Raw genomic sequence first — 144,179 nt, 5'->3', positions numbered from 1 at the left:
AGCTATGAAATGTCATGCAGGAGTGTTGCAAAGGATGCTGATGCTGAAAGATGGGAAAAGGTATGTCACAATAAGCCATGTTCTGTAGAAACAAACCAACATTCGCCAGGATCTTGACCAGTCAATATGGCACCATGGCACACTTTGCACACTACACTTTCTTTTGCCCATAAAAAGCTATAGTTGGTTGGGATCGGTTCCCATTACTCTCCTGGAGCAAAGTAAACTGTGTAATAAGTGTACTGCTGATCCTATATTGTCCAGTCAGAAGACTAAGGGTGTGTTTTTGATCATGCTTTGAATTCTGAAGGGTATCTGGATAACAAAACTGTCTGCACAGAATTTCAAAACCTATGAGATGTAATAAAAAAATATTAATGTAAATGTATTTCAATGGACTACTTAGCTGCTTGCCTAAAGTTTAGCCTTAAAAGAGAAATATGGCCTTTAGATAAAAAACATTTATACTCACCTAAGTGGATACAGCATAATTTTGATGCTGCATCTGTTCCCCGCTGGCTCTGCACTGAGACTTGACAGATCAAAGACCGTTGATCGCTTAGTTCTTGGTATTCTGTGAGTAGGGAGCCAGGACTGTCAGTCTCCGGCTCTCTGCTCTGCCCCTCCAGCGCTTACTGGAGCGCTGGGCTGTGGAGGGGGCAGGAGTGGCTGGCTCAGGCTCTCAGCGGATCTCTGTGAAGCTGAGCCAGTTGTTGGCCCATGCTTCTGGGCAGATCCCAACCATATGGTCGGATTGTTTCAGAGCCTGTACCTGTAGAAAAAGTACAGTTAAAATAGTGTTGGCTATACTTCTTTAATGCAATCTTTGTATGTGCAAAACATATCCTTAGTAGTAGTACAGACTATGGCTGCAGAGTTAAGACATGGAATAGCCTTTTTTTAACCAGGATGACTTCTGGGTTTTTCAGGTGTTTCTTGGCAAAATGCCTAAAAATTGCCCCAAGTTTCCCAAAAAATGTGTACATGCCAGTGGGTGGATCAAGCCAGCCTTTTTGTCACACAAAGCCACAGGTTTTGATTGTGCAGCAATAAAGCTTTGGGCATGCTGGTGTCCTAACAACCTATGACTTTATTAGTTGATAAGGAAGATGTCAGGCACCTGCTCAGCATCCTTGTTTGCCCCTTCCATGTCTCTCTTCGCCAGCACTGGGGTTCACGTTAGCTGAGTAAAGGGGAGAAAATGAGGGCAAAGGGAAACACTGGAATACTAGTCAGTATCAGTGTCCAAAGGTATATGTGCTTTGTAAGGATAAATTACCTCTAATGTTGGGTGTCCTATGTGTAGGGATGAGCCGAACACCCCCCGGTTCGGTTCGCACCAGAACTTGCGAACGATCCCCGCGTTCGGTACGAACGTTAGAACCCCATTGAAGTCTATGGGACTCGAACGTTCGAATTGGAAAGTGCTCATTTTAACGGCTAATATGCAAGATAGTGTCCTAAAAAGGGTTTGGCGACCTGCTTCCTGCCTCAGGGGACATGGGTCACTGCAAAAAAAAGTTTTAAAAACTACCGTTTTGGCGGGAGCACTGATTTTAATGACGATTAAAGTGAAAAAAAAAAAGTGAAATATTCCTTTAAATATGGTGCCTGCGGGGTGTCTGTAGTATGCCTGTGAAGTGCCACGTGTTTCCCGTGTTTAGAACAGTCCCTGCACAAAATGACATTAAACGGAAATAACACCATTTAAAACTGCTTGCGGTTTTAATGTTATATCTGGTTCCTGCAATATGGTTGAAAATCATTGAGAAACATGGCATGGGTAGCCCTCCCTGCCCATTACCAGCCTATTTGGGTCTTGTACGCATATTAAGGGGAACCCCGTACCCATATTAAAAAAAGGAAATGCGTGTGGCCCCCAGGCCCTATATACTCAGAACAGCAGTATACAGGCGGTGCAAACAAGACAGGGACTGTGTAGGTTTGTTGTGTTAAGTTGAATCTGTTTGTCATTTTCAACCGGTACATTTTTAAAGTGTAGCTCCAGTCAAAAAAACTATCTTTAAGCTTTTTGGAAAACATAGGGAAGGGTTATCACCCCTGTATAATTTGTTTTGTCGTCCATCTTTTTTCATCTCACTTGCTGCTGTCTCCTTGCGTTTGCAAGTAGGAGATGTTTGTAAGTTGGATGTTTGAAAGTAGGGGCCTGCCCTATATTATAGCGGTATGTACTGGGTACAGAGCACGCAGACAGCACGCACTCCTAACACTACTGACTGCAAGCTCTATTATTAACCACTTGTTAGCCCAATGTTTGCATAAAGTGAAAGATGAAGTTATGCTGAGTAAATAGATATCAAACATGTCACTCTTCAAAATTGCACATGCCCGTGGAATGGCGCCAAACGTCGCTACTTAAAAAATCCCCATAGGCGACGCTTTAAATATTTTTTTACTGGTTACATGTTTTGAGTTGCAGAGGAGGTCTAGGACTAGAATTATTGCTCTCGCTCTAACATTCTCGGCGATACCTCACATGTGTGGCACATGCGAGCACATGGGGACATGGGCGCTTTAATTTTTATTTTATTTTTTTATTGTTCATTTTACTTTATTTATTTTAGTTTGACATTTTTTTTCCCAAAAATATATTTTTGATCACTTTTATTCCTATTACAAGAAATGTAAACATCCCTTGTAATATGAATATGGGGTGACAGGTCCTCTTTACAGTGAAATCTGGGGGGTCAATATGACCCCACATCTCACCTCTAGGCTGGGAAGCCTGAAATAAAAAATAAAAAAAAGATTCTGGCTTTGATCGTACTGGCGAGTTGGTAGAAGCACCGGAGGGCGGTGAGGGGTGGGGGGCGTCTATGGCTGGGTATTTCAGGGTATCACCGAGTATGGCTGGGTATCTCTGAGTATGGCTGGGTATGGCAATTTATGGCAGGGTATTACAGAGTATTGGCGGGGTATTGGCGGGGTACTACAGAGTAATAGCAGGGTACTGCACTGCAGAGTAATGACAGGGTACTGCACTGCAGAGTAATGGCGGGGTACTGCACTGCAGAGTAATGGCGGGGTACTGCACTGCAGAGTAATGGCGGGGTACTGCACTGCAGAGTAATGGCGGGGTACTGCAGAGTAATGGCGGGGTACTGCACTGCAGAGTAATGGCAGGGTACTGCAGAGTATGCACTGGTATTGCAGAGTATTGGCAGGGAATTGAGGGGTTAAATTCGGTGAGCAGCGATGTGGGCACTGCAGATGCAGCCCACATCGCTGCTGACACCGATCTCTTTCCCCTCCGCTGTACCGATCGGTACAGAAAGGGGAGGTAGGAACAGGCGTCATAACATGACGCCGGTTTGTTTCCAAGTGATCACTCCGTCATTTGACGGAGCAATCACGTGGTAAACGGCCGCTATGAGCGGCCGTTTACCGTGATGCGCCGGGTCCTATGGACCCGGCGGTCACGGATGCTCTCGAGTGCGCACACCTCGGGGCACGCGAGAGCAGAATTCTGGGAGGCCGTTAATTAACGGCCTCTCTGAGTTAAACAACCGCCCTGAAGCCGTTAATCGGCAATGGGCAGTTGTTAAGTGGTTAAAGCTAGATCACTAGCTATATAGGTGAGGTGAATATAGTGGTGTATACTGCAGTCAGGGCACAGACAACAACCACTACACAGCAGCAAGATAGGAAATCAGCCAAAAACGATTGGTGTGTACTGTGTTGAAGGTACACAGAACACCCACTGCTTCAGATGCAAAGTAACACACTACAGGAGGCCGCCTTAAAGGCGGCCTTATATAGTGTGGGGCGTGCACTACACAGCCTGAGCTATGATTGGCCACAGGCAGGATGCCTGTGGCCAATCATGGCTCTCCTCGCTGCCGGCGCTGCGATTGGCCAAGCATGCGGGGTCACAGTGCATGCTTGGCCAATCATCGGGCAGCAATGCACTGCGCCAACGCAGTGCATTGTGGTCCGCGTGCGCGTCACTCGAATTTTGACGCGAACGGCCAAAACGTTCGGAATTCGCCGAACGGCCAATGTTCGAGTCGAACGTGCGTTCGACTCGAACACGAAGCTCATCCCTACCTATGTGTGTGCACCCTGCTGCTATAAGTAAAACTATTTGTTTTGTTTTTTACATTTTAGAATGGGGTGCCTTATATGAATAATTTTAAAGGGTGCCTTATGTGAAAAAGTTGAGAAACGCTGGCATAGACAATGTACAAGCATTGAAATGTGTGGGTTTGTAATGCTATGCAAAGCCCACAGCTCTTAACAGGTTTTAAATGCTTTATGTGATCTGCAAATCATTATTGCTGTAGAGGGGTCTTCTCCGCTGAGCTCTCTGTTCAAGGGATCTGCAGAGAGAGAAGGGCAAGGAAAGAGAGAATGAGAAGAGAGAGGCTGTTAAGAAGAGAAAATGTGAAAGAATGAGAAGGAGAGAAGAAGGCAATGCGAGAGAGGAGCAGAGAGAATGAATGAAGAGATGAAAAAAGAGGGAGTAAGGAGAATAAAACAGGAACATGGCTAATAAAAAGGTGGGTGGGGGGCAGGAGAAAAAAATAAGAGAGATAGGTAGAAATGAGAAAAGAGGTAGAGTAGAAGAAAGATAGAATGAGGTAAAGATGGAGAAAGGAGATATAGGAAAAGACACAGCAGGTAGACAGAAAATAAAAAGGAACATGAGGGGACACGAGAGCGGGTGAGAGAAAGCTGGGTGGAAGACAGAGGTAGAGGGGAAATAGATAAAGAAATAAAATTAAGAGGCAGGGAGAAAAAGACTGAGGCTTGAGATGAAGAAAAGTGGGAGATGGGGAGTAAGGAAGGGAAAAAGTAGGTATTGAGAGTGAAAGAGGACAGAAGGAGCAGGAGATCGTGGCAAAGAATTAGAGATAGTTAGGAGGCAGTAAGACAGAAGACGAGAAAATAGGTAAAGAAAGAGGGGGAGATATGAGGCAGAGAAAGAGAGCTAGATAAGTTGTAGAAAAAGAGGAAGAGATGGGAGGCAGTGAAAGGAGGTGAGAAAGGAAGCAGAAAAATAGGGAGAAATAAGAGAAAGAGAAAGACATAAATTACGAAGAAGTAGCATGAGATAGGTGGTTGAGAAAAAGGAGGAAACAGAGGATGAGGAAAGAGGAGGATATAGAAGATAGAGAAAGAGGGGCAGATAGGAGGCACAGAAATGGGGAGGTGGTTATAGAAGACCATGAAAAAGGGGGGAAATGGGAGACATAAAAATAGGAAAATAGAACAGAGAGAAAAGGGGGATGTAGATGACAGAGAAAGAGATGGAGACAGGAGACAGATATTGAGAGAGGAATAGGAAACAGGCAGAGGCAAAGATAGAGATGAAAGAAAGAGGGGGGACAGGTGGAAGAGAAAGAGAATGAGATACGAGTCAGAGAAAGGGGAGGCTAGGGGACAAAGAAAGAGGGGGAGATATGAGGTGGAGAAAAGGGGGATAGGAGACTGAAAAAAAGGGAGGGGGGAAAAAGGCAGAGAAAGAAGTGGCGTTAGGAGGGAGTGAAAGAGGATGAGAATGGAGGCAGAAAAAAAAGAGGCATAAAGGTGGTAGAGAAAGAGGGAGAGATCAGAAACAGCAAAATAGAAGAGATAGGAAGCAGAAAAGAGTGGGATTGGAAACAGAGAATGAAGGGGAGATAGAGGACAGCAAAAGGGGAGATAGGAGTAAGAGAAAGTGAGGTATATTGAACACAGAGAAAAAGGGGCAATAGGAGGCAGAGAAAGAAGGGGAGACAGGAGGCAGAAGAAATGGAGAGATACAGTATCTCACAAAAGTGAGTACACTCCTCACATTTTTTATAAATATGTTATTATATCTTTTCATGTGACAACACTGAAGAAATTGCACTTTGCTACAATGTAAAGTAGTGAGTGTACAGCTTGTATAACAGTGTAAATTTGCTGTCCCCTCAAATTAACTCAACACACAGCCATTAATGTCTAAACCGCTGGCAAAAAAAGTGAGTACACCCCCTAAGTGAAAATGTCCAACTTGGGCCCAAGGTGTCAATATTTTGCGAGGCCACCATTATTTTCCAGCACTGCCTTAACCCCCTTGGGCATGGAGTTCACCAGAGCTTCACAGGTTGACACTGAAGTCCTCTTCCAGTCCTCGATGACAACATCAGGGAGCTGGTGGATGTTAGAGACCTTGCGCTCCTACACCTTCTATTTGAGGATGCCCCACAGATGGTCATTAGGGTTTAGGTTTGGAGACATGCTTGGCCAGTCCATCACCTTCACCCTCAGCTTCTTAACAAGGCAGTGGTCGTCTTGGAGTTGTGATTGGGGTCATTATCATGTTGGAAAACTGCCCTACGGCCCAGTCTCCAAAGGGAGGGGATCATGCTCTGCTTCAGTATGTCACAGTACATGTTGGCATTCATGGTTCCCTTAATGAACTGTAGCTCCCCAGTGCCAGCAGCACTCATGCAGTCCCGGACCATGACACTCCCACTACCAGGTACTCCTCACCTAGGTGCCCCCACACGCTTGACACCATATGAACCAAATAAGTTTATCTTGGTCTCATCAGACCACAGGGCATGGTTCCAGTAGTCCATGTCCTTAATCTGCTTGTCTTCAGCAAAGTGTTTGTGGGCTTTCTTCATCTTTAGAAGAGACTTCCTTCTGGAATGACTGCCATGCAGACCAATTTGATGCAGTGTGTGGCATATAGTCTGAGCACTGACAGACTGACCCCCACCCCTTCAACCTCTGCAGCTGCAGCTGCTGGCAACACTCATACGTCTATTTCCCAAAGACAACCTCTGGATATGACGGTGAGCATGTGCACTCAGTTTCTTTGGTCTACCATGGCTAGGCCTGTTCTGAGTGGAACCTGTCCTGTTAAACCGTTGTATGGTCTTGGCCACCCTGCTGCAGCTCAGTTTCAGAGTCTTGGCAATCTACTTATAGCCTAGGCCATCTTTATGTAGAGCAAAAATTATTTTTGTCCGATCCTCAGATAGTTCTTTGCCATGAGGTGCCATGTTGAACTTCCAGTGACCAGTATGTGAGAGTGATAGCAATAACACCAAATTTAACACACCTGCTTCCCATTCACACCAGAGACCTTGTAACACTAATGAGTCACATGACATTGGGGAAAGAAAATGGCTAATTGGACCCAATTTGGACATTTTCACTTAAGGGTGTACTCACTTTTGTTTTCAGTGGTTTAGAAATGAATGGCTGTGTGTTGAGTTATTTTGAGGGTACAGCAAATTTACAAGCTGTACACTCACTACTTTGTAGCAAAGTGTAATTTCTCCAGTGCTGTCACTGGAAAATATATAATAAAATATTTACAAAAATGTGAAGGGTGTACTCACTTTTGTGAGACACTGTAAATAGACAGAGAAAAAGGCCGGTGACAGAGTAGGAGGGAAGGATTGGATGCAAAGAAATTGGAGGGAACATATGAAAAAGGGAAGAAATAGGAGGCAAAGAAAAAGGAGGAGGAGATAGGCAGAAGAAGAGAGGGAGATAGAAGACCGAGAAAGAATGGAATATGAGAGGCAGAGAAAGAGGGGGATATGGGAGGCAGATAAAAAGAGGGCAAGAGATCAAAGAGAAAGAGTGGTAGGTAGGGGACAGAGATCAAGGAAGAAATTGGAGACTGATAAAGAGGGGAAGATAGGACACGAAACATAGAAGGATATAAAAGACAGAGAAAGAGGGGGAGATATATGGTAAAGAAAGAGGGGGCAAAAAGTAACAGAGAAGGGGGAGGGATAAATGACTAAAAAATAGGGTTAAACAGGAGCAGAGTAAAAGAGGGAAACAGAAGATGAAGAAAGAGGGGGGGATAGGAGACAGAGAAAGAGGGGGCAAAATGACAGAGAAACAGGAGGAAACAAATTACAGAAAGGGTAAGGCAGGAGGCAAGGAAAAGGAGAAACAGGAGACAGCAAAAGAAGGGGTGATAGGAGGAAGAGGGGGAGAAAGGAGGGAGAAGAAGAGGGGGAGGATAGATGATGGAGAGGGGAAAGTGGGGGTATAGAAGAAAGAGAAAGAGGGGGAAATGGGATCAGAGAAAAAGGGGGAGATAGGAGGCAGAAGAAGAGGGGGTGATAGATGACATACTGTAGAAAAAGGAGGAAAAAAAAAGACAGAAAAGGAGGATACAGATAACTAGGATATAGAAGACAGAGATAAGAGACAGAGAAAAGGGGAAGACAGAGAAAGAGGAGGGATATAACAGGAAAAGAAATATGGGGTGCAGAGACAGAGGGAAAGATAGGAGGCAGAGAAAATGGAGATATAGTTCACAGATAAAAAGGGGGTGGCAGGAGGTAGGTAAAGAGGGGGAGATAGTAAATAGAGAAAGAAGAAAACAATTAGAGATGGAAGGAGATATTGGGGGTTAGGAAAGAGAAAAACTGGTATAAAGGGTAAAGCGTGGTTAGAGAAAAAGAGGCACATACTGTAGAAGTCAGGAAAGAAAGAGGGTCAGGTTTTAGAATGGAAAAGCTAGAAAGAAAGTGAGAAAGAAAAATAGATGAGGAACAGAGAGAGATGGGAGAGAAGAAGAGGAACAGTAATACTGAAAGACCATGAAGGGATAAAAAGAGAAGAAAGTAGAACAATACATAAGGCTGCCTCATAAACAGCTGCTGCAGAAAATAAAATTTGAGAGGGAAACAAAAGCAATGTTCAGCGTGAATATCACAGCTTTACTTTTTCACCAAAGCCATCGTTCTTAAATCTGCAATCAGCAGTATAAGCATCTCCCTGATAAGCTGCTTGTACTGCGTTTCTATAGCCACAGAAAATAAGTCTGCGGTGTCTGAACGAATATAATAAACTGAAAGAGGCAGCCAGGAGAAGTGCAAGCAGGGAAGAAACTGTGCAAGCGAAAAGACAGCAAGAGAAGCAAATCTCCTTGAGCTAACACGGTTGCTATGACGACGCGCCAAAGAGGAACAGGAAGCCGCAGAAAATAGAATCCTTTTTGCTGAGGCCTGCAATAGCTCTGCGGAGCCCAGCTCCCTGCAGGAGGTTACCAGGGATACACTGATGAAAGGGAGGCTGCCGCATTTTTTTTCTTCCCCCTTCCGTTCATTAAAATCTGCTGGCTGCTGCACCTTTGCAGGTAGCAGGACAAGGCGATCTGTGGAGGGAGGAGAGATATGTAGGACAAACAAAAGGAAATCATAAGAGAGCCTGGTGCTGAACAGAGCGTTAAGCAGAAGCAGTTATCTCTGGCTTGAATTAATCATTTGCTCTAGAGATATCTTAAGAGTTTTGAGCTCCTGGGGATTGTATAATCTTGTTATTCAGAGGCCGAAAATAACATAGAGTTCTGGTTTCACTTGTAAATTGTTCCTTGGTTCTTTACGGAGCCCAAAGCTATCCATGGACATTAGATGGTGATTGGGCATGTGAACATAATCAAAGATAGTTTATTTAGAACAATTATTTTAACATCATGCTTCATTTAGCATGGCTGATTAAGAGGACTTAAACTCAAAATGTATGCCCACTTAAAAAAGTTATAGAGAACTTGGGCAGATAAGTAGGAGTTTTTATTCAGCAAAAAAAACCCCAAAAAAACAAGATCTGGTGAATCTCTGGTTCAAGGTACAATCTGGTTAAGTCTAATAGTTGGTTCAATCTAATATCACAGCAGCCTTTCGTTGAGGCTGTTACGTCATCCAAGACTTCAGCTAAAGACTCTTCTGACATTAAAGTGATGGTAAAGTCTTTTTTTTTTTCATTTAGAAATAACAAACATGTCATACTTGCACTGCTCTGTACAAAACCACTGATCCTCCTCTTCTCGGGTCCTTCTTCTGTGCTCCTGTCCCCTTCCTCCTGTTTAGTGCCCCAAACAGCAAACAGCTTGCTATGGGGGCCCCGGAGCCGAACCACAGCTCCCTCATTGGTTGAATGACTTTGATTGACAGCAGGGGGAGCCAGTGGCACCCTGCTGCTGTCTTAGCCAATGAGGAAAGGAATCCCGGGTGGCTGAGACACTTTTGCAACATTGTGGATCTAGAGGGGCTGAGAAGGGCTGCTGCACACAGAAGGTTTTTTATCTTATTGCATAGAATGCATTAAGAAAACAAAACATTCTGGCTTTACAATCACTTTAAGTGCAACAATGCAGAGCTGCTGCAATCCACATGACCTAATGCGAGAAGGAAGCTATTGACTACTGTCTATTGAACTTCCTTTTTCTAGTCCCGTCGTACGTGCTGTACATCATCGCGTTAGAAATCGCCGGACTATCGGAGTGTCCGTGTGTGGCCAAGTCCGTTCATTATAAAGTCCAATTCCGCCGGACAATTTGATCGTGTGTACGCGGCATTAGAGAACTAACAGATCTTTTGTGGATGTAGGCTGCATCAGAACCTTCTGTCTCTTCATGCAATCCCAGACATACTCAATGTTGTTGAGATCAGGGCTCTTTGAGGGCCAAACCATCACTTCCAGGACCCCTTGTTGCTGAAGATGCTTCTGAATGACATTGGCTGTATGTTTGGGGTTGTTATCCTGCTGTAGAATAAATTTGGGGCCAATCACACACCTCCCTCATGGTATGGCATAATGGATAAATATCTGCCTGTATTTTTCATTTTGCATTGAGGACACCATTGACCCTGACCAAATCTTCAACTCCATTTGCAGAAATGCAACCCTAAACTTGCAAGGAACATCCACCATGCTTCACTGTTGCCTACAGACATGCATTGTTGTACTGCTCTCAAGCCCTTCGGCGAAAAGACTGCCTCTTGCTACTGCCACTTATTTAAAAGTTTTGCACTCCAGTTGTATTTTGTGCATAGTTGCGTCACTTTGCCTTGTTTCCTTGTCAGAGGTATGGCTTTTTAGCCACAATTATTCTATGAAGACAACTTCTGGCCAGACTTCTCTAAACAGTAGATGGGTGTACCTGGGTCCCACAGGTTTCTGACAGCTCTGTGCTGATGACACTGCTGGACATCTTTCGATATCAAAGGGAAGAATGCATCATCTGTCATTCCCCTGCTGCATTACGTTTCCATGGCTGATCACTGCATCTACAGTCCTTAACATTGCCCGTTTCTTTGTGCTTCTTCAAAAGAGCTTGCACAGCACATCGTGAAACCTCAGTCTACTTTAAAATCTTTGCCTGGGAGAGATCTTGCTGATGCAGCATAAATAACAGTAGCAGAGTTTGGCTGTTCTTCACCCAGTTTTAAGCCTCTAAACAGTTTATTTTTTAGTTAATAACTGTGTTTCAACATATTACATATTAAATTGATGATCATTAGCACCTGCTTTGTATAATTGGTTAATCATATACCTGACTATAATCCTACAAAATCCTGAGTTTATGCAGGTGGGCAAAGTGTGTGAGTGTTAGAATTGTTTGCTGGTTTAAAGCCAAAAGGATAGTCACATGAAATATTTATTTGATTTAAATTTTTCTTCTGTTCGTTCACTTTGCAAAATCATAAAAATAAATTCAAATATATATATTTTCTAGAAACGGCCATTCGCCAATATTTTATTGAAAATCGAGCCACAGATACCTCCCCCAGTATTAACTGGGCAGCTCACAAAGCCACAATTTGTGGCAAGTGGATTCAACTTGCATTCAGAACCAAATGTATACCCACGCAAACAATTCAACAAGAAAATTAACTACCGGCAATTTCACGCGAACAAAAGAACAATCCCAAGTTAGATCTGAGGCACAAAGTTGATGCAGCACGCACGGTGCTGAATCTTTACCATTACCTTTTACCTTACCACTAAAGCAGAGAAATACCTTCACTGGTCCAGGCATAGATTTTATACGATGGGAGATAAACTGACCACCCTACTAGCTAGGAAACTTCCCCCTCGTCCTTACAATCCTGCCCTTACAAAGTTGTGTTTGAGGGATGGCAAAGTGACTCAGAATCCGCACTCGGTGGTTCAAGAATTTTGTGAACTCTACTCAAAATTGTATGCTTCACTGACTGTCTTTCCCACAGCTTTAGCTGCTAAGTATTTTAGAGACATCTCTCTCCCCAAGGTGACAAAACAGCATGTAGAGCTTATGGAGGGAAATTTCACAGAGGGGGGAATCAAAGCAGTCATCAAGAGCCTGCATCCGTTGAAGGCACCTGGTCCCGATTATTTCTCAGGTCACTATTACAGAAAGTATTCTGAATTGCTGACAACTCATCTCTGCGCATTCTTTAATGATTTGAAAAAAGGCTCTTCTTTGGCCATTCATGAAAATTCAGCCTTTATCCATGTCATCCCTAAACCCTAGAAAGATCATGGGGAATATGCTATCACCCAATCTCACTTATTAACATGGATCTCAAGCTGATGACTAACGTTTTAGCAAATCGAATGAATACTTTCCTGACTAGGTACATCCATCTGGACCAGGTGGGGTTTGTGCCCAATTGTCAAGCTCCAGATCAGACCTGAAGATTAATAGATCTTATATCTGTGGTGCAGTCCAACTGGGACAATTTTGGACCCAGGAAGGGCATGATGCTGTCCCTAGACCTCTGCTAGCCCTTGTACACACGGTCGGAGATTCCCACAACCCAATCCGTCTGATATTGTCCGTCGTATTTTGTCTGACGGATTTTGTCCGAAACTGTTGCATACACACGGTCGGACAAAGTTGTCGGAAAATCCGACGTGATGACGTTATTTCGTTACGACGGGACTACGTTCACGCTAGTAGCCAATAGCTTTGGTGTAGGAATTTGATCTGAGCATGCGTGGCACTTTGTCCGATCGTAATTCTCTACACATGATCGGAGTATGTCCGATCGGAGCATTTTGTCGGAAAATGTTACCAACAAGTTGGAAAACTTGGTCCGTCGGATACTCCGACGGAAACAGTCCGATGTGGACCACACACAGTCGGAATATCCGCCAAGGGCTAAGGCTTTTGACTCCTTATCATGAGACTATTTGTTCTATGCACTTAAGGGCTATGGATTTGGCCAACAGTTTTTGACAGTTTTACAAACCTTTTATAGCGCGCCCACTGCTAGAATCCTGGTGAAGGGCTACAGCTCTCATCAAATAGATATTCACAGGTGAACCCGACAAGGGTGCCGCCTATCTCCCATCTTATTTATACTGGCCTTGAAACCCCTAGCTATCAAACTTAGGTGCCACCCTGACATCAAAGGGATACATTGTGGAGAACTTGAGCACAAGTGTACTGTTTTTGCTGATGATATTCTCTTGCTACTTTCCTCCCCGGTCACGTGTCTCCCAAATCTATACCATTTAATGTGTTGCTATTCCACTGTCTCGGGTCTCTCTATCAACCACGCAAAATCTGTTGCCCTTAATCTCTCCCTGGATGCTGACACGGTTACCCAATTAGAAAACTAATTTCATTTTAAATGGCAGATGAAGGCCCTTCCATTTTTTTGACTCCCACTATAGATCACTGTATCAGGCAAACTATCCCCCATTATATAAAAACATGATAGCAGATATTCAACGATAGGAAAACAATCCCCCATTGTGGTCCAGCAGAGTGTACACAATCAAGATTAATATTTGGCCTAGGTTGTTATACTTATTCAGAACATTGCCTATCTCGATTTGCATGCCAGATCTACACGAGTTCCAAAATAAGATTCTGAAATTTATATGGGGGAATAAGAGACCTTGAGTGAACAAACACACACTATATACGCCCAAGCTAAGGGGTGTCCTGGTAGTTCTAGACTTAGCTAAATACTACCGTGCAGCACAACTAATCCAGTTCCATTCTTCATCACCTCCACCCACCTGGATGAAATTAGAATCCTCCTTACATCCAACAAAACCAATTAGCCATTCAATGTGGTTGCAATCAAAAGATAGGCCGGTTATGATGTATCCAACATTCTCATTACATCTGTGAGATAGATTAGCAAAGCCTCACGGTTTTAAGTCACTGCACACTCCCATGGCCCCCTTGGTCCACAACCCAGCCAGGTCTCCATCCCCACACCTTTGCCCGGTGGACCAATAAGGGTTTGCTGCGCATTGCCATTCGTTTTTGATCACAGAGGTATTGTGTCTAAAGACACCCTACGGGACAAATATCAACTCCCAAACTCAGAATTTTTTCATTATGTTCAAATTGTAAATTTCTTGAAATCCTTACAGCGTACATCCGATATTACCACTTCTACTTCAATGGAGTATTTGTGTGGGTCATTTGATATGTCACTGGCCACATCTCTAAAATCGATACCACACTGACTTCCAAGTCAGAAAAACTTCTACATGATGGAGTGGGAACAGGACATAGCCGAAACGTTTGAAATTGATGAATGGTCCAAAATGACACAGTATGCGTCAAGATCATACATAAATACCACATTGATCGAAGCAAACTATAAGATATTGATGAGATGGTACATGGTTCCAACGTGACTAGCCACATATGTTCCAGGGGCCTCTTCCTCTTGCTTTCCTCTTGCTTTCGAGGATGCGGGATGAAAGGCACAGTATTACATATATGGTGGTCATGTCACAAAGTGAAATGCTTTTGGATCCATATCTACAACTTGATTTACTCACTTACACAGGTGAATGTACTCAAATCAACACAACAAGCTCTTTTGACCGGTTGACAGAACACCAAGACAGGCAGGGAAACGCATAGCCTTTATTTTTATGGCAGCTAGAATAGCGATAGCTAGGTCATGGAAGACACCCATGATCCAATTCAACTTAGTGAAATCCAAGCTGTCATGGAACATGATAAACGAACATTGTTCAGCGATTCTATTAGACAAACGAGCTAGGTTTGAAAAGATCTGGGAACCCTGGATTAAATGTTTGTCTGACCCCTTGTGAGCTGTAATAATATGGAGTGCACTTTCTTCTTTGGTATTCTATCTTCCTTTTCTATTCTTATCCCCCTCTTTTCTTTGACTTATCTCTTTCCTTATACTCTCCCTATCCCCGAAAGGGAGGTGGACGTTATAAAATATTTTGCAATGAGTGTATCATAAAAGGGGAGGTCATAATACTTGGTCTAAATGTTTTATTTAACGTCAGTTTTTCCAGACCACACTGATCCCATGATTAATAATAGGATAGTGGATACTGGCCTCACGGTTACTTCACCATGGTCTTTCCCCTCCTTCCTCCCATTGAGTGAGTGTGAGTGTGTGTGTGGGTGGGGGGATGGGGTGATGGGAAAACCTTGGTATACTCATAGTCGCCTCCAGGGGGCAGAAACGTTTATTTTTGTTGTTTAGTTTTTGTTTTTGACTTGTTTTTTCTCCCTCTGTCACTGATTTGGGGTAACCAGTGATTATGGATGTGTAGGTCATAAGATGTTAAAACTTTTCCTGAAATGTTCCCTGTACTGAGATATAGATTTATGTAATGTTGTTGTTCAATCCTTTAACCATCTAACTGTCCTGTAAACCTCAATAAAAATCATTGAAACAGACAAAATATATATATTTTTAAAAGCATTCTTACTTTACAGCATTTCTTCACACCTGCCTTACACTTTTGATAGTACTGTAATTAAATAATTATTCCCACAATTCAACAATACATAAAACCACATACTCACATATACAGTAGAATGTATCTAGAAATGATGCTGCACATTAAGTGGAAAAGGCTGAAACACTCTAAAGAACTATTGGAAAAATTGAATGTTTGGAACAAAAGGGATTATTGCGGTGCCTATCATTCAAACCAATAGACAACTGTTTTTGCTTAAAAAATGTATAAGAGTTTTTTATTACAACGTGATTGAATAACAAATATTACATTCAAATGTAAAGAAAAAAATAATTAAAATACAACATGGGAAGCACACAAAAAGTATGTTGAGTAGGGCCCAAGGTGGTGGCGGCCTTGAGGTGCTATAGGGTCAAATCGTCCCTACATGTTTCACCATCACAATGGCTTCTTCAGGGGAAATAAAACTTGACCAGCAAAAAAACAAAAAAGGCCCAAACTTCTCCATCAACGTGAGATGAATAGGGTAACTCCCCCAGGTGGGCAGCACCCCAACCTAAGGACCACCTTGATGTGACTGCAGGAGGCAAAAAAGGCAACCAGTAGCCCTAAAACCAATTAATTAAGTATTGGTATATAAGATGGGGACGCCAGATAAAAGTAAAAGGTTGGATGATTCCCAAATACCAAAAAGGGATATGCAAAAACTCATCAGATCAAAGATTATGGGCCAGTGCTGGATTAGAATAATCCAGCAATATCCACAATGACAGCAGTGTTGGAGTAGTGAGAGCATTAATCGCACAGTACGCCTTGTTTGAAAATCCCTTATTTTAACCAAGGAATCACATCGGCGTCCCCACAGAACCAGCCAAAGGACTACAGTTCAAAGAGCAGAAGAAACAAAGTGGATAGCAAGGAGCTCACCCCAGGGGCCACCCAAACTTGAGAAGAAGGGGGTTATCTACTGAAACTGGAGAATGCAAAATCTGGTGCAACTCTGCATAGAAATCAATCAGCTTCTAGGTTTTAATGCCAAAGCTTAATTGAACAAGCCGAAATTAGAAGCTTATTGGTTATTATGCACAGCTCCAATAGATTCTAAGTGCACTAGTTTTAGTAAATCTATTATGAAATTTATGAATACTCCAATGGTATAGAGATATATGGATACCTGTGGATATTCAATCTGATAGAAACAGCCCTTAATCGGCCTAATAGTTCTGGGTATCTTGTGTATTTAGGTGTATTCATATATTTCTTGTCAGGTTTCGGTGGCCCTGGGATCAGCTCCTTGCTATCCACCTTGTTTCTTCTGCTCTTCGAAGGGTGAAGGTTCACTTCAAAGTGTATCTAAACCCAAGAATGAAAATTGAATATATTGCAGGTTACCACTCATTGTATGTGATGGCCACATTGGTTTTCTCTTTTTCCATGCCTTTTTGTATTGATTTTTTTCTTGGTAATCCTGTGAATAACACACTTCCTGTCCTGGGGTGGTTATACTCATCACAAGCAAAAAAAATTAAAAATGACCCTGCCTAACAATTTACGTTTATAACAGAGGATTTAGTTGCACACACACATATATATATGTGTGTGTAAGCCACAGTGCCCCCGCCAAGTCTCCTCTGTATACTGTGGTCCTAACTCTATATTTAAATCTCCAATCTGGAGCACATATAGCAGTCGATAAATTAAGAGCAGGTTTGACTGGAGGAAGCCCACTCCTCCTTAAAGGCACAGGGACACACCGACACACCAGACACCCAGCAAGAGCACAATGGCAGCTGATGGCACCCAATGTGTCCCCACAACAAATCCAGCAAACAAGCTATACAAAAAGATGGCAACCACCCCAATTTATAACTAGCGTTTGCAGCAAGGTGTACATGGATGGGTAATGCACATCACAAACAAACACAAAAATTTCCATCACACTTACCAGCTAGTCTGCAAAAAAAAAATAACCCTGTTCATAGGAAGTGGTACTGGCAAGGAAACTGCATTTCTGGCACGCACAACAGATATTTTCTATACTTGCTGTAAATGTTCTTATACTGAAAAATGAAAACGAATGCAACCACTAAATTTTCTGGCTGGTAAGCTACAATAGAATACAGAAATCCTATAGGAATGTTCATAGACAGCAAATTTTTCATAGAAAACAACTAGCAGGGGTCTCCCTTTCTACAGGCAACCTGTTGTTTGGGTGGATACATGCCCAATCATGTGAGCATAGCTCCCAACTGTCCCTGATTTTGAGGGACTGTCCCTGATTTAGAGCAATGTCCCTCTGTCCCTCATTCCTCCGCATTTGTCACTCATTTTGGTCGGATCTATATAGTTGTAAATAAAATGCACTTTTTATCTATCAAAACGTGTTTTCCAGTGCTAAACCTTTCATCTGATTTCTAAATTGCTGCATTTGTAAATTCCAAAAGCCAACATAAAGGAATAGTAGTGGTAAAAAAAAGCATTGTGGGTTTAACCAATCTTGTTTTTTTGAACAGTTCTCATTTAAGGGGGCATGGCAAGAGGTGTGTCCTATCCCTGCATACTTTTGCTGATAGGTGTCCTTCATTCCCATCTCAAAAAGTTGGGAGGTATGTGTGAGAATAAGGCCATATCATATCATACAGTATCCAAGGTGGTGATCACAAGCACTACTGGCTGTTTGAATTGCTTTTTATCATCCACATACATTTTCAGACTTATTGCAAAATCTCTATGAGAACTGGCATCCATTTGTTTATTTTCCATGGATAAAAAAAAAGGGACATTCTCACTGAAGCATGTTCCAGTGGTACAATAATAGGAAGGAGGGTGGGCAGGTGTCTTACCGTCTGTTGTCTGTCAATCTATGGTTAGCTTTAACTCTTCACTGTAGCACTCTTCCTGTCTGAGGGGTTGAGGATGACCCCATAGATAATGTGACAGGCTAGCGTTCACTTCTCAGGACAGAATCCTTGACCTATTGTGGGTTAGAAAAGAAAGGTGGATGTCAGTAACTTAAGTCTTTTCGATGTTAATTTTTCTCAGCAGACTCTGGAGAGAGGGTTATAGCAGAGGATACCCAACATAGGGCAGTAACAAAGGGAGGGAAATATCCTTAAACTGGTATCATTTCCAGGCCAAGCCTGTGAGTCAAAGAGGGGACCTGCCTGGGAGGAAGTGACCCTTCCAGAAGGTCACCCTGAATATGTATCTGCTTCCCCAGCATGCATCACTAGAAAAAACCCTCAGTGATTGGCCAAGGCAGAATAAATAAAACCCATTACATTGAATATACTCACTCTAACTACTGGAGAATACTGAACAGAAACAGGCAGAAGTAATCAATGTCCAGGGCCTACGTGAAACCCAATAAACACGGAAAAGGTAAACAATTAGAGCCCAGGCTGGCTACAACCCAGCTGCAACACTAGATTTAGACTAGGAACATTCCAACTTAATCACTTCAGCTCCGGAAGGTTTTACCCCCTTTTTGACCAGGCCATTTTTGCTTTAACTGACAATCGTGCGGTCATGTGTCACTGTACCCAAATAAAATTGAGGTCCTTTTTTCACAAAAATAGAGATTTCTTTTGTTAGTATTTGATCACCTCTGCAGTTTATATTTTTTTACGCTATAAACAAATAAAGACAGACATTTTTGAGAAAAAATATTTATTACGTTCTGCTATAAAACAAATCCAATAAAAATTTTTTTAAAACATCTTCATCAATTTAGGCCCATATGTATTCTGCTTCATGTTGGTAAAAAAAATCTCACTAAGGGTTATAGATTGGTTTGCATAAAAGTTATAGCGTCTACAAACTATGGGATAAATTTAGGGACTTTTTTTTGTTTATATTTTTTACTAGTAATGGCAGTGATTGTCAGTTTTTACTGGGACTGCGACATTGCGGCAGACAAATCTGACACTAAGTAACAGTGACACCAATACAGTAATCAGTGCTAAAAAAAAAAGCACAGTCACTGTACAAATGGCACTAGCAGGAAAGGGGTTAACATCAGGGGTGATCAAAGGGTTCAATGTGTTTCCTGGGAGTGATTTCTAACTGTGTGGGGGATGGTTTAACTGAAGAAAGACAGAGATCCATGTTCCTGCTTCCTAGCAGAATTGTCGATCTGCCTTGTTTATTTAGGCAGACCTCCTCCCCTGTCCCCCTGTCCCCCTCTATTATTTGGAGGAAACAAGACAGCAGATATAAATTATATTTGGTGCTTTGAATTGAGGCAAGTACACACTATAGAAGGATTTTCTTTGTTTATTTTTTATGTCAGAGATTTACAACCACTTTATCTGTTTCCTGCCCAGCCACTGCACATGTGCAATTGGGCGGAACAAGTGTCCTGTGCATGGCCTCGGGGCCATGCGCCGGTCCAATCCCTGACCAGTGTGTAAGCAGGTTGAGTTTAATACTGCTCCAGCCGGGAGGGTTAGTGTTAATATGTTTCCTGGTTCTTTCTTGGCAGGTTTTCTTGGGTCCAACCTACTGGTCCTGTATTATAAAAAAATCGGACAGGGGTCTGACTCAGAGGGCACGATGAGTGAGTAGGTGTACATATTACCTGACATGTAGAAATTACTGGGTTTGTTCACACAAGCCTTCTGCTGAATCCGGAGCACCCATGGATAAAAGAACCTCTACAGAGTATGTGACCACTGAGAGCTAAAAAAAATGCCCAGAGACACTAATGCGGGAATTCTACCATAATGGACTCTATTCTGTGCAGGTATGCTGGGACAGCGACAAACCTGAATTAGGGATTAGTTTAGAGAAGGACTGTTTTTTTTGTTCTACTGTTGAGTCACATTATTTATGTAAAGCTTTTGAAACTTTGCCTTTGCCTGGTCTGAATTTACTAAAGGGGTGTAATACAAGTAACTGGCACACAGTCTACAGCTTGGGTCAGGTAAACACATTGTGGTATGAAGACAGCAGTACAAGTATTAATATAAAAGGGGTACCAAAGGTTTATCTAGCTTCTCTAGTTTCTCTATGTGATAGGTGGGATAGCCTCTTGCAGGAGGAGTTGTCGGTGGCACACTCTCTGTGAGAAGTACAATTAAATCACACTTGTTTATTAATAAAAATAAAAAGGTAAATAGAAAAAGCGTAGTCAAAGCATAGCCAGTCCAGTAACCGGATAGGGAAGTCAGCCAGGCCAGAGTTCAATAACCAGATCAGGTAGTCAGCCACGCCAGAAGTCAGGGATCCAAGTAGAGCAACAGCAAACAGGATAAGGAGCCAGAAAGGATGTCATCTAGCCAGTCTTAAAACAGAACTGCAGGAGATGGTTTCTTGTGATGTGACCAAGGTGAAGGCAGAGGTGAAGTGAGCTGGATGGCTTTAATTAGGCAGGTCAGACAAGCATGATCAGGAACAGCTGGTAACTGTGGAGAGAGATGCGAGCTGGCAAATAGCCGACAGCTGAGCAGCCAGCCCAGAGAAGGAAGGGCTAAGCCAGCCCTGTCAGTACCCCCTCCTCAGTGACCCCTCTCCCTCGGAGGGCCACAGGGCTTGAGGGGAAACCATCTATGGAACTCGTGGAGGAGGACAGTTGCATGTACATCTAAGGAAGAAACCCAGGAGCGTTCCTCCGGACCGTACCCCTTCCAATGCACCAGGTACTGTATGCGCCCACGGAACCTACGGGAGTCAACAATGGATTGTACCTCATACTCCTCATGGTTCTCAACCTGAATAGGGGGAGGATGTGGCACCGAGGTGGTTAATCGGTTACAGACCAACGGTTTCAATAAGGAGACATGAAAAACATCTGAGATGCGCATACTAGGAGGAAGGTCCAATGCGTAAGCCACTGGGTTAATCCTGCGAAGGATACGGAAAGGCCCAATAAACCAAGGTGCAAACTTCAGTGAGGGAACACGAAGCTGGAGGTTGCGAGATGACAGCCAGACCCTGTCCCCAACCTGGTAGGAAGGCGCAGGCAAGCATCTGCGGTCAGCATGGAGTCTGTACCTATCATTAGCATGACGCAAAGCCTCCTGGACTTGTACCCAAGTGGAACGAAGACCATGGAGTTGCTCCTCTAATGCAGGAATACTCTGCGGAACAAACGAGTCAGGCAACAGAATTGTTGGGAAATGGCCCAAATGAGATGATTCCTCCCAGGATGGCCAGCTGCCTTGGGAGAATGGTAAGTCTGGAGCACAGCAGTACGGAAACTCTCTGGGACAAAGCAGCAGTCGCAAGGTTTCTCGGGAGGAACATGGACTTGAGCAGCAAGAATTTTGTCAACCAAAGGAGAAGTAAGACTGGTGCAAAACGTAGCCAAGATACGATCAGGAGGAATCATAGGAACCGGAACCAACTCTGACTTGGAAGTGGAGGAAAATTGTCGTGACAAGGCATCAGCCCTTACATTCTTAGTACCGGGTAAGAATGAAACAATGTAATTAAAGCTCGACAAGAAAAGAGCCCATCGCGCCCTTCTGGGAGAGAGTCGCTTAGCCTCAGACAAGAATGTAAGATTCTTGTGGTCAGTAAGAATAAGAACAGGCACAGTGGTACCTTCAAGGAGATGTCTCCATTCTTTTAGGGCTAAAATGATCGCCAACAGCTCTCTGTCACCAATCTCATAATTGCACTCAGCAGGTGACAATTTCTTGGAAAAGTAGCCACACGGATGCATAGCGCTCTCAGAGTTAGAATGTTGAGACAGAAGGGCACCAACTCCAGTCTCAGAAGCATCAACTGCTAGGATAAAAGGCAACGTAGGATCAGGATGTGCCAACACAGGAGCAGAAACAAAGGCAGCCTTGAGAGTCTCAAAGGCCTTAATGGACTCCTTTCTGGTCATAACAGTCAGAGGCTTGACCAGAAACGAGAAGGTACAAATAAACTTCCGATAGTAGTTTCCACTTGTTGCCCTCCTTAATGCGCACAAGATTGTATGCCCCTCTCAAGTCAAGCTTTGTGAAAACCGTTGCTCCCTTGAGGCAGTCAAATAACTCTGTAATCAATGGAATCGGGTAGGCATTCTTAATCGTGACATGATTGAGACCCCTATAATCTATACAAGGTCTCAGTTCAACACACTTCTTCTTCACAAAGAAGAAACCAGCACCAGCAGGAGACGAGGATTTGCGGATGAAACCTCGAGAAAGTGTGTCAGCAACATACTCCTTCATGGCCTTATCCTCCAAGACAAAGGGTAAACCCGGCCACGAGGAGGTATGGCACCAGGTTGAAGGTCAATTGCGCAATCATAAGTACTCCTCAGGCAGGGAGGGGAGTGAAGAGGTGCACAGGATCTTGGATACCTTCAGGAAGCATGTCTTACTGCATTGTGGTGACCAGGAGAGAACCTCAGCACAGAGCCAATCAAGAGGGATTGTGCCTCTGTAACCAAGGATAACCAATAACCAGCGGAAACCTGGGTGAGGAAATAACTTGGAATTGGATTATCTCATGGTGAAGAGCCCCTATGGCCATGGACAATGGAACTGTCTCATGAGTCACATAGGCAGGCTGTAAAAGTCTCCCGTCAAGAGCCTCAATGGCAAGTGGAGTGTCACGCAGCTGCAACGGAATCGAGTGCTGCGAAACAAAAGCAGCATCAATGAACAGGCCTGCAGCCCCAGAGTCGATTAGAGCCTGTATCTCGATGGACTACTCAGCCCAAGAAAGGGTGACTGAAACCAGGGGCTTATCCTTCTGGATAACTGGGAATGAAACAACTCCACCTAAGTTCTGTCTATGACAGGACCTCAAGGTTCGAGCGTTCCCTGGACAGGTAGGACAAGACTTCAAAAAGTGACCTGCCTGGCCACAATAAAGGCACAATCTCTCCCTCCTCCTAAAGGCTCTCTCATCCGCAGAGAGACGCGTGAAGCCCAGGTGCATGGGTTCATCTTTACTGACCGACTCGGTACCAGGAGGCATGGCAGGTGAGGGAGGCATGGGTGGGACTACAAAGCTCAGAGGCAAACGTACAGGAGGCTTCTGCAAGTGCTCCTTAAGAGAAAATCTTTCTCTGAGTCTGGAGTCAATGAGGATGGCAAACGAGATCAAGCTCTCCAGCTCAGTGGGTATATCTCGGGCTGCTATCTCATCCTTGATGGAATCCGAGAGACCATGAGAAAAAGCAGCCACAAGGGCCTCGTTGTTCCAAGCAACCTCTGCTGCCAGAGTACGGAATTCAATGGTGTAGTCGGCAACAGTTCTTGTACTCTGCTTGATGGACATGAGGCACTTGGCAGCAGAAGCAGAGCATGCAGGAACGTCAAATACCCTTGTAAAGGAGGCCACAAACTGAGGGTAACTCAAGAAAACAGGTTTTTGCATCTCCCATAGAGGGTTAGCCAAGGCCAAAGCTCTCTCAGAAAGCAAAGATATCATGAAACCTACTTTGCTTCTGTCCGTGGGAAACGCCTGGGGCAGCATCTCTAAGTATATCTCAATCTGATTGAGAAACCCTCTGCATTGAACTGGATCACCCCCAAATCGTTGGAGAAGTGGCGCAAAACCAGACATACCTCTTATAGAGATAATACTCAAGGCGGGTGCCTGCCCAGAGACTGGCACAGCAGCAGGGACGGCCTGTGACTCAGGTTGTACCGGAGCAGCCACCGTGGATGATTCCAGGTGAGCCGTGCGACTCAGGAGCGCTTGTAACGCCATGGCAAACTGATCCATGCGGTGATCTTGCTCATCCAATCTGGAACAAATAATACCAACAAATGGATTGACTGTATCTTCTGAATTCATGGCCTTCACCTACTGTCAGAAACCATGAATCAGCCACGCCAGAAGTCAGGGATCCAAGTAGAGCAACAGCAAACAGGATACGGAGCCAGAAAGGATGTCAGCTAGCCAGTCTTAAAACAGAACTGCAGGAGATGGTTTCTTGTGATGTGACCAAGGTGAAGGCAGAGGTGAAGTGAGCTGGATGGTTTTAAGTAGCCAGGTGAGACGAGCATGATCAGGAACAGCTGGTAACTGTGGAGAGAGATGCGAGCTGGTAATTAGCCGACAGCTGAGCAGCCAGCCCAGAGAAGGAAGGGCTAAGCCAGCCCTGACACTTATAGCAACAGAAGCAGATCAGCACCGCATATATCCTTAGCCTGTGCACAAGTATGGATGAGAAAGAGTTAAGTGAGTGCACGCATGCAGTCTACGCTGGGTGCATGGCGGGACTCCATTCCGTTACTGGGAGTAAGGTAGCGGAGATATGCTAGACAGGTGGAGAGGGCATTGGCTCTGCGTGTCCCTTCTAAATGCAACAGTGACTGTGGTGGTGTATATTAACATCAAGAGAGTTAACTAGGGGACAGTTGTCTGTTCAAGTAAAGGTACCCCATGTGTAAGTTAGTCACTCTATGCTAGGTGCCTAGCGTAGCCCAGAAGAACCCACCCCATGGTATGTCACCTATGTGACCCACACTTGGTGCCCACCAAGGAGGGTTTGTGATTGGCAAAAACTATTATATAGTACAGGGCTGCTGTGATTGGCCCTGTACCATGTGATCACTGTGACCAATCACAGAGATCACAATAGTAATCAATCGTGCCATGAATGATGGCCATTGCTCACTACTTTTCATGTGAATTCAACAAACGCATGGTACAAGTCACGGCTGCTCGATACCCCAATTGGTGATTCACCTGTAAGGGTAGGCGGGTGACACTTCCTTCATGTTTCCCTAAACATTCATGACACTATTGCTTACTATTGTGATCTCTGTGACAGTGATCACATGGTACAGGGCCAATCACAGCAGCTCTGTACCATACAATAGTTTTGGCTAATGACAGCAATAACAATAGTAAACAAGGGCACCATGAATGGATGCCAAACATTTAACCACTTCAATAGAGGGCATTTATACAGCTTCCTTACCAGACCAATTTTTAGCTTTCAGCGCTCTTACATTTTGAATGCCAGTTACTCAGTCATGCAACACTGTACCCACACAAAATTTTTATCATGTTTTTCATACAAATAGAGCTTTCTTTTGGTGGTATTTAATCACCACTGGGTTTTTTATTTTTTTTGCGGCATAAGTGAAAAAAGAGTGAAAATTTTGAAAAAAAAACAATTTTTTTTAGTTTCTATGATAACATTTTGTAAATTAGTCATTTTTGTTCATAAATTTGGGCCAGAATTTATACGGCTACATCTCTTTGATAAAAATAAACCAAATTAGTGGATATTATTTAGTCTCTTTGAAAGTTATAGAGTCTACAATCTATGGTGCAAATCATTGAAAATTGATCATATCTGATCACACCTGATGCACTGACGGCCTATCTCATTTCTTGAGGCTCTGAAATGTCAGGAAAGTACAAATACCCCCCAAATGACCCCTTTTTGAAAAGTAGACCGTCCCAAGGTATTTAGTAAGAGGCATGGTGAGTTTTTTAAAGTTGTAATTTTTTCCCACAATTCTTGGGAAAAAGAAGAATGTTTTTTTTGTTTTTTTACAAAATTGTCATAATAACAAGTTATTTCTCATACACAGTATATGCATACTTTCAATTACACCCCAAAATACATTCTGCAACTCTTCCCGATTATATGGCGATACCACATATGTGGGACTTTTACACAGGCTGGCCACACAGAGAAGTCCAAAATGCAGGGAGCACCGTCAGGGGTTCTAGGAGCATAAATGACGCCTTTAATTTCCTAACGACCTATTACATTTGTGAAGGCCCTGGAGCACCAGAACAGTAGAATTACCCACAAAATGACCCTATTTTGGAAAGCAAACACCCCAACGTATATTCTATGAGGCATAATGAGTCTTTTGAACAGTTAATTTTTTTCCACAAGTCTTCGGAAAATGTGGAAAGAAAATGAAAACATTTTTTTTTACACAAAGTGGTCAGTTTATAACATATTTCTAACTCAAAGCATGTACATAGCAAAAATTACACCCCAAAATAAATTATGCTACTCATCCTGAGTATGGCGATACCACATGTGTGTGACTTTTTTACACAGCGTGTCCACATACAAAGGCCCAACATGCAGGGAGCGCCGTCAGGTGTTCTAGGAGCATAAATGACACCTCTAACTTCCTAACGACCTATTACATTTGTGAAGGCCCTAGAGCACCAGGACAATGGAATTACCCACAAAATGACCCCATTTTGGAAATTACCCCAAAGTATATTCTATGAAGCATTATGAGTCTTTTGAGAGGTTAATTTTTTTAAACAAGTCTTCAGAAAACGTGGAAAGAAAATTAAAATCTTTTTTTTTTTTACACAAAGTTGTCCATTTATAAGATATTTCTAACACATAGCATGTATATAGCAAAAATTACACCCCAAAACACATTCTGCTACTCCTCTTGAGTATTGCGATACCACATGTGTGAGAGTTTTACACAGCCTGGCCATATACAGAGGTCCAACATGGAAGTGGTATCTTCAGGCGTTCTAGGAGCATAAATTACACATCTCATTTCGTTCCTACCTATCACACTTTTGAAGGTCCTGGAGCACCAGGACAATAGAATTACCCACAAAATGACCCCATTTTGGAAAGCAAACACCCCAATGTGTATTCTATGATGCATGGGCTGCAAATAGGTACTCGGGTACTCTGACGGGCTGGTGACAGGTACTCTCTTACTCCAACGGACTGGTAACAGGTACTTGGGTACTCCGGGCTGGTGACAGGTACTCTGTTACTCCAACGGGCTGGTGACAGGTACTTGGGTACTCCGGGCTGGTGACAGGTACTCGGGTACTCCGACAGGCTGGTGACAGGTACTCGGGTACTCCGACAGGCTGGTAACAGGTACTCGGGTACTCCGACAGGCTGGTGACAGGTACTCAGGTACTCCTACCGGCTGGTGACAGGTATTTGGGTACCTCGACGGGCTGGTGACAGGTACTCGGGTACTCCGACGGGCTGGTGACAGGTACTCGGGTACTCCGACGGGCTGGTGACAGGTACTTGGGTATTCTGACGGGCTGGTGACAGGCATTCGGGTACTCAGATGAACTGTGACAGGTACTCGGGTACTCAGATGGGCTGTGACAGGTACTCAGGTACTCAGATGGGCTGTGACAGGTACTCGGGTACTCAGATGGGCTGGGATAGGTACTCGGGTACTCAGATGGGCTGGGACAGGTTCTCAGGTACTCAGATGGGCTGGGACAGGTACTCAGGTAGGCTGGGACAGGTACTCAGGTAGGCTGGGACAGGTACTCAGGTACTCGGGTACTCAGATGGGCTGGGACAGGTACTCGGGTACTCAGATGGGCTGGGACAGGTACTCGGGTACTCAGATGGGCTGACAGGTGCTCAGGTACTCGGATACTCAGATGGACTGTGACAGGTACTCAGATGGGCTGTGACAGGTACTCGGATACTCAGATGGGCTGACAGGTACTCAGGTACTCAGATGGGCTGGGACAGGTACTCAGGTACTCGGGTACTCAGATGGGCTGGGACAGGTACTCAGGTACTCGGGTACTCAGATGGGCTGGAACAGGTACTCGGGTACTCAGATGGGCTGGGACAGGTACTCGGGTACTCGGATGGGCTAGGACAGGTACTCGGCGTAGACAGATGGGCTGGGACAGGTACTCGCGTACTCAGGTGGGCTGGGACAGGTACTCGGGTACTCAGATGGGCTGGCAGGTACTCGGGTACTCAGATGGGCTGACAGGTACTCGGGTACTCAGATGGGCTGGGACAGGTACTCGGGTACTCAGATGGGCTGGGACAGGTACTCGGGTACTCAGATGGTCTGAGACAGGTACTCGGGTACTCAGATGGGCTGGGACAGGTACTCGGGTACACAGATGGGCTGGGACAGGTACTCGGGTACATAGATGGGCTGGGACAGGTACTCGGGTACTCAGATGGGCTGGGACAGGTACTCGGGTACTCAGATGGGCTGGGACAGGTACTCAGGTACTCGAGTACTCAGATGGGCTGACAGGTACTCGGGTACTCAGATGGGCTGTGATGGGTGATGATAGGTACTTTGATGGGTGATGACAGGTACTTTGATGGGTGGTGACAGGTCCTCTTTATTTGGGGGGGGTAATCAGTGTGGTTGGTGTGTACACTGATGTTACGATCAGTGTGTGAGGAGGAGAACGAGAACATCTCGTTACCACAGTTTGTTTACATTCTGAGACCGCCTGTGATTGGACACAGCCGGTCACGTGGTAAAGAGCCAATTTGGGCTGTGTCAGGGTGACAAGCCGCATCTCTGATCAGCGCTCTGCACGCGCCCTATATTGGCACAGTACATGTGACCGGATGTGATTGGACACGGCCAGTCACATGTATCGGGGGGGTCAATGGGGAGGAAAATCCAACAGATAGGGGATGGGCTGTGTCCGAGTGGCGAAATAACGAGGCCGTCATATGATGTCCACCCAGGATGGGATATTCCATCTGTGGCCGTCATATGACTATGGCCGGGTATTGAAGTGGTTAAAGATATATTGCTTATACAGTGATCATCACAGTAACAAGCATAATGTAAAAAAGCAATCCCAATCATCCTCCAGAGCAGTACAGTATCACTATGGTGACACTACACTTCTGTGGTGACAGTGTGTAAAAAACATTTAGGGATGAGCTGAACACCCCCCCCGTTTGGTTCGCACCAGAACATGAGAACAGGCAATAAATTTGTTTGAACACGCAAACACTGTTAAATTCTATGGGACACGAACATGAATAATCAAAAGTGCTAATTTTAAAGGCTTATATGCATGGTATTGTCATAAAAAGTGTTTGGGGACTTGGGTCCTGCCCCAGGGGACATGTATCAATGCAAAAGAAAGTTTCAAAAACTGCAATTTTTTCGGGAGCAGTGATTTTAATAATGCTTAAAGTGAAACAATGAAAGTGTAATATTCTTTTAAATTTCGTACCAGGGGGTGTCTATAGTATGCCTGTAGGGGGGCACATGTTTCCCGTGTTTAGAACAGTCTGACAACAAAATGACATTTCTAAAGGAAAAAAAGTAATTTAAAACTACTCACAGCTACAATGAATTGTCGGTCCGCAAAACACATAAAAGTTCATTGATAAAAACGGCATGGGGATTTCCCCACGGGGGAACCCCAAACCCAAATTTAAAAAAAAATGCATGGGGGCCCCCCTAAATTCCATACCAGCCCTTCAGGTCTGGTATGGATTTTAAGGGGAACCTCGTGCCAAAATGAAAAAAAAAATGGCGTGGTGTCCCCCGAAAAATCCATTCCGGACCCTTATCCGAGCATGCAACCTGGTAGGCCACAGGAAAAGAGGGGGGACGAGAGAGCTGCCCCCCTCCTGAACCGTCAACATTGGGAGGGTGCTTTGGGGTAGCCCCAAAGCACCTTGTCCCCATGTTGATGGGGAGAAGGGCCTCATTCCCACAACCCTTGCCTGGTGGTTGTGGGGGTCTGTGGGCGGGGGGCTTATCAGAATCTGAAAGCCCCCTTTAACAAGGGGACCCCCAGATCCGCCCCCCCCGTGTGAATTGGTAATGGGGTACAAATGTACCCCTAACATTTCACAAAAAAAAGTGACAAAGAGGTTAAAAACACAAGAGACGGTTTTTGACAAGTCCTTTATTCATTTCTTCTTCTTTCCGCTTCTTCTTTCATCTTCTTTCTTCTGGTCTTCCTTCGGTGTTCTTCTTCTTCCTCCATCTTCTTCTTGTTCTCGTCCCACATCTTGCTTCAGCTTCTTCTCCACCCTGTCCGCACGATCTGCCTCAGTGGGAGACTTCAGCCGTGTGACGCTTAGATTCTTCTGACATTTCTTAAATAACGGGGGGCGAGGCCACCTGGTGACCCCGCCCTCCTCTAACACACGGGGACTTCCCTATGGCTTTCCCTGTGTTGTCAGAGGGGGGTGGGGTCACCCGTTTATGTAAAGAGGTCTAACATAATAACATTCCTCTGCTCTCCTTCTGCCTGGACTCATAGAGCCCAATTCAGGGGTGGTCAATCCATTACAGTGTCTGCTATTTACAGTCAAGCATGGTGGTGGGAGTGTCATGGTCTTGGGCTGCATGAGTGCTGCAGGCACTGGGGAGCTACAGTTCATTGAGGGAATCATGAATGCCAACATGTACTGTGACATACTGAAGCCAAGCATGATCCCCTCCCTTTGGAGACTGGGCCACAGGGCAGTATTCCAACATGATAATGACCTCAAACACACTTCCAAGGCAACCACTGCCTTGATAAAGAAGCTGAGGGTAAAGGTGATGGACTAACCAAGCATGTCTCCAGACCTAAACCCTATTGGGCATGAGGGATTTTACACACGAGCGGTGCGCTTGCAGGTGGGTCAAAAAAGTCCTGCAAGCCACATCTTTGGAGCGATGTAGGAGCGGTGTATTTACCACTCCTAAAGCGCCCCTTCCCATAGAAAACAATGGGACAGCGCTGCAAACCCGCCTGCAAAGCGCCGCTACTGCGATTTTAACCCTTTTTTAACCCTTCTTCGGCTGCTAGCACAGCTAAAACAACAGTAAAGCGCCGCTAAATATAGCGCCACTTTACCGCCAGCGCCCACGATGCCTCAGTGTGAAAGTAGCCTTAGAGTTTTAAATCAGGTGTGAGGAAGCTACACTGTGATCTTTGATTTTTTGATTTTCTCTTACGTTGTTTAGGTAGATCTCTACCTCTTTAAGGTTGCCTACTCCTGATCTATATTTTTTCTTCCCAGTCTGGCTGTCCTTGACCCACCTCTTTCATGCACTGGATTTTGATTCTTCCATTCATAGAGACTCAGCATCACATGTGGGCATTACTTAGGTAAGTCTGTATGTAAATATAGTCTGCTTAGGAATGTCCACTCCTCCAGACTGATATACAAATGTCAAAATGCCTTTGTGGGTGGATAACTGCTCCCTGCTCCCTAGTGGTAACCCACTTCTTGAATCAGGCTGTAGGCTTTTGAGAACAAAGTGCTGTGATATTTGTTTGTGACGCCGGACCCTACCCCCTAACCATGATCTGCCTCTAGAGAAGCACAGAAACTCACAACACTGGGTCTAAAAAATGTATTTCAAAACAGATTTTATTTAAAAATTTCATTAACATGAGTGGGGAAAGAAAGCACCAGGAAAGGCACAATTTAAGCAATGTAAACAGGTTAAGGTGAAGCAAATTTGCTGGGTCAGTTCTATTTTTAGTACAACAGGAATAAACTAGTTTTTGGATACTTGATTTTGCTGCCAAATTTCTTATTTGTCCGTTATAGCCTATAGTAGCCATCTTTTTCCCTTTCTGCACACCTCTTCCTTTAAGTGGAGCCCAGAGGGGGAGAATAACTTTTCTCTTTAACCACTTAGGGAACGCCGCAAGGCAATGTACGTCAGCGCAATGGCACAGACAGGCACAAGCACGTACATGTATGTGCTTGCATTCCAGCGGGTGGGGGGTCCGATCGGACCCCCTCCCACTGGATGCGGCGGTCCGTTTCACTTCAGGAGCGATCCGGGAGGAGGGGATGGCCGTTGGTTTCTGGCCACCCCCTCTCGATCGCTCCTGGCGAATGAGAAGCTTCCCCCGCCTGTGTATTGTAAACACAGGCAGGGAGGAAGTGATGTCATTCTCCTCGGGGCGGTCTTTTTGACCGGACTGCGAGGAGAACACAATAGTAAGTGCACCAACACTACACAGACATGTAGGTACACATAGGCACACATATTCCCCCCCCTGATCACCCCCCCCCCCCCCGATCGCCCCCCTCCCCCTCCCAGTCACAGTGTCACTGATTGCAGTGATCATTTATTTACTGATCACTGCATTTAGTGTCAGTTGTAACAGTAAAAACTGTCAGGGCAGTTAGTGTTAGGTCCAGGGTAGCCCCCCCAATAAAGGTTTAACCCCCTGATTGCCCCTAGAGTTAACCCTTTCACCCCCTTTTACCAGTGTCACTAAGCGATCGTTTTTTCTGATCGCTGCATTAGTGTCACTGGTGCCGCTAGGTAGCTAGTTATTTTTTTAGGTTCACCGCCAGGCTTTTATAGTGCTAGGTACCCCCATATACTACCCAATAATGGTTTTAACCCCCTGATTGCCCCTAGTTAACCCTTTCACCCCCTTTTGCCAGTATCACTAAGTGATCGTTTTTCTGATCGCTGCATTAGTGTCACTGGTGCCGCTAGGTAGCTAGTTTTTTTTTTAGGTTCACCGCCAGGTTTTTATAGCGCTAGGTACCCCCATATACTACCCAATAATGGTTTTAACCCCCTGATTGCCCCTAGTTAACCCTTTCACCACCGATCACCGTATAAGTGCCACTGGTGACGCTGGTTAGCCAGTTAGTTATTTAGGTTCCCCGTCAGGTTTTTATATAGCGCCAGGGACCCCCATATACTACCTAATAAAGATTTTAACCCCCTGATTGCCCCTAGTTAACCCTTTCATCAATGATCACCGTATAAGTGTTACAGTGCCTTGCGAAAGTATTCGGCCCCCTTGAACTTTTCAACCTTTTGCCACATTTCAGGCTTCAAGCATAAAGGGGCCTAAGACTGTTAAGTGCATATATACAAAAATGTGATATTGATAACACTTAAAGAGTGCAAAGTAAAAGCATAATACTAGCCCATTATGTTGCACTTACTTGGAAACGAAGCCCACAATGTCCCTGCTGGTGGCCACATCCATCTTCATCCCTCTTCCTTCTGGGGCTGTGGACTCCAGCTCTGTAACTGGCCAGTATCACGTGACGTCACATGACGGCACACGTGCGGGAGCCAACGGTCATGGCACATGCCCTATAGAATCGGCACAATCGCGTCCTTTCTTTAGTGCAAATGCGCCAATGACGTTGGCGAAAGCGTATATGGTAAATATCTCCTAAACTGTGCAGGTTTAGGAGATATTTTCACTTGGTAGATGTTAATTTTACCACATAGAATGTTGATTCATATACAGTGGCATTGACCTCATCCTATAGGTATACCTGTTATGGTCATTTACATACAATTTATGATTTACAATAAAGGTTACATTTTAGTTACGTGGCCTTTTGGTGCATAGTGCCCAGTCACCAGTGCCCAGTAATGCAGCCTCACCAGTGTCCAGCAATTCAGCCTCACCTGTGCCCACATCTCAGCCTCACCATTCCTCAGGAATGCATCCCCACCAGTGCCCAGGAATTCAGCCCCACCAGTGCCGAGCAATGCAGCCTCGCCAGTGCCTAGCACTGCACCCCCACACTATAGTGCTCTCTGTCCCCTGAACCTCCCCACTGTAGTGTCCTCTGTCCCCTGCACCCTCCACCGTATTGTCCTCTGCCCCCTGCACCCCCACTGTAGTGTCCTCTGCATCCCCCACTGTAGTGTCTCCTGTCCCCTGCACCCGCCCCCCCCCCACTGTAGTGTCCTCTGTCCCCTGCATCCCCCACCCCCACTGTAGTGTCCTCTGTCCCCTGCACTCCCCATTGTAGTGTCCTCTGTCCCCTGCACCCCAACCCCACTGTGCAAACACCATTAAATAGACTTTAACTGTTATAAGATGCCCATTTTTGTATATGGGAAAGACAATGCGTCAATTTATACCTTGAGTATTAGAGCATGTTAATGACATTGCACACAAAAGAGATAGACTGATTGCTAGACATGTCCATGAAAAACATGGTGGTAATGCTGAGGTATTAAAATGTTGGGCCATAATTTTAATTGGGACCAAGAAAAGGTGACCCGGATAAACATCTGTTGAAGTTGGAAGTGAGACGTATCTTCCATCTCAATTCTCGAGCGCCATCTGGCCTTAATGAAGGCTTTACATTTCTACCTTTCGTACATGACTAAAAATCGTTGGATTTATTAGCTAATAGCCTTGTCTAATATTAACATTTGTATGGATCATATTGGTATTCAGAAAAGGGAAATAATCTACATTCACTTCCTATCCCTTTTTGCTCAAAATGAATTGTATATATGTACAGGACAATAATATATGGGATAAGAGCAATCAATAATAAGTGATTGCCTTGTAGTTCTGATTTTCATCCATAAAATGGTGAAAGGATTCCCCTCAGGAATGAGCATGTGCGGCGGCCATTTTAGATGGTCAGGTTATAAATAGAGGGACTGCAAACAAAATACACCATTTTCTTTTCACCATGTGACAGTCAGCTACTCTTTGCTGTGCATTTTCTTCACTTTTCTTGATTTGTTTTTTTTTTACCCCAGACGAAGCTCTATTTGAAAAGTGAAACATGTTAGGTTTGGGTAATTTGATACTGGGAGCACCTTCTGGCTTTAATTTTATTTAGGTTCAGATGATTTCGTTTTTGTCCTGACACATTCAGCCCCACCCATTTTTCTTTTCTGTGGGGTGAGATATGCTTTGTGTCAATGCAGTCTTGATTAAGAGAGAAGTTTTTTATGGATATGGTGATATATGGGGCTTGTCCATCAGTGGCTATTTGTGTCCACATGGGTCAGTGTACCCATATTACATATCTGAGCGATAGATAATTTCATAGGGCTGAAGACAGATAGACCATATCTTCAGTAAGACAGCATTTACTAGTATACTTTATTTTTTCTGTTGATCTCATTTTTATATGTGGCCCATAGATGGGAGTTGATGGTGGCAAGTAGACCTTGAATGTACATATCCTCTACACCAGGGGTCATCAACCCCCGGGCCGTGGCCCACTGTCGGGCCGTGGCCTGCTTGCAGCCGGGCCGCGAAGGCTGCACTCTGATGAGCGGCGGCGGAGCAGGCAGAGAGATGACATCATCTCTCACCGACCGCCCGCATTACCGCTGTTCCGCGCTCAGAGCGGGGCCGCTATATGGAGGCGAGCGAGCAGTGAGATGAGATCATCTCCGCCCGCCCGCATCGCCGCTCTTCCGCACTCACAGCGGGGATGCTATAACGCTGGAGTTGAGGCGGGGGAACAGAGAGATGAGCTCATCTCTCACTGCCCGCCCGCTTTACTGATACACTATTGAAGCTGAGGCAGGTGAGAACATTGCTCACTACTGGCGCCCCACTGCTGTTCTTCCTTACTATCCATTAGTGCAGGCTTGCCTCTGAACTAATGTGCACACCTGTGCTGCCACCACTGCAGTGACAACAGTCATGTGGTGGCAGGTGACAATCCACATTTGGTGGCAGGTGTCATGGCAAATGACAAGCTGCATCTGATGGCAGGCGATGCCGCAAATGACAAGCTGCATCTGATGGCAGGGGACGTGGCAAGTGACAATCCAAATCTGGTGGCAGGTGACGTGGCAAGGGACAAAATGCATCTGGTGGCAGATGACATGGCAAGTGACAAGCTGCATATAAAGGCAGGCGACATGGCAAGTGACAATCCGCATTTGGTGGTAGGTGACGTGGCAAGGGACAAATTGCATCTGGTGACAAGTGACGTGACAAGGGACAAGCTGCATCTGGTGGCAGGTGACATGGCAAGGGACAAAAAAGCATCTGGTGCCAGGCGACGGGGCAAGGGACAAAATGCTTCTGGTGACAAGCTGCATCTGAAGGCAGGCGACGTGGAAAGTGACAATCTGCATCTGGTGACAGGCGACGTGGCAAGTGACACTCTGGCACATTCTGCGTTATGGTGAGTTGAACTATTTCATTATATATTACAATGTAATAATAGAAATAATGCGCTTCAATCATCCTGACATCATATCAATGATGGTGCCGGGATGATTGAAGTGCCAACGCCAGCCATCGCCCGATAAATTGCCCGCGAAAAGCTGCATACGCCCCCCTGGGCCTTGGCACAATTTTCTTCAACTACGCCGGTCCCCGGTGCCAAAAAGGTTGGGGACCACTGCTCTACACCAGTGGTTCTCAACCTCGGTCCTCAAGTATCCTCAACAGGCAATGTTTTGGGATTTCTCTTAGATAATAGCTGTCCAAAATACCAAGCCATCGACTGATTTAAAGCACCTGTGCAAGATAAAGGAAAACCTGAAAACATGGCCTTTTGGGGGTACTTGAGAACTGAGGATAAGAACCACTGCTCTACACAGCCTGGAGCCTTTATATTGAATGTAGGAATAGATTATGACCCTCATATTGTCTATATGTATATATCAAGAGAAGTTTCACCATTTAAACTTGGTAGATGTTTATATTACCACCACATAGAGCTAGAACGTTCAGTCATATATAATGCCATTGACCTCATCCTATATGTATACCTGTTGTCATTTACATACCTTTCTTGATTTACAATAAAGGTTACGTTTTAGTTACCGTAAGTGGCCTTTTGGTGCATAGAGAAGTACACCATTGTCTAGTTATGTCTAAGTGGCTGTTTGCTTATAAGTTCATTCAGCCTGCTGTTTATTCATTTACCAATTAGCAGACCGGAGGCAGGAGCTAATACGGGAAGCTGTAAACCTAAACCAGAAAATAGTGGTGTCACAGATATGGGAATGGCAAGTCTGATAAACAGAACTACAAATCTATCGGCAGGTGAAATAGTTCACATTCATATTTCAGCTTTGTATGTAGCTGATTGCCTGAGGTCCATTTTTAAGGGACTATAAAATGTAGCTTGAAAGTTGAAATCGTAACAAAGTGTAAATACTGTTTTTTTTTTCTTAATATATACTACATACTGTAGGTGACTTCTTAAATATTTTAATTTCAATTGTTGCTCTGTTGCTATAGAAGAGTTTATTTAATTTCCTGTTTGATAAAATGTTAGCAGGACAGGAAGTGAGGGTAAGTATCAGAGCAGTAAAAACCTGACAAGGGGTCCTAACCCTTTCCAAGGGACATACATTTTAAACCTACATGGGATGGTTTCATTTGATTTCCACATCAGTTTGATGTGGTCGTTTGAAAAAAGGAAATAATACTCTATATGACTGATTGCAGTGGGATTGCTAAATATGATCGTTCATTCAACTGAAAGATTAGAAAAAATCCAGAATTTCCAACCTTAAAGTGTAATTTCACTTTACAATTACCCATCATACAATATGCAGCCACATACCTTAACCACTTCAATACTGGGGCACTTACTTCCCCCTTCCTACCCAGGCCAATTTTCAGCTTTCAGCGCTGTCACTTTTTAAATGACAATTGCGTGGTCATGCTACACTGTACCCAAAGTAAATTTTTATCATTTCATTCCCACAAATAGAGCTTTCTTTTGGTGGTATTTGATCACCTCTGTGTTTTAAATTTTTTACTAAGCAAATAAAAAAAGACCAAAAATGTTGAAAAAAAAAAGTTTTTCTTTGTTTCTGTTATACAATTTTGTAAATAAGTATGTTTCCTCCTTCCCTGATGGGCACTGATATGCAGCACTGATGGGCATTAATAAGTGGCACTGATAAGCACTTATGGGTGGCACTGATAGATGGCACTGATAGACTGCACTGATAGGCATCACTGGTGGCACTGGCAGGCATTTTTAATTGGCACTGATTGGCATATTCCTGGTGGTCTAGGGTGGCATACCACTTTCCACCTGGCTGTCATTCTGCTATAGGCTGGGTAGAAAGTGGTTAAAGTGGTTATAAACCTCAGACATGAAATATGAACAAAGCATATTCCTCTGTAATGTGTACCTGTCTCAATCCATAGCATTAAGTGTCAATTCTGTCTGATGTCCTGTTCCACTATCTGCATGAGTCACTTCTTGGAGCTCCAGCACACATCTTGTGATTGACAGCCTCAGCTCTATTCCTGTGTGCTGTGTGAAGAGCTCACTGAGCTGTGTAGAGTGCAACTTTTGCTCCCTGCCACCTAATTTCTGAAAGCTGTATTCATTCAGGACTTTGGCTGTAGAGAATGGAAGACAGCAGATAAACAGGTACAACTTATGTAGGAGGATTTGTTTCATGTTTGTATATCCCCTGAGGCTAGTCACTACACTGGGTATTGGTAAGGGTTCAAAACCACTTTAATAAATCTATTGCAATCTGTTTCATTTTTGTCCTTGCTCCAGTTTTTCATCTACGGTCCTTAAAGTTGCTGGCTATTTTCTGCAACACAAAGCAACTCGGGGGGCTCTCCATGTGCTGTGAGCGGTAGGATAAGGGCAAAGAGGACATTCAGTCCAGGCAGAGCCTATGCCGTCATGTGCCCGCTTGCTGCTTTGCCATCGGAATAAAAACATGACTGCGGACTCAAATACAGAATGCTGTAAAAGAAGTGCACAAATCTATATATAAAATGTGTGGGTGTTATTTTCACTTGTCTTCATGTATGGACAGTTGTCGTTTGATTTTTTTTTTTTTTTTTTTACTGCGGCAGTGTAGTTCTACCAGTTTGGATGGACTGTCCTTTTAGCCATATTCAGTTCCAATACCCCACTTCCCACTTTGAGCACTTACTGCCCTGTGACTTACTTCACTTATGTGAATCCATTTATAACAGAGTGAGTGGATACAACTTTTCACTGTCTGCTCAGCACTGCAGTATTTAGTTCACACTGATCCCGTATTTTGTATAGACAGTAATACCTTGGTTTGTGAGCATAATTACGGTAGTTCTAGAAGCATACTTGTAATCCAAACCACTCTTATATCAAAGCAAATTTCCTCATAAGAAATAATGGAAACTCAGATGATTCATTCCACAACCATTTATTCATATAAAAATGATTACGGCAATACAAAATACAGTATACAGAAAGAAAGAAGAACCATTAGCTCAGTTGTGATGTGTATAGGGTAGTGCAAAAGCTAATATTAATACTGTACCTCTGTGTTGAAAAAACAAAGAAGCATCACAATTTAAAAAATAAATAAAAAAATGACACTCACAATGTTAAGGAGTCTGATGCTCAGCCATGAAAAGACACTGTGTATATGTACAGTATACAGCTCTGTATGTGGCCAGGGGTTCGGGGGTGCTGGTGGCTCCCAGCGCTTCTGGAAGAACTCGGGAACTGTTGACCTCACTTCCGGGTGATGTATACTGTACACCAACAGTACCTGGATGAGCACCAGACTCCTTAACATTGTGAGTATAATTCTTTTTTTACATTAACACTGTGATCCTTCTACTGCTCGTCTTGCAAGACAGTGCCCGTATATCGAGTTAAAATGTAAAAATAAATGTTGCTCCTCTTTCAAAACACTTGTATACCATGTTACCTGCAAGCCAAGGTATTACAGTAGTTAAATAGTCAGGTTGAAAAAAGACACAAGTGCATCTAGTTCGACCAATAAAACATACAATCCCATCTACATAATCCGTCACCCACAGTTGATCCAGAGGAAGGCGAAAAAACTCAGCAAAGCATGATCCAATTTGCTCCAGCAGGGGAAAAAATTCCTTCCTGATCCCCGAGAGGCAATCGGATTTTGCCTAGATCAACTTTACCTGTAAATGTCAGTACCCAGTTATATTATATTAATTTAGGAAAGAATCCAGGACTTTTTTTAAAGCAATCTACTGAGCTGGACAGAATCACCTCTGGAGGAAGTCTATTACATATTTTCTCAGCTCTTACTGTGAAAAAGCCTTTCCATATTTGGAGATTAAATCTTTCTTCCTCTAGACATAAAGAGTGCCCCCTTGTCCTCTGCGATGAGCTTAAAGTGAATAACTCAACAACAAGTTCACTATATGGACCACTTATGTATTTGTACATGGTGATCATATCACCCCTTAATCTCCTCTTCTCAAGAGAGAATAAATTCAGTCCCTCTAATCTCATAGCAGAGTAGTTCCTCCATTTTTCTTGTTTTGGAAACCGCAGCTTGGCATTGGATGCTATTATTAAGTGTATATGAGTATTAAACCAAAATAGGAATGATGCTAATACACCCTTAATAGCCATGCATTAAAATAATCAACTAAAAAGGCTATAGATAAATGTGATGCATCCCACAACCATAAAGTGGGATCTTCTATAGTTTGGAAAGCAGTGGCAGCTGGTGTTTTTTTTTTTTTGAGGGAGCGGCAAACAACCGGAGACCCCTCCCATCACGCTCTTTGTCGGACGGTTGGCAGTCGGGTCACCCTCACCCCCTCAGTCAGTCAGTCATCCAGCCCAGGACTTACCTCATTTAGGTAGCGGGCAGCGCTCCTACGGGTGGTGGCTCCTGTGTCCTTTGCTCCTAATATGCAACACTGCGGCCAAAAGGATCATCAGTCCCTTCAGCTAATCAGGTGTCCTTTCAGCCGGATTGGCCAGGAGGAATATCAGTGTGACAATACGAAATATTAATTCATTATTGTCACTCCGCTCTGCGCCCCCAGCCCACCCTTCTTTGAAGCCTATTAGATCCTCTGGCTCTAATCATGTGCTTCAAAAAAACAAACACCCCCCAATTTGGAATCCATGGTTCAGCGCCCTGCATGGAGATCAGGGGGCTGGGTGGAGGGGTGGTGCCCCTTATGGACGGGCCACCATTGCTGGAGAGTGATCTTCCAAAGGAACACCAAATCCCACCACCACTGTCAGAAGTCCCCACTCACTGTCACTACAGTGACCTCTAAATAAAGGTCAATAAGTGCATTGGGGTATTTGATGACCCATGCAATCCAGCCACAACCTCTCCATCAGATCTTCCAATGTCCTATATCTGTCACCCTCTCTCCAAAGAATATCACCGCAAAACCAAAGAAAGTACTATAGTGTAGTAATTTTATTGCACCAGATTTAAAGATGACAAAAAAAATATTGTACTCACTTGTATCTGTGCCCTGACTTGGCACAAATGTATACAGACTTACAGGTCTAAGCACTGCAGTTTCTCTCTTTTCAGGGATCGACAGGAAGTTCAGGCCAGATGTGAGGACAACCTTGGGGCCTCTGACTAGTTTTGCAAATCACATCCCCAGGTTGGCTTTTATGGTATTATGTTATCATGATGTGCTGTGAGCGTCCGAGTAATGGACACAATGCGCATGTGCTGAGCAACGTTGTGGTACATCACTTGGTTATGCCGCCCACTAGCAGTAAATGTACTTTTAGCGATTGGCAAATGGGTAATATACTGTATATTTGTAAAGCACAACACTGTGCTTTATAACTGTAATGCTGTGTACAGATGATCGGACATTCCGACACCCAAACCGTGGATTTTTTTCTGACGGATTTTGGCTCAAACTCGTCTTGCATACACACGGTCCCACAAATGTTGTCGAAAATTCTGATCGGAAAGAATGCGGTGACGTACAACATGTACGACGAGCTGAGAAAAATTAAGTTTAATAGCCAGTGCACCTCTTCTGCTTGATTCCGAGCATGCATGGACTTTTGTGCGTCAGAATTGTGTACACACGCTCAGAATTTCCGACAATATGTTTTTTAGTCGGAAAATTTGAGAACCAGCACTCAAACAGTTGTTGTTTGAAATTTCCGACAGCAAATGTCCGATGGAGCATACACACGGTCGGAATTTTTGACAACAAGCTCACATCAAACACTTGTTATCGGAAAATGTGATCGTCTGTACGCGGCATAACAATGTTTATGTAAGTATGGGTTGGTGAGACCATGTTGCTGCTTTATAGAAGTACATACAGTTAGAACCATGTTTTGACAATTAGCTTTAATGAGATTCAAACTTACATATTCTCAGATTTTTGGAGAATGGTGTTAAATGAAAAGTTCACTTTTAGTAAAAACTACATTCGTCTACCTTGCCTAACCTCAACTAATGTGAATGCCTGTTATGTGCACCCCTATAGACATGAATAGGCTGAATCTCCAGTCATGGGCTGGGTCTTTTAAATGGGTAAGAGTGGGGTCCAAGAGTGATTGCTGACCATGGTTTGGACTCGGCTTGCTGATACTTGCATAGTAGATTTGCTCTTTTGCATTTAAAGTGCCTCAGAGGATCCTGCATGTTGATTGGCTCTAATTTTCATCCTGACATTCATTTTCTGCACTTTGCTGCCCCACTCACAGAATTGTTAGACTTGGCTGTATCCTCATATTCCTAATGGCCCTGAAACTGACCCTGATAAAACATAGGTAGCATTTAAGCGCAGCTTAGTCTCTGAGCTCACTGCAGCCACACACACCAACACCTGAGAGGGAGGCACGGTAACACATCCGATAACCTTGCATTCTTGCCCAGGAGCAGTTTGAAAATCAAGATTAAGCTAAATTGAGTGCACTTTCTTACTTTAGTTATATAGCGTTAGTAGTTTAGAACTGTTATTATAATGCAGGATTTATTGTATATAGCGCCAATAGTTTGTGTAGTGCTTTACAAAAATGCTACTTGAAGTTGCTTCTTAAATCCAGAAATTAACTAACCAGCACATTATTTATATCTTGTATTAGAAAATCAGCCCAGACATCATTATTTTAAGCTTCCATAGTACATGTATTTTCCTGCATCTAGGCGGGTGACATGAAATTAAAGCTGGGAGGAATTAAAAGCTTGCTCTGAGTATAAGTACTATATTTTGCTCTGTTTACTGTAAGAGTCTCTTGATGTCCCTTGCAAGGGAAGGCTTAATACTCACTGCAGCCTGCGTTTATCTGCCTTTGCTTTTCAAGCTGCGCACACATTGAGAAGATCAGGCTGTGCTCTCCAATAACTCATGCTGATGCCGGGGATCCAGATGGCCCAGTTAATAGGGCTCAGAGTAGTAAATCTCCCTTATTGCTATTTTTTTTCCCTCCAAAGCCTCACCATTAAAGTGGTGGCCATCCTTGGGGCTGCAATCTCATCCTGAATATACAATGCAAAATCAACCTTTAATTATTATTCTTGAAGTATGTGTCATCTTTTTCAAAGAAAAACCTTGCATGTGGACTGAAGCTTTTAGAGATGACAAGTTTGTAACAATGTTTGTCTTTGGCTCTGTATATAAGGGATATGTTGTAAAGATGTAGCTGGCTTTATTTAATAAAGATCTCTTATTAGTAAATGCTAATTTTGGGGGAAGAAAGCAATGGAGGGGGAAGGAGAGAGAGGAGAAAGAGTAATTGCTGTAATATATTTGTGACTTCACACTTTTGGGGGCAAATTTCAGCTTGAGCTAAGGAGCCTGTGAACAAAAGGCTTTCTTCAAAAGGTGGTAAGAAACAACAGGAAAACACACACAAAGGAGCCAATATGCTATCTGCAGATGTAAATTCAATGTATACCATATGTACCAGTATAGTAAACCAGTATATCTATAATTGGCAGGCAGGAAATAAAATTAGCAAATTTTTTTTTTTTTTTATTGTAACCATAATAAATAAACAACAAATAGAATTTATAACATTTTATATATATATATAAGAAGGCCAGTATGGTGGCCTGAATTTATGGGAGGAGCCCGGAGGGGTATTTAATCAGCCCGTTCGGCTGCGTTTCTTGTTGGTTCCTGTGTGTGATATCTGTTACGTCAGAGATCTAGGGCTGTCTATTCGAGGTTATACGCTGTGAGTTCAGTGTTCGTGAGTTCCCACATTCGTTAGTCCCGTCTCCGTGAGTCCGTGTTATGAGTCTGTCTTCGTGTCCGTGAGTTGAGTGTTCGTGTATTGTCGTTGTCCGAGTTTTCAATACTCAAGTCGTCGTTGTCATACAATGCATCTGGTCCGGCTGTCGCAGGTAGATCTTCGGCTCCCATTTCTCATTTCATGCATTTTATGTCACTAAACTGCGATATCCTGAACTCACGAACCACTCACATACATTTCACAAAACGTATTCCGATCATGTCGCTTGCATTTGTTATCAAAACATCGGTTGCTCCTTTGCTTCACGGATGATTCGCTGTCACTCGTTGGTGACACATCGGTCAATGCCACATGAAGCATTCATTTCGCGAACATGTCATTTATTCGAACAAATCCCTAGTCATTTCTAATCGTTTCGAATCGTTCGAATCATTTCTAAAAGTTACAGGTCGTTGCTTGTCATGTCAGAACGTTCTAATCAGTCCGGATCATTTCAAATCAAATTCGAAAGCTCACTAATCATTTCAAAATCATTTAATTCATTTCTGTCACGTACCGCGCTCTGTTTCGAATCCAGTTGCATCTCCGATGCACCGATTCGCTCCGGTGTGTCCCAGTTTTTCGGCCTCGTTTCTGTACATGCTCCGGAGACAGAGTCACTCGCAGGTTCAGGTTCAGCCTCTGATTCTTGTCTTTGCCATAGCATATCATTTCTTGTCACGTATTACGCTCCGATACGAATCCAGTCGCATTTTAAGAATGCACCGATTCGCTCCGGTGTGCCCAGTTGTTTGGCCTCATTTCTGTACATGCTCCAGAGACGGATTCTTTGTCAAAATCATTGATCCAGTCGCTGATTCTTGTCTCTGTCATGGCTTATCATTTCTGGTCACTTATTACGCTCCGATTCGAATCCTGTCGCATTTACAGATGCACGGATTGGTTCCGGTGTGCCCAGTTGTTTAGCCTCATTTTGGTACATGCTCCAGAGACAGGATTAATTTGTCAATCATGGGCTTACTCTCTGATTCTTGTCTTTGTAATGGTATCATTTCGTTATCACCTATCAAGCTCCGGTATGAATATAGTCACACCTATGCACTAAATTCGTCTCGGCGTGCCCCAGGACAGGCCTCATTTCAATACATGCTCCAGAGCCCGTTTCGTGCTCAGTCACAAGTTATGGCATGGCGATCCCGGCCCTGTCATGGCAAAGTCTTTCATTTCATTGTCACATACTGCACCCCGGTTCGAATCCAGTTGTTTTTCAATATTCCGATTCCTTCCGGGGGCAGATGAGGGCGGTGGCAAGTTTTTGTTATCACGGTAGTGTTTGTATTGGTCCAGCAGTGCACCAACGCCTTTGCTGCCATTGTGCGCTCGCTGGGTGTTTGGTGTGCTCCTGTACCTTTAAGGAGGGGTGGCTCTCCTTCAGTCCACCTGCTCTCATCTAACCATCAGAATGCATGTGCCTCCACTGCGGGGACACTTATATGTTAGTGTTAGGACCACAGATACCAGGGTGCCTTGACGTGGCTCTGTGGCTCACGCATGCGTTTGCAAATGCGTGCGGACTAAACCCCTGTTTTTAACGCATACTGTTAGACAGGTTAATTTGGTTGTCTGCGAGCTGGTGGTAAGTAGGCTTTGTTTTTTTCCTGGGCATTCCCCAGACATTTTTGTTACATGTATACCATTAGGGATCACTAGTGAGTCTTGTAATCCATGTCACCCTAATTAGGTTCCGCTCAGAGAAGATCCAACCCCGAGGACAAGTTGACTCGCCCAGGCTTAGACTATGCTACCATGTCCCAAGCCGGCAGTGAGGATCTCATGGCCCCATTGTCCCCCTCTCCAGTCTCGAGGAGTGGCAGCCTGCGGTCCCCCAGAGGATGGACCATTCCAAAGTTGACCTCAGAGTTGAGGCGTAGAGGTGTGCCCTATGCTGCGACAGCCAGGAAAGCCGAGCTCTTCAAGCTCCTCTTCCCTCCTCCAGCCATGGCAGGATCCAGCACCCAGCAGGCTTCCCTGGATTCTATTTAGTTTCTCCTCCCGACCCCGCGGTAGCCCAGGCAGTGGCTGTTCCTCTCACAGGTACCACAAGTTGCAGTACCGTGGTGTACCCTTCTCATTTGGTCCTGGCCAATGTCAGGAAGGACATCCTAGAGGGCAAGGACGTCAACCTCACCTCCCTGCTCATCTCCGTCCACCACCTGGCGGAGAACAAGGCGTACACGTGGTGGTCCTCAAGGCCATAGATCCCAGGTTGGACAGGAAACTTTCAGTGACAGAATTCACATTGGCCTTTGGCATGTTGAGGGATGCCGTCTGCTCAGACTTCCCCAGCAGGAGAGAGGAGCTGGATCGGTATCTCCATACTGTCATAGACTTGGGCTACAAATACGGGGGTTTTGGCTTCTATGACTATCACCGCTCTTTCTCTGCTAAAGCGGCCGCCAGGCTCCTGCAATTCCAGACGCCTACCGTCTGGAGCGTCATGGATACCGAGCTGTTTTGCCGCCACTTTGCGGGCCTACGTTCAATACAATACCCGGCTTTTCGAGTTGTACCCTATCATAGCAGCAGCACACATCTGGGGCTGCAGCTGGTCGGGCCAAACCGTGGCCTTTTCGACAGATAACCTGGCCACTGCAGAAATCATTAACAAAGGCAGGTCCAGGTCCCTTGTGGTGATATCCTTCCTGCATCGGCTGGTTCAGCTCTCGTTACAATTCTGGTTCAATGTCTACTGCTCCTTTATGCTCGGTAAGCGCAATCTTGCAGCAGATGCCCTCTCTCGCTTTTTTTTTTCCTTTCACTTTATCTCTTTATTTATTTATTTTCACTTTAAACAAGACATACAAAATTTCCATACAAAGTTAAGCAAAAACTGTAAGAATTCCATAAAACCCTTTTACACCCTTCCATTCCCTACTCTCATCCGTCCTATCCATTCACGCAAACATTCTCCTTACACTGTTTCCCTATCTAGCAACCCTTCCACTTAGGTATAGATACCATTATTCATTTTCTCACACCACAGCTTCCAGATCTTATCAAATTTTTTTATACCTCCCTGTTGTATAAATACTACCCTTTCCTTGAGGACTACCCCATTCATATTCTGCACCCACTCTCCACTACTAGGGGATATCGAGGATTGCCATTTCTGGGCTATGAGTTTCCTAGCCTGGAAGAGGCATCTTATTTTTGCTAGTTTAGTACCTTTGGGATCCCCGCCTCCGTCTATCCATCCCAATACACACCCCAAGGGTTCCATATCTATTGTTGTCTCAAATACCTGAGTTATTATTTCCACAACCTCCCTCCAGTAGCGATGCAGCTTAGGGCACCTCCAGAACATATGCAACATGTCCCCCTGCATCCTTCCACATCTAGGGCATGAGGGGTCCTGCCTTCGACCGAACGAGAAGAGTCTCTTGGGGGTGTAATATGTTCTGTATAATAGGAGTAAGAGAGACAACTTTTGAGATGAAGAAAGGGATACCCAAGGTGCCAACTCTAGAACCCTCTCCCATTGGGCTTCCGAGATACTACCCACATCTATTTCCCATTTCTTTCTGTATAGTTGCTCCTGTGTTGTAGCCCGAGTCTTCTTATGTATACTTGCATAGGTTTTAGATATTAACCCTTTCCCTGATTTCACTCGCAATATTTCCTGGATCACTGGTAACTCGCACCATTTTATTGCATCCCCCCCAAACTCTTTTTCCAGCGCGTGCCTAACCTGCAGGTATCTAAAGAAGGACTTTTTTCGGTATTTCAAACTGGTCCCTTAATTACTGGAAAGATTTCAGACTACGATTCTGATAAATCTGGTGAATGAACTTTATACCTCTTCTTTCCCATTCCTTTATTTGTCCTATTTGTCCTAGATTATTCACTATATACTGTTTGGGATCTTTAGTAATATAAATACCCAAGTATTTCATTTGACTTACTTTTTGCAGACGTGCTGCTTCTCTAGGAAGGGGACTATCCAGGGGGTCAACCGGCAGTATACAAGATTTCCCCCAGTTTATTCGTAATCCTGAAAGGTCCCCAAAATTTTTAATTCTATACATTACTTCCCCTATTGAGTTCTGAACGTCTCCGAGAAGCAAAAGGAGATCATCTGCAAATAATATAATTTTTTCTTCCTCCTCACCTCTTCTATACCCTTTTATCTCCGCGTTTAGTCTGAGGGACAGGGCCATGGGTTCAATTGCCATAGCAAACAGGAGGGGTGACATGGGACACCATTGTCTCGTGCCCCTCCTCAATCTGAACCCAGCAGAGTTATCATTATTTATTTTTACCCTTGCTACCGGGGATCTATACAACATTTTTACCCATTTTATAAATGTCGGTCCCACCTGAAATTCTTTCAAAACTCTCCACAGATAGCTCCATTCTAGGGTGTCGAAGGCCTTGGCGGCGTCCAACGAGAGGACCGCTCTCTGTCCATTTCCATCCACTGGTATTTGAAGATTTAAAAACACCCGCCTTATATTTATACTCGTAGATCTATCAGGAATAAAACCCGATTGATCAGGATGGATACGTTTCTCAATCACTCCGTTTAGTCTAGCCGCCAAGACCTTCGACAGGATCTTTACATCTAGATTCAATAAAGAGATGGGTCTATATGAAGAAGGACTGAGAGGATCTTTATTTTCCTTTGGGATTACTATTATGGTTGATTCCATCATAGATGGGGGAAGCTCCCCTTTTGCTACCGCCCAGTTTAAAACTTTTAGCAATTCCGGAATTAATACCTCGCCAAAATGTCGGTAGACCTCCATCGGCAGGCCATCAGGGCCTGGGGCTTTTTGTCCCGCCATTTCCTGCACGGTACGTTGGATTTCTTCCAATGTTATAGGGCTGTCAAGGGCATCTCTATCTTCCTTAGAGAGGTAAGGCATCGTCAATGACTCAAAAAATGTATCCATTCCCTCCCCTTCCTCGTCCTGCTTGGAGTGATATAGATCCTCATAGTAGGATCTAAACCTTTCCAGTATAACTGACTTGTCTGTCACTATCCTACCCTCTGCCGAGCTAATCCTTGGTACCATAGATGGTGTTGAGTTTGTTCTCACTAAATGTGCCAGCATCCGTCCTACCCGTTCACCTTCCCCAAATGCTATCTGTTTCTGAAAAATATATTTATTTTCCGCTTTCCCTATCATTATGAGGCGATATTCCTGCTGCGCCTTTAACCATAGCTCCAGGTTAACAGATGTCGGGTCCTTTATATACTGGTCCTCTAGATATATCACTCTCTTTGAAGCATGTTCTTCCCTTTCCCTGGATTGTCTTTTAATTTTAGAGATCTGTTGTATCAGGAGACCTCGAAGGTAAGCCTTCAAGGTATCCCACACAATCCCTGGCGAGGCCGTGCCCGTATTCAAATCTAGATATTCTCTTAATGCAATTAGCACTTCCTTTGGTTCTCCCATAAGTTCCAACCAAGAAGGGCTAATTCTCCATTCCCGGAAGTGATTTCCCCCCCCTGGATTCAGAGAGACCATCATTGCTGAATAGTCAGAAAGACTTCTTGGTAGGTATTTTATCTTGCTTACTAATGCGATCGCCTCATCATTCCCCATAATCATATCTATCCTTGACAAAATCGAGTGTGTATGTCAGGAAGATCCTTCTCACAGGCGTCCGAGCGGCGTAAATCGCAGGAGATCTTCTGTGCAGTTTCAAGAGCGTTACCGCGATCAGCGGTGCGCGCGGCCGTTTGACGCAGTTGCCACCAATAGCGTTATTTAAACTGGATCCTTGCTTCACTGCCTTGCTGCCTGATCAACAGCGTTCCCATGCTTCCTGGTAACCTGTATCTGAACCTGAACCTGCATCCGTATCCTGATCCGTATTGAACCCGGCCTGTTCCCGACTCTGCTGTTTGCTGCCTGCCCCCCGACTTTGGCTTTGTACCCGACTACTCTTCTGGATTCCGTTTCTGTACCTGATCTGCTCGCCTGTGCCTGACCTGGACTGTTACACCATCCGTCATCTGTAAGTTGCCTGTTCACCGCTGCTGTACTACAGGACACCTCCCAGTCTTCCACCATACCCGGCTGTTACTCCCTCTGCGCTTGTTGCCTTCTACCTCTTGCTGTAGACTACTGGACTCTTCCCACTTCCTGCAGTATCCCGTTTGCACCTGCATCCGCTGTCGGACTACAGAACCCCTCCCGTTGTTCGTGGTACCCTGCGATCACTTGCATCCCGTTGCCGGACTACAGGAATCCTTCTGCTGTCTGCTGAACCTTACCTTTGCCTGCATTCCGCTACTGGACTACAATACACCTCCACCATCAACGGTCTGCTGCTTCTTACATCTACCATCCAGTCAGGCACTTGTGCCCCTCTGTGCTCCCGAGCCCCTGTCATCACTACCAGGGTCTCTCGAGTCAGAGGTCTACGAGAAGCCACTCCCTGCACTCCGGGCTCTGCCTTAAGGTACGTGACAGTATCAGGCAGCCATGTCTGAGCCCACGCAGGGAGATTCTGCTATGGATGATTTATGCCGTCATCTTGCTGGACTTACCCAGGCTGTTAAATCTCTACAAGAAGGCTATTCCCGGTTGGAAGAGCGTGTCCAGGTCTTATCTACCACAGGCCCTACCGTGCCGGGAACTTCTTCTGCGCCATCAGTGGTTATGATGCCCCCTGAGCCCAAGGTCCCAACTCCGGAGAGGTTTTCGGGAAATCGCAGCAAGTATAGAGCTTTTCGCAATGCCTGTGAACTATTTTTTGCACTTCAACCCAGAACTTTCTCTCTTGAATCCACTAAGGTGGGTTTTGTCATTTCCCTCCTACTGGGTGAGCCCCAGGCATGGGCCCACCGCCTTTTGGAGCAAAAGGATACATGCCTTAACAACCTGAACACCTTTTTCCAAGCAATGGGATTGCTCTATGAGGATCCTCAACAAGCGGCCACTGCGGAAGCAGCCTTATATTCTCTTCAGCAAGGCCGTAGAGAGGCAGAGGACTATGCGTCCGAATTCCAGCGCTGGAGTTCCGATACTACCTGGAACGATGCCACTCTACGTTACCAGTTTCGCATGGGACTCTCTGAACCTTTAAAAGATGAACTGGCCCGGGTTGGTATTCCAGCAACACTTGAAGCCCTTATTAATCTCTCCATCCAGATTGACAGACGCCTGAGAGAACGGAGAGCAGAACGCACTGCCGGGCCGTCCCGACCAGTCTGGATGTTACCCCGTGTTCCAAACCCCCCTGCACATCCCGCTGCTGACACTCCTGAACCCATGCAACTGGGCTTACTTAGATCAACTCTCACTACTGAAGAACGACAACGCCGGCAGCTCAACAATCTGTGTCTTTACTGTGGGGAGCCCGGACACTACGTGAGAACCTGTCCTGCCAAATTCTGTAAGCAGTCTTCTTTGTCTACTCCTGTTTTACCTGCTGTGCCTAGTAATGCTACTCACCTGGCTGTTTCCGTTTCTCTTCAGCTTCCCGGAGGGAACATTCAAGTCGCTGCGATAGTTGATTCTGGAGCGTGCAGTGGGTTTATGGACTTGTCGTTTGCCCGAAAATTCCAAGTGCTCTTACGGCCCAGGGCGAAGGGATTGACTGTACACCTTGCCGATGGATCAGTTATCAAATCTGGGCCGGTGACACCTTTGACTGCCACTATTTCCGGTAACCATCAGGAACAACTCTGCCTGGACATTATTGAATCTCCCCTTTTTCCTATCATACTGGGTATGCCCTGACTTCGGGCACACAACCCGCAAATTGACTGGTCCACCAGAAACATTTACTTTTTCTCTCCCTATTGTCGGCAGCACTGCCTCCAAGAAGCAATTAAGGTCTCACCCCATTTAATGTGTATGGAGACCGATGTTGAGACTCACCAGTGTGTTCCTGAGGCCTACCATAGCTTCTTGGACGTGTTCAGCAAGAAGGGGGCAGAAACACTTCCCCCTCATAGACCCTATGATTGCCCGATTGAGGTCCTCCCCGGAGCCGAAATCCCTTTCGGGAGGATATTCCCCTTAACGGAAGTGGAACTGGAGACTCTCAGGACTTACCGTACATTGATGACAATCTGAAAAAGGGGTTCATACGTCCTTCTACTTCCCCAGCAGGGGCAGGAATCTTTTTTGTAGAAAAGAAGGACCATTCTCTCCGCCCTTGTGTTGACTATCGGGACTTAAATAAGGTTACAGTCAAAAACCGGTACCCATTGCCTTTGGTGCCCAAATTATTTCAGCGCCTTGGATCAGCCATTATCTTCACAAAACTGGATCTTCGCGGAGCCTATAATTTGGTCTGTATCCGAAGCGGGGATGAATGGAAGACTGCCTTCCGCACCCGCTTCGGACACTTTGAATATCTCGTAATGCCCTTTGGGCTATGCAACGCTCCTGCGACTTTCCAGCATTTTGTGAATGATATTTTTAGAGACTATCTCGACCTGTTTGTCATAGTGTACCTGGACGACATTTTTATTTTCTCCCCCTCTCTGCCCGCTCACAGGGAACACGGTAAAAAAGTTCTTACTCGGCTTCGTCAACACGGCTTGTACGCGAAACCTGAGAAGTGCGAGTTCGAACGTCACAGCATTCAGTTTCTGGGGCTGATTATTTCGGTGGATGGAATCAAGATGGATCCGCAAAAAGTTTCGGCCATCCTAGACTGGCCAGCCCCTACTGATAAGAGAGGAATTCAAAGTTTTGTGGGGTTTGCAAATTTTTATCGTAAGTTCATCAAGGGTTTTTCTACGATCATCGCCCCGATCACAAGATTAACCAGACATGGTATCGAGTTCCAGTGGACTCCGGAGGCTCAGGCTGCATTTTCCTCCCTTAAAGAGCAGTTTGTGTCAGCATCTGTCCTGAAGTACCCTAATTCTGCGCTACCCTACATCCTCGAGGTGGATGCATCCGAAATTGCAGTGGGGGCAGTCCTCTCTCAGAGACAGGGCCCCAAGGCCTTATTGCATCCGGTGGCGTTCTTCTCACATAAGTTGTCGGAAGCGGAGAGGAATTATGATGTCGGGGACAGGGAGCTACTCGCTATCAAAGCTGCACTTGAGGAATGGCGCTATCTCCTGGAGGGAGCAGCTCATCCCATTCTGGTATACAGTGGTGTGAAACAGTGTTTGCCCCCTTCCTCATTTCCTGTTCCTTTGCATGTTTGTCACACTTAAGTGTTTCGGAACATCAAACCAATTTAAACAATAGTCAAGGACAACACAAGTAAACACAAAATGCAATTTGTAAATGAAGGTGTTTATTATTAAAGGTGAAAAAAAATCCAAACCATCATGGCCCTGTGTGAAAAAGTGATTGCCCCCTAAACCTAATAACTGGTTGGGCCACCCTTAGCAGCAACAACTGCAACCAAGCGTTTGCGATAACGTGCAATGAGGCTTTTACAGCGTTCTGGAGGAATTTTGGCCCACTCATCTTTGCAGAATTGTCCTAATTCAGTTACATTAGAGGGTTTTCGAGCATGAACGGCCTTTTTAAGGTCATACCACAACATCTCAATAGGATTCAGGTCAGGACTTTGGCTAGGCCACTCCAAAGTCTTCATTTTGTTTTTCTTCAGCCATTCGGTGGTGGACTTGCTGGTGTGTTTAGGATCATTGTCCTGCTGCAGAACCCAAGTTCGTTTCAGCTTGAGTACACGAACAGATGGTCGGACATTCTCCTTCAGGATCTCTTGGTAGACAGCAGAATTCATAGTTCCTTTTATCACGGCAAGTCTTCCAGGTCCTGAAGCAGCAAAACAGCCCCAGACCATCACACTACCACCACCATATTTTACTGTTGGTATAATGTTCTTTTTATGAAATGCAGTGTTCCTTCTATGCCAGATATACTTGGACACACACCTTCCAAAGAGTTCCACTTTTGTCTCATCGGTCCACAGAATGTTGTCCCAAAAGTCTTGGGGATCATCAAGATGTGTTGTGGAGAAATTGAGACGAGCTTTGATGTTCTTTTTGCTCAGCAGTGGTTTTCTCCTTGGAACTCTGCCATGCAGGCCATTTTTGCCCAGTCTTTTCCTGATGGTGGAGGCATGAACGCTGACCTTAACTGAGGCAAGTGAGGCCTGCAGTTCCTTGGACGTTGTTGTGGGGTCTTTTGTGACCTCTTGGATGAGTCGTCGCTGCGCTCTTGGGGTAATTTTGGGCGGCCGGCCACTCCTGGGAAGGTTCACCACTGTTCCATGTCTTCGCCATTTGTGGATAATGGCTCTCACTGTGGTTCGCTGGATTCCCAAAGCTTTGGAAATGGCTTTATAACCCTTTCCAGACTGATAGATCTCAATTACTTTCTTTCTCAATTGTTCCTGAATTTCTTTGGGTCTCGGCATGATGTGTAGCTTTTAAGGATCTTCTGGTGGACCTTACTGTGTCAAGCAGCTCCTATTTAAGTGATGCCTTGATTGTGAACAGGTGTGGCAATAATCAGGCCTGGGTGTGGCTAGAGAAATTGAACTCAGGTGTGGACAACCACAGTTATAGTATGTTTTAACAAGGGGGCAATCACTTTTTCACACAGGGCCATGATGGTTTGGATTTTTTTTCACCTTTAATAATAAACACCTTAATTTACAAATTGCATTTTGTGTTTACTTGTGTTGTCCTTGACTATTGTTTAAATTGGTTTGATGTTCCGAAACACTTAAGTGTGACAAACATGCAAAGGAACAGGAAATGAGGAAGGGGGCAAACACTTTTTCACACCACTGTACACTGACCACAAGAACTTAGAGTATTTGAAGACTGCTAAGAGGCTGAAGCCGCGTCAGGCCAGATGGGCACTTTTCTTTACAAGATTTTCCTTCCACATTACCTATAGGCCCGGATCGAAAAACACCAAACCCGACGCGCTGTCTCGGATGTTCAGCGAACCCGAAGTTCTTCAATCTACAGATGCCATCCTTGCACCCGGAAATTTCCTTATGCTCCAGGAAGACCTTTTATCCCAACTCAAGCAAGCTTCATCTTCAGCTTCGCACCCATCAAACACCACCCTACACTCCAGCAATGATTTGTTATGGCATGAAAATAAAATCTACGTGCCCCAACAACTACGGGTTGCTGTTCTCAAATCTTGCCACGACCACAAACTGGCCGGCCACTTTGGGGTACACAAGACCGCCGAACTTCTCCAACGCACCTTCTGGTGGCCTCAGCTGCTAAGAGACTGTAAGCTTTATGTAGAATCATGCATCACCTGTACCCAGAACAAGGGTAGCAAGACCAAAGCCTGGGGGTTGCTGAAACCACTTCCCATTCCGGAAAGACCTTGGAGAATGATTTCCATAGACTTTATTGTAGAATTACCACCGTCAGAAGGCTATACCACTATCCTTGTGGTGGTTGACAGATTCTCCAAAATGGCTCACTTTCTGCCCATGAAGGGTACACCTTCTGCCCCTGAGACCGCAAGGATCTTCATTAAGGAGATAGTAAGGCTCCACGGTATACCTGCAAACATTGTTTCCGATCGTGGGGTGCAATTTACATCGAAATTTTGGAGAGCTTTGTGTAAGTCCCTGAAAATTGACCTTTCGTTCTCTTCTGCCTACCATCCCCAGACCAATGGCCAGACTGAACGAACAAACCAGACCCTTGAGCAATATTTGCGTTGTTATTCTTCTTTTTCACAAGACGATTGGGTATCCCTTTTACCACTTGCCGAGTTCGCCTACAATAACTCTGTTCATTCTGCAATGAATCAGTCTCCCTTTTTCGCGAACTATGGTTTTCACCCTCAGTTCTTATCAGCCAACATCCCAGAATGTACGGTTCCGGCGGCTCAAGAAACTTTGAACTTTTTCTGCATCAATAACAAGTTGCTTCAAGAGACGATGGCAAGGACCAAAGAACGCAACAAGGCGGTTTTTGACAAAAAGAGGAGAGGGGAGCTCGATCTAAAACCCGGGGATTTAGTTTGGCTGTCTACCCTGAATTTGAAATTAACATGTCCATCTAGAAAACTGGGCCCAAGATTTGTGGGTCCCTTCCCAATAACCAGGAAAATTAATAATGTGGCTTATGAACTGAAATTACCGGAATCGCTGCGTATTCACCCAGTGTTTCATGTGTCCCTTTTAAAACCTTCAATCCAGGATCCCTTCACTGATCGGAACGTGGGTCCTCCTGAACCTGTGCTTATTAATGGTGAGGAGGAATTTGAAGTTGAAGCGATTTTAGATTGCAGAAAGAGACGCAACCAGGTCCAATATCTGGTGAAGTGGAAGGGGTATGGGCCAGAAGAAAACTCCTGGGAACCAGAGACTGGTATCCACGCCAAGAGGTTGGTTCTGGCATTCAAAAGATCTCACCCAGGTAAGATGTCCCAGTTGGGCATCCGGAGGCTGCCCATTGGAGGGGGGCAATGTCAGGAAGATCCTTCACACAGGCGTCCGAGCGGCGTAAATCGCAGGAGATCTTCTGTGCAGTTTCAAGAGCGTTACCGCGACCACGGTGCGCGCGCGGCCGTTTGACGCAATTGGCGCCAATAGCGCTATTTAAACTGGATCCTTGCTTCACTGCCTTGCTGCCTGATCAACAGCGTTCCCGTGCTTCCTGGTAACCTGCATCTGAACCTGAACCTGCATCCGTATCCTGATCCGTATTGAACCCGGCCTGTTCCCGACTCTGCCGTTTGCTGCCTGCCCCCTGACTTTGGCTTTGTACCCGACTACTCTTCTGGATTCCGTTTCTGTACCTGATCTGCTCGCCTGTGCCTGACCTGGACTGTTACACCATCCGTCATCTGTAAGTTCCCTGTTCACCGCTGCTGTACTACAGGACACCTCCCAGTCTTCCACCATACCCGGCTGTTACTCCCTCTGCGCTTGTTGCCTTCTACCTCTTGCTGTAGACTACTGGACTCTTCCCACTTCCTGCAGTATCCCGTTTGCACCTGCATCCGCTGTCGGACTACAGAACCCCTCCCGTTGTTCGCGGTACCCTGCGATCACTTGCATCCCGTTGCCGGACTACAGGAATCCTTCTGCTGTCTGCTGAACCTTACCTTTGCCTGCATTCCGCTACTGGACTACAATACACCTCCACCATCAACGGTCTGCTGCTTCTTACATCTACCATCCAGTCAGGCACTTGTGCCCCTCTGTGCTCCCAAGCCCCTGTCATCACTACCAGGGTCTCTCGAGTCAGAGGTCTACGAGAAGCCACTCCCTGCACTCCGGGCTCTGCCTTAAGGTACGTGACAGTGTAGTAGAAAAGCACGAGAAAGACCGGGATTTTGGGTTCTGAATTCTCCAAAGGTCCTTCAGGCCCATTTCTCTCATGAACTGGGGTAGGCGACCCTCGGTTGTACTCCTCTGATGTATCCCATGAGGAAATCTATCCATCGTTTTATCAATAACCATATTAAAATCCCCCATCACTATTAGTGGGACTCCTGGCTTGTCTAACACAAACTCGACCAGTTCATATAGGATGTCTGTAGAGAAGGGTGGAGGTATATACAGATTAACCATAATCAATGTATTCTCTTCTAGTTTACCATATAAAAAAATATATCTCCCCTGCTCATCTAGCTTGGACTGAAAACAATTAAAGGGTGTCCCTGCTTTAATCAAGATACTAACCCCCCTAGAAAAGAATGTGTGGACTGAGTGATATTGGGTGGGATGGTCAGCCCAACCCAACTGTAGAATAGAAGCATATGTAAAGTGTGTCTCTTGCAGGCAGAGAATCGTTGCCCCATGTGACTTAACCATTAGCTTAACCGCTGCCTTTTTCTTCAGGTCTCCCAGGCCTCTAACATTCCAAGAGTATAAGGTAAATCTTGCCTTCCCTAACATTGTAGGTTCACTCATTAAAACCAATAGTGCTTATACAAAATGTAGAACATGTGAATCCCACCTTTATTATTCACTTTCGTTAAATTTTTATGAGTATCTTGAGTGTCTTTTACCCATTGTTTCTCCGTGGTTAAATATATCCTATTTATATATCCTATTTAGTGCTCGAAATCTTTTAGTGTACTTTTTCCACTCTTCCCTACATCTTACATACCAAATAATCCTTTCGTGACTTACCCTCGCATCCCTCCACTCATAACCATAACCATCACCCATCTCATACATTTCTCTCGTTGCCTCTCTAGGCGTCGCTTGGGGCCTACTCATGTGACCTTCCCATACACACCTCCCTTGTGAAACATTCCACTTTATTCTTCTATTAGAATTGGCCCCACCCCTCACCCTTCCCTCCCCTCCCTCTCCCCAAAAAAACCCCCACACACCAATTAGAAACCAAACAACAAACATAAGAGGAAGGCAGCTCACTAACTCCTCCATAGCTGGCAATGTCCAGCTAGGGGTGTCCTGCGTTCCGCTTCTCTCTCACCCTGACTCACCCTCCCCTCCCCTCGCCCTCTCTCTCCAATAATGAAAAAAAACAATTAGAGAAAAAGAGAAAAAAAAGAGAAAAAAGAAAAAAAAGGGGGAAAAGGGCTTCACAGTCCAACATTACTACAGCCTCTGGCTAAAAGTAGTCAACCAGTCCTCAGCTCTTTTCGGGGTATCAAAAACTATGGCCCCTTCAGGAGAATTTAACCGTAGTCTTGCATACGTCACATTCAATTGACAAAGTTTCCACTTCACTTCCCCAAACTTAGCTCTCCTTTTTTGCAATTCTGGAGAAAAATACGGAAAGATCGATACCCGGGAGCCATTATACACGATCTTGCTCATTTCTCTAGCTTTACGTGCAATATTTTGTTTGTCTTTATAAAACAATAATTTGGCCAGGAATGGTCTTGAAGGGGCTCCAGCTTGTGGGGGTCTTGCAGGGACTCTATGCGCTCTTTCAATAGCAAAAAATGGTGATAGGGTACCCTGCCCAAATGTGTCTGCAAACCATTTCTCTAGGAAAGCTACCGGGTCTGGGCCCTCACAATGTTCCGGTAGACCCACTATTCGGACGTTCTTCCTTCTCATCTTATTCTCCATTTCATCCAATTTATTTTCCTGTTTAATTAGCTGCTCTTGCATAGACCTAATCTCCCGTATCAGAGGGCCCAGATCATCCTCCACCCGGCCAACCCGATCCTCTAAGTTTGTAGTCCTTTCCTGTACTTTTTGAATATCTTGTCTCACATAGGAGAGTTCCTCCTGAATAGTGATAAGTTGAGTGCTCATTCCTCCCAGGGATTCTCTGCAGGAGTTAACTGCTGACAGCACCTCTTTTAGCCCACGTACACACGGTCGGAGATTTTGGCAACCAAATCCGTCGGATTTTGCCCGTCAGATTTAGTCCGATGGATTGTGTCCGAAACTGTTGCATACACATGGTCGGACTAAATTGTCGAAAAGTCCGATCTTTCAGAACGTGATGACGTAATTTCGTTATGATGGGACTACATTCAGGCTAGTAGCCAATAGCTTTGATGTAGGAATTTGATCTGAGCATGCGTGGCACTTGGTCCGATCAAAATTCGCTACACATGATCGGAGTATGTCCGATCAAACCAGTTGGTCGGGAAATATTTCCAACATGTTGGAAAATTGGGTCCGACGGAGATTTGGACGGAATCAGTCCGATGCATACCACACACAGTCGGATTATCTGAGGAAACACGGTCCGATAAGACGCATTCCGATGGATTCTCCGACCGTGTGTACAAGGCTTTAGCGATGGTTCAGGTTCCACCTTGCCTTGGGGCCCCCCTGGTAACCCAGGTGTCCCGTCCGGGCCTACCCCAGTGGGCTGGTCTGAAGAACACTTCCCATCTTCCCCTCCTTCCGGTACCATCGGGGGATGGCTTAGACCCTGGCTTTTCCTGGCTCCCGTGGCGCCTGATAGCTTATTGGTCTGGGCTTGCTGCCCCTGTTGGATACCTTTCGGGGGCGTTTGATTAAGCACTTGCCCAGGATTATGCGCATATTTTTCTAGTTTTGCAGCTGCAGCCGCTTGACTTGCTTTAGTCGCACAGTGCGACGGCATGATAAACTTTTATTTTGAAAAGGATATCCAAAACGAGTGGGGGCAAAATAAAGACTGGGAGAGAAGGAGGTCAGATAGTGTACAATTAGGTAAGATTCTCAGTCTGGCTAGGTTCAGTTACTAGGTATCCACTGAAAGTTTAAACATCTACTTAGCTTGTACTAGTTTCAATCAGACTGTAATAAAGTCCAGATAAGTCTGAATGGGTCCAACTGGTATAGATAGAGTTAATTCCACCCTGCAACATAGGCACCAAGATATAAAAAGGATTTAACAAAAGATCAGTTCCCAGCCTCTCCTCTAGACCATATTTAAACAGGCGTCAATTCTAAGGGCTGGAAGGGTGTCAGATAAGCAGCAGAACAGGGTGGGAGTCTCCACATCCTAGCATATACAGTTCACAGTTTCGTCGGTCATTGATCACTCACCACCCTGTGTATGACATATCTGGGCTGCACTCTTTAGTTTCCTTCTGACACCGTTTTTCTCTGTCTGTCTTTTCTATTGTAGTAGATGTGTTAAGTCGAGAGAGCACCGGCTCCTCCCACCGCTTCTCCGGTCACAGATCTTGGGTCTCAGGTTCACCTCTGCTCTCGGGCGGGACGCTCGAGCAGGAGACAGGGAAGGTAGGGGAGCGAGGCTCGCCGTTCACAGCCCCCCGCGCAGCCGCCAATCAGCTCCAGGCATGCCGCTCAGTGGGCGGGCAGACAGAAGGGGAAATGAGAGCAGCGCTCACACCTCACATGGACTACCAAGCTTTGTACGCCGGCCAAGTGTTCTGTGTTAGAAGGAGCCACACTCGTCACAGAGCAGAGAGGGGAGAGCGAGACAGCAGCTCCCTCACACACACACAGCCTCGCCCTCTCTCACTTTAATTTCATCTCGTTTTTTGAACAGGTGCCCAAAGCCGAACCAATGTCAGCAGCTTTCCCGGCCTGGTCTCAGCTGACCCTGGACTAGCCCCACACCTTCTAGTGGCAACTCAACTCATCGACTCTTCTCTCTCACGCAACACCCTCAAGGCCTACCAGACGGCCTGGAGGGCCTTCAACCGATTCCTGACACGCCACGGTAGAGAGACATCCCATGTCAAACAAGTGCTGGCCTTTGTCTCCTACTGCCACTTGGAGCATGCACTGTCCCACAATACAATCCGGCTGTATCTAGCCGGCGTCCAACATTTCACGTCCCTCCAGGACCCTACTGAACCCTCGTTGTTTTCATACCATGCCGTACGGGCCGTCTTGCGTGGTGTCCAGAGGCGCCAGCCAGTGGTCAGCACCAAACGCCTGCCTATTACAGGAGATATCTTCAGGAGCATGTCAGATATCCTGGCCACGTCACCCTTCGGCCTTCTCCCTATGTGGTCTTACAAGCGGCCCTGCATCTGGCCTTCTGGCTTCTTACGGGCAGGAGAGTTCACCTGTAACAACCCTGCAGAACGTATGCTTCGCAAACGCCACCTGGTCCATTACAAAGACCATTTCATCTTACATCTAGCAGTCTCCAAAACACAACAGGTTGGCTCCGGTACGGATATCCATTATTATAAGACCAATAACAGCTGGTGTCCAGCCACCACTCTCACTCGACTGTTGTCACTACTGGCCGATCAACCAGACGCTAGTCCACTCCTGCCGTTCCATACCAAGCCCCTGAACACCTCTCGGTTCATGGAACACGTCAGGATACTTCTACGTATCCTTCAGCTCAACCCTACTCAGTACTCCGGACACTCGTTCCGTATCGGGGCAGCCTCAACAGCCTCCCGCCAAGGGATCCCGGACCATGTAATCAGGAAACTAGGCAGATGGGAATCCGCCTGCTTTGCCCCCTATATTCCCAATCCACAGGTGGAGATGGCCCAGGCCTTTATCAAACTCACACAGTGACTAAGTTAAGTCAATAAAGAACAATCCCTACCTGAATGTTTTTGCCCCCTTATTTTGGTATACCGTACGTTAGACCAAGGCACACTTTCAGGTCCATTTCAAGTGGTAAGTTTGTGTTAACCCTCTATGTCATCCGTATCCGTATAGGCCATAGGGCTCTAAACTATAAATAAGAAAGCCAGTGTGGTGGCCTGAATTGATGGGAGGAGCCCGGAGGGGTATTTAATCAGCCTTTTCGTCTGCGTTCCTTGGCGGTTCCTGTGCGCGATACCCACCCTCCCATCCCCTTTTTACGGCATTTCTCAAGGTATTATACTCCTCACAAGAGTACTCATTTCACTTCATTTCATGTTCATTTCATTTAATTCTCATTTCTTATCTAGGGTATGCCCCCTTATTTTTATATACAGTGCATTGCGAAAGTATTCGGCCCCCTTGAACTTTTCAACCTTTTGCCACATTTCAGGCTTCAAACATAAAGATAAAACATTTAAATTTTTTGTGAAGAATCACCAACAAGTGGGACACAATTGTGAAGTGGAACGAAATCTTTAACTTTTTTAGCAACTAAAAAACTGAAAAGTGGTGCGTGCAAAATTATTCGGCCTCTTTACTTTCAGTGCAGCAAACTCACTCCAGAAGTTCAGTGAGGATCTCTGAATGATCCAATGTTGTCCTAAATGACTGATGGTGATAAATAGAATCCACCTGTGTGTAATCAAGTCTCTGTATAAATGCACCTGCTCTGTGATAGTCTCAGGGTTCTGTTGAAAGCGCAGAGAGCATCATAAAGAACAAGGAACACACCAGGCAGGTCCGTAATACTGTTGTGGAGAAGTTTAAAGCCAGATTTGGATACAAAAAGATTTCCCAAGCTTTAAACATCCCAAGGAGCACTGTGCAAGCGATCATTTTGAAATGGAAGGAGTATCAGACCACTGAAAATCTACCAAGACCTGGCTGTCCCTCTAAACTTTCAGCTCAGACAAGGAGAAGACTGATCAGAGATGCAGCCAAGAGGCCCATGATCACTCTGGATGAACTGCAGAGAACTACAGCTGAAGTGGGAGAGTCTGTCCATAGGACAACAATCAGTCGTACACTGCACAAATCTGGTCTTTATGGAAGAGTGGCAAGAAGAAAGCCATTTCTCAAAGATATCCATAAAAAGTCTTGTCTAAAGTTTGCCACAAGCCACCTGGGAGACACACCAAACATGTGGAAGAAGGTGCTCTGGTCAGATGAAACCAAAATCTAACTTTTTGCCCACAGCTCAACACACTATCCCCACTGTCAAACATGGTGGTGGCAGCATCATGGTTTGGGCCTGCTTTTCTTCAGCAGGGACAGGGAAGATGGTTAAAATTGAGGGGAAGATGGATGCAGCCAAATACAGGACCATTCTGGATGAAAACCTGTTGGAGTCTGCAAAAGACCTGAAACTGGGACAGAGATTTATCTTCCAACAAGACAATGATCCCAAACATACAGCAAAATCTACAAAGGAATGGTTCACAAATAAATGTATCCAGGTGTTAGAATGGCCAAGTCAAAGTCCAGACCTGAATCCAATCGAGAATCTGTGGAAAGAGCTGAAAACTGCTGTTCACAAACGCTCTCCATCCAACCTCACTCAGATCGAGCTGTTTTGCAAGGAAGAATGGGCAAGAATTTCAGTCTCTCGATGTGCAAAACTGATAGAGACATACCCCAAGCGACTTGCAGCTGTAATCGCAGCAAAAGGTGGCTCTACAAAGTATTAAACGCAAGGGGGCCGAATAATTTTGCACGCCCCCTTTTCATTTTTTTATTAGTTAAAAAATTTTCAAAAATCCAATAGATTTCGTTCCACTTCACAATTGTGTCCCACTTGTTGGTGATTCTTCACAAAAAATAAAATTTATATATCTTTATGTTTGAAGCCTGAAATGTGGCAAAAGGTTGAAAAGTTCAAGGGGGCCGAATACTTTCGCAAGGCACTGTATATATATATATATATATATATATATATATATATATATATATATATATATATATATATATATATATATATATATATTATTATTATTATGCCAAATTATACATTCCCTTTGTAGCTAAAACCTGGGCTTGAAAAAAACAAACTGTTACTTACTCTACCAGCTCCTGGCTATTCTGTACTTTTTAATCTTAGAAAAAACTTTTAAGACCTTTATCTGCTTGCCTGATCATCTGCATCACCTATTCTGGCAATGTAGATCTGTGACTGCTAGCCACATGCAATTGACTGGGATTGCTAGCTAGGACTCCCCCTGCCACACTACAGATCAAAATAAGAAGTCTGTGCTGATAATCAATCAGCACAGACCCCCCCCGTCAGAGGAGCAGCCGATCGGCTCTCCTCTACTCGCGTCTGACAGACGCGAGTAAGGAAAAGCCGATCACCGGCTCTTCCTATTTAGACTGTGATCAGCCGTGATTGGACACGGCTGATCACATTGTAAGGAGCCTCCTTCAGAGACTCTTTACCGAGATCATAGTTGCGGGGTGTCAGACTGACATCCCGCAACAACGATCGCCGCAATGCGCGCCCCCGGGGGTGCGCAGCGGCTCAAAATACTGAGGATGTCCTATGACGTCCAGTCAGGATTTTAAAACCACTTTGCAGCCGTTATTTGCCTATAGGGTGGGCCGCAAGTGGTTGACAGCGATATTGATGTCACGAGAATAATTGTAGGGACTTCACAAGAGAGAAAGTAGGGTTGCCAGGCAGAGAAGTCATCAAGGAAGGTTGATACGGGTCTAGGGGCAGTGACAAATGACAGCAGTTCTTAGAGAAATAGGAGAGAAGAGACAAGTGCAATGTGCCTCAAAAGAGGAGAGTGTCAGAGAGGGAGGTGGGTGAAGTACCTGATAAGTGCTGCATGGGGCTAGAAGGATTCCTACTCCACCTCCCTTCCATCCACTTGGTCTGGGGAAGAGAGTCCAGAGAAGGCCACCATGGGAGAGCGAAGCAGGAGAAGTAGTATCTGATTCATGAAGCCAAGTTTCTGTAATGGCAAGTAGGTTAAAGGAATTTGTGATAAAGAGGTCGTGGAGGGCGGTGAGTTTGTTACAGACAGAGTGTGCATTCCGGGGGCACAGGAGAAGTGGGAGGGGTCTGGTTTTGGAAAGAAGAGGAATAGAGACTAAGTTCTGGGGGTTGCGGCAGCTGCCAGAGGGTGTAGGGAGATGGGAGCGTCAGGCAAAGACAGATCATGGAGGCTCAGGTGATGGAGGCTCATATGTCACCAGAGGTTATGAGAAGCAGGAGGGTGAAGGGAGGTAATGTGGGAATGTGATTTATATAAAGGGGCATGCCTCAGCCTTCTGGAGGTTTTATCAGTATATGGATGTAGAATGAGCAACAGTTGGTAGGAGCACCACTGGTGATGCAGATTGCCTTTGCTTTCAGTAGAAAATTGAGAATTTATGGCCACTACAGTAACAGTTCTGAAACAGTCTGTACGTATTCCAGTGGACATTTTGGAAAAGACAACATTCTTATTAGGTAATTGAAGTGTAGGCAGGTAGTACTGATGGCACTGACACTAGACAAGTTTGGATGGCAGTACACAACTGGGTTAAGTTTGGGAAACACATTTTGTACTTTACTTTCTAACAATATATTACCTGTAAGCCTTTCATATTATTTTCTGTCAAAAATGCTTCAGTTTTGCTAAAATATAAATTTTGCTTTGTCTTTAATAAAGTGAATTTATTAACACCTTCCATAATACTATATAAAGCACTATGACAACAACATTAATACATGTACAGGTATACAGTGGGTAAAATTATTATTTGATATCCTTCAGATTTTGTAAGTTTGCCCTCTTACAAAGAATTATTTTAAATGATAGAGATAGAATATCAATAAAAAATCCAGAAAAACATGATACAAATGTTATAAATTGAGTTGCAGTTAAGCGAGTAAAATAAGTGTTTGATCCACAAGCAAAATATAACATACCGTAGTACTTGGTGGAGAAACCCTTGGCAAGCACAGAGGTAAGATGTTTCTTGTAGTTGGTTACCAGGTTTGCACACATCTCAGGAGGGATTTTGGTCCACTCTTCTTTACAGATCTTCTCTAAATCCTTAAGTTTTCTGGGTTGTCGCTCGGCAACTCAAAGTTTCAGCTCCCTCCATAGATTTTATATAGAATTAAGGTCTGGCGACTGGTTAGGCCACTCCATGACCTTAATGTGCTTCTTCTTGAGCCACTCCTTTTTTGCTTTGTATGTTTTGGGTCAATGTTATGCTGGAAGACCCATCCACGACCCATCTTCAGTGTTCTGGCTGAGAGAAGAATGTTCTCATCCAAGATTTTACAATACATAGCCCCGTTCATTGACCCCTCAATGTGACAAAGATGGTCTGTAACTTTGGCAGAGAAACAGCCCCAAAGCAAAATGTTTCCACTTCCGTGCTTGACCTTAGGGATGGTGTTCTTAGGGTCATAGTCAGCATTTTTCTTCCTCCAAACATGGCAAGTCAAGTTAATGCCAATGAGCTTAATTTTAGTCTCATCTGACCACAGCACTTTCTCCCAATCCTTCTCTGAATCATTTATATGTTCACTGGCAAACTTCAGACGGGCCTGTACATGTGCCTTCTTGGGGGGGGGGGGGCTGGGGGGGGCTTTAAGGGCACTGCAGGATTTCAATCCATGGTGGTGTATTGTGTTACCAATGGTTTGTTTGGTGACTGTGGTCCCAACTACCTTGAGATCATTCACAAGCTCCTCCCATGTAGTTCTGGGCTGATCCCTCACTTTTCTCATGATTATCCTTACCCCATGAGGCAAAATCATGCATGGAGCTCCAGACCGAGGGCAATTGCTGGTTATTTTGTATTTCTTCAATTTGCGAATAGTCACTCCAACAGTTATCTCCTCACCAAGCTTCTTGCTGATGGTTTTGTAGCCCATTCCAGCCTTGTACAGGTCTACAATCTTGTCCCTGATGTCCTTTGACAGCTCTTTGGTCTTGCCCATGATAGTAAGATTTGAATGGGAGAATGAGATTCTGTGGACAGGTGTCTTTTTTACATATAATCAATACATTAGTACACAGGGCTAATCTGTATACCACATGAGCACAGACTGTGGCCAGGCTGTGGGAGCCAGGATTATTGTTGGTTAGTAGGGGATCAAATAGTTATTTTACTTACTGAGCTGCAACTCAATTTATAACATTTGTATCATGTGTTTTTTCAGGATTTTTGGTTTTATTTGTTATATTTGATGTTCTGTCTCTATCATTTAATATACACCTATGATAACAATTATAGACCCTCCATTTCTTTGTAAGTGGTTAAGCTTACAAAATCTGCAGGGGATCAAATAATTATTTTACCCACTGTATAAAGAGCTGGGCTGGATGCCAAGAATCTCTGCTGCTCCTGCTCGGCTCACTCCATGGCAAGGACAGCTCTCAGTAGATGATGATCTCCCCTAAAAGTGGGGTCGCAAGGGTGCATTTCAAGGACTCCGTTTCTTCGGTCTCTGTTCTTCAGGAGTCCTTGAAACGCATCCTGTGACCCCACTTTTACAGGAGACCATCGTCCACTTACAGCTGTCGTTGGAATTGAGTGAGCCCAGCAGGAGCAGCAGAGATTTCTGACATCCAGCCCAGCTCTTCACCTGTCAGCTGGCCACACAGTGATCCAGATACTGTGGCTGCTCATCCAACTTTTCCTTGTGACTGTGATGTGCATTAAGTTTGCTCTTGTGGACTATATGTGCTCTTTCACAATTTATTTTGTGAGTACATAATATGTTGTTTTTTTTATAAAGCCCATTGATACTTTTACTACACCAGAGGCCTACCCAAAAGACTTAAAGTGGTTGTAAACCCCAGTCATAATATTTGAACTAAGCACATACATTAAATCTGCAGTGTTTACTTATCTCTCGCCAAAGCTCTGAGTGTAATTTCTCTCTGGTGCTTCTGAGAAATTTTCCCAACACATGAGATTAAAGTTGTGTCGGAAAGGGAGATAAGCACATAGGGAGATAAGCACATAGGCTTGTCTATTCAAAATACAGCTCTGCATGTCCCTTCATTCCTCTGCCTATGTGGAGGGTTGGGGTGTCCCTTTTTTCCAATCAGCTCTCATACAGTGTATAAGAGCTGTAACTGCAATTCTCCACCCCCTCCTCTGTACTCCTCCTCACAGATGCAAAAGGATTTTATTTTATCTTTTATCTGCACTTTTGAAGGGGTGGAGACTAGAGAAGACTGCAGATAAACAAGTAAAAGATGTAGGCAGATTTGTTTCATCTATGTGTATCATCTGAGGCTATTCGCTTCACTGGGTATATGTGAGGGTTTACATCCACTTACAATCTAATAGGAAAAGTGATAAACAAGTACAGTTAAATGACAGGGAAGGGAAGTAGGTGCATTGTAAATAATAGATGAGAGATTCCATATAACAATCCAGTAGTATAAAGTAAACCTTGTAAATTAAGGTGAACCTTTTGGAAAAGATACGTTTTTTTTTTTGGGGGGGGGGGGGGGGGTCTAAACACTGGTAAATGCTTGGGGCTATGTTAAAGTGAGCCTTGGAGCCATGAAAAGTTATTGACCAGAGAGATGAACTTCATAGTTACATTTAAATGATTAAATACATTAGTACAAAACTGAATTATCAATTTAAAGTGGAGCTCCACCCAAAAGGGGAAGCTCTGCTTGTTTGCTTCCTCCCCCTCCCCCCTCCACTGCCACTTTTGGCCCCTTCTGGGGGAGCAGGGGGAAATGGTACTTGTTTTTGACAGATACCCATCCCTACTTTCCAAAATTCCTTTGTACATCAGGGGGCATCGCTATATGTGGAAAACTTCAGTTACTAATATAGAGAATTGTAGAAAACATATGTGCAACTTTTCTTCTGTATACAGTACATCAGTGATAGCAGCTATAACCTCCAGTTTAGGTTACTTTTTTGTCATTTTAAAGTGGAGCTCCACCCAAAAGGGGAAGCTCTGCATGTTTGCTTCCTCCCCCCCTCTGCTGCCACTATTGGCCCCTTCCGGGGGGGGGGGGGCAGGGGGAAATGGTACTTTTTTTTGACAGATACCCGTCCCTACTTCTGGGAGACCTCACCGTGGCAAGGTCCCCTTGAAGCTTGGCCCCCCTTTTTTTTTCCACCACCACTGGGCCATTCAGAGAGCGCAGAGTGCTTCACACATGCACAGTAGGGAATCGGCTAAGAAGCCGCAAGGCTTTACTGCAGGTATCCCTTACAAGGAATAGCAGCGACTGCACCCAAGAGCCAACTGAAAAATCAGCCAGGGTGCCGACATCGTGGGATCCTTGGACAGGTAAGTGTCCTAATATTAAAAGTCAGCAGCTACAGTATTTGTAGCTGCTATTAATTTTTGGGTGGGGGGACTGGAGCTCTGCTTTAATATTTGTATTTATAAAGACTAATATTGATAATGGGAAAAATGGGTGTTTCCAAAATTCCTTTGTACATCGGGGGCATCGCTATTTGTGGAAAACTTCAGTTACTAATATAGAGAATTGTAGAAAACACATGAGCAACTTTTCTTCTGTATACAGTACATCAGTGATAGTTACTTTTCTGTAATTTTAACTTCTTTAAAACTTGTTAAAGCTCCTTCCTGTCCAGGCTGTTTTTCAGTTTTCAGCACTGTAATACTTAGGCCTCTTGCACACTGCAGCTTGAAAAATCTCAGTACAGTTTATTTTTTTATTTTTTTTTACTGAACTAAAATACAGCTAATTAATTGTAATGTGCCTATGCACACAGGCACATAAACGAGAGCTGTGCATTCTTCAGTAAAAAAATCGCCATTTTTGTTCAGTAATTTACACCTCATGCATGCAAATGCGTGCAATTGCTCACAGATGTGTGCAAATAACCATTTACATATTGTGCAGAACAAAAATGTGAAAGTTTTTGTTATATGCACGAAAATGCGTGCAAGTACAAACAAAAAAAAAGTCTGAGAAAGTAGATGCTCAAACAGGAGTATTGTGTGCAAGAGGCCTTATACTGACTGAGCCACAGGGCTGGTGCAAGGATCGTTGACACCCTAGGTCAGTGATGGCGAACCTTGGCACCCCAGATGTTTTGGAACTACATTTCCCATGATGCTCATGCACTCTGCAGTGTAGTGGAGCATCATGGGAAATGTTGTTCCAAAACATCTGGGGTGCCAAGGTTCGCCATCACTGCCCTAGGTGAAACCTAATTTTGCCGCCCCCCCCCCCCCCCCCCGGCTGTGCACATGACTCCACCTTACCACTGACCCTTTGACACATAAACTAATCCACCTGACTCCTACTTCCTGCACTACTCACATCACACTGACCCCTACACTGACCTACCTGATAATTACACCGACCTGCCTGGCACCTACACTAACCCACCTGACACCTACACTGCCAATTACACTGACCATCACACTGAAACCTACACTGACCATCACGCTGACACCTACACTGACCATCACGCTGACGCCTACACTGACCATCACGCTGACACCTACACTGACCATCATGCTGACACCTACACTGACCATCACACTGACACATACAATGACACATACACTGAAAACACATCACACTGAAAACACATCACACTGACACATACCCTGACAACACATGCACTGAAAACGCATCACACTGACTCTGACACATCACACTGACTCTGACACATCACACTGACACATACACTTACACTGGCATGACACATACACTGACACATACACTGGCACTGACACATACACTAACACATACAATGGCACTGACACTGACCCATACACATACACTGACACATGCACTGACACTGACACATACACTGAACATCAAACTGACGCATCACACTGACGCATCACACTGACCCATCGCACTGACACATACACTGGCACTGACACATACACTAACACATACAATGGCACTGACACTGACACATACACTGACACATGCACTGACCATCACACTGACCATCACACTGACCATCACACTGACCCATCACACTGACACATACACTGACACATACACCGACCATCACACTGACGCATACACTGACCATCACACTGACCCATCACACTGACACATACACTGACACATACACCGACCATCACACTGACGCATACACTGACCATCACACTGACGCATCACACTCACCCATCACACTGACCCATCACACTGACACATACACATCACACTGACACATACACATCACACTGACACATACACTGGCACTGACACATACACTAACACATACAATGGCATTGACACTGACACATGCACTGACCATCACACTGACGCATACACTGACCATCACACTGACGCATACACTGACGCATCACACTCACCCATCACACTGACCCATCACATTGACCCATCACACTGACACATCACACTGACACATACACATCACACTGACACATACACTGGCACTGACATATACACTAACACATACAATGGCACTGACACTGACACATGCACTGACCATCACACTGACGCATACACTGACCATCACACTGACGCATACACTGACCATCACACTGACCCATCACACTGACACATCACACTGACACATACACATCACACTGACACATACACTGGCATGACACATACACTGACACCGACACATACACTGGCACTGACACATACACTGGCACTGACACATACACTAACACATACAATGGCACTGACACATACACTGACACATGCACTGACACATGCACTGACACATACACTAACACATACAATGGCACTGACACATACACTGACGCATACACCGACCATCACACTGCCGCATACACTGACCATCACACTGACGCATACACTGACACATGCACTGACCATGACACTGACGCATACACCGACCATCACACTGACGCATACACTGACCATCACACTGACACATACACTGACCATCACACTGACCATCACACTGACCATCACACTGACACATCACACATACTCTGACACTGACACATCACACTGACACATCACACTGACACACCACACTGACACATACACATCACACTGACACATACACTGGCATGACACATACACTGACACCGACACATACACTGGCACTGACACATACACTGGCACTGACACATACACTAACACATACAATGGCACTGACACATACACTGCCACATGCACTGACACATGCACTGACACATACACTGACACATACACTAACACATACAATGGCACTGACACATACACTGACGCATACACTGACGCATACACCGACCATCACACTGCCGCATACACTGACCATCACACTGACGCATACACTGACCATCACACTGACACATACACTGACACATGCACTGACCATCACACTGACGCATACACCGACCATCACACTGACGCATACACTGACCATCACACTGACACATACACTGACCATCACACTGACCATCACACTGACACATCACACATACTCTGACACTGACACATCACACTGACACATCACACTGACACACCACACTGACACATACACATCACACTGACACATACACTGGCATGACACATACACTGACACCGACACATACACTGGCACTGACACATACACTGGCACTGACACATACACTAACACATACAATGGCACTGACACATACACTGACACATGCACTGACACATGCACTGACACATACACTGACACATACACTAACACATACAATGGCACTGACACATACACTGACGCATACACTGACGCATACACCGACCATCACACTGCCGCATACACTGACCATCACACTGACGCATACACTGACCATCACACTGACACATACACTGACACATGCACTGACCATCACACTGACGCATACACCGACCATCACACTGACGCATACACTGACCATCACACTGACACATACACTGACCATCACACTGACACATCACACATACTCTGACACTGACACATCACACTGACACATACACATACACTGTCACATACACTGGCACTGACACATACACTGTCACATACACTGACACATACACTGACACATACACTGGCACTGACACATACACTGGCACTGACACTGACACTGGCACTGACACATACACTGACACATACAATGGCACTGACACACATCACACTGACACACACAATGGCACTGACACACATCACACTGAAACACACAATGGCACTGATACACATCACACTGACCTACCTGACTCCTACTTCCTGCATTACTCACACACAAACCCCCTCCATACAGCTCAATGTAGATCGGGGAGGATCCATCCTTCTCCTTACCTCTGCTCTTTGATGCTGCCTTCAGCGACCATTGTCCGGGCCTCTCCGACTCCTCCGCACTGGGTGTGCAGAATTGTTCAGAAGTCCACGCCAGCGCCGTCCACCCGCTTCGCCTCCATCATATCCCAGCCTGGACCAGGCCAGCGCCATCCATCCCCGCTCCACTATGTCCCCGCCGGGCAGGACCGACCTCTCAATGCTCCCATCTCCGCTGAGCCCCGCCCCTCCGCTGCACTCACACAGACACACAGCGCCGCTCCAGAGGGACAGGCTGGAGCAAAGGAGTCCCGGTGCGGCGCTGTGAGATAAACACGTGTGAGCACGGTGGGGCGCTCAGCGGGAAACATGGGGGATTGGTGGCGCCGGCGGCACACCACGGGGGGGGGGTGAGAGATCAGAAGAGGAGCTCACACTGGGCCGTGGTTGCGCCCTAGGTGGTAGTGCGCCCTAGGCGGTTGCCTACTTCGCCTAGTGGTAGCGCTGGCCCTGCTGAGCCATGTAACACTAACCAAATAAAAGCTATGTTTTGAGATATAAAAGAAAAAAATACTAAGTTTCTGTTCTAAAAATGAATAATCTTCCTTCATAAATTTAGATCAAAATTTATTCTGCTAACCCAAAACAAATACGTTTATATTATTTAGTCTGTGTGAAAGTTATAGAGTCTACAAACTATGGTATACACAGTATATATTTGGAAATTTTCAATCATGATGTTCAAACTGTCAGTCTCATTTCTTGAGACCCTAAAATGGCAGACACCCACTAAATTACACATTTTGGGGATGTAGACACTCCAAGATATTTAGTAAGAATCCTGGTGAAATTTCTGAAGTATTTTTTTTTTTTTGCTATTTTGGAAAATAAGAGAAAGTAAAACATTTATTTTATTTCACAAAGTTGTCAAGTTATTTCTCACTCTTGGCATAGGCATACTTACAATTACACCCCAATCCACATTCTTATAACCTCTTGAGTACAGCAATACATGTATGAGACCCTTTCACTGCCTAGACACATAAAGGGGCCCACAATCCAAGGGGCACCTTCAGGCTTTTAAGGGGCATAAATAATGCATCTGATTTCGTAATTACCCATCACATATTGTGAGGCCTTGAAGTGCCAACATAGGAGAACCACCCACAAAATAACCACATTTTGCAAAGCAGACCTTCCAATGTATTTTCATTAGAGGCATGATGTGTCTTTTGAAGATGTCATTTTTGTCCCACAGGTTTTCAGAAAATGCGGAAAGAAATTAAGATTTTTTACACAAAGTTGGTAATTAATAATATATTTCTCACAACAGTATGGGCATACTTTGAATTACACATGAAAACACTCTCTGCTTTTCCACCGAGACTTTTTTAAAGAATGCGCACAATGGGCCCAAGATCCAAGAGTAACCGTCAGACTTTCAAGGGTTATAAATTAGGCAAATTCCTGACTACCTATCATATGTTTGGAGTGCCATGACAGTAAAAAATAACCACAAAATTGCCACATTTTAAAAAGCAGAGACCCTAGGGTATTTTTAAGAGGCATAGTGAGTCTTTTGAAGATTTCATTTTTTTGTCACAAATTTTTGGAAAATGCAATAAGAAAATGAAATTTTATTTTTTACACAAAGTTGGTAATTATTATGATTAAAAAATACATCAAATAATCTGTGCAACTTCAAGGGTGAAAGTGAATCAATAATAAACCAAAATATATCTTCCAATAATCAAAAGGTTGCTGCAAACACTATACTGTGTTCACACATAAGCTATAAATAAATATCTATAAAAAAGTGCTGTGGAATAATAATACCTTTAAATCAAATAATTGGTAAATACTATGAATATCCCAAAGCATTATACAAATAACAATAATATAATTTTAATATGCATATATACTTATATCCACTACATACAATAATACAATCTGTAAAAAGAAACACAAATAGAATGTGCTAGGGAGAGGGTTTCACCACCCCTGCAATGCTTTAGGGTATATCACACAGCCTCTAAACTCAAAGCAATTCTCTAATTATGTTATCCAATACATGCAATATTCGAATGAAAAGGGGAAAAAAAACAATAAACAATATACTCGTAGTAGAAAATGTATATTCAATATGTAGAGGGTTTCACCACCGCTACAATGTTGTATATGCAACACACAGTTAATAAATTCAAGGCAGTTCTTTGGCTACTAATGCACATGTTCCTTGTGTATTCTTCATGCATCTACATACACCAATGTGACCACTCTTCAGTGAATACCACCACCAATCACTTTCCTCACTCACCTTATTAATTTGACCTGATATAGGTCACCAAGCGCTTTCCCAATTAAGAAGTGGCTCTGTGGCTCACGCATGCGTTTGCAAATGCGTGCGGACTAAACCCCTGTTTTTAACGCATACTGTTAGACAGGTTAATTTGGTTGTCTGCGAGCTGGTGGTAAGTAGGCTTTGGTTTTTCCCTGGGCATTCCCCAGACCTTGTTGTTACCTGTTGTTTAGCCTTCCAAAGCCACTTACTGCGATAGCCAGCTATAGATGAGGGCGGTGGGCAAGTTCTTGATAACACGGTAGTGTTTGCATTGGTCCAGCAGTGCACCAACACCTTTGCTGCCATTGTGCTCTTGCTGGGTGTTTGGTGTGTTCCTGTACCTTTAAGGAGGGGTGGCTCCCCTTCAGTCCACCTGCCCTCATCTAACCATCAGAATGCATGTGCCTCCACTGCGGGGACACCATGTTAGTGTTAGGACCACAGATACCGGGGTGCCTTGACGTGGCTCTGTGGCTCACTCATGCGTTTGCAAATGCGTGCGGACTAAACCCCTGTTTTTAACGCATACTGTTAGACAGGTTAATTTGGTTGTCTGCGAGCTGGTGGTAAGTAGGCTTTGGTTTTTCCCTGGGCATTCCCCAGACCTTGTTGTTACAAGAAGTCTTATTAACCTATCCAGGTACTTCCTGATTCTTCCTTGGGTTAAAAAATTCTAACACAACTTGGTACATGAGCTGTACAGCTCATTTATATATAAATGATAGAAGACATATTTGGAGTCTTCAAGTCAAATTCATACACTATCATACGCTTTCCTTTGTCATAATATCTGCTGATCTACACTTTATTTCTCAGTGTTAAACAAGCACTCTCACGTGTGTATATCTGTGCTAATACAAATATATATCAGCTATTGAGTCCTCACTGCCTTATGTCCTGGCTGTGTGCGTTTCCACCCTTTCATTACGGCCTCCCCAGAGACCATGCTGTGCCTTCCGCAGAGAGTATGCTATTAGCTCCAGCTCAACACCAGCTGCAGTAAACCTGTACAATGCAAGGGGGGTCAAAGGGCCCTTAATAACGCCACAGCTCAGCCAGTGCCATCCTATATTAAAATGCTGCCAGCAACTGAGGCTTCTTAAGTTTACTTCCTTTTATACCTGGTGGATGTGTTGCTTAAAATATTGGAATTAAATTGTCTCTGCTAAATGTATGCATAAGGAACAATCATCAGGCAATTATTGTACAGTATCAGGGATTTTAACAAAGATTGGCGCATGGAGATAAATTCACCAGTTTCTCTATGCACACTTATTTCGAAATTGTATGCGCTAAAAATAAATAAACCTATCACATGAACATTGGGTTATTTGTTGCATGATAGTTGTGCGCTGTCCACCCATACACATATACCTTCTTATTCTTTCTGTAGTGCTGCTCCTCACTATGCGCACCACTTCACTAGTGTGGTAATGATGTACATTTTAGAACAAATATTAAGTTAGAACATTGGCACAGGTGCTAGATTTATTGGCACACACCACCAGACATAGAAACTGTTGCATATCATTTTTTTAACATGAGTGGACTTGGCTGGCCTAACAACACTTGTGTAATGGGATTGTTGATTTAGTGCTCCAAAATATTTACACAAAAAATATGAATTTCCCTTTGCTAATTATTTTATTTTGTGTATAATAATTTTTTTCAAGCTGAATATAACCAAAGTTCTTTTTTTTTTTTTTTTACATATAAGAAGTAATATTTTTTATAATAGGTGTATACAGTAAGTACAGTAATAGATGGTTCGAATCTCGGCTGATTCAGCAGGGACTAGCCGATATTTGAACCATGTATGGACAGGGTGATTGTACCCAAGTTGATCGATCGAAACATACATAGTTACATAGTGTGGTGGAAGGGTGGGTTAAGATTTTCTTTTTTTGTAAAAGAATGAGTAAGGGAAGCAGATAAGTGGAGCCCATTGGGCATGACGGACTTAAAATTTAATAATAAAAAAAAATAAAAAAAACCCACATTGATGTGAGAGATAAATGCTACAATGATGTTGAAAAGATTCAGGGCTATGATGAATGGTAGAGTTGATTTGGGTTTCCCGAACATGTTCACTGATGTGGCAAAATAAAAAATAAAATAAAAACACCCAGTCACGTGAAGAAGAAGCTTTACAAATTTGAGGGTCAGACAGGTTAACTATTGTCTTTTTTCGGACAACTATGTAACTTTACATCTCCTGGCACTATAGCATTTTAGGCTGTATATGTATATAACTGACTGATTGGGAGTGATTTACCAAAAGGGTATTATTATTATTGGCACTTATATAGCGCCAACAATTTAGTCCGTGCCCTCAAGGAGCTTACAATCTATCTAAGGTCCCTAACTCACATTCACACATATACATACTAGGGTGAATTTAGACCGGAGAGTAGAGAGTATTTACTTTAATTATTGAATAAGGTGATGCTTTCACTTCAACAACCAAATCATGTGCAAGCAAAATCCAGTTTTAAAAATAAATATTCCTCATGCACATGAGTTTATATTCAGCGTAGCAATGGCTTCACCTTATTCACTATACTAAGTGAATATTTTCTACTCCCTTTAGTAAATCAACCAATTGTGCTTGAAGGTGAACTCTGGGCAGATATAACAAGAATGCAGTTTTATATTCTTTAAAAATGCTAATTAAAAGTATGGACTGAATTGAGGGTGAAATGTAAATAGTATTGTTAGCAGTGAGGTAACAGGCACAGTTCATGTCGGGTTTTTTTATTTTTTTTCTCTGACTCTATACTGGAATACATTAAGGACAGTTTCACATTACCCTACTATGCTTTGGGAAAAGTGCAGCTAACCCTCATTTTCAGGAGTGCAGGAGTTTTGTTGTGCTTTCTGAAAGCACACCAAAACCACAGGACATAAAACAGAAGTCTATGGGAAAGCGCAGCTAACACGCATGAAAACTGAGGGATAGTGTGAACCTGCCCTTATATCTGATTTATATCTGCACTAGAAACCAAGGAAACTGGGAATCCTCTGGGGTGTCAAAGGTACCAACCTAGTAACCTGTTCCAAAACTATTATAAACCTTTTGGATAGCAACACCAACATGACAACCCCAAAGTCCATCCAGCTCTACCTATCCGCTTTCTAAAGTATGCTTAGGCCCCAGTCACAGTGATGTGTTGAAGTAACATGCAGTAATCATGTATGTGTTTCTTGGCGAATGTAATTTACAAGGCTATGAAAAATGATAGTGACACACACTAAGATTGAACTGAATGGACTGGTGTCTTTATTCAACCTTACTAACCATGTAACTATGTATTTTGCCAGAAAGCACATTAATTGCTGGAACTAAGTGGGGTGCCATATCTTTTGAAAGGCACTTTAGCTAGTAGACCATAACACATGTGCATTTTAGCACACCTCAGCAAACCGATATGAGCTACCTGTACATAATGGTTTGCTGTGTTAAAAAAAATGGTGCACATCCGTTAAAATGTGCATTACACTATGTTGCAATCCCATTCAAGATGAATTTGTGGCCTTGGGGTTTAGTTACTAAAGGCAAAGCAGGGAAAGCAGGGAACTGGAAGGATTACTAGGTATTTCACATAAAGAAAGCCATTCAAAGGGATCAATGCTTTTTATGTACATGGTACAATGTACACATATCAGGAATATGAAATGCTGTGGTAACACTTTAAAGTAAATGTAAACCCCATCACAATTTTATATAAAATGTAATTGTCTATATAATGTTATAATAATATGCAGCTTTCATTTAAAAGAATGCATAGTGATCCTGCCATGAATGTACTTGTTAAGGCACTTTTCGGTTATGGGTTGCAGATGCTCTGTTGCTTTCCTGCATTGTAATAATGGTACGTGTGCTTCCAGTAGAGATCCTATAAGTAGCCATGCTGACTCTTATTGTGTAAGCATGTTATTATCAGGAAATCCACTCTGACCACTGATATGCAACAGGAATTAGATGCAATTAGGCTGCACGAGATCAGCAGCACTGAGCTTTACTAAGCACAACAAAAAGGCAGCTAAAGTCCTCCATTGTGCCTCAGCAATCAATAACTAGCTTTTTATCAATCAAAAATGTTTTATTGGGTTTCACAATATTAATAGAAACAAAAATTAAGGTCAGGTTGCACATACATGACTGTTATTGGATGTGAAGCCAGCATATATCATGTGGGCCAAGAAAAGTGATGATCATCTTAGCATGTAAGCTTATTATGTATAGGGTGCTGAAAAAGGTAGGGAGAAAACTCTGTCATTGTATAGACCGTGTTGTACCCAGCTTGGGCATGTAAGTGGGTAAAAAAAGTATCAGAGTCTAAAAATACAAATGTGGAAAAGTGCATACCAAAGACAGAGAAGGGCAAGCAGGGAGGGGAGAGAGGGGGGATGAGCTAGCTGAAGGGGGAAAGGATGATGAGGGGAGGGTAATGAGGCGTGCCTGCAGTCCATTGGTGTCCCACATGGAGTGTCCAATTGAGTAAAAGTTGTAGCAGATGTCTATGAAAAGTAAGTGGAAGGAAATGCTTATCCAAGAGGTCTAGATATTGTCAAATGTTGCCATAATGTCAAGCAGCTTTGCTGTCATTTTCTGGTAGCTTAAAGTCTCCATGATATGGCTGTTGGTTTTGTAATAGTTTAGAGTTGAGGATTTCCAGGATTTGCCAATGATTTTTTTTATGTGGTAGAATGATAGTTAAGAGTTTGACCTGGTTCTTGGTGATGTCACATGGTTGTTTGCAGGGCTCAAGTCCTGCGGGAAAGCATAGGGGAACGGAGTTCCTGTACTTTTTCCACAACAGGAACTCAGTTCCCATTAGCAGCCATGTCCTGCAAGAATTTGAAGTATGCAAGCTATGTGGCAGGTGCTACACCAGCAGCGGCCGACACAGCTCGCAATAGTAAGTGCCGCACACCAGGGGTGGACTGACCATTCAGGCATTGCCATTAGAGGGCCCCATGACAGCTTCTGCTTCATTCTACCTGTCAATCACAGCTAGCTGACGGGTAGATCAGGACCCTGCTGCTAAGAGATTGTATTTAGTCAGACCTCTTGTTATGCGCTACTCTCCGCCGGCCCCTCCTGATTTTCTGTCTCCTCATCCCCCCCCCCCCCCCCCGCCAGTCTCCTGCAAACTTGCTCTGTGTGTCCCACTGAATCCCCCCCTCCTCTATCTTCAGTGCCATATGATGAGAGAACCCAGAGGAGGAGCACAGCTATTCTACTCACAGGACATGCAGGGAGAGAAGTGAGCTGAGGGAGGAACATCAGTTTGGGGTGGTAAGCTGCGCACAATACCTGGCAAAGTTTAATGCCAGGAGGGAAGTTTATGTGGAAATATGTGAAGGGTTGGAATAGCAGCGAGTGTGTGTTGGAGCCCTGCAGAGTTTGCAGCCCCCCAAGCTAACATACATCTCCTAAGCAGGAACACATCACTATCTCCCCAAGCATTCTGTCCAGATAATGTGCAGTTAATTTATGACCTTTCCGTTTAACCCTGTGTTATCCAGTCTCTGTTCAATGAAAAGTGTAAACTCACCACATAATCACTCTATATACAAAATAACATTCCCCAAAAAAATCAGAACATGATGTTCACATTTGCATGGAAGCACACATTATTCAGACAATTACCGTATTTATGTTTATTGAGGATTGTTTTTTTTATTATATATAGGATATATTTTTTTTTACTAACAGTTAAGCTTCATACACACAATACGAAAATTGGATGAAAAATACCATTCATTTTTCATTAGTCTTTTCATTTTCAGTATCATTTTTTTTTTTTTTTTTTTTGGTGGACGAATGGATCTTGGGTGGGAGTTCCCACACTTTTTTCCCCAGGACTTGACCCCTGGTTGTTTGTAATGCCTCAAAGGTTCAGAAGCAGTGTGCCTCCAAGAATAATGACTATGCTGTATGTGTCTATATACTTTGGATCAAAGCACATGTACCTTAAAGTGGAAGTAAACCCATCAATTTAAACAGTAAAAAAAAAGGCAAACCATCCAACGGCTGGTGTCATAACGAATCACATGTGCAGCACCATAGCAGTTGAAGATTAAACAGAGGCAAGGATGGCAGCTTCCTTGGCTGAAAACGATAGGGGAGTTTACTTTCACTTTAAGGCAATGCCACTATATGTAGCTAAAGGTCCCAAGTCCCAGGTCCCAACTGCGGATATACACAGAAGAATATCACAGGCAAAACTTTGCAATTCTTGCAAGGTCCAGATACCATTTAGAGAGTAGTTTGAAACTGATTTTGAGGGTAAGTGTGTTTTGTGATTGTGATTTGGCAGTTGGCCATACCTGTGCCCAAGTTTTGCCACCTTGAGGAAAGCCTAAATCTGTTTCCCATTTCTTAACATGTGTTGCAGGTTTCATAGAGAGATTAAATTTAGCAGTTGAGAACAAATTAAGGAGATGAGGCTTGGATTATGTGAGCATCTCGACACCTATCCTCAAATGGAGTGCAGAATTCATAAGATGTTTGTGGTTTAGAGATGCTGGTGATACATTTTTTAACCTAAAGGCAAGTGTTCAGAAGCAGGGATTCTTTATTTTTCCCAATTAAAAATAATGCAGGAATTAAAACTTATTCAAACTTGTGTTGTTAGAGCTGATCCAAAGCCTGAAAGATTCTGGAGGGTAGGTATCGGGGGAAAGAATGGATTACATAAATGAGATGGAAGCAGAAAGTGGGGAGATATGAGGTTTCCATAGAATTTGACAGAATCTCAAGTTCTTAAGGAGTGAGTCGTAATGGGGTTTCATAGTTTTGGTCTGTCTTTTGGAAGAAACTAAAGCATATTGTTTATCCTAAGTGGATCAATCTCCAACTACTCAATATTTACCCACAAGACGGTTTAAAATGTATGTGTTTTTTTTGTCAGCTGACATCAATGACTAGCTTTTAATGCAAAGTGCATTTTTTCAGGCATTTCAGTCAGAATGCCAATTAAACAGCATGCATAAATATCCCAAGAGTAGGTAACATAAATATTTTTGGGGATGATGGATGATGGTGATAGTTACAGCCAAAATAACTAACATTCTGTCCTGCACTATCACCCAAAGTGAGTATAGAAGGCTGCATGGCCAACGGTTGCACAGTACAGTTGTAAATTAGATACTGTAAATAGCCAGCACCCCTTAAACACTATAGGTAGAGGTTTTAGTAGCTTATATTTGCAAATCTATGTGAAAACCACACTGCCTCATCAAGGCCCCTCTGCACAGCGGGGCCCCAAATTCTCGACTAGCAAAGTCTAGTATCCTGGAACATACACACTAATAAACAGATTCAGGGCAGATATGCCTGGAGTTGACCAATTCATCCTTGGATGCAAACAAGGATGAGAAAAAGGCAAAAACTTCAAAGATAAACTCCAGACAAACTGCTAAATTCAATATTTATGTGCATTAAAGTGAACTCTTACCTGCCAAATGATTTGCAATTCTGTTCAGCCAGTCTGGTGATTTATACATCCCTATATGATGCCATAGCTAAGTAATGAACCTTTCCAAATATTGTACTCCGGTTAAAGTGGAAGCTTAAACTAAATATAAGTCTTTGGAAAAACACTGCTTCCTCCCCTCCTCTTTTCTATGCTGTATTCTGTTGCCAACATTGTAAAAAAAAATCACAGCACCATGGTTGTTATGGTGTCTGGATGATGCGCATTATTCCTATTATTACATTGCAATATAAAATGAAATAGTTCAACTCACCATAATGCAGAATCAGTGGAAGCCCTGAGCATGTCACTTGCCACCGTCACCTGCCACCAGATGTCATCAGGTGTCCCCAGAAGAGTCCCCCCTTACACCAGGCATTCCCAGCAGAGTCCCTCTTTACATCAGGTGCCCCCAGGAGAGTCCCTCCTTAGATCAGGGGCCCCCAGCGGAGTCCCTCCTTACATCAGATGTTCCCAGCAGAGTCCCTCCTTACATCAGGTGCCCCCAGCAGCATCCCTCCTTACATCAGGTGCCCCCAGCGAAGTCCCTCCTTACATCAGGTGTCCGCATCAGTGTCCTTCCTTACATTAGGTGTCCGCATCAGTGTCCCTCCTTACATCAGGTATTAACCATGGGTGAGGTTGGGACTTTACATGAAGCATGGAGCTGGGAAGCAAATTGCAACTAAATTTCTTTGATAACGTTTTATTGGATATTGCACATATAGTTACATTAAAAAGGTGCAGGGGTTCATAATTCATTGGCTTAACAATTTCTTAAATCCATACTGACATATGTAGCGCTGGCTTCTGACAAGCAGGCGCTATGTTTTTTTGAAAAGTTAATTTGCTTGAAACCCCAGTTGGGTTTCAGGACTATTTCTCAAAATTTCTGATTTCAATACCAGTCCAGCTGGGTTCCACTGGATTCTCCTTGATCGCAGGTGTCCCTGTCACCGCCGGCAAGAGTAGAAACGCAGTCTAGCTGGGTGTATTGAATACCATTGTTTTCTCGGAACCAGCCCAGTGGGAGTCTTTCCTGCTGTTCATTCTGGGAGGTGGTATTGAAGGTACCAACACCCCGTGGTTCGGGGTTCCATCTTTATTTTCGGTCTGTTCGGTTCTGGTGGCCCTCCTGGCCTGAGGTGTGGAATCATGCATCCCAAATCTCGGGGCCGGCTGGCCCGAGGCGACGCAACTGCAGGGACAGGCCCGACTGGATTTTGGGGCCTACTGATCCAAGGGTGGTCCGGTGCTGTCTCATCTGAAGGGAGAGGCCCAGCAACTGAAGAACCCCAGGGGAGGACTCTTCAGGAGAAGGCCGTGCGCAAGGCTGGTTTCTCTGAAGGAGCCTGGAGGCTTAGTTGAAGGACGCAACCTGGATCAACACACATACTGTATTGCTGGATCGGCTGAGAGAACCTGGTACCGTATGTTAGCTCATTTAAATTTATCTACGTCCCTCAGTAACGCTCAAGTGTACATCACAAGTCTGTGACAGAGACTTTGTGGAACACCCTACCGGCTGCTAGGCCTAGTGAGAGGAGGTCTATCCGGGGGTTGTTAAATCCAGTTGTGAAACGGTCTTTATTCTCTGGATTTTCTATAAGGACTTCCATTTATTTTTTGCCATATAAGTACCTGAACTCACTCCTAGACCTCTACCCTTTAGTGAAAGACTCTATTTCTGTTCCAAATAAATAACCCAAAAGAAGATTCAGTGTCAGTTTCCACATTCTTTGGGCCATCTATCATGGGAATCCCTAGAAGGAGAAGCAAACAAGGAGGTAACGGTAAGCCCAATAAAACCAGCATCTCCTTCGGGGGTTGGTGCTAAACATACATATGACAAACACATGGTGGTGGCATCTGGAGCTTGACAGGTTTCGTGGCTAACTGCCACTCATCGGGAGCAGATCTGCATTGGATGGAAGAGTGTTCCACATCCTTATCGCCCTGACAGTGAAAAAGCCCCTGCGCAGCTTAAGGTTAAACCGCTTCTCCTTCAATCTCATTATGTGTCCCCATGTCCTTTTACACTCTGTGAGACTGAATCGTTTTTTCCTAAGCTGGAATCCCCATTGAGGTATTTGTAAATCACTATCATATCCCCTCTCAAGCGTCTCTTCTCCAGCGAAAATACATTTAGTGCTTGTGGTCGTTCCTTGTAATTGAGGTCCTCTAGTCCCATTATTAGTTTTGTTGCCCTTCTCTGGACTCTCTCCAGCTCCAGTACATCCCTTCTAAAGACTGGTGACCAGAACGGGATTGAATACTGCAGATGTGGCCTAACCAGATTTTTTTAAAGTGGCAGTAGTTGCTTACTGTTGCCAACACGTCTGTTGCAGCACAGCACAGATCACAGTAACACACTACAAACAAATAGTACATGCATTTTTTTTGTAGTGCATTATTGTGCATTGGGCAGCCCATCCAGTAAATCCAGCCTTATGTACTATTAAGCAGGTGTATATGAAATGTACCAAAAGTATTTCTGACACCTGCCAAAGGATTTAGAAATCTGCTCAATCAGTAGTGTAGCTCACATACCTCTGTCACGCCAGGATGGCAACTCGGTATCCTGATCCAACTTTGCAGCTTCCAGTGATACACCTCTGGACAATGATCCAGTATCATTACATTGCTAATCCATTGGTCAATGGGCATACAGATGACCAATAAATCTAAAAAAATTAACTAGTAAATAATTAACTCATTATCCTGTCCGTGCAGTGTGGTAGAGGTATATGAAACACAAGACAGGCCAAATTTGTAACGATTTGAGAAGTAAAGCAACATTCATGTATTTACTTGTTTGCTTGGGGTTCTGCTTTAAGAAATTTGTGATTTGATCATTAACTCATCTTACAAAAAATGGGGACATTTAGTAAACTGATTGTCACAACAGTCCAACTACAAAAAAAAAATCAGTTTGAACTAGATTTTTTTCAGCCATTATGAACCATCTTTTAAAGACCAGACCCACATCTGTGCATTGCTGTAATGCATGGAAAAATTCAGTTTTTTCAGAACATTTCCACAAAGCACAGTAACACATGATCGGCAGTGCAGGGTCATAACTTATTTATTACAGGTATTTATATTCACTTTGAGTGGTACCCGAATGTACTTTGTACATGCATTACAACACACAGAGGGTGCATTTGGTTAAAAACATGGTGCATATGCAGTTTTTCAGTTGTGCTGCATTGGCTACTTTAATACGAAAGGGCTATCTTAACACAAAACACACTTTTGTGCAAAATTTTGCATGTTAATGTGCCTCACAATACACTGGGTGGGGGAACTTGTTTATCCATTCAAATGTCACTGAAAGATTTGTATTGACTATTACAAGCATTCCTATACATAGAAGCACCATTTACATCATTCTACCACCATCAGATGTGTATTGAGATTTTGTGTTATTTACTCAATAGACATAGTTGGCAGTTAAGGGATGATCTTTTGCCCACACTTAGCACAGCCAAGGAAGCAGCCACAATTCTGGAAAGAACTGTCTTCTATCTATGAGGAGCCCATTACTGGGAAGGAAGCTTACCACAAGCTATTGGACAGGAAGCTTACTGAACAATTTGCATACTGGAGAAACCATTTTTTCTTAAGTTACCTCAATTCTCATTGGCTCCTGATTTTTCTTTATATTTTTAGATGGTATTAGCTGCTTATTTTTTTATTTTATTATTTTTAGCAATGCATTATCAGGTATTAAAAGGGCTTTCAGTGTAATTCACTGTATTTATAAACAGGCTGACTGTCTTCTGCAGAATAGCCTGGAATACAAAGGGTTAACCCGTTCCTCTGTGATGGTGTCATCTCTTCAGGGACCTTTTTCTCATTCTGAGAACTGGTGCTGAAAGATGTGAAAGGCGTGGGGCAGTCAGTCTCCTGCAATATTCTGAGTCTTCAGGGCAGAGCAGCTGTGTGTAGAGGCCTTCGCCTCACAGATGGATGGGAAGAAGACTGCAGAGGGGATTTTTCTGTGTGTGTGTGCGCTTCTTAAACCTAATTGTCTAATGTCTAATCCGTCAGCCAGGGGGACAGTCTGTCCAGGCTCCTTCTAGGCAGTCTGATGAATACAAGCTCAGGGCTGGCAACCTTCCTTCCTCCCTGCGCTCTTTAATTGGTGTTGGTACGAGCAGAGTTTGCATGCCTGCTTACATTATTCTGGACAAAAAGAGACATAGTTTGCCAGCAACACACTGACCTGTGTATGTGGACAGATATAGGGTTACTAACTGTCCTCAAAATTAGGGATATTCAGAAAAAGAAAAAAAAACAGACCGAATACAATTCTGAAAAGCGAACAAAGATCGAGTCTAGAAAAAAGTATTGATTTTGTTTCTACTTTTGTAATTACCCATTCAACCTTCCTATTTCTTTTAAAGGGTCATTCATCCCAAAACTCATATGTAATGGCCCACTATAGAGAAAAATATTGTATTCTGGCAACTAAATGGGGTTAATACCTGTAATGAGCGTATTAACCGCATTTAAATGCAGACTAACCTGTCCAGAATAAGTGACTGTTGCAGAGGTTGTTATATTATCATGGTGTGCAGTACAGTATTTTTTAATCAAATCTGTGCCCAGAGAATAGAAACACTATTCACTATTCCACTGATGCTGATTGAACATAAGTACCCTGAAGATTGTTTTGTACTGCTCAAAATCATTCCCCCTTGAGATTATGCATAGGTCTGTTATGGTGCTATGGGCAGGGCTGGTGCAAGGATTTTTGACACCCTAGGCGAAACTTCATTTTGCCACACCCCCTTGGCTCCATCCCTGACTCCATCCCCTTTGTCCTGCCATGTACCCCACATTTTTAATGAAGCACCCATCAAATTCAGCCCACCAGTGCCTATCAAATGCAGCCTCACCAGCGCCCATCAATGTAGCCTACTAGTGCCCATCAATAAATGTTTGCTTGCTTCCATTCATTCGAGGTCGGGACACAGACACAGTCCTCCACCGCCACTGCGCCCCTGACATTATGTGCAAACGGAACGGCGGCTGCCTGCTGATGCTAAGACTTAGTTGCTTGTTGCAGAGAGAAGAGAGTAGGAACACCAGTGGCCGGGAACCCCTAGGCAGCAGGTGGCTGCCTAATTTGCCTAGTGGTAGCACCGGCCCCGGCCATGGGTGCCACCATCTTAAATTTCTCCAAGAATGGAGCAAGGCAGGTGGTGGATGTAAGTTACCATTCCCTCTACCTAGATAACGTGCCTTTTCTTTTCTGACCTTGGTTTTATTTTACACAAAGCACCTTCTAAAGCAGGGGTCTCAAACTGGCGGCTCTCCAGCTGTTGCGAAACTATAAGTCCCAGCAGGCCTCTGCCTGTGGGAGTCATGCTTGTAACGGTCAGCCTTGCAATGCCTCATGGGACTAGTAGTTTTGCAACAGCTGGAGGGCCACCAGTTTGAAACCACTGTTCTAAAGTAATCTGACCTCCTTGCAGCACCCAGGAATGCACTTCAACGACTGTGGGAGATTTATTAATTTATATTTTGCATAAAAAGACAATGCTTAGCAGGAGCTGTGATGTGGGGTACACACTATAAGAAAATCAGGCGACTGATCATCCGATTTTCCTCTTTGGTTCACAGCAAATCAGGACCAATGAAAGAAAATTCGTATGAAAATTTTCGTACGACAAAGGCTTTTTTTTTGTTATTGTTTCTAATCATGTGCAGTCTTTAGCTTCAGATTTTTCTCATAGGAAAATGGTACACATTAAGCGAAAATTGTTTGTTCTTTTTCCATGCGAGAAACATTTCGGAGCTTGTTCCTTCGGATATTTTCATTCAGAAGGTTGGAATCGGTTATAGAAAGTTGTGTACACACTATACAAAAATCTTAAGAAAGTTCTTTGGATGAAAATTCTCACCCGCTTTTTCTTATAGTGTGTACGAGCCTTGAGACAAATTTAGGCTAGCCATATACTTATAGATTCAATTCAAAATCAATAGATTTATCCATCCACACTAAAATACACACTCTCCACTGCCAGCAATTATATTCAGCAGGAATCAGCTGCAATTTAAATTGTTTATGGCTAACTTAAACAAAAACTGTATTGGTTTGCTTGTTCGCACAGCCAGCAATTAACATGAATAATTGCGGCCACTGACAGCCTGTCATTGTAGTTTATGGGCTTGGTGGCTGCAGCTATCCACTTACAGCTGTCAAACCAACAGCAGAAATCAGTAGATGGTGGGGCTTCCTGCCATGGCTAAAATGCTTGTGTGAATGTTGCCTTAAACCTGCCTATGTCCACTTCTTAAACTGGAACTTTAGTTAGAAAATTAAATCCTGGTAGATCACTGGTCCCTTTTGTAGGTATAGCTATGTAAAACATTAAAAATAAGCGTCTATACTGTTTGAAATCCAGTAATACACTGTCTCACCCTGCTCTGCACATGCTCACTTGCTCTCCTATTTTAGGCATTTTTAGGCACTGCCAAGTTTGTAGGTGCCAAACAGAATTGAACCCTCTTATCCTTTACAGCCAAGCAAGCTGCTTATGTTTGATCTGCAGCTGCCATGGTGCTGCACATGTGATCAGTTATGAAGCCAGCCTTTTGATGGTTTGACAGTTTAATTGAGGATACAAGCAAATGTGACAGTTAGAAATCCCAGCATTCCAGGAATGTAACTATTTTTTTAAACCATTAAATCAATAGGTTTAGTTCAGCTTTATGATTTACTGCTGTTCAGGGGCTCTGGGCTTTAGAAAAATGGCCACCTCCAGCAAGGAGATACAGGAGCATTGCTGGAGGAAATTTACAGCACACACTCATTTTGGTAGCATAATTATTAATATGGAAGGTATGTTCCTTGCTAAAGAACTTTCTTTTTTATCAAGTTGTTATGGGTAAATCCTCTTCACTTGTGCATGTCTTTTGAGCCAAAGTATGTAAAGTCTTTGGGTCTTTTCCCACATACGCGCCATTCATTTCATCAGTTCAGTTCATCCATTTTTCATCAGTTCAGTTAATTTGTTTTTCATCAGTTTTTTTTTTACATCCACTACCAATGCAAAAACGGATGAAAAACTGACTATTTGTCAGTTTACATCCGTTTTTTGTCCGATCCGTTTTTTTGAGGTATGAAAAATAAAGCTTTCATCCATTCAAAAAAATAGATGGAAGCAGATGAAGATGGATGAAAATAGATGATCATCCATTGTCATCCGTTTTTCCATAGGAATGCATTGATGTCTGTTTTTCATCCATCAACGAATAGATGAAAAACGGATCGTATGTGTGAAAGGGGCCTAATAAATATAAAATGCACGACGTTAGGCATGCAAATTTTAATGGTGGGTGTTTGAAGTAACACAATGGATGGCACCGTTGTGAAATCAAGTAAATGTAGAAAGCCACCAGCACTCACTCAAAAGGTTCCTTTCACTGCTTTATTATAAAAACCTCATGTTGCTGATTTCATGCCACTGTTTCAGGGCCTTGGAGGGTACCATTGTGATGTTATGTTGTTTATCGCTATGTTGCCTTGAGAAAGGGGCCCTGTGAGGCCCAGAATTGTGGCAAGAACTGACGTGCTGAATTTTGACGTGCTAATGCATAGTGAATATATTTCTCATCTACAATTGTAAATATTGGCCTTTTCAAAATTGACTATCCAGGGTTGAAAGTCCAGGGGTTACAAACACAAAAAAAAAGGTGTGTATACTTTGCTAAGTGAGGGGTAGCCTAATTTGCAATATATGTTCCTCTAATTTTGTTGGTGATTTGCTTTCTAAGCTTAGGTTCACATTGTAGCAATCACAGACATTGCATGTGCTTCACACCCATACAGCAGATCCTGATCACAAATGCGATTTCTGTTTGATGCAAGAGTTGTATGGCTGAACTCACATTGGATTCGCAGAAAAAAAGGTGCAGGGACTTTTTTCCCCGCACTAGAATCGGATTGCATGGGTGTTCTTACCTATGCAATCCGATTCCTGTCTGAATCCACAGTTCGCACTGTGATCTATGAACTAATCTGGGGGTGTCATTAACATTGTAAAGACACCCGCAGTGGTTCGCAGAGGTCAGTGTGAACTGCCTGCGGGAGAGATGCGATGCGGGAAATGGCGCTGGAATCGCACTGGTTCCCGTGTCACTACAGTGTGAACCTAAGCTAAATCTCTCTGTGTCAAGTAAATACAGTCAGAGTAGATCAGCACTGCATGATTGGTACAGTTTATAATACACAGCCTGGCAGAGTGATTGAGTAAGATTATAAACAGACTAAGATGAGAAGGCTGCAGTATCACAGATGGGAGGGGGACTGAGCAGGAATTGCAGGTCAGACAGACAGGCTGTTAAAATCCAGTCTGAATAACTGCTCAGAGCCTGTATGGTTTAGAAACAGGGAGCACTAGCTTGAGATATTTGTTCATGCTTTAAGCACATGCATAGCCTGGCCAGTGAATGGCCTTCTCAGCAACACACCTACGGTACCTGGTGCTGCACAGCCTCTGATTGAAATCTTTGGACATTTCCTTAGCTGTTCTTGCACATGCACCCTAAAAGTTCCATTATTTTTAATAGAAAGCCTGTCTGCAGCCTGACAGACCTAACAAGAGGCGTTTCCATTGAAGTGAGTTGACTCCACAGTGCGCATGTACCAGAATAGCTTTTAATCAGAGGCTCTTCAGTGCCAGGCAGGCTTCACAATAATGATGTGGGGACAGCAGTGTTGCAGTTATGTATGTTATTTTATGTATATGTAGAGATGGCCATGGTTGGGTGGTGAGAGTAGGGATACAAAAGCATAAATGCACTTACCGTATATACTCGAGTATTAGCCGAGATTTTCAGCCTCTTTTTTTAGGCTGAAAGTGCCCCCTCGGCTTATACTCGAGTCACCGCCGTCTGTCTACCCGATCAGCGTGTCGAGCAGACAGACGGCGGCCATTCAACTATTCAAAAGCCGCGCCTCCCTGTCTGTGATAGGCGGAACACTCAATTTCCCAGCAGTCAGTGGTCCGCCTATCACGGACATCCGCTCATCCTCATACTACGGACGAGGATGAGAGGATGTCCGTGATAGGCGGAACACAGACTGCTGGGAAATTGAGTGTTCCGCCTATCACAGACGGAGGCGCGGCTTTTGAACAGTGGAATGGCCGCCGTCTGTCAGACGAGAAGAGGTGCGGCGATCCTGGCATGGCCGCCGTATGTGCAGAAGCACACAGGCTCGGGACACAGGCTCGGGACACAGGTAGGCTGCACACACAAGGCTGCACACACAAGGCTGGACGGACACACAGGGATGGACGGACACACAGGGATGGACGGACACACAGGGATGGACACACAGGGATGGACAGGCATGTCTCACCCTCGGCTTATACACGAGTCAATAAGTTTTCCCATTTTTTTTGTGGTAAATTAGGGGCCTCGGCTTATATTCGGATCGACCTATACTCGAGTATATACGGTAATGCTTTGTGATTGCACTCATATTTCCCAACATTTTGAGACTGGAATGAGGGACACCTACTAGCAAACATATGTAGGCATAGGACACTCCCCTGCCACACCCCCTTAAAGGAGATATAACAAAAAAAGGGATAAATAAATCCACAAGGGCCTTTTTTACCACTACTATTCCTTTATATTGGCTTTTAAATTTTACAAATGCATCAATTTAGAATTTGAATGGAAGGTTTAGCACTGGGAAACACTTTTTGAAAGTTAAAAAGTGCATTTTATATACAACTATATAAATCAACCAAAATGAGGGACAAATGAGGGAGAAAGAAGGAAAAGGGACATTGCTTCAAATCAGGGACAGTCCCTCCAAATCAGGGACAGTTGGGAGCTATGATTTCACTGAGGGTGTGTTTATTTGCTGACTGTTCTCAACCTGTCTATAATCTAGACCAGTGGTCTCCAAACTGTGGCCCTTGGGCCGAATGCTGCCCTTTACTTGCATTTATCTGGCCCTTGAGGCCTTATTCATGCCACTGACCCCAAGAATGGAGAATAATTCCTTCCACTGACAACAAAAATGGGGCACTATTCCTCCCACTGATACCAACTACACTGATAAAAATTATTCAAATTTTAACATAAAAATACATGTTAATTAATTTACTTTGATGTTTTAAGTACCTTACTTAATTTTCATTAGTTCTTAAAACACACCTTTTACATTTACAAAAATAATGTATAATATTGAGTAGGCCCGCCAAACGTTTAAGGTATGTGCATTTCCATATTCTAATTGAGTTACATTTACTTAAAAAATTATCTTTTCATTTGACTGAAATTGCGGGAGCATGTTTGCCAAACGTGCAACCGCAGGAGTTTTGATGCTGTATATTTTAAAGATTTTGCCATCTTTTGGAACTTTGAAAGCCTGCACAAGGCAGTTCCCATACATTTGAGGCCCTTTAGGACAAAAGAGTGCCACCAGTGACAAGAATTTTGCCAAGTAACTACAAAGCCATGTAATTCCATTGAAAGGTAAAAGTGAACATTGAACAAATTATCATTCACGTGCTTTAAATGTTGCTTAACATACCATCTAAAATGTTTATTTTATTTGCAGATTAATATATTTATTATACATCCATTGTATACACCTATTGAGACAACTTGCCTGTGTGCATGCAAAGTTTGCTCTTACTGCATGCGGCAGAACGCAACCAAGATGTAGGGTGAGGGACCGCCAGCTGTTAAGCTTAAAAATGATTTTGTTCCACAAAAATGAATGTTTCAGCCGGTTCAGTTTTTGAGATATTGGAATTCAGATTATGTAATATCAAGCCCTGCCCACTTTGCACCCAATGTTATTAACATTTTAAAACAAAGATAGCATTTGTTTGCACTGCATCTGTGCTGATTTGTGCTGCAAAAACTAACGTATGTGCTGGTTTGGTTTCAGAGATATTACATAGTGCACATTATAGTTGATAAAACCTCTCCCACGTTGTACCGCATGTTATTACATTTTAAAAACAATTATACAATTTGTTCTGCTTTTGTGCTGATTTGTGCCACAAAAACAAACTTTCTGTTTGTATGGTTTTTGAGATATTGGACATTCAATGTTAGATTATGTAACCTAAAGCCCCGTCCACTTTGTACTATGTTATTACATTTCAAAAACAAATATACCATATTTATGCTGCATTGACAGGAAAAACAAACATATTGGTATAGTGTATTTTTCTTATATAGCACTCTAATTTTGTATCAGAAAGATTATGGGACTCATTTTATGCTTTTAGCCTGAGCTACACTGAAAACCTAAAATATACCTTTGATGTTTTTCAGAAGATCTTTTTGGAGCTAGATGTGGGGAATCTCTCTTCAAAAGTTTACACTTTGACGGCTTGCCAACCAGGCACTGTAATTATACTGCGGCAGGTCAGCTCGTCTGCGCAAACTGCCGTAAGTGTACATCAGTCTTTGCACAGGAGATAGCGGGAGCGTGGTCACAGGTCCGGCAGACTCAATGTCCAGCGGCGACCCGCGATCGCAGTATACAGAGGCAGAACAGGGAACTGCCTCTCTGTTCTGCAAGATGACATGTCAGAGATCTTCTGTTCCCAATGATTAGAAATAGTGATCTCTGTCATGTCCCTGGTAGCCCACCCCCCCTACAGTTATAACACACCCAGGGAACACACTTAACCTCTAGATCGCCCCCTAGTGTTAACCCCTGCCCTGCCAGTGTCATTTATATATTGATCAGTGCATTTTTATAACACTGATCAATGTAATAATGTCACTGATCCCCAAAAAGGGTAATTTGAGGTCAGATTTGTCCGCTGCTATGTCACAGTCGCAGATTGCTGCCATTACCAGTAAAAACAATAAAAAAATAAAAGTCCCTAAATCTATCCCATAGTTTGTAGACACCCATAACTTTTACGAAAACTAATCAATATACGCCTATTGCAATTTTGTTTTACCAAAAATATGTAGAATAATATATATCGGCTTAAACTGATTAATATATTTGTTTTTTTATATATTTTTTTGGGATATGTTATATAGCAGAAAGTAAAAAAAAAGTTTATTTTTTTTCAAAATTGTAGCCTTTTTTTGTTTATAGCGCAAAAAATAAAAACCACAGAGGTGATCAAATACCGCCAAAAGAAAGCTCTATTTGTGGGAAAAAAAGGATGTCAAATTTGTTTGGGCACAACGTTGCACGTCCGCGCAATTTTCACTTAAAACAACTCAGTGCCATATCGCAAAAAATGGCCTGGTCATTAGGGGGGCAAATCCCCTTAAGTGGTTAAAGTGCAAATTACTTTCCTAAAAGGCTTAAAAAAAGTTAATACATTCTGTATTCTATTTTCTTTACAGGTATACTGTATATACATGTGTGTGTTTGTTTGATTTGTTAGCTGAGAAACCTTCAAACATATATCAAATACATTTGGAAAATAAGTTTTACCAACTTTAAAAAATTTAGTAAGTTCCAAGTTAATATCACTTAAAACTAAGTAACTAAGCAACCCAAGTAATATGGCAGCACAGTGGTGTAGTGGTTAGCACTTTCTCCTAGCAGCAAAAGGGTCGTTGGTAAACACTACCTACCTGCAGTTTGCATGGAGGTTTCCTCCCACACTCCAGAGACATACTGGTAGGGTAATTGGCTCCTGTGTAAATTGACCCTAGTATGTGTATGTATGGGATCTTAGATTGAGGGAAGAGACTGAGGGGGATGTATATGTAAAGTGCTCCGTAAATTGGCGGTGCTATATAAGTACTTGAAATAAATAAGTTAATGTATGTGTTCCTAGCTTAAACTTTTCTAGAAATTGGAAAAATTTAGTTGGCTTTATTTGAACCTATGGTCTATAAACTGGAAACAGTATGCTGGATTTACTTAAACCTATGGTCTATAAACTGGAAAAATTTAGTTGGCTTTACTTAAAACTATAATTCCAGACAAGTTAAGGTATGTACTCCTAACTTAAAACACTATGGTCTATAAACTGAAAAAAAATGTATTGGCTTTACTTAAAACAACACAGTTGAAAACATGAAAAGTCTAATGAGTCAGACAAAAATAAGTTTAGTTGACAGTACTTAAAAAGATGATGCAAATAGTTGTACAGTGTATTTCTCCCCTTAATACCAAAGATTGGGTATTGTTTACTCCCACTAGGCACAGTCCACCCCCCCCCCCCCCAAAGTCTGAAGGACACTAAACTGGCCCTTTCTTTAGAAAGTTTAGAGACCCCTGATCTAGACCATGATTAGCCCAAGGGCTGTAAATATGTAATTCTGGGCCCACAGGAAAAGGGTTGAATGACGCTAAACAGTTTTCAACCCAGAAGAGAAACCCAGGTTGCAAAACAAAGCAGGGTGTCTTTGGGAGACAGTGTTGGAAAGGAAGTGAGTATTGCAGCAACCTGAGAAATCATAACAGGACATGTGTATGGTTTATAATGGCAGAGTATTTAGAATTAGTGATCCTATTATACCAAGCTATTTATACCAAATTTATATAGTCTACAGTTTAGCTGATCTCCTAATGTAAACACCCAGAATATTTCACTGTTGTACCTGCCTAGAAATGTAGGAGTCAGCAGGGGCGTCGCTGTGTTTTTTTTTTTTAACATTTGTTTGGGGCTTTGCTGTGTTTATGCCCAACATTAGATGAACATGACAAACGCAGGAAGAAGAAAGGAACAAAGAGAAGATATTTTTATTTTCCTTTATTTTGTGATCAAAACCTTTTTAAATATTACCTGGTGAAAAGGAAGAATTCTGTCCACAGACGATCTATCAGTTCTCTGCTCAGAGAACCGGAAACTGTGTGTTTACACACACAGTTCCGGGGCTCCCGGTATGCCCCGAGCGATTGCGATGAGCCCGGCGGTAATTGAGACCACCGGGCACCCACATCGGCTTAGGGAGCGATCAGGGGCCACAGGGCAAAGTGATGTTACATAACGTCGTTTCGCCCAGCTGTGCCATTCTGCCACAGTACAAATGCGGCGGCTGGTTGGCATGTGGTTAAAGTGTTACTAAACCCACAACAGTAAAATCAATCTGTATATGCAGTAAAGCATGCTTGTTATACTCACTGTGAAACCTAAGAGGTTAATCCTCTGCATTGCACAAAAAGGCTGTTTGATCTTATGCACAGATCCTCCTTTTCTTCCACTGACTCAAAACAGGTCCAGATAAGACAGAGCCTTTGAAGTCAGGCTGCACATGTTCAGTTTGGTGTGCATTGCTAGAGAGTTTTTTTTTTTTTCTTGGGAGAGTGCATGTGATCCGCACAGGGCCAATCAGCACTGTCCAGACAGAAGGTCAAGGGTCCTGGATCCTGATAGGACAGCTCAGTGCAGTATGAAAACGCCTCCTACAAGCTTTAACCAGGAACTGATAGAAGTCACAAGTTTATATTTACTAAAACATTCGCATTTGCATGTTCTGTGTACTGTGGGAAACCAGATATTCTGAATGCAGGGTCCTGGGTTTAGCAACACTTTAAGGCATTTTTGTTTTAGCCAATGGAAAGCTCTAGGGGGAGAAAGGTAGGGGACCAGTTCTTACAGGCTCAAAAATGCTTAAAATATGCCTAAAACATTTCAGCATTTTTAGGTGTTCCCATTGACATCTGTGGAACTAAAAACACCCAAATCTGACTCAAAAGTAGCTCATGTAGATTTTAGAGCTCATTTTTGCAGGTAAAAATATGTGCATTTATTTATTTTTTATTAGGGGCCTATAAAGCATTGCACCCATGATCAGCAATCTCAGGCTCCTGCAGACTGTCAGTGTAGCTGTCTGTCTATACCTCGTACAGGCAGGCAATTACTGAATGACATCAAGGATCAATGAACTACCAAGAGCACTCATCAGCACCCTAATAGTTAATTGAGGACTACAAGCCTTCAGCCGCAGTTGCTGATGGTATTTGTAGTTCTCCATAGGACTCTGTAAATAAATTACACTGCTGGGCGGGTGGAGCCCCACAGGACTGCGTTTTTTTAATTTGTGACAATAGGTTCGGGGAGAGGATCCCTGGCCCCCTGTCACAATGGTGATTTGAGGGGTGCAGGCGCTGCTGCATCACTAACATGTTACTTGTTACACCTTGAATACACTAGGAAAGGTGAACTTATCCATTTATATATAGGTAAAATATATTAATTAATCTCACCATAAATCATCTGCTGCTGCTTAGAATCTCTTCATTCATAAATACTACTTCCTCCACTTCATTCATTGTGACAACAAGGGAAAAGCTCTCGGCTGTAAACATTATAGTGTTTATATTTGTGATTGCTTTTATTGGTCGTCACACTAATCACAAGGTACAGAGCTGCCCCTGTCATAGATATACTGTGCCTGCAATCTGAGCTGTCCAATGGCTTTCACGTCTTAGCCTGCACTAAAGGGATGACAGCTTTGGCTGCTACAGGAAATCCAGATATTTTATTTAAAAAATCGAAATAGCAACATTGAATAATAATCTAGAGCAGTCACAAGGACATATCTTTCTGATTTACGTTAATTAAAGTTTTTATTTTCTGGACATGGGCCAGGTGTCTCTGCCAAAAGGGGTCTCTGCTGAAGATATAAAGAAGATGGGGTCCTTCTCTGAGCTCTGACTCCTACAACTATATTTTAACCAGAAACACCATTACTCTGGCAAGCAGAATATGAAATGTGGCAATGGATTATGGAAAATATACAAATGTTATAAGAGGGGTGATTATAATCCATGTGGTAAGAAAGCAAGCATATCTAGTTACTCCAGTGCTGTGGTTTCTGCACTATGCAATATGGTTATACCTTAGAAAATACAGGCTAGTGCTTGTAGCAATATATATACTGTTTATCTAAAGGAGCAACAGCAAATAAATAAAGCAACTGTCTCTAACGCCATGAAAAACTAGTGTACTTAGTTCCACTATACTACAATACTGGTACAAGGCATGTTGCCATTTTAATTGTAACTAGAGTTTAAAACCATGCTACCATCTGCAGTACCCATTGTTGCTGTGGTTGAATGTACAAACATTGCAACATTTATAAACAATGGTTCTCCCATTCTGTTAAAAAAAGCTATGATGGTTGCAGACATTTAGGGAATTTAATAACCAATTACGCACAAACACTGTGATCAATATTTGGGTCAATGCAACCAAACGCCTCAACCATTCAATGTGGAACTGTGCACTGAGCTGTTTGGTTCAGTACACTTTCTAGGATGCAGTGGTTGAAGATCACATGGAGCAACACCAAGTTTGCTTGTCACTAAGAGAGAGGAAAGGAAAGTTTTGGACACAAGTATATCTATGCGTCTGTTTTCCTATTTTAGGCATATTTCACAGAATGGAAATGGAGTAAACCAGCATACTACTAGGGTTATGCATTTCCTATTTATGTGTAGCCCTCTTTCACCTGTCATTTGTCAGCGAGAGGAAGGTGTAGAGAGCTAGTCAATGGAATGGGCAACACTGAATCTTGGCATAGTTAATCAAGGGATGTAGCAGACACGAGGGACACTGATTTTCGGCAGGGAATTGATGACAGACTGTTTGCCTAAAATGCGACCGTTAGTAGGCTCCATCAGACAGTTGTTGTCCAACTTTCCGCCAACAAATGTTGGATGGCAGGCTAGTACATTTTTGGCGGACAATGGTCTGTTGTCAGATTTTCATGTTATCTGTACACAAGTCCATCACACAAAAGTCCAAAGTACAAACACGCATGCTCGGAATCAATGCTCACCAAACACGACATTAGCAGAAGATGCACAAAGGGTGGCGCTCAAGAGCTGTAATTCCACATAGTACGTCACTACGTTCGTGTTTGTTGGCTGACAATTGTGTCAAAAGTCTGACGCTCTGTTGGCCAACAATCCGATCGTGTGTACGAGGCTTTAGTCCACTCCATAAATTTAGCAGAAATGTGTGCTTAAGCTAGTACTATAGGCAACACTTTTTTTTTTCATTTTGGATAGCGCAAGGGAGGGTTATAGCTCCTGTCCGTTTATTTTTTGCCATCCCTGTCCCTTTGTGGAGATTTCCCTTCATTTCCTGCCACGCAGCCGAACAGGAAGTGAGAGGAAATCTCTGCAAATTAAGGAAATCCATTGCCCCCCAGGCCCTCAGAACTAGTGTCCCCACTGGAAAATGTCAGGACGGGCCTTGAACAGAGAGGGGATGTGACCTTCACCGGAAGGGGTGGGTCATAGTTAAATTAGGGGGTGTGCGAGTTTAGTCAGGCCTATGGCAGCACAAAACCTAAATACACCACTGGGAATGGGTCATGTGCTTCATCAAGTTGAAACATCCACATAAAGCAAAGGGGAATTCTATTAAGTTGAATTTAGTAGGACCTAAACTACATCTTTTCATATGTTCTCTAATCTCCATTTCAACAGATTTCATATTCTGTTATCATATTTTATCTTTCTTTGTACACGCTACAGGATCTCCAGGGTATGTGGATTCTGGCTTGCTCATGCAAGAGACACTAGAATCATGTTTCACAAAAGCTCCTTTAATAAAAGCTTGACAACAGGAATAGAGATTAAAATCACAAACATAAAATGAAGAACAAACTAGAAGATTCCATCAAAATGCAACAACAATGTAACTACAAGCAGGGTGACATATTGATGCCTGAACGTGCGCTAAGTAAAATCAGAAGACTGACTGTGCTGCCTCCATGACCATCATTTGTATTTATGAAACGTTGGCTTACACATACTGTATGCCTAAACGGAGACTGGTGGTTATCTGCATATGACCATCCACAAGTGTCTATGATCATCTACAGTGAGGTTCAAACTATTTGCTTCCAATCAGTCTGACAGTTATACCTTCCTTGACATACAGTATTAACAACAGTAAAGGACACTCACTGTACAGTACTACTATAGGAAGCACAGCCTTCATATATTTTGGCTGGCCCTATGTAAGGCAGGAATCACCACTGACAAAGAACAGCCTCTCTTTAGTAGGTTCATCTAAGTCTCAGAACCTTGAAATACTTTCCATATGGAAGTGGAAATCAAGTTATATAAGTCTGGTTCCCTTTGCACCACACAGAACAGCTAGGACATACTTTATTCCTGAGACAATTACCTACACAGTAGTTTCAAGCTTTGCATAAGGACCAACATTACCTCTGACCAGCGGGATGCTGCATCCAACCATCGATAGGCAGCCCCCTTGTACCATTCCACTAGTTCATCCCCATGGCGCTAAGCAAATTCTCCTCTCTGCAAGTATAGGCAATACTGTTCCAGCAGCATTATATAAAAAAAAATACAATCCTGCATCACTTCTTTGTCCAATACGTTTACTAAACTTCTTAGTAAAATTCACACGTCCAAAAAAATATGGTAGTGGCACAAAACATTCTTAGAACATTTTAAACAAAAACATTTGATTTCATGGTATAGACAATGCAAGAAGAGGAAGGTGGCAGTACTCACATAGTACAGTCCCAAAATCAAAGGTCACATTTCAGCTGCTTCTCCTTATGTCCCAACTTTGGGGACCTCACTGTGCAAAGCTTTTCGATGTAGAGAAAAGCATGCCGACCCCAGAGCTGTGCCTACAAACTTCCCTCTTCCTTTTTCTATTCCACCACACTCTACCACCCATCTACCCAATAGCAGATCTACCCCCAGCCCACAAAAAATGGCACCTACACCATGTTACAAGTATACTAATAAAGACAACCGTAAGGTGCCTACTCTTGTCACCCCAACACCGCCCATTGCCTCAGCCCCACCCACAAAAAATCATAATCAAATACCTAAGAGGCTCGACTGCCATAGTAATAAATACACCTTTCTATCATCCTGTGTCTTTTCTCTGGCCAGGACACAAAGCATTGAAGTGTGTTTGGTGGGAGGAGTGAGCATGTGTGCCTCATACCTGGAAGCTTGAGTCTTTTTCTTGGAGCTCCAGTTGTGCAGTGCAAAGGAGGAGGTATGTAGTAGAAACAAGAGCAGGCATCTTATGTTTACAATAAAAAAAAAGTCCAAAAGGTGGAGATTTTTAGGCACCAAACCCCCCCCCCCCCCCCCACAAAAATAAAACAAATACATTTTATTGAACATTCCATAGAACATTGATAGAACCACAAGGCTAAAAAGAGAGTAGGACATATATATCTATAAAACCACCTATTACCACACATGTCACAAAGTATGTTTGGAAATTCTTTACAAGCAATCAGACTTTGAACAATTGTTACATGTGAGTCCAACGTGTTTCAGTTTCAAGAGAATCTTCATTAGGGACAGATAGGTGGTAGTTTTTTTTTTTATATACATATATCAAAAAACATTATAAACATTCCATCAAACATATCGCACAGCAACAGCCTAATATTGAATGGACAGTCAGCAATGACTTTTGTTGACAACTTAGGCCGCGTACACACAGGCGGATTGTCTGTCCAACTTAGTCCGCTGAACCGTGTTTCAGCGGACAATCCGCTCGTGTGTGGGCTTCAGCGGACTTTTTCAGCGGACTGTCTGACGAACAAAGTCTTACGGAATTTCCGAAATTTTGTCCGTTCAAACTTGGTTTTGTCCGTCCAAACTTGGTTTCAGCGGACAGTCCGCTCGTGTGTAGGCAAGTTGGACGAACTAAGTATGGCGCATGCTCAGAAAGGATTTACACGGCCGAAGGTTGCATTGCAGTGTATAGGACGTCGTTTTTCTAGTCCCGTCGTACGTGCTGTACACGTCATCGCGCACGCTTTCAGCGGACTGTCTGCTCATCGTGTGTGGTCAAGTCCGTTCATGCAAATTTTGAACGGACTGTCTGTCGGATTGTCTGACGAACTTAGTTGGCCAGACAATCCGCCCGTGTGTACGTGGCCTAACAAGTTACAGATGGCCATCCAAGAATAAAAATTATCGGTGACCCACATAATGGACATCCAAAGGGAGCACAAGGAGCTATAAATATTATAAAATGGTCAGGGTTAAAAAATAGATGTTAATATGATCCAATATAAAAACACTGAGGGTCTTACCCAAATACCAAATTAATGGGGGGAAAAAGATAGGGGGACTGGAACTGTCCCCGGTATATCAGTTCATATATGAGCCAGATATCAGAAGCATAATATGATTCCAGATTTCTAAAAGTTATAATATTTTTACTGGGTCTGCCCTACATACAAAAAATGCTTGAAGGAAATAACGTGTTTCTAGATTCCAGGTAAACCAAACTTCATCGCCTTTTCTACTATGTTTCACATTTTTCACCACTGCTTCTCTTGGCACAACACAGTAACAGCTGAGTACACTGATTAAGCCTCATGTGGAAAACACTTTCTTATAGCTAAACAACTGTGGCTGTCAATATAACAAATTTGGAGGTGTTGCCTATAGCAACCAACCAGACTCCAGCTGTTATTTTCCTACATTGTCTCTCCAGGTCTGTTTTGCAAACTTAAGACCAAAAAGCAACACTATAAATAAATCAATAAATAAAACCTATATATAAATACCCCTTATGTGAAATTCATATAAAATTTATATACCACAAATATATTCATCCACAGAAACAAGATCCTATGTGCAAATCCTATAAAATGTGCCAAATGTGAACAAATGAAAATGACCAATGTCCAAACATGTGCAAAGTCCACTTTTCTAATGTGAATCAAAGGCAGAATAGCACCTTCTTCAGTTCCTCCAAGAAATAAAAGAAAATCACTCCACTTCAAACAACACTCAGAGGGTGATAAACTTGCCTTGAAGCGTTGCCTCCATAAGACCCCTTTCACCAGGGCTTTTTGCAGGCGCTATAGTGTTAGAAATAGCGTTAGAAATAGCGCCTGCAATCCGCCCTAAAGAAGCTGCACTAGCTATTGCGGCGTATTGCCGGCGGTTTTAACCCTTTCTCGGCCGCTAGCGGGGGTAAAAGCTCCCCGCTAGTGGGCGAAATGTGCCGCAAATCCGCCGCTTCATGTACACTGGACATTTTTATAACCTCTCCTGAACGATTTAACGGTTAAAGATAGTAACCCACGTTTAAAATGTCTGTTTTGCCACGTTTGAATCTAGAAACGTTTTTAACATTTTTTTTTTTTTTTTTTAAACAGCCAAAATGAAAAACGCCTGTAAATGAAACATGGCTAAAGGCAAATTACCTTGTATAGCCACATTTAGAGCCATTTGGCGCTTGAAATGCCTGTAAACTCAGCTTCTGAACGCATTTTTGAGCGTTACAAAAAATGCCTCTAAACTCACCTGCCTAGAAACAACTATAAACGACCCTGTATACATGTACTGTTTTTTTTTTTTTTTAATTCTTTATTTTCATAATATAGTGATACAGTCTTTCAAATCTAAACACGTACACACCTACATCTTATGTTTAACACAGTGCCATTCATCATTTAATCGTGCTTAATTTCTTCTATTACATTACCATATTTCCTTATATTCACTATTATTTTATATACATGTACTGTTAAGATAACATAGAGCATTTGAAAAAACTCCCAACTGCTCCTAAACATCCATTTACCAGCAGCAGTGTACATGAGGCATAAGCCGACCATAGATTTTCTTTTCTGCAATCACCTCCCACGGAGCCATTGGGGTTGATTTACTAAAACTGGAGAGTACAGTTGTCTGGTGCAGTTGTGCATGATAGCCAACCAGCTTCATCTTCAATTCAGCTTTGACAAACATAGGAGGGGAGCATGGCACAGTGTTTTCTGCACATATATGTTTGGAAGACGTATTGTACTATGTCACTAAAAAAGGCACTACAAGATACATTTTTGGACATTATTTTATAATTTTACAGCTTATATTGATATACTGTATAAGTACCTGTGATAAACAAATACAATTATCGCTTATCACATAATACATACCTCCCAACTTTTTGAGATGGGAACGGGGGACACCTATTAGCAAAAGTATAAAGGCATGGGACACACACCCTGCCACGCCCCTTAAAAAGAGAATTCTGCACAAAAAAATTAGTTAAACTCGTAATTTTGTTTTTATATTACAACTATTATTCCTTTACCCTGGGTTCACGCCTATGCATTTTTAGTGCATTTTACAGTTTTCAGAAACGCACTAAAGTCCATTTAATATGGTTTACTATGGTACACGTTCACATCTATGCGTTTTGCGGCCGGTGCGTTTTTGGAAAGGGTCAGGGACTTTTTTCCACGTTTTGTGTGCAATAGACTTCAATGGAATCACAAGTGTTGTTTTTTGTGATGCGATTTTGTGATGTGTTTTGCGGTTTTTTATTTTCTGTTTAAACACTGTGTATAGCTGGTTGTTAAGAAGGGGGCCGGGAAGCTGGCCACCACGTCCTTAATAACCAGTGAGTCATCAGCTGTCAGTGAGGTTCCCCACTGACAGCTGAATGTAAACAAAATATTGCTGAAAAAAATCGCTAAAAAATTAACTAGTATGGTTTTGGACCCCCCACGTCAACATTTTTAAAAAAATGGCATGGCCCCCCAAAAAAAAAATCCATACCAGACCCTTATCTGAGCATGCAGCCTGGCTGGCAGGTCAGGAAAGGGAGGGGACGAGTAAGTGCTCCCCCCCACCTTGTGAACCATACCAGGCTGCATGCCCTCAACATGGGGGGATGGGTGCTTTTGGGGGCTCTGCCCCCCAAAAGCACATTTTTCCCCCATATTGATGGGGACAAGGGCCTCTTCCCGACAACCCTGGACTGTGGTTGTCGGGGTCTGCGGGTGGGGGGCTTATTAGAATCTGGAAGCCCCCTTTAACCAGGGGGCCCCAGATTCCCTCCCCATGTGAATGGGTATTAGGTACATTGTACCCCTGCCCATGCACCCCAAAAAGCAGTGAAAGAGCTGTTTTTTGCCAATCCTTTACTAAAAAAAAAAAAGCCTCGAGCTGTCTTCGCCTTGTGCTGTCTTCTTCGTGAGCTGTCTTCTCCTTGTGCTGTCTTCTCCCCAAGCTGCCTTCTCCCCGAGCTGTCTTCTCCTTGTTCTCTCTTCTCCTTGTGCTGTCTTCTCCCCGAGCTGTCTTCTCCCCGAGCTGTCTTCTCCCCGAGCTGCCTTCTCCCCGAGCTGCCTTCTTCCCGAGCTGTCTTCTCCCTGAGCTGTCTTCTCCCGAGCTGCCTTCTCCCCGAGCTGCCTTCTCCTTGTGCTGCCTTCTCCTTGTGCTGCCTTCTTCTTGTGCTGTCGTCTTCTCCTTGTGCTGTCGACTCGTCTTCTCCTTGTGCTGTCATCTTCTCCTTGAGCTTCTTCTTGTGCTGTCTTTTCTCCTTGTGATGTCTTCTCCCTGAGCTGTCTTCTCCCCGAGCTGTCTTCTCCCTGAGCTGCCTTCTCCCCAAGCTGTCTTCTTCCTGAGATGTCTTCTCCCTGAGCTGTCTTCTCCCCGAGCTGTCTTCTCCTCTGCCTCTGGTTACACGTGAAAAACAAAAGGCCAATCTTCTTCTAAGGCTGTCTTCCTCCACTGCGTTGTCACCCGCTGTCTGGCATCTCTTATATAGTCATGGGGTCACCCGGAGAGCCCGCCCCTTGTGACGACACGTGCTAACATTAGAATTTTTTTATTCTTGGGAACTTGGTCTCAACAACATTAGCTGTATTTAATTATTGGTCAATATTACATTCACTAGCACAGATCACTTTTAAATAGCTTAATAAAATCATTGATGTGCCATTGATCCCTATGAAGACCTGGCATTTGCGATACTCACCTCACTACAGCACACATTTGAGGTCCTGCAAACACTACCATTTGCCTGCAATTTACTTCTGCAAATGCTGTAAAATGAATTCATCTTTCTTTTTATAAATATGCCCTTCTATCTCTTTTTCTCCATCTATCCCTTAGGACCCATTCAACCTAGGTTCACACTATGGAGAAAAGAAAGGCTTTCACCATGTCAAAAAATCAATGTAGTGGCCACATCCCTGGAATATGTACAGCAAAATAATTATTTCCCTTTATTTAGGACTTTAACCACTTGCTTACTGGGCACCCCCCTTCTATCCAGACCAATTTTCAGCTTTCAGTGCTGTCGCACTTTGAATGACAATTGCGCGGTCATACAACACTGTACCCAAATGACATTTTTATCATTTTTTTCCTCCAAATAGAGCTTTCTTTTGGTGGTATTTGATCACCTGTACGATTTTTTTTTATTTTTATACTGAATTTTTAAAGAATTTTTTATTTTATTTTTATATAATTTTTGTCTGTCATTGAAGTACGCTGATGAGGCGGCACTGATGGGCACTGATAGGTTCCAGTGATGGGCACTGATGGGTGGTAGTGATGGGCACTGATCAGTTACACTGATAGGCAGTACTTATAGGTGGCACTGATTGGCACCACTGGTGGGCATTGATAGGTGGCACTTGTGGGCATCCATAGGTGGCACTTGTGGTCATTGATAGGTGGCACTGGTGGGCACTGTTAGACTCTATAAATGAGACATAATTGCCTCTTCCTATTTGCGACTGATGTCCCTTTAAGATAAGCCAGTGATCGGCTTTTTTTTTCTCCTCCGCTGTCAGCCTTCACCGAGCTTTTGTTTTGATCATGTGATCAGCTGTCATTGGCTGACAGCTGATCACATGGTAAGGGGCTGGGACCGGCCCCTTACTCGGATCGGTGATTACCCGAGTCTCATTGACTCTGTGATCACACCTGTAGGGCACGTGCAGGGAGCGTGCACAGGGGAGGCCGTCATATGAAGGCCTCCCGGGAATTCACATCCACGCTGTGGCCGTCAGTTGGTTAAAGGCAACAAACACTGACATGGGTAGAAAAAGATTTTATTACATAAAAAAGATGGTTCTGGTCACAACAAATAATCAAACATTAAAAGATGTTTAGCATCTACAGTGCCTTGCGAAAGTATTCGGCCCCCTTGAACTTTTCAACCTTTTGCCACATTTCAGGCTTCAAAAATAAAGATATAAAATTTTTATTTTTTGTGAAGAATCACCAACAAGTGGGACACAATTGTGAAGTGGAACAAAATCTATTGGATTTTTAAAACTTTTTTAACTAATAAAAAAATGAAAAGTGGGGCGTGCAAAATTATTCGGCCCCCTTGCGTTAATACTTTGTAGAGCCACCTTTTGCTGCGATTACAGCTGCAAGTCGCTTGGGGTATGTCTCTATCAGTTTTGCACATTGAGAGACTGAAATTCTTGCCCATCCTTCCTTGCAAAACAGCTCGAGCTCAGTGAGGTTGGATGGAGAGCGTTTGTGAACAGCAGTTTTCAGCTCTTTCCACAGATTCTCGATTGGATTCAGGTCTGGACTTTGACTTGGCCATTCTAACACCTGGATACGTTTATTTGTGAATTATTCCTTTGTAGATTTTGCTGTATGTTTGGGTTCATTGTCTTGTTGGAAGATAAATCTCCGTCCCAGTTTCAGGTCTTTAGCAGACTCCAACAGGTTTTCATCCAGAATGGTCCTGCATTTGGCTGCATCCATCTTCCCCTCAATTTTAACCATCTTCCCTGTCCCTGCTGAAGAAAAGCAGGCCCAAACCATGATGCTGCCACCACCATGTTTGACAGTGGGGATGGTGTGTTGAGGGTGATGAGCTGTGTTGCTTTTACGCCAAACATATCGTTTTGCATTGTGGGCAAAAAGTTCGATTTTGGTTTCATCTGACCAGAGCACCTTCTTCCAGATGTTTGGTGTGTCTCCCAGGTGGCTTGTGGCAAACTTTAGACGAGACTTTTTATGGATATCTTTGAGAAATGGATTTCTTCTTGCCACTCTTCCATAAAGGCCAGATTTGTGCAGTGTACGACTGATTGTTGTCCTATGGACAGACTCTCCCACTTCAGCTGTAGTTCTCTGCAGTTCATCCAGAGTGATTATGGGCCTCTTGGCTGCATCTCTGATCAGTCTTCTCCTTGTCTGAGCTGAAAGTTTAGAGGGATGGCCAGGTCTTGGTAGATTTGCAGTGGTCTGATACTCCTTCCATTTCAAAATGATCGCTTGCACAGTGCTCCTTGGGATGTTTAAAGCTTGGGAAATCTTTTTGTATCCGAATCCGGCTTTAAATTTGTCCACAACAGTATTACGGACCTGCCTGGTGTGTTCCTTTGTCTTCATGATGCTCTCTGCGCTTTCAACAGAACCCTGAGACTATCACAGAGCAGGTGCATTTATACAGAGACTTGATTACACACAGGTGGATTCTATTTATCACCATCAGTCATTTAGGACAACATTGGATCATTCAGAGATCCTCGCTGAACTTCTGGAGTGAGTTTGTTGCACTGAAAGTAAAGGGGCCGAAAAATTTTGCACGCGCCACTTTTCAGTTTTTTATTTGCTAAAAAAGTTTAAAATATCCAATAGATTTTGTTCCACTTCACAATTGTGTCCCACTTGTTGGTGATTCTTCACATTCTTCACTTCACTTCATTCTTCACTTCATATCTTTATGTTTGAAGCCTGAAATGTGGCAAAAGGTTGAAAAGTTCAAGAGGGCCAAATACTTTCACAAGGCATTGTAATACTGTATGCATGTGATCAACATAATAAAGGACAAACCATAACAAAACATAAAATTACACTAGTACTCTCCAGTGGATGGTAATCCCTGGTACCCGACACATTTCCAGTTTAACACCTTCATCAGGGGTAGAGAGTAGAAATAAGTACAGTCAAAAATAGTTTAACTCAGAGAGTGACTCTATGCAGAAAGCAAATGAGGCAACTGTCAGGATGGGGGTGCAGATAAACGCCAGCTTAAGAACAATATGAATTTAGAACCGTAGATTCCCAAATCTGTTTAATAACATGTGTAAACTATTTTTGACCATACTTATTTCTACTCTCTACCTCTGATCAAGGTGTTAAACTGGAAACGCGTTGGGTACCAGGGATTACCATCCACTGGAGAGTACTAGTGTTGTTTTATATGTATTGTTATGTTTTTTTTTATGGTTTGTCCTTTGTTATGTTGCTCACATACATACAGTATTAGATACTAGAAATCTTTTAATGTTTGATTATTTGTTGTGACCTGAGCCATCTTTTTTATGTAATAAAATCTTTTTCTACGCATGTCAGTGTTGGTGCCATTTAAAGTCCTAAATAAGGGGGAATAATTCTTTTGATTTAGGTTCACACTAGTGCTACTGCATAATCATGCATTTTTCAGTGCGTTTTTGCCCCCTTTTTTAAATGCATTTTCTTGTTTCATGCTTTTTTATTTTTTTTTTGTAGAAGGAAGAGACTGGTTGTTAAATACAAAACCCTGCCAAAAATGCACAAAAATGCATTTATGCTTTTCATGCACTCCCATTGAAAATGCACTATACTGCACCAAAAAAAACACCTGCACCTTTTGAAAAATCGCACACTACACCATGTTGCATTGGTTTAATTAAGCACCACAGAGAATAATGTTATTTCCATTGTAGTGTGCTGCAGGCGCAGAAGAAATTGCACTAGTGTAAACCAGGGCCTCAATCTGGTCAGATGCATTGTAGCGTGTTTTGAAATAGACTGCCAGCACACTGTAAAACATTTTGTTTTGTGGTGCAATGAATTGCTATTTAAAATAAACGTCTCTACAAAGCATTACAGTTAGCTTTGTGTGTTCTGGTTAAATTTCAGCTCATTCAAATGAATGGGCTGCAAAATTACACCCCATGGGAATGCACAGGAATCTCACAGGAACGCATGCCATGTTCCTGTGTGATCCTGGTGTGAACCATCCCTCAATAGACCCTTCCTGTGCCATTTTACTATATATACCTTGCAGAATCTTTCTCTCTCATTCTGTCACCTGATATCACATTCTCTCTCTCTCTGTTTCTCTATGCCTCCCCTCCTTTCTCTCACTTTCTATCACTTTCCTCTCCCTCTCTACATAGCTGCCTCTAGAGTTCATCAACATGTTTTCTAATGTTGTATTTGCTTAGATTTAAATGACAATTTTACCAAAATCTGATATTGGTGGCACAATTTAAAGATAATAATCTAACTGCAGTATGGCTTTACCCTCTCTATCTCTGTTTCTTTCTTTCTTTTTGCATCATTTACAAGCACATGAATTTCTGTGCCACGCGAAGCTTGAAAACTTTTAAATCTATGTATTTCGGGTAGCTTCAGTGGCAGAGCGATCATCTCTCTCCTATTTCTCTGCATGGTCACAGGGTTCATACTTTGCAGTTTCAACGTTCAGAGGCTGAGCTGCTGCTTTCTGCTGCGTTCTTTCTCCTAGCGTACTGCAGAGAGAGCCTATTTGTTTGTAAAGGAGCAAACGAGGCTGAATTAATTCACTGCTGCTTCGCGCTGCTGAGCTCATTCCTAATTAGAGCTGAGAAAAGCAGGATGAAAACTGTGAAGGTGCCCTACACCCCTCCTGTTATCCCCCATCCTTCATCATCTCCCCATTTCTCCGCTTATTTTTTTCTTCCCAGCATATCCTTTTTTATATATTGTATTATTATTTTTTTGCTGTTTTGCTTGCAGAAAGGCTGATCTATAAAGAAAATACTAGTCCAGATTTCAAGGTTTGTGTTCAAAATTATAACCAACCAGATTTTAGCTGTCATTCTTTGAGTTAGAGCAAGGAAGCCAACATTTTAGGGCTACAGCAATGTTCGTTCCCCAAATAACTGTTTCATATACAGGTTAAACAAGCAATATTTTAGAAAGGCCATGGTGGAAAAATCCAAAAAGGTCCAGACCATGCAGGGCTTCTCTAGGGCATTACATTGAGTGGACCGTACCATTAGCGTGCTTGTTCTTAAGCCTCGTACACACGATCAGATTTTCTGCAGACAAAACCTCAGATTTTTGTCCAAAGGCTGTTGGCCAGGAACTTGTCTTGCATACAAACGGCAAGGAAATGTCAGCCAACATACACAAATGTAGTGACGTACTACGTGGTTGTTCAGCTCTTTAGCGCCACCCTTTGGACTCCTTCTGCTAATTTTGTGTTAGTAGAAGTTTGGTGAGTGTTTTATTCGCACATTTTCATTTCGCACTTTTCATTTAGTTTCTGAACGGTCGTTTGTCAACCAGCCATGCTGCGGAATCGGAGGAGATAACGTGTTTTTTATTATTGACCTCAAAGTTATTGCTTTGACCCAAGTCCAGTCCAGGAACAGGAGGAGGAGGGTTCTTGGACCAAAAATTGGTTGCTTTATTAACCGCGACCAATTATGTCATATGCCTTTGCTGCGGGAGCTCCAGGAGAATAAGCTAGATGATTTTCGGAATTATCTCTGGGTGACAGACCCCTGCTTTCACCAACTCTTGGCATTGTTGACCTCCTATATTAAGAAGCAGGACACATGCATGAGGCTTTTACTTAATTTTTTTGGTTGAATAATTTTGATTTGATATATTTTCTAGATTTTGGATGCATAGAATGCATTTTTTGGTTAAGTTCTATTGGCAGAAAGCATGTCTAATTTTATTTGTTTTCTTTTTTTGATGCACAATAAAAAAAATTGTGTAGAATAATACTTGGCTATGTGTTTTACTTCAAATGACAGTTTGGGAGTAGGCAGTTACATTTTAAAAAATACAATGTAATTGTATTACAATGTAATAAATACAATTGTTAATTAACGAGGGACACCAACATAGTTGTATCTTTTATCTTAAAAACTACGGGTAATGGTGTTGTTGTAACTTGCACCAAAAAAAAAAAAACAAGCATAATAATATTATTCTGTATATCACTAGAAAAAAAAGCCTTTACCTTCCCAGAATGGCCAGGTTGTGGGAGGCGTGGCGGAGGGACATCCCAACACCCGACAGGGAGGATTGCCTGGAGCAGGGTCCCAAAGTAGTAATTGCGGCTACTGACAAACTGATACAAATAAAGTTTCTCCACAGAGTATACTTTACTCGGTAAGACTATCAAAGATATACCCTGACAGAGACCGCCATTGCCCTCGCTGTCGGACTCAACTGGGTACATTCTTGCATATGTTCTGGGAGTGCCCAACATCGTCGACCTATTGGGAGGGGATTTTTGATCACCTGAATGCTCGTATGGATCTGTCAGTCCTTAGGTCACCGGAGCTTGCCATGTTGGGAATACACGAGGATGCCCAGAGGCCGCGCCACAGCAAATTATTAATCTCTCTCCTTCTGTTCTACACTAAGCGGGAAATTCTGCTGAGGTGGTCATCCCCTGCTCCCCCTACATTGTCTGCATAGGAAGGTAAAGTGAATGCTGTTTTACCTCTGTACAAATTGACATACATAAGTAGGGGTTGCCCCTGGAAGTTTGACACAGTGTGGTACCCCTGGATTGCTTGATGTGGTTAAGCATGTCAGTCCCGGGGTAGCCATACCAGGGTAGAACTGTTGCCCCCCTCCTTTTCCCCTTCCCCCTCTTTCCTCCACCCCCCTCTCTCTCCCCCTTCCTCCCCCCCTCCCCTGGTTGGGTGAATGACTACAAGTGGTAATACTTTATAATAATGATTGTGTTCGGTTATGGATGTTGAACTGTTACTGTCAACGTAAGTTACCGTATTTTTTGGACCATAAGATGCACTTTTTTCCCCCAGAAATATGGGGGAAAATGTGCATGCGTCTTATGGTGCGAATATACGCTTGGCACCACCCCCCGCCGTGTTCCGTAGCGCTCCGCAGCCTCGGCCTTAGGAAAGGCCACGGCTTCAGCCTAGCTCCGGAGTGGCGGCCATATTGGTGCACTCGCCGTTTGCAATGTGATCGCTCCATCAAATGACGGAGCAATCACTTGTAAACAAACCACCGGTTCTTCTCTCCCCTCTGTGTACAGGTCTGTACAGTGGAGGGGAGAGATCGGATGGCAGCAGCGCTGTGGGCTGCATCTGTAGTGCCCACAGCGCTGCAATGTGACAAGTGCAGTCGCAGCCCCCTCAATTCCCTGCCAGTACTCTGCAATACCCTGCCAATACACTGCAATACCCTGCCAGTACTCTGCAATACCCTGCCAATACTCTGCAATACCCTGCCATTACTCTGCAATACCCTGCCAATACTCTGCCATACCCTGCCAATACTCTGCAATACCCTGCCAATACTTTCTATGGTAATGGTCACTCTGCATTTTCTTTGGTAATGGTCACTCTGCATTTCATGGGCACTGGAAACTCTAAAACCTAGCTGCGTCTTATGGTCAGGTGCGTCTTATGGAGCGAAAAATACGGTACCTGTTAAATGTACATTGTCAGTTATATGCATTAACTGTATGGATTTTGTACTGTTTTGTTGTTCCAATAAAGCACTCCTGATTGTAAAAAAAAAAAGAAAAGAAAGAAAAGCCTTTGAAAATTTGTTTGCCATAACTCCATCAGTATCTCTAGCAAAGCAGCCTCATTATTATCCCATTAAAGAAGAAGAGAATATGCGAGATTTCATAATTTGCCATGTCACAAATGTTAATTCTCCATTACGAACGCTAGTTTACCAACTGATTGCAGCTCATCCATGCTTCCGAGAATGCATGTTTGTATTTTGGACTTTTGCTTGACGGACTTGTGTACACATGCTTGTAAAATCCGACAACAGACATTTGCCCACGGAAAATCAGACAACAATTGTTCAATGGTGCGTACAAACGGTCGGATTTTCCGCCAACAGCCTGTCATCACACAATTCTCGTTGGAAAATCCAATCGTGTGTACGAGTCTTTAGAGATGTAAAGAAACTTGTAAAATTTATTTGAAACAGAACAGCCATTCTCTTTTTTTTCACTGAGCTAAGTCACAGATTAACATCGAGGCGGCTGTTGTTGGGTATGAGGCTGGGCAGTTGTCTGAATGCCCGTCATTCTCGGTCAGACTTTTGACCGTCTGTGACCAGCAGTTGATGGCAGGGAGTTTACTATCAACAAAAGAGGGTTTGGGCATACAGCCAAACAGACAGTTAAAGGTTTATAGTGGAAAAAATACATACCAAAGAGGAGGAGGGCCTGTAGTAATCCATGCAGGGGGTGGAAAAAATAACAAAAGCACCAGAGCCACCCTTTTAAGCTCATGATACACATTTTTTTGTGCTGGATCACAGGATGTTCTGATAGTTATCTTTTTAAATGTCAGTCTATACTGTTGTTGTTGAGTTTGATATTCATTCACCTCTCACTCCCTCATTCAGTTCATCTTAGTTAGTGTGGGTTGTCCATGTTTGTCAATAATCATTTTTGGTAAGACTATAACCTCTTCCTGACCGTGTAATGCATATATGCTTCTTCAGGTAGAGTGAGCCTTATACCCAGCTGCTGCACATTTTGCATCCACGCGAATCTGAGGTTGTGTGCCAAAGGTTACACTCACTGTGACCTCACAGCACACTGACTGAGCTGGAGAAAAAAAGTCCATAGCTGCACATTACTGCAAAAACCTCTGTATGAAAAGAGAGAACAGTCTCAACCTAGGATCCATCCAGGCCACCCCCCCCCCCCCCCCCAACATATTTTTCCCTGCTCATGGGTAAGCTGCACTCACTTTTCACACAGAGTTTTTTGCAGTGATGTGTGGCTAAGGACTCTTTTTCTCTGTATTGATATCCACAGAGCTGCTCCATCCTCACCTACACTCCCAGTGGTTTATCAGAGGAGAACCTGATGGAGCCTTGAGCAGAACCCTCAGTTCGGCATTGGTTCACACTGACATCTCTTGGTCACTGAATGTGAAAGAAAGAGGGGAATCATTTTTGACCTTTGAGGGTGAGCAGTTGGGGGGGGGGGGGGGGTTAAAAATGCAGCTCAGTCATGTGCTTTTACTGCTCACACACACAGTGTAAATAAGACCTTGTAGGTGATACATACTGATCATTTGTCTTCAACCAAATATGACTCCGTTTTGCTACTGTGCTTCTAACCATACATTTTTGGAATAAAAATACACAGGGGTGTTAACCTTTTCCTGCTATATACAATGTAAAAAAGTGTTGGATTTAGTTATACTGTAAACTTTTTGGTAGTTTTGCCATGATTTTGACAAATACTGTACATTTCTATTTAGGTAAACTCCAGTTTCAGAAAAAAAACATTATTAACATTAACATATTAAGGCTGGCCATACATGGGTCAAATTTCAAAAGAATTTTCTTTCTAAAATCTTATCTAAGAAATTTTGTTCGAATTTTGCACAATTAGTGGGCTTCAGCAATAGCCGATTTTCGTGCCATAATCGAATCTGAGTAATCGGCATATTGGAAAAATTTTGAAAAATTTAAGATTTTCTAATCAATGATGGGAGAATCATGCGAGAAATGTAATCAAAGAAGAAATGCACATGTGCAAGAAAAGAAAATTCCCAGAAAGAAAAGAAGATTCCCAGACACGGAAATTATTTTCTGTCGCAACGTGAGGTGAAATTGAAGACTTGGTTGGTGGAATTTCAAAATTAGCGGTGGCACCATCGGATCACAAAACGCATGAAATTTCTGATTTTCAAAAGAAAATTCTTTTGAAATTCAACCATGTACAGCGTAAGACACATTAAAAATCATAAACTTATATTTCTCTGCATATTCTGTTTATAGCTGCAAAGCCATGTGATCCGTTTAGACCATTTAGACCATTTAAAGGGGTTGTAAAGGTAAATGTTTTTTCACCTTAATGCATTCTATGCATTAAGGTGAAAAAACATCTGACAGTGCCAGAGCCGCCAACCCCCCCCCGTTTTACTTACCTCACCCCTCGAAAGTCCTGCGCTCGTCCCCCGACGTCCTTTCCACCGTTCAGCCTGGCCGCTGATTGGCTGGAGTGGATAAATGGAAAGCAGCGCAGCCATTGGCTCGCGCTGCTGTCAATCACATCCAGTGACGCGGAGCGCCGGGGGGTGGGGCCGTGTGATACAGCGAGCGGCTATAGCCGCCGGCTGTATCGCGGGAGCGCGCCCGCAGGTGCTTTTCACCATGCGAGGGAGCTCGCATGAACGTGAGAAGCACCTGCGGGAAGAAGCCGACACAGCCGCCGAGGGACCCCAGAAGACCAGGTTTGGGGCCACTCTGTGCAAAACGAGCTGCACAGTGGAGGTAAGTATAACATGTTTGTTATTTAAAAAAAAAAAAATTCACTTTACAATCCCTTTAACTTTATTTCTGCTCCTACACTAAACTCACATACCACTATTGCCACGTATGAGGGAAGTTGTGGAAATCATTGGATAACTTTATTCATAATACACCTTGGGTATAAGGCCTGTGCAATGATGACACCAGTAGAGCGTCCAGTGAGCATCTACAGGGGAGCAGAATTGACATAAGCACTGCAGTGCACTGGTGCCAATCTAAGCCATAGTGCTACTGTCAACAGAGACTGTTAACTGTACAAAAATCAAGAGCTACTATGATGATTTTGTAGCTGAAAATTAGGAAAGATAGACTACTGGGATAGCAGGCTTATGTATATTCAGCCTAAATTCGTTGGAACCCGTAAGTAGATGACTCATAAGGCAGACTTTGGAACTATACATGCCAGCCTCTGCCTAAAAGGAACTTCAAATCTGTTGTAATTGTCACAGTCATACAAACACAAAGATAGCAAAACAACCAAATTAATTACTTCAAATGATATGATGGTGGCTCTAATACTAAAAATGATATGATATATTTAGGACATAAATCTTAAACGACCCATTGCTGACTTTATTATCTCAAAGAAGTATCGTAATATAAAAAAAAATAATAATAATATCTAGATAAATCTCCTAAGGGAACAAGAGCATGTAGTACTTGGTCAAGTTCTGATCCATGGTCCTTTGTACACTAAGTTGACAATTTGTTTCTGTCATTGTTGTGCTGTAGCTCCGCCCCAGGTTGAAGCCCAATTTATTAGCATTCCTAAAGGGAGGGTGGCTACAGGATTGTGCATTGTTTCAGCCTGCTTCCCCCTACACAGCACTTACTGTATCTGGATATGCCTTGGGGAAACTATTCTAGCACAGGGAGGGAAGGTGGGGCTGTGTGATTCGCTGGCTGCTCAAATACATTCGCTGACTGTGGCAGAAGTTCCTGGAGGCATATCCAGGCAACCAAATGGTTACTAGTAGCCTGCTGATTTGTTTTGATTCATGTTGACCCTTTACGCCACTGTACTGAAAGATGGCATCTTGCTTGCTGCCAGAGATGAGCACTATTAATCACCGCTCAGTAAATATTCGCCTGCTTGTGAGCAGCGTGGTCGGACAGCAATCGGTGGAGAGGGGGTGTGCTGTCCACCATGCAAGCTCAGGAATAAAGCCACAGGTCAGAATGAAAGCAAGTGCTGCATGTACTCTTTGGGGATCGGACTATATCAGACTATTTATTTTATTTATTTATTTCAGTTACTTATATAGCGCCATCAATTTACGCAGCACTTTACATATACATTGTACATTCACATCAGTCCCTACCCTCAAGGAGCTTACAATCTAAGATCCCTAACTCACATTCATACATACTAGGGACAATTTAGACAGGATCCAATGAACCTACCAGCATGTCTTTGGAGTGTGGGAGGAAACCCACGCAGGCACAGGGAGAACATGCAAACTCCAGGCAGGTAGTGTCGTGGTTGGGATTTGAACCAGTGACTTCTTACTGCTAGGTGAGAGTGCTACCCACTACACCACTGTGCCGCCTATATTTTTTTTAAATGTAATGATCCTTCTTCTTTAAAGTTGCCTGGCTGTAAAGTAAAATGAATATTTGCTATATTATAGGGAACATCTTGAAATTGTACTTGTGCTTATACAATTTCCTGAAATAATTAACCTTTTGTCTGAAATTCCTCCTGAAATATAACAGTGCACTTTCTGGTATGTGAGTGTGCCTACATATTCCAATGCCTGCATCTGTATATCTGCAGTGTGAGATCTTGGTGTGAAATCTTGCCTTTGACTCCTATTCTCAAGAATTGTGGAGAGAGATTTGGTGATGCCATTGCTGTGCTGCTTACTGTGTTCCTTGCTGAAGGCTCTGACATGAGGAAACAAAAATCTGTCTCTACCAAGATGACTGCTTCCATATAGAGACTAAATTTAGGAGGAGGCATTGTGAGTCAGTAATGGGGAAAGATCAGCTGTGGGGAGACCAAAGGCAGCACTGGCGACTTTCTTTGTTCTTTGGCCCTGCCTACTTATTTTTAAACACAACTTCCAGAGTTCAGTTCCTCTTTTCTTTTATTTCTGCCGATGTAACTATTACATGTTGTTGCTGACATGTAAACAGATTCCAGTTTTTTGTTTGCATTTTTGCATTTTTAGTCTGCTGTTGTCTTTAGAAGGCACTGGTGATGGTCCCTGGCTTACCTTTACTTCCTGGGTACCCCGAGACCATCATGTCGAGCGATGAGTGTCAAGATGGAGTGTGGCAGGAGATGAACGAACGCGGAAGCGCCCGCTGTAAACCCTCAGGATCAGAGCTGTTAAGTCCTAGCCACTATGACTGGGAAACAAGCACAGTCTAAGTACAGACTGTGCTTGATAAGCTTCAACAGAGTGCAAAGGTGACATTAGGAGTCTAAAAGAAACAGTAGCGCAATTACCATGTGACATAAAAAATTTTAATTGCCTCTATTTCATTCTACAGGGTCTTTGCTTTCAAAAAATGTATTAACTTTTGGGGGTTTAAAGTGTCTTGGTATACACTGTGTGACAGCTGATTGCAGGAAAGGCACACACCCCCTCCATATAGACGGAGGAAGGAAGGAAGGAATGTGCAGAGCTGTGCTGTGAAAATACCAGCTCTCTGCTAATCTATTTATAGCACCCATCCCAACATATATTTCAGGCTGGTTTTATCTCCATTGTCTGAGAACATGTCAGAAGTTATCATGCTGATAGCAGAAGAACCGAGCAACATAAATACATAGGACTTAGGGCTTTTGAGAGAGATAAGAAAACGCTACAAATGTATGTGCTTAGGTCAAATTTCATGAATCAGGTTTACATCCACTTTAAGTAACTTTTCAGGCCTAAAATATGCATTTTAACTTGTGTGGAAAATGGGGAAAGAATAACTCAGCAATGAAAGTGTTAAAAGGTAAGCGCACTTTTGTGCACAAAATAGCATATTTGTCCCGCCTTGCCATCTGCAGGAAAAAAACCTAGCTACAGCGCCAGAGCATGCACAAACTAAGCATTACCGCAGTACTTGTGGTTGGCAGAGAGGCAAGGTTCAGAATACTCATGGTCAATGTCCAAAGTCAAAAGGAAGGCAGGGTTCAGAGAATAGTCAATATCTGATCCAAGGTCATCAACAAGGTAATCCAATATAGCAAAGCAGGGTAGACAAACAGGTAGCTTGATCATGTATTACACACTCAATCACAAGCATGAGACTGCAGGCTTGGCTAGCTTAAATCGTGTTTGATCTCCACCCAGACTGACTGCATCAGTCACCTTGCAGGTGGATAGGCAGAGAGAATGTATCACAATCAAAATCATTTGTCAAAGCATTTGTTAAAGAACAGGAGCGTTTACACACTCCTGACACCCTTTAAATAGGGCTGGCAAAACAGTACCGGAGGATAATATGTGGACCCATGGCAGCCATTTGTGCATACCGTCCCTAGAGAATATCCACCCCACCGTCTACCGAGCAGATGGGAAAGAAGTCAGGTCATGTGCACTGCATTACACATAAAGGCTGTCTCCTACAGCTTAGTGAGTGTGTGTGTTGGGGAATCTGTATTAAAATAAAAAACACACAGGAAAATGAAAACAATATTAATATTTAAAAGAAGTAAAAAATAATAGTAAGGACATTTGAAATATACAACGCTGTACTATGAAATCTTTTCATTGCTAAAAGGTCCAAATGCCAGTATAGCATTCCATGCAAGTCCAGTAAAGGTGGGAGCTGTATTAATTCTCCGGATGCAGTAATGTTCAGCTTGAGCTGGAAGCTGTATGTCATGCTGTAATATGGGACTGGTGCCAGTAGAGAAACCCTGACCCAGCATCTTTTAACATCATTATGGGAAATTATTTTTTCCTTGTCCTTCTGCAATTCCGAGGCTGGCGGTATAGGCAGAAATATGTGGAATTAGTGAGCAATTACATGAGCTATATTCTAATGAGATCATTGGGTTTCCTTATCATACAATTTAAAGGGAAGGCTTCATATCTTTATTGAAGAAGGGGAAGCGTGCCTTACATTCCCACTAGCCGTTACTGCAGATGTTTTGTAGATGAGTGAAGTTAACTAGTAAAGATTAAAGCCAACGCATCAGTTTTGTAGCTCATGATTTTAAACCCTGCACCCTCGTGTAGCCAGTACTGGCAGTACTTGGAGGTTAGGATCAGGGAGAATTAGGTTTGGCTATTGCTATTGTTCTTTGAAGAATCAGTATAGACAAAACAGGTAGCTGGGGGGGGGGGGGTGGAGGCTTGTCTACGCATATCTGCCTGGGGTTTCCTTTCTCCTCTTGATACCCCTTTCTTAGAACACCAGTGTCAGTAAAACAGTGCCTTGAAAAAGTATTCAAACCCCTTGAAATTTTCCACATTTTGTCATGTTACAATCAAAAACGTAAATTTCTTTAAAAAAAAATATTTTTATTGGTTTTGATGACACAGACTAATAACCAACATACATGCATAAAAAACATAAATGTATTTTATTGGGATTTTATGTGACAGACCAACAGAAAGTGGCACATAATTGTGAAGTGGAAGGAAAATTATACATTTGTGAAAAGTGTGGTGTGTATTTGTATTCAGCCCCCTTTACATGATACCCCTAACTAGCATCTATTGGAACCAATTGCCTTCAGAAGTCGCCTAATTAGTAAATAGAATCCACCTATGTGTAATTTAATCTCAGTATAAATACAGCTGTTCTGTGAAGCCCTCAGAGGTTTGTTAGAGAACCATACTGAACAAAAAGCATCACGTAGGCCAAGGAACACACCAGACAGGTCAAGGATAAAGTTGTGGAGAAGTTTAATGATTTGCCCTCTTAATGACCAGGCTATTTTTGCGATATGGCACTGCGTCGATTTAACTGACAATTGCATGGTCATATGACGTTGTACCGAAAACAAAATTGAAGTCCTTTTTTTTTCCCAAACATAGAGCTTTCTTTTGGTTGTATTTGATAACCTCTGCGGTTTTTATTTTTCGCGCTATAAACAAAAAAAGACCTACAATTTTAAAAAGCTATTTTTTTTTTACTTTATGCTACAATGCATATACAATATATATATATATATATATATATATATATATATATATATATATATATATATATATATATATATATATATATATATTCATCAGTTTAGGCTGATATATATTCTTCTACATATTTTTGGTAGAAAATCACAATAGGCATATATTGATTGTAGATGCGACAACTTTGCAATTTTTTTTTTTTACTTTCTGCTATATAACATATCCAAAAAAACTAACAAATGTATTCATCAGTTTAGGCCGATATATAGTCTTCTACATATTTTTGGCTAAAAAAAATCGCAATAGGTGTATACTGATTTGCGCAAAAGTCATTGCGTCTGCAAACTATAGGATAGAGTTATGAACTTTTTGTTGCTGTTTTTACTGGTAATGGCAGCAATCTGCAATTTTTTGTGGGATTGCGACATTGCAGTGGACAAATCTGATCCCAAATGACACTTTTTGGGGACCAGTGATATTACGACATTAATCAGTGCTATAAAAATGCACTGATCAATGTAAAAATGACACTAGCAGGGAAGGGGTTAACACTAGGGGGCAATCAAGGAGTTAAGTGTGTTCCCTGGGTGTGTTATAACTGTAGGGGGGATGGGCTACCAGGGACATGACAGAGATCACTGGGAACAAAAGATCTCTTTTTTTTTTTTAATTATTAATCTTTATTAAATTTTCACATTTATACAGACCACATTTTAAAATAACATTACCAGGGTTCAAATACCTCTTTCTTCCCTTCCGAGATCTGAGTTTTAGAGTTCTAGGAAGGGAAGGGGGACATGAAGATCCATACATCACATATAATTAGCAAAAAAAAAAAGCACATTATCTAAACAGTACCATATCCCCCCTTCTCCTACCATCACTATTTTTGCAATTCCTACGTTTTTCCTATTGTTATAACCCCACCCCTCCCTCCCATCCTTTCTATCAACCCCGCCCCCCCTCCCCTCCCCTCTTATATATATATTGGTGCTTTTATCCTACAGTATAGCATAATTGTGTTATAATGATTCCCGAACCTTTAATGTACCCTACCCTACTCCTTCCCATTACCCATCCCCCCTCCCCCTCCCCTCTTCCCTTTCCTATCATGGTTTAAACTGGGGTATGCATCACTTCTATCCACTCTCGCCAGTTCCTATTAAACTCCTTTAGGTTATTTCGTTTTGCATATACTGCCCTCTCCTTACATAGATAGTCATTTACCGCCCTTGTCCAATCCTCTACTGTAGGGGGTAGCTTTGATTGCCATCTCCTAGCTATCATCCTTCTAGCTTGAAATAAACATCTTAGGATTGCCGTTGTTGTTCCCTTCCTTTCTACTTCCTCCTCTCTGTAACCTAAAATGCACACTATGGGATTTAACTCTATTACCGTCCCAAAGACCCTACTTATTATCTTTACCACTCCTTCCCAGTATCTAAATAATTTGGGACATTTCCAAAGCATGTGCATTAAATTCCCTGACCCCCCACACCTGGGGCAAAAGTCATCTGTTCTCTTACCAAATTTAACTAATTTCTGGGGAGTATAGTATGCTCTATTAATTACCATTAAATGGGAAATCCTCTGAGGAGGAGAGACCGAGACCTTTGGGCATGCCGCTAGGATATTTTTCCATTGTACTCGTGTTATATTACCTAGGTCTTGCTCCCATTTCCCTTTCTCAACCCTCCCTTTCCTCTCACTATTAATCTGTTCACCCAGCTGGGCATAGAATTTAGATATTAATCCTTTAGTGGGTCCTGCTTGTGCTACTGGGTATAGCAAGGGCATTTCCTCCCATGTTAATAACAGGTTTCCAAACTGGGTCCTTAAAGCATGCCTCACTTGTATATAGGCATAGAATGAATTTTGTGATATCTTAAATTCTCTTTGCAGCTGGTCGAAGGATTTAATACCCCTGCCGCCATATAAATGGCTTAGCCTTACAATGCCACATTTTTCCCAATCTGCAATTTTTCCAACCCGCCATATTTCCTGTAGCTTCTTATTGTTCCATAGAGGCGTATACTTTGTTATTTCACTATATCCCATTTTTTTTTTAACTGTACCCCATAGCTTTAACATCATTTTTACTGTAGGGCATCTACACTGGAATGAGTCCGCTTCCAGGGTCTCAATCAGGGTACTATGTGGGGAGCCTGTTAATACTAATCTCCCATTTGGGGTTCCTCCGTTCTTCTCATCGATCCCCCCTAGCTGTTGTAATTGGGACGCCCAAAAATAGCACTCCGGGTAAGGGACCGCGAATCCTCCTTCCTCTCCCGGTAGCTGAAGCATCCGCAATCTCAATCTAGCCTGTCCTCCCCTCCATATTAGCTCCCTAAACAGCATCTCGATTTTATCAAACCAGCTTTTGTTAATCCATATTGGGGCATTGTGTAATATGTATAAAAGTTGGGGCATCCATATCATTTTTATCAGATTGCATCTGCCAGCGACCGAGAGAGGCATTCGTTTCCATATAGCAATTTTTTGTTTAAACTTAGCCAATAATGGGACTAAGTTATGACTTATATATTGCTTAGGATCCCTTGACAAGGTTACTCCCAGATATTTCAACTTATCCACTATTGGCATTTGGGGGGTTCCCAGGGCCGTTTGCTGACCAATTGGGTCCAAAGGGAGACATTCCGATTTTTCCAATTTATCTCCAGCCCAGTGAAGCCTCCAAACCCTTGCACCAGTCCCATTGCCCTTGGTAGTGAGTATCTCATATCCCCTAAGAACAATAGGATATCGTCTGCATAAAGTGAGATTTTTTCCTCTCCAGTTTTTCTTACAAAACCGACAATATCCCGGTTTGCTCTAATTGCACATGCCAGGGGCTCTATGGCCAATGCAAAGAGCAGGGGTGATAATGGGCACCCCTGCCTCGTCCCTCTCCCCAACTCTATTTTCCCGGATAACTCATTATTAATTTTTAGTCTCGCACTAGGTTTGTCATATAGCATCCTAATCCATCCTATAAAGGAAGGACCCAGGCCAAATTTCTCCAAAACTTTCCATATATATCCCCATTCTACGCTATCAAATGCTTTCCTTACATCCAATGCCACCACTGCACCCGGAGTATCGTTATCCATTGGGACCTGCAAATTCAAAAAGGCTCAAAAGGAACAAAAGATCTCTGATCTGTCATCTGGCAGAACGGGGAATAGCCTTGTTTACAGGCTTTAACAGTTCCCTGTTCTACCTCTGTACACCATGATCTTGGATCACCAGTGGACATTGAGTCCACCGGACTCGCGGCTGATGCTTCTGCGGAATGCGCTCGCTATCTTCTGTGCAAAGACCAATGTACACCTACGGCGGTTTGCGCAGGAGAGCCGACCTGCTGCAGTATAATGACGGTGGCTGGTTGGCAAGTGGTTAAAACAGGGTTAGGTTATAAAAAATTATCTCAAGCTTTGAACATCTCACGGAGCACTGTTCAATCCATCATCCAAAAATGTTAAAAGTATGACACAACTGCAAACCTACCAAGACATGGCTGTCCACCTAAACTGACAGGCCAGGCAAGGAGAGCATTAATCAGAGAAGTAGCCAAGAGGCCCATGGTTACTCTGGAAGAGCTGTAGAGATCCACAGCTCAGCTGGGAGAATCTGTCCACAGGACAACTATTAGTCACGCACTCTACAAATCTGGCCTTTATGGAAGAGTGGCAAGAAGAAAACCATAAGCCCTTGTACACACGGTTGGACATTCCGACAACAAAATCCGTTGGATTTTGTCTGACGGATTTTGTCCGAAACTGGTGTTGCATACACATGGTCAGACAAAGTTGTCGGAAAATCCAATCTTTCGTAACGTGATGACGTTATTTCATTACGACGGGACTATGTTCAGGCTAGTAGCCTATATATTTGGTCTAGGAATTTGATCTGAGCATGCATGGCACTTTGTCCGATCGGAATTCTCTACAAATGATCGGACAAAGTCCGATCGGATCATGCTGTCGGAAAATTTTATAGCCCAGCTCTAAAACTTTGTCGGTTGGATATTCCAACAGAAACAGTCCGATGGAGCCCACACACGGTCGGATTATCCGACAACACAGTCCGATCGGACATTTTCCATCAGAATGTCTTAAAGGGCTTAGAGGTCCAGTTTGCAGTTTGCGAGAAGCCATGTGGGGGACACAACAAACATGTGGAAGAAGGTGCTCTGGTCAGATGAAACCAAATTTGAACTCTTTGGCCTAAAAAAAAAAAAACACTATGTGTGGCAGAAAACTAACACTGCACATTACCCTGAACACTCCAACCCCACTGTGAAATATGGTGGTGGCAGCAGCATCATGTTGTGGGGATGCTTTTATTCAGCAGGGACAGGGAAGCTGCTCACAGTTGATAGGAAGATGAATTATGCCAAATACAGGGCAGTTTTAGAAGAAAACCTGTTATGCCCCATACACACGGTCGAAATTTCAGATGGACAAAGTCTGATCGGATTATGTTGTCGGAAAATCTGATCGCATGTGGGCTCTATCAGACTTTTTCCATCTGAATTTCCAAAAAGTTTGAGAGCAGGATCTAAAATTTTATGACAACAAAATCCGATCAGACTTTTTCCGATCAAAGTGCCAAACATGCTCAGAAAAAAATTGGAGACGAAAGGTATTGGCTACTGGCCTCTATCTAGTCGCGTCGACAACTTTGTCCGACCATGTGTATGCCAGACAAGTTGTGGCCAAAATCCGTCAGATTTTTTCTGTGGTCGGAATGTCCGACCGTGTGTATGGGGCATTAGAATCTGCAAAAGACTTGAGACTGGGGTGGGGTTCACCTTCCAGCGGGGCAACGACCCAAAACATACAGCCAGAGCTACAATGATATGGTTTAGATCAAAGCATATTCATGAGAATGGCCCAGTCAAAGTCCAGACCTAAATCCAATTGAGAATCTGTGGCAAGACTTGAAAATTGCTGTTCACAGACACTCTCCATTCAATCTGATAGAGCTCGAGCTATTTTGCAAAGAAGAATAGGCAAAAATGTCACTCTCTAGGTGTGCATAGCTGGTAGAGACATCCCCAAAAAGACTTGCAGCTGTAATTGCAGTGAAAGGTGGTTCTACAAAGTAGAATATAATATTCCAGAAGCAGCAGAAGAGGTGCAGGAAGCAGCAAAAAATGAATGAAACGAAAAATGAACAGCGAGAAGTTCAGTATTGACATCACCAAATCTCACCTCAAATCTTGTGAGACTAATGCCGCGTACACACAATCAAAAAATCGGGTGGAAAAGTCCGGCAAACTCAAGTCCGCCGGACAATCCCCCCGTGTGTAGCCTCCAGCAGACTTTTTTTACCCGAAAGTACAGCGGACTTAGAAAGTAGTTTTGCACTACAATCTTCCCGCTGGACTTTTCAGCCAGTCCTTTTGAGCAGGTCTCCAGGTAGGCGGGGCCCGCGAAGGAGGCGTCGCTGGCCCCGCCATCTGGTATGGACTTAAAGGGGAACCCAACGCCCGAAAAAATCGGCGTGGGGGTCCCCCCCAGGTTCACATCAGACCCTTGTCCGAGGCACGCTACCCGGCCGACCAGGAAAGGGGGGACGAGCGAGCGCCCCCCCCTCCTGAGCCGTACCAGGCTGCGTGCCCTCAACATTGACCCCCACCCCAAAGCACCTTGTGCCCATGTTGATAAGGACAAGCGACGTCATTGTGAGTGGAGGGAGCGACGAGTCAACATCTGAAGAGAAGAACAGAAGATGGCGACAGCGGCGACAGAAGACCGGTAAAAGAGCTATAAGAAGGCGCGGTGGCGCGGTGGCCTGGGAGAAGAACTGAAGGGGGGACAAGACCCCCAAAGTCGGAAGAAGAGGCCGGCGGCAAGGAAGAAAGCCGGGCTCCTCTGCTAGTAAAAGAGCTAGCAGAAGATAGCGGAGGAGTCCAGCGAGAAGACCCCTGAAGACGGAAGACCCCCGGAACTATTTTTACCCTGTGTTGTGTTTTTTTTTTTGTACTTTTTTTCACAGGTGAATGGGTAGGGGTACATTGTGTGGGGGCGAGTCCGTTCATTTCAAAAGTACGGTGGATAGTACGTCGGACTTAGTACGCCGTATTAGTCTGCTGAAAAAGTGCCGTGTGTGGGCAAGTAGCCCATTCGGAAAGTCGGACGGACAGTTCGACGGGAAGTCTGCCAGACTAAGTCCGCCGGATAGTCGGCTACGTGTGTACGCGGCATAACAGTCAAAGACAGCAGTGCCTTACATGATCCACACTACATATCTACATTTAAGAGGCTGAAGGTACAGGAATTTCAGGAGGAGGTCAAGACAAACATAAGCATTTCACTGCTTAGGCAAACTTAATATTTCTAGTTGTCTCCAATGAGGTAGCAAGTTTTCACTTTTTTTTTTTATATATATAATTTCATTGTTTGTGTATGTAGCGCCGGCTCCTGAAGAGCACGCACTATGTTTTTGAAATTTAATGTTACACCTGAACTGCAGTTTGGTTTGGGTATAATTATTCTAAATTTTGACCACAGCATCAGTCTGACTGGACTATAGGGTGTTCGGCCTGGCCATAGGGGGCGCTGTCTCTTCTGGCAGGCATGGAAACACAGTCTGGTTGGGTGCTTTAAGGTTACTTTCTCTCGGAGCCCGCCCAGTGGGAGTGTCACTCTTGCTGTGTTTTCTGGGAGAGGGTACTTAAGATGCAGATGTCACGTGATTTGGGGTTCCGGTCCAGAAGTATGTTCTGACTCCATGGTCCTGGTCCTCCTGACCAGCCCCTAGGAAGGCTATGGCCTGGGGTGCGGATCCACCCGACTTTATGTCTCGGGGCTGGCTAGCCCGAGGCAAGGAAACTAAGGAAAGGATTCAGAGGTGGTCCGGTGCCGTCTCCGGTTGTGGAGAGGCCCAGCAACTGCGTAGTTATCCAGGGGAAGACTCTTCAGAAGAGGCCACGCATGGGTTGGCTTCTTAGCAAGAGCCTGGTAAAGTTGAAGGACCTGAGTGAATCCTATCTCGTGCAGTATCTCGCCGAACCGGCTGCAAGATACTGCTGCCACACAAGTGTTCTACAAGTTTCTAGTTTCCTACGAGTTCTACAAGTTTCTAGTTTGCTACGAGTTCTACAACAAAGTCTGTGGCAGAGACTTATTCCTACGTGTTCTATAACAAAGTCTGTGGCAGAGACTTGTTCCTGATTTAAGCACCCTGTTGGCTGCTAGGCTTTGTGAGAGAGGGACTATCCAACTAGAGTGAACATCCAGCTGTGAATGGCTATTCTCTGGATTTATTTAAAGTAAGAAAGTTCTTTATTATTGACTTTGACACTAAGCCCTTGTACACACGGTCAGAAATTCCGAAGGAAAATATCCGATCGGACCGTGTTGTCGGATAATCCGACCGTGTGTTGGCTCCATCTGATTTTTTCCTTCGCAATGTCCGACCAACAAAGTTTGAGAGCTAGATATAAAATTTTCCGACAACATGATCCGATGAGCGTCAATTCCTAACGCGTGTAGCCTAGTCCGACGGACAAAGTGCAAAGCATGTTCAGAATAAATTCTGAGACGGAAGCGCTCGGTCAGGTAAAACTAGCGTTCATAATCGATATAGCACATTCGTCATGCTGCAATGTTAAAAACTGTTTAATGTAGCGCATTCTCTTTTTCTTTATAATGCTACAAGAATGAAGTTGTTTTGCTGCTCATATTCACACAGACTTCTCCAAAACGTATTTCTTTATTCTTTTTCCTGATTTCATGAATACGATATTTTAATTCGTCAGATCTCCCCAATCATTTTTTATTTTTTTAATTGTTTAAATTTTGTGGTTGGTTTTTTAATCAAGATCTCCTTTTTTGACAGTTTGCTCATCTTCGTAATTTTTTTGATATGTTTTGTGTGTCAACTTACCACAACACCATTATTATCTTTTTATTTTATTGTTTTCTTTTTTAATCTCAAGGAGGTTGTTTGGTGTTGGTGCCCCTTGTTATTAATTTGACTTTGTATTTTTGAAATGTACCTGCCTACTCACAAATAAACTGTACTTTTTGAAGTGAAACACATAGGCAAGTATTTCTTGAACCAAAAAAAACCTTCATTTAGGTGTCATAAACAAAGAGGGAGGCAGCGCTGGAGAAACTGGGGAAATTAGTGAAGCCTTTGCCCCCAGGGCACACATCAACTATTTAAACACAAAAATTGGTGGCCTGAGGAGTACATATCTGAGGGAGAACAGTCTGATCCAGAAGTCCAAGAAACCCGGAACAGCAGCAGATGACATCTATGTCCCAAGGCTGTGGTCATACAAGAGCCTGCATCTTCTGTCAGACCAGACTGAACCCAGGTCATCACTCTCTGGTATTCCTTCCACGCTTCTTTCCAGGCTGTGGCTGTGGTGCTGGAGGTGTGGCAGAAGGAGGAGGAGGAGCATGGTCCAAGTCACACAAGTGTGTTGTTTGTATGATTTGGCCCTTCAACCCCTTATTCAGAGTTTGTATAATTAGCTCCTCACACATGAGGCGTTGCCCCTCCTCCATTTGCTGCAGTTTGCACGCAGCCAAGGTGGCTAAGGCCTCTTGATATGTGGGGGTGGCTTTGAGGGCTGCAGAAGCCTCCCCAATTAGCTTGAGCTAAAACTCTTCCACATTCCCCCCCTTTCTGGTCCTTTTGGGTGGAAGGCGGAGGGGAGGGACTCTGTCAGTCACACGGCGCGTCTGCGCGCACCCGTGCGCATCCACGAGTGCCCGTTTGCGTCATCGCGCACCCACGTGCGCCCGTTCGCGTTAACGCGCACCCGTGTGTGCCGGATAGCTCTTATGATAGGGGTTCTACGGGCAGGTCTTCCATATACCGCCGGATTACCGGGACGACCTTCTTGACAGAAGCGTAGAAGGATGCGTGGACAGAAGAGTAGAGAGGGAGTCCCCGACCTCAGCCTGGTCTGACAGAAAATGCATCCTCTCATAGTACCACAGCCTGGGGACATAAACTTCATCTGTTGCTGCTCCACTTTTCATAGGCTCCAGCACCTTCTTGCGCTCCCTCAGATATAGAGAAAAAAAGAGAACTGCGCTAACCTCAAATGCCCAAAGTGAATGGGGTATGTGTATGTGCCAAACCCACGATATGAGTCTTAGTGTCTTATTGTCTCTAAGACCACCTCAAAAATATAATGCATACTATTATATGTACAAATAAATGAAATTAGATACAAAAATGGGACACAAATACGTGTCAATAATGTGAATTACCCAAACGCAATACAGATTGTGTAAATCTCTGTGCATATACCCCTAAAGTGAAAAATTATTTTGTTTCCAATTTTTTTACATGAAATAAATTGTCAAGAAAATATATATTCTGAGACACTCTAAATAATGTCCATATAGTTGTGAACCAAAATATTATAAAATGTCCATATGGTAAATAACACCGGTGAAGAGAAACTTCATGTAAGAGCTGGATTACAAGTGCACAAATTAGAAATCTTCTCCAGAAATATAATGCGCTTTTCCCATCACCGAATGAGTGAATTGGCTCCTTACCAGATCCAAGCGACCCCCCGTTACAGAGGGTCACCACAGGCAAAAACAATCAAAGGATGTCCGGGTAACGGTTCCACCTCAGGCGATCCCGAATCCCTCATGCAATAGGGCCATGGCTGTTGCTCCAAATGTCACTCCCAATTCAACGTAGTATCACATAGGGAAAAACATAGGCTCCAGATAGTGTAAAACCAATGATTTTAATTTGCAAAAAACGAACGTATACACTTACATAAAAGACTTTAAAAACAGGTTCAAAACAGAGGCGTGCACCGGCCGGACACACGCCAACGCAGAGACCAACCCGTCCTTCCTGGTCTGAAAAGAACGAACACGACTGGGGTGACGTCGACACGTTCGCACCGCCCTACGCGTTTCGTAATAATTTACGTCGTCCAGGGGCACGGGCGGCGTGCGACGTCACCCCTTTTATAACCAACAACATAACCAAGCCTCGCTTTGGGTCAGCGGCCATCTTAGATATCACATAAGCGTTAGAAGTCAATGACCATGGGCCAAGCCTCACTCTCGATCCACGAACGTCATATGTGTATATATATTCCCAACGAACGTCCTATAATTATGGACCAAGCCTCGTTCCCAAACGAACGTCATATGGTTGTGAACCAAGTCTCACTTCCAGATGATGGCCATATTGGAAGAGAGACATAGCAAGTTACTCTTATTTTTCCTGTGTACAAAGACAAGGCAGAGTATAGGTCCCAAAAAGGGCATAAACCAAAATAAAATAAAAGTAAAAATAAAAATAAAAAATGAAAAAATAAAATAAATACAATAAAATAATAGTCGAATAACAATAAAAATAGAAATAAAAATAATAAGAATGAGAATAAAATGGGGTGAAGTATCCCAAATTGGTATAAAAATACACCCTAAAGAATTGTATTTCTTGGTGCATTCGCATGTCCATCAAATTCAGTTAGGGATAGAGCAACATAAACATGTATTTCCAATTCCTTACTACCCCACATATGCCCCAAAGATTAGCCTTGGGCATCCCAAACAAATGTTGAGGAATACAACTGAAAGTGAATCCCCGCATCTAGAGGGCCGCCTAACCCAAAACTAGGCCTACCAACCCATAGAGGCCAAAGAGAGTGGAGAAAAACAAGAATATATTCTACAATAACATGTACCAAAAAAACAACAGAATAGAAACACAGTAGAATAGAGTTTTACAATAACTGGTACAGAAACTGCAATAAACATACATTGCATCAGAAAAGGTCCCCTCAAGAGTTATTAATAAAGGCATTTACATCGGTGTCCACATTAAGGCCAAACGGAGCATATGTCTTTAATTTGTGGATCCAGGCCATTTCAAGCTTGGATATTTCCCTAACCAAAGACCCACCCCTCCAGTGGGGCCTATATTTGTCTAAACCGACAAATAGGGTACCTGATGGATCTCTCTTATGTGTTTGGTCATAATGCCTGGACACAGGGTGTTTGTCAAACCCACGTCTAATGTTGCCTATGTGTTCATTCAGCCTGACGCGAAGTGCCCTCTATAGGTCAGCCCTATATATTGGAGGCCACAAGGGCACTGTAAAAGGTAAACCACAGCCTCCGAAGAGCAAGTAATGAAAGACTCTATTTCATATGTTCTAGTAGTGCTTGAGGATACAATACTAGAAATCTTAGAGCCCCTATATGAGTTCAAGGTGCATACCTGACAGTTTTTACACTTGTAATAACCAATTAGATTTTGAAAAAAACATCTATTGGCCCTAGGTGGGTCTTGTATGCTAGGGGCAATCTTGCTCCCCAATGAAGAGGCCCCTTTAAAAATTATTTGTGGTTTATCAGGTAAGACTGTATTCAGAACCTGGTCACTAGTGAGTAAGTGCCAATGTTTTTGAATCAAGTTTCTCACACCGCGATGTTGGACTGAGAAAGTCGTGACAAACGGTACACCACCCTGTATATTAGCCCTGATGTTTTGTCTATCTACCAATAATGAAGATCTATCTCTAGTGCGAGCAGTCTCCATTGTTGCATCGAGGGAAACGGGATCATATCCCTTTTCCAGAAATCTACCTGCCAAAATCGCTGCCTGTTCATCATACTTTACAATATCCGAACAGTTCCGTCTGAGGCGTAGAAATTGCCCAAGGGGAACAGCTTTTAGCCAAGGTTGAAAGTGGCAACTATCCGTAGGGATGTACGAGTTCCTATCGGTAGATTTAAAATATGTAGATGTAATAAACTCATCTCCAACCCTCCTAATGTTAAGATCAAGGAAATTGACCTCATCCTGACTGGCCTCGAAGCTAAATTTGATCCCTCTATTGTTCTCATTTAAACTGGCCATAAACAACCGCAAATCTGGTTCTGTTCCATCCCAAAGGAGGAGGACATCATCGATATACCTTGCCCACAGGACTATCTCAGACCTCCTAGGGGCATCGATGACGTCCTCCTCCCATTTGGCCATGAACAAGTTGGCCAGGCTAGGGGCATATTTTGCCCCCATGGCCACACCCCTGTCCTGGCGGTAAAATTGCTGGTCAAACCAGAAATAGTTGTGTCCGGCCGCATATTCCAAGAGTTCTATTAAGAAATCAATCTGGGGTGAGGGAAGGCCCGACCCCCTCTCCAAGAATAGTCTGACTGCCTCCACTCCTAAAGAGTGGGGGATGATGGTGTATAATGAATTGACGTCTGCCGTGACCAACCATAGACCTTCCCCAGGGGTGATACCAGACAAAAGATTAATTATGTGCTTAGTATCTTTAACATACGACGGGACCTTTTGGACCAAAGGTTGCAAATAATGGTCTATATATTTGCCCACCCGGGACGTCACCGAGTCAATACCACTGACAATAGGTCGCCCCGGGGGGCAAACTTGGTTCTTGTGTAGCTTCGGGAGGTAGTAGATAACAGGTGTACGGGGGGCACAAGGTATCAAAAAAAGTTTTTCTTTTTCATTTAAAATGTCCCTCCGATGACCTCCTTCCACAATCCTGCCCAGTTCCTTCTTGTATTTATCCACTGGGTCCCGATTAAGGACAGTGTATGTTTCACTATCCTCCAAAATGCGATACATCTCTTTCATGTAGTCGCATCGGTCTAGTACCACAATCCCCCCCCTTTATCGGCCGGTCTGATGACCAAGGACTTATTGTTACACAAAGTGTCTAAACCCATCTCCAAGTCTCTACGCATTTTGACTCTCTTAACCCTGATATCCTCCAGGTCACGTAGTACCACATCCCTAAATACCTTGATACTGGGTGCAAGGGATCCCGGAGGATTAAAAAGGGAAGCATTTGAAAGGTTGGAGTGCTGAAACTCCGTTGTTCTCGTGGTATTATCTCTGATGGGGTTACCCATCATGTACCGTTTTATATTCAATTTACGGACAAACTTGTGTACATCCATATAGGTTTGGAACTTGCTCAGACATCTGGGTGGAGCAAATTTCAAACCCTTATCAAGTATTTTGGTTTCAGAAGCCGTGAGTTCCTGTTTGCTTAGATTAAAGATCCCGGTTCCTATGGCCTCTTTCTTTTTTGTTGATTGGGCTCGCCTCCCCCCTCTATCCCCTCTCTTTGTTCGACGGACCTTTTTAGGCCTCTGTTGTCCCTGGGAAAAAAATGTTGACTATTATTCCCACTAATGTGGGACCCTCCCTCATAGGCGGGCTGTCGATATCCCTGTCCATATCCGGGACTCCCCTGGGTATAGGGACTAGGATATCGTCTAGGGTCCACCCCCCAATTCCCTCCTGCTCGGCCCGATCCCCTAGGGGTCTCGGAGTCAGAGAGGGGGAAAAAACGATTTTGAATAGGAACATTATAATTGTAATTCCTATCATCTCTGTTGATGACCTGGATGGCCTGGATCCACAAATTAAAGACATATGCTCCGTTTGGCCTTAATGTGGACACCGATGTAAATGCCTTTATTAATAACTCTTGAGGGGACCTTTTCTGATGCAATGTATGTTTATTGCAGTTTCTGTACCAGTTATTGTAAAACTCTATTCTACTGTGTTTCTATTCTGTTGTTTTTTTGGTACATGTTATTGTAGAATATATTCTTGTTTTTCTCCACTCTCTTTGGCCTCTATGGGTTGGTAGGCCTAGTTTTGGGTTAGGCGGCCCTCTAGATGCGGGGATTCACTTTCAGTTGTATTCCTTTAACATTTGTTTGGGATGCCCAAGGCTAATCTTTGGGGCATATGTGGGGTAGTAAGGAATTGGAAATACATGTTTATGTTGCTCTATCCCTAACTGAATTTGATGAACATGCGAATGCACCAAGAAATACAATTCTTTAGGGTGTATTTTTATACCAATTTGGGATACTTCACCCCATTTTATTCTCATTCTTATTATTTTTATTTCTATTTTTATTGTTATTCGACTATTATTTTATTGTATTTATTTTATTTTTTCATTTTTTATTTTTATTTTTACTTTTATTTTATTTTGGTTTATGCCCTTTTTGGGACCTATACTCTGCCTTGTCTTTGTACACAGGAAAAATAAGAGTAACTTGCTATGTCTCTCTTCCAATATGGCCATCATCTGGAAGTGAGACTTGGTTCACAACCATATGATGTTCGTTTGGGAACGAGGCTTGGTCCATAATTATAGGACGTTCGTTGGGAATATATATACACATATGACGTTCGTGGATCGAGAGTGAGGCTTGGCCCATGGTCATTGACTTCTAACGCTTATGTGATATCTAAGATGGCCGCTGACCCAAAGCGAGGCTTGGTTATGTTGTTGGTTATAAAAGGGGTGACGTCGCACGCCGCCCGTGCCCCTGGATGACGTAAATTATTACGAAAGCGTAGGGCGGTGCGAACGTGTCGACGTCACCCCAGTCGTGTTGGAGCCTATGTTTTTCCCTATGTGATACTACGTTGAATTGGGAGTGACATTTGGAGCAACAGCCACGGCCCTATTGCGTGAGGGATTCGGGATCGCCTGAGGGGGAACCGTTACCCGGACATCCTTTGATTGTTTTTGCCTGTGGTGACCCTCTGTAACGGGGGGTCGCTTGGATCTGGTAAGGAGCCAATTCACTCATTCGGTGATGGGAAAAGCACATTATATTTCTGGAGAAGATTTCTAATTTGTGCACTTGTAATCCAGCTCTTACATGAAGTTTCTCTTCACCGGTGTTATTTACCATATGGACATTTTATAATATTTTGGTTCACAACTATATGGACATTATTTAGAGTGTCTCAGAATATATATTTTCTTGACAATTTATTTCATGTAAAAAAATTGGAAACAAAATAATTTTTCACTTTAGGGGTATATGCACAGAGATTTACACAATCTGTATTGCGTTTGGGTAATTCACATTATTGACACGTATTTGTGTCCCATTTTTGTATCTAATTTTATTTATTTGTACATATAATAGTATGCATTATATTTTTGAGGTGGTCTTAGAGACAATAAGACACTAAGACTCATATCGTGGGTTTGGCACATACACATACCCCATTCACTTTGGGCATTTGAGGTTAGCGCAGTTCTCTTTTTTTCTCTTTTTGTTTAGTGTATTTTTGGTGTACATTTGAATTGCTGCTTCCGACCAATATCATTCTTATTCCGTAGCGCAGTTTCTTCCTCTTTGCTGCTCCCTCAGATATGTACTCCTCAGGCCACCAATTTTCGCTCTTAAATAGGTGATGTCTGCCCTGGGGACCACTAGCTTCACAAACTCCAGCAGTTTCTCCATCACTGCCTGCCTCTTTAATTTTTTGCTGTAGTGGGGATGTTTAGCTTGCCACAGACAGGGCAGCTTCCTGTACTTGTCGATGAACAGGGGGAGAAAGCTGTGGTCGTTAAACCCATCCATATTATTATCTGCAGGACACAACACAAGACAAACCCTAATGTCAGGCTAAACTCTCCTAATCTTGTCCCCATATAGGGCTCAATCTAGAAGCAGTATAGGCTAGTGATGTACCAAGTTAAAATTGTACCTTCGTTTGAACGATCGGCGCGTCAGCTCCTCCCTCTGCTCACAGATCGTACGTACGACGCATGTTGCAGTTTATATACAGTGCGCATGCGTGAAACTCCGCCCGCCCCTTAACATTCTTTCTAGTCTATTCCCCGCCCCTTTTCTTTCGGCGCAGGGGGGAGAGCACATGGCGGAGACACAGCAGGTGCGCACGAAGCATATTAGTAACGAGGAGGAGGAGGACGAGGAAAGCCCAGAGCCAGAAACGTCCCGATCCCAGAGGAGGAGATTTAAGGCCTCAAATATGTCTTTTGGAGAGATGTTGGAGATGGTGGACATATTGAAGAGGAACGACTATGATGGGAAGTATGGACCTTACCCAAACCCAAATGTCAGAAAAGGCCAAGATCATGACTAAAGTTGTGAAGAGTCTACAGAAGAATTTTGGGGTACAACGATCCATGGATCAACTGAGAAAACGCTGGTCAGACCTGAAACTGAGGGAGCACGATCAGTACAGAAGGATCAAGCGTGTTCTTCAAAAAAATAAGTAGTTGTCGTGTATTCATATTATTATTATTGCTTGCATACTGCTCCATGTGCTTTGATTTATTAATGTTGTACAGTTTAAAATGGCCACTTTCATGTTCATGGGTTCAATCGTTCGTAATAAACATCGTTCGTTAGCCCACTCCAAAGATGATGTTTTGGCAAGTTGCACTTGACTACATTTGTTCACAAAACAGGTAAGTATTCCAGCTTTTGAAAGTGTCAAAAATAATGTTTTCAGCTTTGAACACAATTGTACGACACTTCCAAGCAATGTTTCATATTCCTATTTCTGCCCTTAAATATCAGTGTGCTAAGTATTCCTTTTTTACATTCTCATAGGGGAGAGAAGACTTGGGACGTCTGGGGACACCAGGGACCCCACACCTCCCAAAGAAGGGGAAATACCAACACCAGAAGCAGAGGAGGAAGGAGAGATTGTAGAGATTGGCGAAAATTGGCAACACAACAGGTGAGTGTCTAAGACCACAGCTTCAGGTATGCTAATCAATGTATGCCTCCATATTTATAATACACAGTTTTTTTTGTTTGTTTTTTAGGTGATGTGGATGTTGTGGAAGAAGAATCGGATTTTACCAGTGAAAGTGCCCAGATCATCATCGGGGAGTTAATGGGGTGCAATCGCAATTTAGATAATCGCAAGAAAAACATAAATGATGTTCAACAAAAAATGAAGAACATCATTGATGTTTTAGGGAGAATCTGAAACACCCAAAACTAGCTAGCATCCATTTTCATTTTTCAAAAACATTTTTATATTTTTAGAAAAGCCACATTTGGAAGATGCACACAGTGTGTCAACATGTGCTATCTCCAATCATGGGGGATCAATGTTCGCGTTTTGTGGGTACAATCCCTTCCTTGATACTAAAGTGGCTGAGATTAAAACACGCACATTGATCCCCCATGATGGGAGATAGCACATGTTGACATTAGGCATGGGATCAGGAGGAAAATGCCCAGTTGGATTCACAATTTGTGTGCATCTTCCAAATTTGGCTTTTACAGGGGTGACACCCCATGTAATGAAGGCAATATCAACACAGTTTCTACATACTCATGTCTGATATTGTGTTCACTTTTCAAAGTTGATCTTTGTAAGTTCTTGTGTTCTGTATGTTATGCTTTGATACATGCCTGTTTACACAAAAACACCAAGTTTTATAAATGTTACCAATAAAAATGTTTTATATACACCAAATATGTTGGTTTGTTGTAAAACCCTTTTCTAAACACACATGTGAATGTGCTTTGAGTAAAAAGTTTAATTATGAACAATGTGTGGCTTCCTTTTGCGCAAAAGCAGTATTTGTAGAAAAGTTGTTGTTTTCTGTGACAATGGGTGTTATTTACTATTACTAAAGGCAAATCCACTTTGCACTCCAAGTGCAGTTTCAGGTGCACTTTTGCAGTGCACTTGTAGTGCATAGTGGATTTGCCTTTAGTAAATAACACCCACAGTGCTTTTTTAAATTTCCCCAATCACGCCATTTTTTCATGACCCCACACAATTTTGTCATGATGCTGAAAATGAGCAATATTTTTGTCAGTAATGCACTACATACATTAACAAAAAAAACAAGGTGTGTGTAGCAGACCCTCAACATAATAATATTATCTGAAGAAGAGACTGTCATCTCATCTCGCACAGAAATTGGGTTTGCACTGTTGTAGAAAAAGGCCCAAAAAAACTAAAAACCTAGGAGACACCTAAAACAAAGCCAAGCGGTAAATGAAAACAAAGATTATTAGAGTTTGAAAGAAACATTTATTAAAACAATGCCTCTCAGACTTTGTCTGGCATATCATTGGCCCCCCTACCCGCAAAGTACTCCATATATCTTGTTCTGACCTTGCGGGCGCTGTGGGGGGGCAAGCCAGGACGGCCAGCTTAAAGGACCATCAGGTTGGCATGTTCAGGCAAGTCTGCATCAGGCCCAACTGAGGCCACATAGTTTGGTGAGTGTTTTTTCAAAAAATTGTGCATAATGCAGCACGAAAGCACAATATGATTGAGTTTATATTCCGCCATGTGGATTGGAGTCAAAAATAGGCGGAAATGGCTGGCCATTATCCCGAAAGTGTTCTCCACTACTCTTCTGGCTCAGGCCAGCCGGAAATTAAAGATCTTCTGGTCCGGGGTGAGGGTCCTCATTGGGAAAGGCCGCATCAGATGGTTTGCCAGAGCAAATGCCTCACCCGCAACGAAAACGAAGGGGAGTCCTTCCACATTCTCCTCTGGAGGTGGCAAGCCCAGACTGCCACTCTGGAGATGCCAGTAGAACTCCATCTGCGCGAACCCTCCACCATCCGACATCCGGCCATCCACTGCCAACATCACAATACTATTATACCCCTTGTAATTATACTAGTAAGACCCCAAGTTGGGGGGTGGGACAATGCAGACGTGTTTCCCATCAATTGCACCTCCACAATTGGGAAAGTCCCAATGGGTGGCAAAGGGGGAGGCCACAGTCTGCCATTCCTGTGGCGTTGAAGGAAACTGTGGAGTCAAACAAGAAAAAAAATTAGTCATTTTGCACATCAACATTGCAAGCAGATTAGACACAAACATTTTTGGCCAAGATCAGTATAACATTTTTGGAAATGAGTATTTAAATCCAAAAGTATAAGGTCCCCTTATCAGATTCCTCACTCCCCCCATTCCCCACCCCCCAACTGATGGCCCATTGCAAAAAATTATGGGGGGGGGGTGTTTTGGACAGATAACCCTCTCCACTTCATTGAGAGCTGAATGCATAAATAATGTGTGATACTTTGGCCAGCCCCTCCTTACTTACACTATTGGCACCCCACCGGACAGGTAAGACGTGTCATAATACAAAAAAATAAAAAATAATGAAAATATGGAAGCACATTTTTACCTTCTGCTATTACCTATCAAGATAATAATAGGAGAAAAAAAATTAAAACAGTAGCATTTGAAAGTATTGAGGCAGGTCCTTGCACTACATGCTTTGGTGAATTGATCCATAAATATGACCACTAAAGAGGTAGGTATAGTGTGTATTGGGCTTGGCAAAGTCAGCAGATAGAGGATTGCTATCAGCTGACCTAGCAGTTGGGAGGAGGGGGGTTCCTAATGAGTTTGGCCCACCAAAAAAAAACTATGGAGCTGACAAAATATATTGCTAAGTGATTAGGCTATAGGTTTATGGGCCCAGAAGAGCATGCTGGGAGGTTAGTGAAGGCAAATATGCATGAAGGACAAAAAAGGAACTTTAAAAGCTTCCAGCATGCATGAAGACGAATGGGGCACAGTATATCAATTACAGCATATTGCAATCATGGTAATTAGGGAATGAGGAAAGAAATACATTACATTAGCAAACATTAAATACACAGAATGTGATGTTAAAGGGTACAACTTACCTTCATATAGTCCTTATGCAGGACCTGAATGATGGCAAAACAGGTCTCTGGAATAATGATTCCCAGAGCCTGGGGGGGAGATGCCTGTTGAGAACCTGAGGCCCTGAAGACTTCTCCCTGTCGCCAAGTACCGCAACATGCCGATGAGACTCTGCTCATGATGGCTTGCCGCATGCAGGTATCCTGCCTGCTGATGTAAGGGGACAGCACAGCCAGCAGACAGTGAAAAACGGGGTCCGTCATCCAGAGATAATTCCTGAAATCATCAGGATTATTCTCCCGGATTTCAAGAAGCAAAGGCATGTGCGAGAATTGGTCACGCTGGAGCAACCAATTCTTGCTGCATGAACTCCTCCTCCCCCTGTTCATGGACTGGGCTTGTGTCAAAGCAAAAAGCCATACACCAAGCCCCTGCACAGCACGAACTCTATGACAAGTACACGAAACATGGCTTCAAAATGGTCGGCTGGTCAGAACGGACTAACAGAAAGTACAGATAAACAGCAAGGCCTGAAAGAACAAACCGAAAACCAGAAACGAGCGGACAATACGCACTGACAATCAAAGCATACTATACCAAGATATAGTCTGCAATGACCAACAAATGCGAACTGACTACACGCACTGATAAGCAGATACGCACCCACAAGCACAAACTGAAGAGCAGTAACGATCTGAAGCACAAATCTGAAAAGTGTGAATCGTCTCTAACCGAACTTCTACTAACACGCGATAAACACCAGATCAACAGAAGGAGCCCAAAGGGTGCCGCACATGGTGCTGAATTTCCCTTTTCTAGTCCTGTCATACGCGGTTTATGTCACCGCGTTGTTGACGACCGGAAATTCCGACATCTTTGTCCGACCGTGTGTATGCAACACCAGTTCCGGACTAAATCCGTCGGAAATTATCCGATGGATTTGGTGATTGGAATGTCCGACCGTGTGTACATGGGCTAAGAGTACCTGGACTTTTCACCTAACCCTCTGATCCTACGCTAGAGACTGTTCATTAACTACGTTTTTGAAAATAAAAATCCCTTTAAGCGGTCGTCAGTCTCTAAAGTTTCTGGGCCATCTACCACGGGAACCCCTAGACACGAGAAGCAAGCAAAGGAAGGTAACGGTAAGCCTAATCAAACCAGCGGCCCCTTCAGGGGTAAGTGCTACATGTAGATAAAAGGCTTGGAGAATAGGTAGAAAAGGGAATATGATACACATAGCAGTCATAACTTTGTTCATATTCTATAATCGTATAAGTAATGTGACATAATATAGATTTTACAGTTAAAGTGTTACTAAACCCAGTAAAATCAGTCTGTATATGCAGTAAAGCATGCTTGTTATACTCACTGTGGAACCTAAGGGGTTAATCTTCTGCATTGTGTATAAAGGCTGAGGGATCCTATCTCTCTGATTCTCCTCTTCTTACACTGACTCCATTCCAGCACAGGGTCAATCAGCACTGTACAGACAGAGGGTCAGGGGTCCTTCAGCCTATTGCCCCATACACACTATCAGTTTTTCTGCTGAGTTTTTCCTTCAGATTTACCAAAACCATGTAGTACAAGGGCCTGTCTGATTGCATACAAATTGAAACTCCTAAGGTTTGACCTCATATTATATGGTTTTGGTAAATCCGAAGGAAAAACTCAGCAGAAAAACTGATAGTGTGTATGGGGCTTTATAGAATAATCAGGGGGAAATGAAAACTCCTCTTACAAGCTTTAACCAGACACTGATACACGTCATAAGACTGCTCTAACTGCTGATGAAAAAAAGATATTTAGCAGTTTATATTTACTAAAACAATTGCATTTCCTTGTTCTGTTTACTGTGGGAGATCAGATATAGTGAATGGGTCCTGGGTTTAGTAACACTTTAACAGAGATTGTCTGCATTCATCTTTTGGGCTTGCAAAGAAATATTCAGGGCAAAGATTTTACTTACGTTGTTTAACAGATGTACTGTAGTTAAATCCTGAGATCTATGAGTGTACCAAATTTTCCTAAATTGTGAGATTAAAGTGGGGTTCCACCCTAAAGTGGAACTTACGCTCATCGGAACCCTCCCCCCCTCCGGTGTAACATTTGGTACCTTTCAGGGGGGAGGGGGGTACAAATACCTGTCTAAGACAGGCATTTGCACCCATTTCCGGGCACGGGAGTCTATGCCGTTTCCTGTCCCGCCGCGCTGTCTGCTGGGACACACGCGGGTCCCAGAGACAGTGCGGACCACTCCTAGTGCACTGCGTGACTCGCGCATGCGCAGTAGGGAACCGGGAAGTGAAACCGCAAATGCTTCACTTCCTGATTCCCTCACCTAGAATGGCGGCGGCAGCAGCCGAGACCCAAACGATCGATCGGTCTCGGCTGCCGACATCGCTGGACCCTGGGACAGGTGAGTGTCTATTTATTAAAAGTCAGCAGCTGTAGTATTTATAGCTGCTGGCTTTTAATACTTTTTTTGCAGGTGGAATCCCTTTTTAAGTTGGGGATTGAGGTTTTGGGTCAAAAAGGATGAGGTCATTTTTAGAGGCAGAGACCTTTTGAGCCCCTGAGAGTGTTTCAAAGTATTTCATGTCTGGGTGGGAATGAATAGGGTGCGGGAAAGGTACCATGGGAAGTGCAAAAGATAACGGAGAGGAGAAGCAGCCTTGACAGGTACCATTCGAAATATTGATCAGCTCGGAACGAACCTTGACACATTCAACTTGGTGGACAGATCCAAGTATATAGCTTGAAGCCATCTGCATGTGTGGGTGCCATAGCCAATAAGAGACAGAGTGCTTTGTGGAAACTGCTAGTTTACTCTGTAAAAAACCTTTTCAGCATCACCTAACAGTAAGATCATAGAGGCTGTTTA

Source organism: Lithobates pipiens, unplaced genomic scaffold, assembly GCF_037356315.1.
Source record: "Lithobates pipiens isolate NorthernLeopardFrog02 unplaced genomic scaffold, aLitPip1_a1.2 Scaffold_1, whole genome shotgun sequence".
Lineage (NCBI taxonomy): Eukaryota > Metazoa > Chordata > Amphibia > Anura > Ranidae > Lithobates > Lithobates pipiens.
Note: the sequence above shows the minus strand (reverse complement) of the source record.